This window comes from Varroa jacobsoni, unplaced genomic scaffold (assembly GCF_002532875.2).
Source record: "Varroa jacobsoni isolate VJ856 unplaced genomic scaffold, vjacob_1.0 contig00905, whole genome shotgun sequence".
Lineage (NCBI taxonomy): Eukaryota > Metazoa > Arthropoda > Arachnida > Mesostigmata > Varroidae > Varroa > Varroa jacobsoni.
Window position 1 is genome coordinate 1 of NW_019214549.1, and position 111,385 is coordinate 111,385.

The 111,385-nt window shown below is 38.7% G+C and overlaps 8 protein-coding genes and 1 long non-coding RNA gene across 20 annotated transcripts; 5 read left to right on the plus strand and 4 right to left on the minus strand.

Moving 5' to 3' along the window:
• The first annotated feature begins 3,711 nt into the window (after positions 1–3,711).
• LOC111271709 ((3R)-3-hydroxyacyl-CoA dehydrogenase) lies at positions 3,712–13,731 on the plus strand. Of its 4 annotated transcripts, none has more exons than XM_022852667.2 (8): positions 3,712–3,941; positions 6,438–6,535; positions 7,120–7,291; positions 9,555–9,751; positions 9,972–10,059; positions 10,641–10,743; positions 12,296–12,422; positions 12,592–13,731. In XM_022852667.2, exons 3-8 carry the CDS (start codon positions 7,123–7,125, stop codon positions 12,670–12,672), a joined length of 765 nt encoding a protein of 254 aa, XP_022708402.1. In that variant the 5' UTR covers positions 3,712–3,941; positions 6,438–6,535; positions 7,120–7,122; the 3' UTR covers positions 12,673–13,731. The 4 variants fall into 4 exon arrangements, 2 of the variants coding, with proteins under 2 accessions (XP_022708402.1, XP_022708403.1); XR_002687045.2 differs by lacking the exon at positions 6,438–6,535 and having other exon boundaries at positions 3,714–3,941; positions 12,592–12,786; positions 13,472–13,731; XR_002687046.2 differs by lacking the exon at positions 6,438–6,535 and having other exon boundaries at positions 3,715–3,941; positions 12,592–12,786; positions 13,600–13,731.
• A 393-nt stretch (positions 13,732–14,124) lies between these two features.
• Positions 14,125–24,526, minus strand: Ttc26 (tetratricopeptide repeat domain 26). The gene is made up of 5 exons (XM_022852666.2): positions 23,568–24,526; positions 23,292–23,412; positions 21,905–22,504; positions 19,840–20,166; positions 14,125–19,619 (listed from the first exon to the last, which is right to left on the minus strand). Exons 1-5 carry the CDS (start codon positions 24,071–24,073, stop codon positions 19,485–19,487), a joined length of 1,689 nt encoding a protein of 562 aa, XP_022708401.1. The 5' UTR covers positions 24,074–24,526; the 3' UTR covers positions 14,125–19,484.
• Positions 24,527–26,404: 1,878 nt separating this feature from the next.
• On the minus strand, positions 26,405–30,499 carry LOC147751960 (uncharacterized). The gene is made up of 2 exons (XR_015315435.1): positions 27,887–30,499; positions 26,405–26,924 (listed from the first exon to the last, which is right to left on the minus strand). It is a non-coding gene; the product is annotated as an uncharacterized LOC147751960 (long non-coding RNA).
• A 1,046-nt stretch (positions 30,500–31,545) lies between these two features.
• Positions 31,546–54,708, minus strand: LOC111271713 (ribosome assembly protein METTL17, mitochondrial). Of its 3 annotated transcripts, XM_086973008.1 has the most exons (5): positions 54,568–54,668; positions 42,266–42,427; positions 41,805–41,869; positions 39,601–39,800; positions 31,546–39,179 (listed from the first exon to the last, which is right to left on the minus strand). In XM_086973008.1, exons 4-5 carry the CDS (start codon positions 39,676–39,678, stop codon positions 38,049–38,051), a joined length of 1,209 nt encoding a protein of 402 aa, XP_086829134.1. In that variant the 5' UTR covers positions 39,679–39,800; positions 41,805–41,869; positions 42,266–42,427; positions 54,568–54,668; the 3' UTR covers positions 31,546–38,048. The 3 variants fall into 3 exon arrangements, with proteins under 3 accessions (XP_086829134.1, XP_086829135.1, XP_022708413.1); XM_086973009.1 differs by lacking the exon at positions 42,266–42,427 and having other exon boundaries at positions 54,568–54,708; XM_022852678.2 differs by lacking the exons at positions 41,805–41,869; positions 42,266–42,427; positions 54,568–54,668 and adding an exon at positions 50,580–51,064.
• Positions 51,145–58,460, plus strand: LOC111271711 (ATP-dependent RNA helicase DDX55). The gene is made up of 4 exons (XM_086973006.1): positions 51,145–51,151; positions 51,340–51,449; positions 56,284–56,562; positions 56,832–58,460. Exons 1-4 carry the CDS (start codon positions 51,145–51,147, stop codon positions 58,215–58,217), a joined length of 1,782 nt encoding a protein of 593 aa, XP_086829132.1. The 3' UTR covers positions 58,218–58,460.
• LOC111271714 (peroxisome biogenesis factor 10-like) lies at positions 58,448–60,651 on the minus strand. Its single transcript, XM_022852679.2, has 3 exons — positions 60,540–60,651; positions 60,007–60,429; positions 58,448–59,569 (listed from the first exon to the last, which is right to left on the minus strand). Exons 2-3 carry the CDS (start codon positions 60,151–60,153, stop codon positions 58,931–58,933), a joined length of 786 nt encoding a protein of 261 aa, XP_022708414.1. The 5' UTR covers positions 60,154–60,429; positions 60,540–60,651; the 3' UTR covers positions 58,448–58,930.
• Positions 60,652–60,756: 105 nt separating this feature from the next.
• Positions 60,757–66,995, plus strand: HisRS (histidine--tRNA ligase). Of its 2 annotated transcripts, XM_086973007.1 has the most exons (5): positions 60,757–60,932; positions 61,341–61,501; positions 61,889–62,029; positions 62,576–62,778; positions 64,927–66,995. In XM_086973007.1, exons 2-5 carry the CDS (start codon positions 61,343–61,345, stop codon positions 66,065–66,067), a joined length of 1,644 nt encoding a protein of 547 aa, XP_086829133.1. In that variant the 5' UTR covers positions 60,757–60,932; positions 61,341–61,342; the 3' UTR covers positions 66,068–66,995. The 2 variants fall into 2 exon arrangements, with proteins under 2 accessions (XP_086829133.1, XP_022708410.1); XM_022852675.2 differs by lacking the exon at positions 61,341–61,501.
• Positions 66,996–72,985: 5,990 nt separating this feature from the next.
• Positions 72,986–79,297, plus strand: LOC111271716 (glutathione peroxidase-like). 2 transcript variants are annotated; one of them, XM_022852685.2, is made up of 6 exons: positions 72,986–73,136; positions 75,719–75,833; positions 76,175–76,389; positions 77,396–77,536; positions 78,523–78,656; positions 78,817–79,297. In XM_022852685.2, exons 2-6 carry the CDS (start codon positions 75,740–75,742, stop codon positions 78,881–78,883), a joined length of 651 nt encoding a protein of 216 aa, XP_022708420.1. In that variant the 5' UTR covers positions 72,986–73,136; positions 75,719–75,739; the 3' UTR covers positions 78,884–79,297. The 2 variants fall into 2 exon arrangements, with proteins under 2 accessions (XP_022708420.1, XP_022708419.1); XM_022852684.2 differs by lacking the exon at positions 72,986–73,136 and adding an exon at positions 73,260–73,340.
• Positions 79,298–84,575: 5,278 nt separating this feature from the next.
• SerT (Serotonin transporter) lies at positions 84,576–111,229 on the plus strand. Of its 5 annotated transcripts, XM_086973012.1 has the most exons (16): positions 85,401–85,566; positions 91,367–91,481; positions 95,586–95,862; positions 96,191–96,325; positions 96,557–96,642; positions 96,989–97,140; positions 97,305–97,443; positions 98,176–98,260; positions 98,574–98,778; positions 98,944–99,049; positions 99,453–99,533; positions 99,661–99,807; positions 102,306–102,413; positions 104,443–104,520; positions 104,692–104,805; positions 107,793–111,229. In XM_086973012.1, exons 4-16 carry the CDS (start codon positions 96,217–96,219, stop codon positions 107,901–107,903), a joined length of 1,521 nt encoding a protein of 506 aa, XP_086829138.1. In that variant the 5' UTR covers positions 85,401–85,566; positions 91,367–91,481; positions 95,586–95,862; positions 96,191–96,216; the 3' UTR covers positions 107,904–111,229. The 5 variants fall into 5 exon arrangements, with proteins under 5 accessions (XP_022708415.1, XP_086829137.1, XP_086829136.1 ...); XM_022852680.2 differs by lacking the exons at positions 85,401–85,566; positions 95,586–95,862 and adding an exon at positions 84,576–85,338; XM_086973011.1 differs by lacking the exons at positions 85,401–85,566; positions 95,586–95,862; positions 107,793–111,229 and adding exons at positions 84,576–85,338; positions 107,381–107,465.
• Positions 111,230–111,385: the final 156 nt, after the last annotated feature.

The following is a 111,385-nucleotide window of genomic DNA, read 5'->3' on the forward strand; positions in this document are numbered from 1 at the left end:
AGATTATATGCGTATGCCTACATAGATTAAATACCTATGCCTACATAAATACCTATACGAGATAAATATGCCAGATTTCAGCTTAGATTTCAGCTTACAGATTTCAGATAATATGCGTATAAATATGCCAGATTTCAGCTTAGATTTCAGCTTACAGATTTCAGATAATATGCGTATGCCTACATAGATTAGATACCTATGCCTAGATAAATACCTATACGAGATACTACATAAATACCATACGAGATATACGAGATACTACATAAATAGCTATACGAGATAAATATGCGTATGACTACATAAATACCTGTACAACATACATATATAGCATATAATAATGTGGCGGCGGCATATATAGCATACGGCGGCATATATAGCATATAATAATGTGGCGGCGGCATATATAGCATATAATAATGTGGCGGCGGCATATATAGCATATAATAATGTGGCGGCGGCATATATAGCCTCTATAATAATGTGGCAGCGGCATATATAGCCTCTATTAATAATGTGGCATACATAGCCTATCATAATGTTAATACGAGTACCATAAAATACAGCTAGCTATAATAATTTAGGCTACATAATGTACATATATAGCGAACCTATAGCCTATCATAATGTTAAGGCTATAGGCTATAATAGGGTGATGGCTACAATAGGCTATAATAATGCAATGCTTACAAGAGAGAAGACTATCACACAAATATTTATTTATATAGGCTTTATTTATATAAGAAATAAGTAGGCGAATAATATCATAATAACAATAACGGTATAGTAATGCAAGGCTTAGCAGACTTAGGCTTAAGCCTCACAACACAAAACTTACAAGGGTTTTGATTTTGAAGGTAAAGAGAGGTCGATATACATGACGTGAACGCCAGTTAGACGATTTGCAAAGACGACTGCAAATGGTGAAGTCAGTAGTAGCAAGCAGGCATTGTGTGCTTATAAGACAAATATTAGCACCAACGTAATAGAAAAACGCGTGCATCCAAATTGGTTATCTAGATCAGAGAGATCGTATAGACACCAAAGAAAAAGGCTTTTATACTAAACTCACGCTCTTTCATGCAAACAAGCTAATATGAGCTGATTTCAATCTTTACCCTTTTTAACATTTCCTAATATCTTTACGTCCGAGTAAGTAAATAATCTGCCATTTGTGATTTCCACGCGTGGCAGTAGCGTACAGACAATATTCAATCACATCGGCTACCGTCGGCTAATAAGGGATCAGCATGCGAAAACAAAGTGCCACAGACAACATGTTTTTGAAGTACTATGCATGCTGAGCTGAGTTCAATTGTCCTTCATAAGCCAATACACGCATGGTTTATCGAAGTACGTAGTGTCTCAGCATAACCAATCGTAACTATTAAACGCTTAGTCATCACAGCCCCACCGCTCGCTTTCGTTCTGGAAGTTTCTATATGAAATACGCCTCTTCTAGTAATCGACCAACTGCAGGAAAAATTGATAAAAATTAAGCAAGACCGACACGTATGTAGTCATGATATCACAACAGAGCTGAACATCTACCGTTAAACAGTTTTAAATTATTTAAAAAGAGGTGGCTTCGAAAAAGGCTTGACGTTGGATGCCAGACATGTTGGGACGAAATAATTTACTCAACCGTATTTCCCTCGTAAACTCGGAGTATTTCTAAATCGGTGATCGAAAGTGAATAACAAGCGACAATAATACGCAATTAAATGAGTCAATCAATGTGCTCCACAAACTGTGACAAAGCTCAAACTGACGCCAAAAAGATGATGCTATGTGTTTCGTGGAATTGGAGAAGAGTCGTGCATTACGATTGGTTGCCGCATAACAAAACGATTGATTGGACGTCTATTGTCAACAACTAACAAAATTACATCCAACAATTGAAAATTTAACAGGAACTAGTTAACAGAAACGATATCAGGCATGACGATGTCAGCATCACATTCTATGGAATCCTCTCCTTAAGATAGTTTAATTAAAAGTATATGCCAATATCACTTGCTGTAATTTTTCGCCTAGGAGCTGTTCAGAGACCAAACCATGGTGTCACCAGAAAATGGCACAAATTCCTTGATCCAAATCGGGATTATTTAACTAAATGATAGTATTTTAAAATAGAACAAAATAATTACTTCCAACTTGTTATATATATATATATATCAGTAAGTACACGTTACAGATACACTGATAATATCATTATTTTTACATTCGTATACCAAGCGTGTTACTACTTTTATCATACAAGTACACCTCGCCAATCAAGTATATGATCTTTCGATACTACTAGTTGAATAAGTCACAGCGCTATCGTCAACATGGGTTTTCAATACAACATAACACCTTTTTTCTATGCATTCGATCGCTCTTTTGTTCCCTTTGTGAAACATAATGAATACCACTAACTCGCCACTGTCAAGAAGGGCCCGAAACCAGTTTATTTCTTCCTTATTACTGACCATTTTACAGCGTTATAGGTGGATGCAGTTACTTTGCTTCTCCCTTTTTTGGTAAGATTAACAGATACCCAACACAGTGTTAACATAGACTTCCTTTGAGATATAAGACGAAGTATAAGTGCTCAGCTGTTTTGTGCGGCTCGAATGTTTACTATTTAGCACAGGTCATTTTCATGCGTTCGAAGAAACCTACGATCTCAATGGCGAAAAATTTCAAAGCCATATGCCTTAAGCTACTCTTGGTACTGTGACTTTGCATGATAGGCTAAAATGGTAAGGAAAACTGCGGCAGACACTCTGGAGCCTTCTGGAACAATCTCGACTCCTTTAGATAGCACTTTAATGTATGAGTCACAAACGATACAGGCATTAGTCGATGTCGAATTGATGAAACGCTGCTTATTAACGATTATCATACCGGGTCCGGCGTTTTTTTTTTATTAACAACTACGAGGCGGAAGAATGTGTACAGTTTTTTAATAAACAATGACATACAGTGATATTTATCAAATATGTATATTTATTACGCGCCTCACAGGCAAGTCACGCATATACACCACAGGTATTTCGAGGCACCATAACCACATTAACCTTAACTTTAAAAGAAATACGACTAATTTAGCCTAATTTATGCAAAACTGCGATCTGTGTTTTCATTTGCTTTATGTAGTCACCCGGCACAATAATATATTGGAAATGGTTGTGTATTAAAGGCGAACCTATCAGATTTCGCCGTAGACATGTAAGTATATTTAAACTGACAACTGTGAAGAACCATCGAAAATACCTTCGGAAACTCTAAAATTAAGTTTAAGATGAACTAAGCCTATATAGTTTCTCTAATCCACCTCGTAAGTGTCTAAATTGTAGCCACTGAATCATTTATTAGTTAAGATGATGTTTTTATGAGAACTTTACAAATTGCGCAGTTAATATTTGAGCAGGTGCCAGATAGGCTCTCTTTACAAAATTCTGGGAGGATAACAGCGATGTCCATAGTCATTAAAAACATGGAGAACAATCTTGAACATTCCATTATTTAACGGATGGGATTTTTTTATCTTATAACTCGTCTACGACAATACATTGAAATATGTTATTACTCCATCCTAAGAACAAGTGTTAATTAATGTATACAGTTTCACATTTGATGCACAAAACGTTTAGAAGAATGCAAACAGCCTATAACAATATGAATTTATAAACGGTAAAGTCTATCTAAACGACCATATGTAACGGCTGCCTGCGTTCCGTCATTTTGGAAGGTGTAGAACGTTAGCTTCACCGAACTACCTGTTTGGCCTTTGTTGCAAGAGTAGGAGTAGAATAGTTTTTTTGGATCTAGTAAACATTTGAAAAAATACTGTTAGCGTAGTCACTGTTGATGTAAAAGTTAAAATTCTTTCTTGGGCTAGCTTCGTCGTTTCTCCAAGGGTCACAAATATTCGCGAGCATCCCGACAGTTAAAAGGTCAGAAATAAATAAAAAATATAAGCGTGTCGTGTAATTAAAGTCCAAAAATTCTGCTGCGAGAAATTACCACCCATTGACCGAAATTGTATAGAGCCCGAGGAATATCCCAAGTTGCCTAGTCGATTATCACGCGGTAATGGAAGTTCAAAAGCTCATAGCAGTAAAAGTTACGCGAAGTGGAACTTGCGTAATTCGCTTTTGAGAAGCTATATGTGTTACTTAACACTCTTAATAGAAATGAATTAAAATATGATTTGTTTTATATTACTGCATAAAGCAATGGTCAATTTTGGTTGGTATGCAGCGTTTTTCATATTATTTTTGGCTGGAAACAAGCAATGTTGATTAATATTTTTCTGCGAAGTATTTTCAATAGTTTGACTTTGAGCGAATGAACATATCAATGAGAAATACCGAACGAAACTAAAGTTATATCACTAATTAATTATGCAAGCAATGAACTACCACGGATTGACTAATTTCAGTTGTTATTAATACATATAATAATATAATTGGACCGTGTAGTACAAATACACAGTTTTTTTATTTTATATTTCGATTTATGTTTTTACCTCTATACGAGCAAGTTCTTGAAATCACCTTTTTTTCAGCTATAGCGTCAAGAACTTGCCTTAGTGGGAGTCTAGTCAGGGTGGGTCTCGTTGGCGTTTCTCCGAACGACCTAAAATGTTTTTATGCTTGTAACATGGCTACCATACAAGCAGCTATCACTCTTAAATGCACAATATAACAACTGTAGCTGTATTTATACAATTATGTACATTTCCGCGCTAATGTGAAGGTAGGAATGCTATATAATAGTTTAAATAATTATAACTCAATAAATATGTCGCATTGTATCGCATATAATCGCGTTATGATTATTGATTTCTCAAACGAATTGGGTTGTTTATCGTAGCAAGCATGCTTTCAGCCATTATTTTTAATAATGGCAGAATGCTATTTGTTTGATAAAACAACGAACTCATTGCGGAATTAATAGGTCAGTCCTCGAAATATGCATAAAGATTAATTATTATCCAGTGGGGGAGCGAGCCCAAATAATGAACCTCATTTGTTAGCTAAAATTAGCGGTCGACATTGTTGCCAGTCTTCATGCGATCTCCGACGAATATAAGAAATAATTTCATTAGGTAAAGTGGAAGGTTAACAATAGGCACTGATTAAAAGGGCTCGAAATTCTATCAGAACGTGCGAAAAGCCATTTTTATGGTGCCAAAACAAACAGTACCTATCGCGAATTCAATTTCTCGACTAAGTCTCAATGCTTATTTGTTTTAGACTTCCTAAGCTTCTTGTAACATTTACATTTTCGACTTTCTTGGATCCTGGATTTTCGGATGTTTTAGCCTACTGTTAGCTCAAAATGCACGTTTGTTGTATTTGGGCGACATTAACAGTTTTAGACGCATTAACAGCACTTTCCTAATAGTTACGGTTACTAAATAATCCTTGAATTTGAAGAAGTTGTTAAAAATTATTTGTGACTCGTTTAACCCCGATTTTAACGAACGGCAGTTACGCTGAATAAACAGATTTTAGTGGAGATGTTGTCTATTTTTCGGCCAATGCGAGCATATGTAATAACATTTCTATGTTTCTTTTATGTTTACAAGATACCTATAAGTGTGAATGATCCGGGGAAGCTTTTTTGTCAAGGCTCAATGAGAAGAAAAAAAATATACGTATATAGAATAAATTTTGAAGAATGTGAGAATATATTTAAGTGTACTTCTTCAAAGATCTTTCTGTCTCTAACCCTTTATTAGTTCTCTGTACCTAAAGACACTTTATTGAAAAAAAAAAAATTCCTATTTAGGCAGCAAAGATGTACTTCCAATTTTAACATAAATTATTCATATTTATTATGATCCTACAAAACTACCGTAACATCTTCAAAAACGAGCAGGTCTTATTTGCCTGACGTATCTTTCCAGTTCCTCATCCGCCGACGCTGATTTTTTAAATAACTCTTTAGTCGGGCAAAAAATTCGGTAAGTTTCAGCTTTGAATCGCCCTGAATCTCTCCCGACGCGATCAAAAAAAGAAGAACAGATACTTCGTTTTACAAACGGAAAGAGCTTAGTAGATTGTTGTTGAACTTAGATAAATTTCCTCGGAAGTTTTACTAGGCAGCTGAACTTCCTACGGCCCATTTAAATACATTATATAATTTAATCTTTCAATAAAGCTACGTTGTCTTATATTTTTCGATCAGCGCTAGTGTATGAGTTTTAAGAGTAGCTTATATTAATTTGTCTACACATTCACAAAAGCTACCTTATATCACACTGTCGATTTTTGTTTTATCAGGAAGCAGACGTTGTCGAAGTGTTAATTTTTCTATAATTGCGAAATATGCACGGTCCGTCCATCAATAAAATCGTTAAAAATCATAAACCTGACTCTGTTTACATGAGAATATTATGTATGCACAAGGTTTTCATGGAACATCAACCATTTGAATTGCAGCATCAGCAAGAGCGGGACATTCGTTTTCGCATAATTGATTTGCACAAAAGGACTGACAGGCGTAACCATCGTTGCCTTCTCAGGGCTGAAATCATAAGGTTTTAATCTTGAGTGCTTCACACGTGTTTACCCTGGATCACCAGTAGAAGATACAATTCAAGACGAAAAAACTTCGTCGCAAGGTTTCCAACAAGTGTTACGTAGCAGTTTATACGGTGGAAAGCTGTCTTCAAGTTTGCTGCATGCATTTGCACAACTTAATTAGATATTACAAAGCCGTATTAGATAACACTGACGTAGCTTAAACTTGGAAAACTTTAAGCGCCAGGTTGTATTCAGTAAATAGACTAATTCCTTATTTTGCTGTTACCTCTTTTTGATTGAAAATTGGGTTGAGCCAACAATACTATGTGGCTAAGAGCAAGTAATACATAGTGTCATGACGAACAGTTGATACAATCAAATTGCCATTATATCAAACGTATTTTCCGTTCATTATTGAGTTTGTTCTGCTTAGTATTTCATTAATGTCGTCAAATATAGAAGGCGGATAACGGCCCTATCTGCTTAATTGCTGCCGATTTGATGCGTAATCGGCCGGTTACGGTTCCGTAAGTCTATCAAACCGCTTGAGACAAAGCTTGCAGATGGTATAACTACAACAATGATGTATATATTGCAGACAATGGCGATCTCCGCAGCGTCGCTTGCTGGTCGAATAGCGTTGGTGACGGGAGGAGCTTCCGGAATCGGTCGCGCTGTTTGCGTTGCCTTTGCACAAGAGGGCGCCCGGTGTGTTGTAGCGGATCGAAATATCAGCGATGCACAGAGGACTCAACACATGCTCGAAAAAGGTAAAAAAACATATATATATATAATATTGCAGGTTTGTTTTCAACAATCTTTTTCTCTCCACTGAATTGACCAGCAACGCGTCTGCCATCATGCACTTCCTAAGGTGACACATGGCATTGGCTATGACCTAATTGTCAGTATATGTCTGTCTGAACAACGATAAAGTCATTCCAATGGTATGAAAAAGGATGTGTGGCGTCGGCATGCGTCGAAAACTTTAGTCAGCTATATTTTGCGCCTGTCACACCTTAAAATCGAACGGACGAAGCATTCTGCAAGTCAATAAGAGGGAAAGCTGTTTTTGCGAATTTAATAGTCTCATAGGAAAAGCTTTCTTGTCACCAATGTCGGAAACCGGCTGATTGCTTTTATATTGGCCGAGTCTGATCGAATGCCGTGTTTAGATATAAATAGATGCCGTACTTAGGATTCGTAGGTTTTTGGCCCCAAGGAATGAGGCCTTTAAATATTTATTAACAAGTTTATTGATCCAGTGCAATTGAGCATGTCCTGCACTTGCAAATTCTGTTCCGAAAAATTCCTTTAAAAGACGAAAACGTCATGAAAGTGGACCAGGCAAAATATCCATTACCGATCACTAGGTACATTGGCCATTGGTAGCTTGAACGTTGCCGGAGTATTGTATAACCCAAAAGACATTTCGTTTAAGTCAAATAGATTATAGGGCATGGTAAATGCTATTTTCTCGATATTTCTTGCGTCCAGTGGGCACTGAAAATACCCTTGTTTACTGGGAAAGAAAATAGCTAGGATCTTAGCTTCGTACGATTCGAGAAATAGCTACGTTTAGCGCATCGTTTATACGCACTAAGGTATAAATGTCTTTTGTTTTGTAGTTCAGTTCCCTATAATCGATGCACAACCTACACCTATCGGCCTCTTTCTTTACTAGTACCACCAAGCTTCACCACAGGATCGACAACGATCTGACGATTTCTTACTCTACCATCATCCGGATCAAGTTCTCTATCGCCTTACTCTTTGCCAGGACGTAGTGCCAGTTGTATAGCCTTTTTGTAGGTTCCGTGTTTCTCGCATTTATTGGATATCGTACCGTACAGCAGCTTGAAGGTATCGGGCATTTGTTGCTGCTTTTGTTTATGGTTCTAGCGAATATAGGCAGCGCTGTCATTCAGTCGGCACGCGCTTTGCTTGCTACACCGGTCGTTTTAGCCCTCGTAGAGTGTGCAGATGAAACAGGACCGGAATTGAATTGCAACATCAAAAATCAGCCTCCCCCAGCAGTCATTCCTTTCAGCACCCGAAGAAATGATTCTCGATCAAAACGTATATGTGTCAATGGTCCGAATTAAGAAGAGTAATATAAGGATTGACTTTTTTTAGAAAGAGCCGCATTCGGAGCTAGCAGATATAGTGTTTTAGTTTCGCTGGATTACGCGTTAGCCAGTCGTATTCCATGTGGAAATGAACCGTCGTTGATCTTATTGCTCGAGACCATTTATCCTCCTGGCGCTGCGTGGCTTTATCATTTATCGAAATCGTAAATCTTAGCTTTAAATGAGATTAATCCAGACATAGTACCTCTTTATAAATAGGCCTATTAAATGATTCTTAATTAAGATGTTAAGTGATTCTCCAAAATAGCATTCCACTGAGATTATATATGATCACAAATATATAACGCAAGATTGTTTCTTGCCATCTTTCGGACCGAACAATAAAAACTGACCTTATCCTCAGCGTCCGTCGAACTAGCGGCGATGATATCAAGCAAATTAGACGTCTTCTCAAAGAAATTCTACTGATCACCAGATCAACCAAGGCCATTGCTAAAAGGGTGGCCATAATGTTGACCGAAATACGATCGTGGTAGATAGATTCACGCCGCTGGTCTCAAAAAAGCTAAGTGCTAACGGCATTCTACGATCTAATCGATATAATCGGCTAGCTGTGCTGCCGTGTCCGAAGAGCGGCGAGTGAGAACGGAACTTGCGCGTGCGGCAATGCTCTGGGTCGTTTTACAGGATGACCGGTTTGCCGGTTTTTATATTGATTGATTACGAACCTTTTCGTGCCGCACCAGTTACATGCTACCCAACCATCGGGTGTCCCTTTAGCGCCTTTGAAAGACGGTCTGTCTCTTGGTCGCGGGATGCGGCTGATTCCACCTCACGGTGTGAGCCCCACTAACAGACATGTGATGCATTCCCATCGAGAAAAAAAAATAGATATATTTTCATATACAGATGGTGGTATAAATATTTTTAATGCTCATTCTAGCGCACGACGGAGAACATTCAGCTATAGAAATGGACGTCTCTAATAGCCATTCTGTTTCGTCGGGATTCATACGATTGAAGGAGCTTCAAAGTCGACCTGCCGATATTATTGTCAATTGCGCAGGTATTACTAGTGATGGATTTCTGCTTAACATGACGGAAACTATGTTTGATGAGGTCATCAAGATCAACCTCAAGGTAACTTACACTCTGGTAGTAACCACTGTTTTTGCAGAAAGAACATATTTATGGTTGAAAATTTTTCCCAACAATTACTTAACTTTAATCGTAGTGTCTTAAGTCTACACCAATTTTTAGCGCCCATAATTATTTAAGAATACACAGGGAGTATAGTAAGAGGCTAAGCCGTGCCTTACAATACAATCGTCCCTTACTAATCATTGGCAAATATTTGCAGGGAACTTTTCTCGTAACACAACAAGGGGCTAAAGAGATGGTGGCCGCTCAGCTTCCTGGATCAATTGTCAACATTTCGTCAATTATGGGTGAGCGAAAAGAATCGCATATAGCAGACTACGGCAGGGCCCCTGAAGTGCTGCTCATTCTTAAAAAGTTTCTGTAATTTAAAGTCATTCTTAACTACCTTGTTGGATCACATTCTAATTTGGGCATGAAGGATCGTTACATCGACCGTTGTCCGACTCCTATTTGCTTGCTATCACAATTCTGTATAGACTGGCTCTTGTGAAAAAGGGCACCTTCCTATAGTATTGTTTAATTGATCATACCTGACCCAAAATGGACAATTAATAGTTTATTAAAAACAAATACATCCTAAACACAGCTATAAGGAAACTCGCCTGTATATGATTTGAGAGCAAAATACCTTCCGTATGTGAAGGCATCTAAAAGCCAAAGAGGGATAGAATCTCACATTACGCAGTTTGTATTTCAAACTGGTCTGAAGCCCAAACTTCAAGGGCAGAAAGCACGTTCTCGCGGTGATTTAGGTGCCTCTAATCCATCTGCACACTTTATGCATGAACATGTATTTTGCACAGACATGTTTTGGCTTGCGCATTGTGACCTTCAGTTAATGTTTGGTTTATTCTGCATGAAAAATCAGGTAAAACGGGTAACATCGGCCAAACGAATTACGCTGCATCGAAAGCTGGAGTTGTCGGTTTTACAAAATCAGCCGCTCAGGAACTAGCCAAATTCAATATAAGGTTCGTACATCCTTCCGTTCGTGGACTTGTCACCGTTTTTACGATTGGATTCGCAATTTGGTCGGTGAAGTCAACAAAGGTTTTGTCCTCGTAGACTGTATGACTCAGCTACTGAAATAAATAATAGCAATTTGAGAGTTTACGTGAGTTGCTGTGGTGGTTTTTGTACAAACCTAAAAATTTTCAAAGGCTTATCAAAAGGCCTCTGTTCTAAAGCGGTTTCTTTCATTGTGATGAACTGAATTTTGCGAATTCCTATTGAATGATAAAGCGTAGGTTTTTATGATATTACTGGGGAAAGACTGGAACTATGTAGTATAAAATTCGCCTGATGCTATCGTTGAAAGCAGTCGGTGCAAGAAGAGAGTAAATAATCGTTCTAGCATATTCGCCAAAAGCTCTTATATTACGTAGTCTGAGCAAGCTTATGACAATTCATGCATTCGTTTCGAGAAACAAGTCATCATAGAACGCCGTTTAACGTGGCGTTAAATCGGCCACTGATAGTTTCGTATTAAAAAATTAGTCATTCCACAAACTTAAAGAGAAAATACGTTTCTTTATAGAATGGGTCGTGGTTCTGGCAAAAGCAGACGACATCATAGTATTTTACTGCTGCATAAAGCAGGTCAAATATTATTGTACATTATTTCTACCGTGGATCCACGTAGCGCAGGTTTCTTTGTATAATGCTTTTAAACCACTCAAATACTGTCACAAATTCTCTGAAAAAACAAGAAACAACAATAATGTTGTGCAGACAGTCCTCCAAAGCCAACGTAACCATTTTCAACAATGTATAAACGATTAATAAGAATAAATTCTGATCCGTGACAGAACCCGCAATGTGGTGGATATGTCAACAATATTGTTCTGTCCGAATAGTGCGTTACCACATGCTACACGCTGTTGATAATTAATATGTGATTCAACAAATGTACAACTACGATGCTTTAATTTAATTGGACGTAAAAACCCATACTGCACTAAGCCGAGACCTGGAGTCACACTTCAATTTCTCTGCAAAATTAACATTGACAGCATCCGATTCTGTTTACGTAAACGTAATAGTAATAATAGAAAAAAACGTAATAGTAAAATAAGCTCACATTAGTATTTAATTTCTTCATTGTTCAAAAAGGTTTGACGCGCCAAAATATTTGTCTTACGCGACCCCACTTTTCGAATTTTGACTGAAGAAAGGATTTCATAATGTAAATTGCACCAAATCACTGATTCGTGTGTATCTCGGAAATTCTGATAGCTTGACAGTACTAAAATTCGAAATCAACATTCCTCTTGTAAAAACGTGGTGCCTCAAACGTCGATCCCATTTTCCCTGACGCCTTAACGGCATTAGAGCACCAAACAATATTATAATTAACACATTATTCTGAAAAAATGTTTTACTGAAGACCCTGGCTTATAAACATGATGCTCTTTATAATGCTTCTTCTTATATATATATATATATATATATATATATATATATATATATATATATACATATATGTATGTAATGTTTTCTCTTCTATGCAAACAAACCTTACAGATGCAATGCTGTAATGCCGGGTCTCATTGATACCCCAATGATAACAACTGTTCCCGAAAAGATCACAAAGCTTGTCGTAGACAAGATCCCGCTACGCCGAAAAGGCTCGCCTGAAGAGGTTGCGGAGGTACCTGATTCGAAACAACTGGACACTTTGAAGTTGTTTGAATATATACATGTATATATTTATAGCCTAACGTTGTAACGTTAGCTCTGTAATACCCAACGATCTTTAAAGGATAAAAATGGTACTTGAGTGCAATGCAGGTAAGAATAACCAGAGGGTTCGCTTGCAGGTGGTTAGATTTCTGGCATCGAACGAAAGCTCCTACGTCACCGGAGGTGTAATTGAAGTAACCGGAGGTCTATTCATGTAGCACAAAGAAGCTAATGTTGTCTATCATTTAAGATGCTGTGTTATTGGTATTGGGAGCTGGCGTTGATGCGTAATGCATCGCTGATGCAACGAGAAGTATTCTTTGTCTGTATAGGTAATAATTGAGACACATATTATATTAGTTAAACGGTCAGGTACAAAGCAGTTTAAAACTTTCATGTACAGTTTTTGAATAGAATTCGCGTTCTTTAGATATACAAAATGTCCCTTTATTTTGTTTGTCAGGTAGCGTGCTTGAATAATTTTAGATGAGAAACTTTATACCAAAAGCAGCCTTGTTATATGAAAAGAAAATTATAAGGGGAATTTTTAAATTCAGCCACTTGGCAGTTCGAGTGGAAATATAAACTATTTTAAATCGTACTTGCCGAAAACGAATATGGAAAGCACTAATTTGGGGGGTCTATCCTCGTGGGCCGGTGGGACTGAATGTAGACCCTATTTAATGTGAGCTAAACGGCCAATGTACAACAGAAACAAAGAGAAGCTGGAGATTAAGAAGTACATAATGACATTATCAAGGCGTCACTAATACAGTACAGCGTTAGCAGACATGGAATGCGTTTTGTAAAAAAAAAAAAGTAATCTATAGGAAATTAATTGTATAACGCTGGATCAATGGTAAAAATGATTGCTTCATGAGCCATGACGTACCGTAATGGCTTTTTGTCGACTTACGGAGCTGACCTGTTGTTATCGGTCGACCATAGCTTTGTCCCGGCCCTTGTCTTTAGTCTTCGTTTAAATTTAACTCTGTTTTCTATCACCTCTTCTTCTAGGAGTAGTAGCCTTCTGCGGTTTTCGACTCCCACCTTTTCTTCCATCCCTTTTATATTCATTGTCTTCTAGCGTCTCTCACCGCCCCCTTCCTTTTGTCCTTCTTTCGCGCATTTGCTTCGGGTAACAGGACGATGACCAAAACCGATGACAGTGGAAGCAGCGACGATAATAGCTGGATAGCGATTGGATGGATATTGTAATGAATATCATCTTTAGTTGTTGCCTTTAAATAAAGAGAAGTATATTTTTTTCTTTAATATGTCATAAGCTCTCTTCTTTCCATGAAGCGCAAAACCTTTTGTTAGAACTACGCTCACTTTTAAATAGTTAATCAAATTTAATACGTGAAATGTCAACCCATGTGACTCGATGGTTCGGGTACGTCAAAGCGCATATATTGCCTGATATGACACTGTAGCATTTTAGGTGACTGCCTTTGACATTAAGATGCAAACATTTAAATATACGGAGTTTGCCTTGCCATTTGCATACAGAATGATATTTCTACTACGCTATAAAGTTTGTTAATATGTTATATACGATGACGGATTGATGGCTACATAGTTTTCTATCGACGACACATCGTGCGATGTCTGGCCTGAAAAAGCTCTCCACCTGACGCGGCTAAGTGGGCACCCTCCAGTAAGTACTCGTAAGAAAGCTATTCTTCTGTAATTAAGTAGTTAATTTTTATTAACGCCGTTTGTTTGGTAAGGAAAAACGAATGTATACATTACACTTGTGTTCCGCAACAAAACGGTGTTGCGAATGTAGCGGTGTACCCACGAAATTCTCTATAAGATGTATTAAGTTGGCTAGAAAGTTCTCATTTTTTAGCTACTACTTTGCACATATTAATCAATGTAGTGTCCTTCGCTTCCTATAACTTTCGCCCATTTTTGAGCGGACGATGTATCCCGCAAAGTGATTAAGTTTCGTTTTTGTAAGTAGTCCGTTTGTACACTTATTTGTGGACTTCGGCCTTTGTTGTTTGTCTGTTTGTTGTTTGCTTTTCTAGCCATGTTGGATCGACCGAGAAAAGTGGTGACGAGATAGAGCGGTGACTAAGCTGTACGCCGGGTGAAACGGAGTTCTTCATTAAAGATCAGTTAACGCTGCTCGCTGGTTCAACCAAGTATATGCGGTGTAGCATTATGATACAGCAATGTCAACTTGTATTGATTGCCATTTGCCAATTTCGGTTCGAACGGACGGGCCTATTTGCGCAATATTCTCCTGGGGTTTAGATTACTTACAGCATGACGTGCGTTTAGAGATGTCGTAAAAGATTAATCTTCCATTGCCAGTAACGATTCCGCATAGAAGTGGCTTTCTCTTCTCTCATTCAGGTAACGCCAGAAATACCGTCAGGTACCTCTTGTGTCTGTCCAGTGAATTTTTGGGCGTACACTTTCTCTAATTTTTTCGATATTTCCTAGTGCATGCAAACTATTGACAACAGTCCTCTAGGTTACTCACAGCTCTAGAGAGAGCTTTCACGTCAATTGCGCCATATATTTTCCACGGAATGCTCCCAGATACTGTCGTTCTAGAGCTGTCCAAAGCGTGGCTTGTTGTTGAAATTACGATACCTGCTCTGAAGCAATTAAAGTAAAAGTAACAAGCGGTAACGCTTACTGCACGTTCAGCTTTGGCTACTTATTTTTTTCTGGACAATATTTTTCCACCGCGAACATAGTAAATAAGACAATGTTGCATATGGACCCTTTTGAGCTCAATGACCAAACATGCCGGAGCACCACTTCTAACGACAACATCTTAGTGAAAATGTCTGGGCACACGCCTACTATAGTAAAAACGACCATCCAAAAGATATTAAACTAGATCCTATTAGAAGATTCTACTAGTGCAATCGATTGGCTTTACCGGAAACCTTCTACTCGGCCTAATAAGATGGTAACCTATGTAAAACTATGTGATATCAAAACACAAATGTGTGAGGACGTGGTAACATGTAACGAGACGGCAACGTTCAGCGTAATTTCGGTTACAAGATCTCTCATAACGTTGGCAGGGAAAACCTTACCTTAATTCGCGCTAGCCGGTTGACGGATGACATCATGAAACTCCTGCGTAACGTGTTGACAGTCTTTCTGTTTCCTCTTATTAATATGATATATAGCCTTTCAATATCAAAAATCCAATAATAGGACTCTCTATCGCAAAGAAACCTATCTTTCGGCAAGATGTTCAACAGGACAATATTGTTATGCATTAAAAGATAATTTTGACCTTGGCTTATTTGGCATTGTACACCAAGAGAAAATGACCATGTAAATCTATCTACTATTGCTTATTAATAAAAAAAAAAAAAACTTAACCCTCCCATCCAATCAATGCATAGTACTTTTACTCTAATATTCCGTATGAATATGCCTTACACAGTCAGTGTAGTGGCGACTAAGCTAACGCTGAACTTCAGATAGCTGGCAACAACAACCCTAATGATCCTATGTCTGACGAGAGAACTGAGTGAGATTCATAAATACCAACGAGTAGAAGTAGAGTGGTCAGTGAATGACGAGTGACGGCGGAAAGCTGATGAACGATTGGTCTTGAAAGTGGTTTACAGGTCGTCGACAAAACAGTACGACGAAGGAAATAAGACGCACAAGCTATATAAGTAATAACGATGAGTCGACAATGAAGCCAGCGTGCGTCTATAGAAAAGGACGATAGCGAGCCTGTTGCTACATCTGGGGAATGCAGACGATTCCGTCGGGGCATTGACATGCTACACAAGGGTACTGGAGATGGAGTCTGAAGCAATAGAACATCGCATAATAGCACGTAACATAAATCAGCTAGATGATTAAACGACGCATTTTTACAACTCCTAGAACTTTTTAAGCAGATAAACCACACCATCATTCGGGAGAGAAAAAGATAGCATTGATCTGGGGATCTGATTCTCGATACATCCGTTGATCTAATAATTGTCGTTAACCAGGGTCGTTTGCAGCACGATCGTACAACAAAACGTTTTTATAACAGACTATTGGTACATCTTTTACTATACTCTTTATTGTTCAACCTCAGCTTTTACCAATTGTCTTAATAGGATAATAAGACCGTAATAATATTTGGCTCAAGTGAGATTTCATGTGGTAGTTGCATTTAATCGCAGCTTCGTTCCCAGCTAAAATGTGTTAATTTTAGACAACCTAAGGAACATATTCTTGAACTATCTTTTGAGTGTTATCTTTTGCTTATCTTTACAAATTACCTGATAAGCTTGTTTATCAGACCAAAGCCGCATAGCTCAAATTTGCCAGTAGCAGTTTCCCAAATCAGTGTGATTTGATACAATATGAATAGACTTCTAAAATTATATCTGTTTAATAACAACATAACCTAATGTAATGTCGTTTGTTTTTTATTTTCAATTAACACCTGTATATTTAGAACTTTTCATGAAATGTATTTTTGCCTATAGAAAATGCCGGTTCTTTGCTCTGCCTAAAACTGTAGAAAAAAATTCAGCCGTTATTATTGTAGTCGTATTATTATTTGTGAGAGGAATCTGCCAAATTATGTCATCTACGAATTACATAATGCAGGTGTTTCCCGTGAATCTGTACCATGAGGTACAGTTCAGGTATGGTTTCTCAAAAAATATTAAGTTCCCACTTGACCCATGTGTTACAACATGTGGCATTTTTGTATTTTTTAGATGAACTCTATCTATTTAAAAATAAAAACGTGGTGAAAAAATTTAATGGACCATACTTATGCAATGTTTGGTCGTTGGGTTCGTGCTAACATACTCCCCATCCATTGATTTATTCATTAAACGTTCTCCAAGGTAGGTCTATTATCTAGGCTTAAGTGATACTTGTATTATCGTATTCAATGCCCTTTGATGTTAATTCTTCGACTGCTTGAAGTCGACATCGTTCAATCAATTAATTTAATTTAACTCTACCTGCTTCGAGTTCTTACGCCCGTTTTTCCATCTTTACGTGCCTTCACTTGACCCTGCTTCGCGTAAATTTACTCCAATTTCATTCTAATGTGTACTTAAGGACACCAAGGGTTTTTGTCTAATTATAGATAGTAGAATCACTATAATCACTTGATTTAAATGGTAGTCGCACTTTCTCAAAATACTATTTAGCCTAAAGTGCTCAACTAAGCCGCTCCCTGTATTATTTTCTCTTGTACGCCTCATGTGCCCTGAGTTGGTGGAAAAAGGATAAAGATACCTGCTAACTTTCCCTATTTCTTTTGTCACTTGAACTTGAATTGGATTGTGTACTGTTATCACAGTTGAAATGAAATAGCAATTGCTTAAAATCCGCCGTCGAATTATTACTTGGATTTTAACATGATTATTCTAACGTTAACACTATAGACTGGACATTGCAAGACGTACTATAAAAACACGGTATCTCAAAGAAATTTCAGACTGCTACTTAGTGTATTTCCGTATCTGTTTAGGTCGATGACATACTGTTCCAAATACTGATTATTAAACAGTAGTCCTTCTAAGCATCCCCCAACATGAGAATTTCAAATTACTCGCATATAATTCTGATCTTATTAGCTATAACAAAATATAATTTTCAGTACTGTAGATTCAAAATATTTTTTTCGATTAGTTCTTTTGAATATATGATTGTCACACATAGATAGGTGAGAAATTTGTTAGCGTTACGTCCTACACAAAATAATGTTCCTTATATGAAAAAATTGCCTGTATTTTTGTGCCGTTAATGATATTCGAGACAGTAACCCGTGATACCTTTCGACCACAAGTTTGGCCCCCTAAGTCACGCCTCATCCATACACAGAGTACGGCACATAAATTGAGGCAAACTTTAGCGGGCTGTTTATCATCACGGGCATGCATCTATACGCTATTCCTAGTATCAGCTGGAAGCCGGTTCTTTTTAGAACAAAGCAGTAAATTAACCGTGACAAACAGCGGTGCGTCATCTTTGGAATTTGATTTCGAAAACCAGCTATTACCCAATTTCTACGCGTTGTACGAACCCCCCACAGAAATTTGTTTGCAGCTGCAGCAGAGGTAGAAGCAGACTCCAGTATAGCACAATGGAAAATTCACAATAGAGAAAGAACAATGCGGCCTTCACAGTTATCGTTACGGTCCATAAGTGCGATTCCGATGATCCTTGTGTTTCAATTAGGGAGGCTAACGAAGAAATTTCATATAAGTTACGGATTGTTTACGAGGATACACATCACGTATCGTAAAATTAAGACAAATACTCTATGAAGACAATGAAACTAAGAGTTGACCGGCGTAGTTTTGATGTCGATCTATTTGATAAGAAATATTTTATTTTCGATACATGAATAAACCACAGTAATGATCGTCAGTTTGCTCTTGATGTAAAGGACATGCCTACTGTGAGTCAAAGTAAATTTTCTGCCAAACGTTCTGAGCGTGGTGGTTAGTAAAGAATATATCGTTAGATTGGGAAAAGGGTAAACGCATCATTAACGAAATTTGTCCTCATCTTCTACCAACTGTTTTGTGACTATGGTAACTCAGATGTCTGAAGAAACGGCGTACTTTTTTTACATGAGATGGTGCGCAGGCTTATACAAGCCGATTAGTGTAGGGTTGGCTGCTTGGGAACATGCGCATACAGTCACCAGATGACCGAGATTTTAACTCGTTAAACTGCTATGTATGGAGCGTCATTGAGCAAAGGTTCAACATATTTTAAGATGGCATCGTTGACTCGATTATTCGTGCTCTCAAAAAGGCGTTCGCAGGGTCGCAAAGCGAATATCTGGCTGAGCCTATGAGCGCTTAGAACCATAATTAAAGCTATAATTGCGATATATGGTACTTCCATTAAGTAGACATGACTATCCGGAATGATACTTCGAGCAATAGAACAATATCTTATCAAATAACAGTTTTTATTTAGTTACAGTCAGCAACAAAGACAAAGCATAAAAAATTCCCAATTAGGTGGCGTGCTCATATTTAAAAAAATAGCGTTATCTTTTTTCAATTTAGAGAGGCATTCGATTCTCTTTGGCCCAGGTCTGCACTGCACGAATAATGGGTTCTGCATGAGGATTGTTGCTCTTTTTGAGAAGCTGCCACACGAACGAGAGTGATTCTTTAGGTTCCTGTCCAGCAATCACCTTCAAAACAACGACACATAAAATGATTAGTATGCCTCGCGGAGAATCCGCTAGAAACTTCAAAAGTCACTTGTTACCAATCGCGAGGCCATTTAGCTGCCTGATGCTAGTGCCGCGATTATACTGTTATCTTTTCTAAGGAATTGCTAATATAAAAAATCATCTAGCAGCACTTATTATGTCAGGTATAAGCTACCGCTGTGCGAAATTATACACTAACCTTTTGCAGGATACCTAACGTTGCTCCCTGTTTTCCCTCCCAATACTCAGGGTTGGGATCGATCGTGTCCAGTTGCTCGAAAGCACGCAGCGACGTTATAAACTGTCCCATACGGTAACAATCATTTGCAATCAGTTGCAACAGGCTAAACGATTCAGCCGAATCCTGCAAACGTTCGTAGAGTTCCCAGGCCCGTTGAGGTTTACGGTTCATAATAAGGCACCGTACCAGCCAACTTTGATAAACGTAGTCCTGTTTGATTTTGTCGCTTTGGATTAAGAGGAATAAGTCTTCGGCTTCGGCATAAGCTCCTGTTGCCGCTTTAGCCTAAGTAGAGCGAGTTGGGAACTCAACGTTAATGTGAAACAATGATGTCTGACAACAAGCCCTCCAGATGTAACGGGTAATCGTCTTTCGAACATAGTTATCGTTTCGCAACCGACGCATTGATACACAACACTTTTTGCATTGTATTCTATCGAAAATAATGTATAATAAACACACAAGATAATTTGTACAAACTCGATCGTATCCAAGTCAATTCTAATTATATAGTTTTACTAACGAAGTGCATGGACAGCTTGCCGTACAATTAAAAATGGTTAGGGTTAGGTTAGGTGCGAAAAGTGCGGACTAATCCATATTTCTAGATTATGAGTATGTACAATATGAAGCTGGTCAACAAATAATCGCAAAGTGTGAGCCAAATGTTCATTTTTTCATTTACCCCTACATTGCTTTGATATAGCATTTGAAATCGCTTTTTATTTTCTCTGTAAATCCGTTATAATTTCATTATATAATAGACAGTATCTTCAATTCTAGCTCCAATGTGTGGATGTTTTCGGTAAGAAGGATGCGTTTTCGATATATATTGCATTTCATGTTTAGTATAAGTCAAGGACTAAACAAAATTATTTGAAATATTTATGCCGAGTGCATATGGGACTGCTTTAAAGTGATTTGCTAATTTCACAAATAGTAACTTTGACCCGCAGAATGCACCCCACTGAGGGCAGGAGGTTGATGCAAACCTCTCTGTTTCTGATTTTACGCCTGGTAAGCGTTTCATAAGACGACTGGCTCCTAGCACGAAACGACGTTTGTCTATGCTCGGATTCAAACCTAGACCACAGCGTGTTTCTAGGCCTTAGAGTCTCTGGGAATGTAAACAATTTCTTTATTAATCTAGAATATCGGTAAACAAACACTCTGTTATTGTCAAGGATGTTGCATCTATGAAATCTGGACAAAAATTAGGAGCCTGGGTGCCGCATAAGCTGCGTAAATAGCAGTACAGGAAACTATGGCGTTTTTCAATATGTCAGCCGGCAGCCAGCCGGGAAGGAATTATTAAGCGTGACAAAAGACCGTAGATTTACTTTACTTTGGTACAGCAGCAGACAAATAAATGTCTATCTCTGGAAAGTACGCCGGACACCCATTAAGAATGACTATCATTTGTGTTCGGTGGAAATCGAATAGACTTTGTGCACTAAGAAACGCTTAAGGAAAACACAATTAGGTCAAAGGGATAGACAAGCTAAGTCATCCTGCTCACGCTTACCCAAACAATTGCAACTAGCTCCCTCACATCGTACACGTAATTAGAGCTGGCTTACAGGAGTTTGAGTGGGACGTTCTTTTAATCTTACCATACTCTTCAGATTATCGTACCGATGGATTATGGACCTTTGTCAATCACTAGCAAATGAAATTCATAACAGTGCATATGACGACGAAGAAAGACCACCCAGACGAGTTCTTTAATTAAGCCAAATCCAACAATTTTCTGTGAGACGACGAAATAAATGATTAATAACTTCTAAATCGATCGAGAGCAAAAAATAACTGCCTGAAACTCCAAAGAAACGCGTCGACAATGATGACGTCTACGAATCAAATACATTTGCTGGTAGACCTTGAACTAAATAATAATAAAAAAATTAAGAAAAACTAAAAAAAAAACGGCATTCTAGTTGGATGCAAAGACCGCCGTTAGCTTCCGATCAGCTTAATATAATCATCAACAAATTTAATCGTACCTTTACTGTTCATAACTTACCTGAGCGTAGTTAAAGTTAAACGTGTCATCGTTGTAGAAGTAACTCTTAATAGAGTTCAGGTACAACAGAACGTCGTCGAATTGTTTTAGCAGGAAAAAACAAGACGCCATGCACTGGCGACCAGGTATCGTGTCGCACTCTGTAGCCGATCCGCCGACGAGTTGAAAATATTGCTGCGCCACTTTAAGGTGCTCCCGCTGCAGGAGATAGGCGCCTTGTTCCTGGCCAACGGCGGCGTTCACGACTGCTTTAAGTATGTACTCGTGCGGTACGCTTGGTTCAAGCTCTTTTATGAGTGCATGAGCAGACTCGATGTCATCCTGTTTCAGGTGGTAGATAACGAGGTTGAGTCGCGCCTCGGGTAATATATCGACGAGCGGCGGAAGCACCTGCAGTGCGCCTTCGCCCCCGCGAAACACGACTGTATTATGACGGGTTAGATCCTTAGCATAAGCGAATGACGGTGACGCCAGCTCTGCCAGGTGGGCAAGCTCAGCCTCGGCTGCTTTTCCATTGTACAAACGAAAGTGATTGCACGCCTTCAGGTTAATGGCGGTTGCCGAGTCGGGAAAGTGCTGAAGATACACAGCTAACACTTCCTATGTGAAGATGCAAAAACATGTAGCAGAAAAGGGCCAGCTTAACAATAGGTAGGCGCAGATGTTGATACAATATTTTACTCGAACTTTCAAAAAACTTCACCTGTTGAGGGGCAACTCCATAAGGTTAAAAAGGTGATACCCACAACATTATACAATAATGTTATAACTACATGAAGACTGGACAAATATTTAAGAAAACATAGGGCAGTATTTAAACTACGTACAGATGGCCGATTGCTTAGCTGTCATTCGACAGTTATCTTCTTATAAGTTATACGTGTATGATTTTATAGTGAAACGAAGCAAATAATGATAAACTGATGATCCCTCTTAACAGAACACAGCCTTTTTTCACATAAAAATTATCAGGCTAGTGAAGACCTGTTCAGACATCTATGCATACATTTAGTAAGCTATCGTGTATAATTTAGCTTATTTTCCCATTTACAATATGTAGCTATCCTCTAGTTCTTTTTAGACAGCTTGTTTAATCAGGAGACTTATTTCAACAAACCTCCAATTAAATTTAACTAACAATTTCTAATAATTCAGGTAATTTTGGTTGCTATTAAAGTTTATTCACTGGACGAAATTGTGCAAACGCGTTTGAGCACACAGAATTATATAGACAACGAGACTCATAGTTTTTGAATTCAATACAATTACTGCGGTAGACGTAAACGAGTAATGAATACCTAACATTATTCTAAAAGGTTACATTTAAATATAAGGTAGATAATATTCTTTCCATTAGGCACCTAGATCGCAAAATTGTAACATGCACCTGTGACACGTCGTAGTAGTCCAATTTGTAATAGCACAAAGCGACGTAAACGTTAAGTGCAAGAAATTCTCGGTTGTCGAGGAGAATGCGCTTATATACATCAATAGCCTCCTGGTAGTGACTGCAAAAAAAATCATTATTTAACTTCAGTTTTCAGATTCAGCGTACTGCTTCTAAACCCCAAATACATTTATTAGCTATATATTACATAAATAATAATAACAAACATTATTATAATGTGTAGCAAAAAAGATTTTCAAGCGAGTGTATGGATACCTTCTGAGATAATGTACAGAAGCGAGCGATAACTGATCAGCCAGTATATCCTGTAGCTGTTGATGGTGCGACATTAACTTAGCTTCGTCGCCCGCCTTGTGCGCTAAATGAAAGAGCAGACGATTTTGAAGATCTCCAGCAGCGCCTTTGGCTGCGGAGTTCTCTGCTTCCTGATACAGTCCCATATAGAATTGACAACATGCAAGATAAGTCCAGCATTCTTTCGAAGTATTTTTTCGCTTCAGAACTTTATTGTACTCCTCGGCTGCTTGCTTATAGTTGCCCAGATGAAAGGCACAGTACGCAATCCAAAGGTCGGTTTCGAGCGAATTCTTACCGGCATTGCGTTGGAACTCGAGCAACGCGAGGGCTCCATTGAAATCTCGTCGAGACAGGAATTCCTCTTGACTTGGCACTTTCCCATCGCCTACAGATGAACCTATAGAGTCTGAAGTTCCGTGCGATGATGAGGCGGCTATATCAGGCTTAGTGCGGGATAAAAGCATCTTGCCTTTTAGGGACGACCAAGCGTACCGAAATTTTGGTTCGCGATAGAGAAGCTCTGTATACTAAAGGCGCTTGCTCGTACTTTTCTTCGTTGGCACTATAATATAGCGGGAAAATTAAATGCACATTTTTAATTTAAGGCCAAACGTTCCTGGCACCCACATCAGCGACTGACGGATCTTGCAGTTTGGGATAGAGGCCAATTCGGTTAAGTCGCAAATATTTCTCTCGCTCTTGACTAATTAGTTCCTTGTAACTGTGGCAATGAAAAACGAATTTTACACCGACAGCAATCTTGCCTCTTTAAGTTGGATATTATTTCCGATTGCGCTCCGGTTAAATTGAGCCAAGTACATACACAGACATATGCACGCAGCCAGGCCGTCACACTCGTCGACACAGCCAATAGAACACAAACTGCGCGACTAAAGCTGTATAGCCGGACGTATTGTGATATCAAGGCAAGAAACCCCCTCAACTATGCTTTGCCACTCACCGTGCACGACGAAGCGTATGCTGATAAAGCGGCCGGAAGAGGAGAGCAAAAATGTTTGAGTCCGCGTTGCCATGGGCCCCGTTATTGGTGTTGACTGCTCACTACCGACGTATAAAGGACAACAACAACAACAACAAAAACACGAAGTGGAAATAACAGAAATGGCGACTAAAGTTTCATTGAAAGATTGAGATGAATATGGATTGGTATTTATCGATTGTACACATCGAAGCTGCGATAGCAGTAGATCTGATTGAAGCTGAGTCGGCCATCAGTAGAGGCGATGAGGCACCCTTGTAGGCGTTCCATTCTTGTAGCACATAAAGATATATGATCAGGAATATGTAATTTGATTATTGTCAGACTGAGCTTAAATAAACAGTATTAAGCAAAGTTCACAACAAGACCATGCGGACGGTTACCTACAGCTTGTGAAATTACAACCTGCACAAAATTTCACGAGCAGTGATGACTGATCAAGTTCAAGTAAAAGGGCGCTTTAGCTCCAGTGAATGAAATGAAAATAATAGTAATTGTAGGTGAACATACGAGCGATTCATAGTTCGCGGTACAGTTTGAGTTAACTGCCCCACGAAAAAGTCAACTCAGAGGTGTCGTTGTAACACAAATTGTCGTTCAGCGAAGTGAAACAGTCTCGATGCCATCTCTCGCTTTCTCCATTTTCTATTCTGTGTATTTTCCTAGAATTGAAAGGATGCAGTGGCAACAGAGGTAGGAAGTATTTCTCCCTCGCATGAAATGTAAGGCATTTTGTACGCATGCTCGAAAAAAATCTGTCACTGCTCAAATGGAACTGGGATGCTTCGCGGTTTGTGGTCGACTTAAACGCATTGTCTGAACAACGAATCCGGACTACCGTCAAGGCAGTGTTGCCCTGAGTGTAGCAGCGGTGCCGATTTTTTAGCGTGACAATGCAGCAGAAGGAGACCCATCTCGGGGATGGATGGAAAGAATGTGCAATGACTCTATAATTAAATGTAAGTGTCAAGTAGGCGTGAGGGGGCTCCACAAAAAATGTCATCTGCATACTGAATGTTCAATCGCTTTTAGTTCTTCAGTTCCAAAGGTAACAAACCCTTTCAAAGCTTCACTTGCAAAGCAACAAAACTAAAAGGTATATTCGAATTTCGTCGAATTCCCTCTCTCCCCTCCCACTTCCGTGTCTTCTTTAATTCCTCGTGAAGGAATCCCTCGATGAAGAGTCCTGTATATGATAGTGGAAAACACACAAGGGGCTATACCTATCAATAAATGGGAATATGCATCTTTATAATTCAATGTCGAACATAGAGAACAAAGCTAATCAAAACACAGACGTATCTGTTTCGCATTAATCTTTAAGCAGAGATACGCATTTTCAATAATGACGTCTGTTAGTAATACGATGATGCAAGCTATAAGGTGAACTTGTATACTATTGATAGATTCTCGAACAACACCCAGCATCTGGGACGATTCCAACATTTTCGTTACGTTGATAATTTTATATACCGATAAAAGTAAAAAAAAAATTAGCCTTTAATTTATTCTGCAGACCTTTCAAATGCCAGCTTTTTCGATACACTGATGGTTCTCATAACGGTGAAGGTAAGACGACATTGTGCAGAAAATTTCATTCAAAGAAGCAATATATTTAGCATCGTCATGGAAAAACGCAGCTTTGCAAAAAAAATCTATTAAATCTCCACTTTAGTAGTATCATATCGATAAGGGTACATAGAAGAGGACGAAATGTCCTGCCCTGTTCTAGTTCTGATACCTTAATTGTATACCATAGACTGTTGTGTGAGATGCAATTGACTAAACCAAAATAGCGAAATTACATAATATTTTATCTTTTAACAGGCCACAATGAGGCATATAAGCCACCATTTTAGGATCCGAGTTCTCGAGAGCAAGGAAAGGTAGCGCCAAACGAAGGACTCAGAACATGATACGACAACGCTGTGAAGCCATTGAGGAGGCGTCATATGCATGTTGTCCTCGCGTATGCCAATACCTTTGCTGAATAAGAGATGACCTGCATATAGGGGTAGAAAACTTGCTTGAAATGCGAACTCATACAACAAACGACAGCTGGAGGAAACATCCTCCTAGAAAGAAAATTCCCAACCGTGCGCATGGCAAGTGCACGGCGTAAGTCAGCCGTGATCTGCTTCTTTTTTCATTCAACGTGATACAATCAATTCAACCGCTTTGGACCTCACGTAAGATCAAATCTTGTACCGTTGACAAACGCCGGAAGTTTAGTATAAGTGCATTTACATCTTTTGCTTGTAAATCCTTGCTTTACGTTCTCGGTGAACGTCATTTACATGAATCCCTGTTTTTACCTAGAAATGAAGACACTTGTGTTATTACGTGTCATTGCAGCAAAAATGGTTTTTCTCAGAGTTGCCATATTTAATTATTGTAGTTGCACGCTCAAGGAGGCTCTTTGTTTTCTTTTACAACTGTGATGATTTACGGCAAGTTAATGGAGACAACTTCTCTATGATTTCGACAAGCAAGGACACTTGTGCTGTCCAGCAAAATATGTTCAGTTGTTATTTTATTACGCATAGCCTAACCGAATGTTAAATATAATCTAGGTAATGCAAATGGCAATTTTTACAAACTGAGAAAAACAACACTGTGTGTTACACCATTCAGCGAGACGTACTGCCTCTGGTTATATTTGAGATTCGTTGTTTTACCATAATATGTTACATATACTTACCTGTTATCTTTTTAAGTGAAAAATTCTGTTTGCCAAAAGACGGCGTAAGCCACACATTAAAAATAACAAGTATGTTTTCATAGAGGTAATTATATTAAACCGGACTACATTTACTTAAGTCTCATTTCATTTCTTTACAAGATCTTGGAAAATCGCTATGGCGGTTGGAACACAAAAATGCCAAATCAGAATTTTATGACGCTACTGCGCCAACACGTGAGCCTCTCCAGGGATACGTCGCTGGCCAAAGGACGGGGGCGGGAAATATAAGACATGTGCTGCCTATGGCGATATTCCTCCTTTCTGTGTAGCTTGTAGCTCGAAGTTTGTGCCTATTTCGTTTACGAATTAGCTGCTTCCTGTTAGCGTCGGACAGGTCCCATACACCTTTCCCCTGCCCGATCATGCCCACGTTTGCGTCATCAGATGCGCCTGTAGCTTATGCGTTTGCCAGAGATTCACTAACCTGATACTGGCGTTATAGAGCCAACTGATCTTCTCAAAAATAAGAGGTTCTAGCTGGAAAATACCACGCAATTTAGCGCATGCAATGGTACCCCTGGAGTCACTACTTGCCTTTTCCACCCGTGTAATGCTTCTTCCATTATTATCATCTTCATTTTGTGCCTATTTCCCTTTCCAGTTGTTGTTGTTGTTGTTGTTATTGCTCTTATAGACGAACAGCGTTTTCTAAGGAGAAGAGAGACTTTTTGGGCAGGCTCGAAAAATATTTCTGAGTATTGTCATCCCCGAGGGCGGTTGACCGGCTGACAGTTACAAGCTGAACCTTTGCCCTGTAGCACGCTTCTATATATCTATTTATCGCATTCGCTCTACAAGGAGAAAGCTTCACGTAGCTAATTTTCCCTTTGCTCCTTCCGTTGTGTTAAGCTTTGTCTGTGTGCGGGAACATAAGCTATATCGATGTCAGGACATGAATTGATATGAGAATTTAAGAAGAATAGCTGTTTTTTGAGGTCAGCATGTGCGTGGTCAATACAAGAAACGTATTCGCCAATGTTGACCGCTCAGAAAAATGACTTTACGATATGGTACGGATACATTCATTTTACAGGTTCTGCAGGGCCTGTTTTACATCATCTGAGTATTCAATATTCAATTGTACGCCTATAACGACAAAACAAGCGGTGCAATCGCTTTTCTTCAGAAAGCACGTCCAGTGTTATTTGAGCCTGCTCCGCAATACTGAAATCCTTAATACATGTATCCAAAAAAAGGATAGAACTGTTGGAGTGGTGTTATCAGCACGAAAGTGATAAGGCTTGAGCAACTATTGATGTGGGGGTTAGATAGGAGCTTTTTGTTGTTCAACCACAGCATACTGAGCCGCACATCGGAACATAACGTTTTCTGGGATAGGCGAAGATACGTATCCGATCTGAGAAAACACGTGGCCGATAAAGCTCTTTCTCTGTTCTGAGGAACCCCTTCGGGACGCACAGATGAATCGATCTAAACTAGATCTTTTGTTTTTCTAAGACATATTTGATTCACTTTAAAATGTTTAATATAGATACTCTGCGAAGCAGAACGCCAGAAAGCAGAGCCTGAGTTCTGTCCGGCTACTTCCTAATAGATACGTTTGATAAATTTGCAGATAAACAGGGCGCCCATTTTTTTTTTTAATTAGATAATTGAATGAATACCTACAACATATTGAACTTAAAAATGAGAATTTCATTATTAGTTATATCTTTCCATATACTCGATTTCTTTTAGGCCATTGTAAACCGCAGAGTGAGAGTACAATATGTCTTAGTCAAACGGTGCCCTTAGAAAAACTACGTCCTAGCTACAATGGTTACACTCAAGGACGGGTCCTTATTGGTTTGATGAAGATCGAATTGAATATTACAAAGAGTTACCTATCAACGCAAGCTATAGTCACATACTAGATTCTTACAATCGTAGTCCGGTAAAGTTACGGAATAAGTGGGAAACGGCTATTTTCAATAAAGGTTAGTAATAAGGTGCAAGCAAGATCCTTTCTCCACAAAGGTTAGTCCCTGAAATAGGTAACAAGTAAGAATTTGTTAGGCATAATGCTTTAGGTAATGTGATCGCCTTGCACGGACCACTTATACATATAACTTACGCCGAAACGTTCAACCTATTGACGCATATAGACAACAGACTGTTGAACGGACACTACGTAAATGTTTAGTCCCCCAACGAAGACTTTAACAGCTAATCCTAAAGAGGCAGAGTTTATTGATAACAAACTTTTCGACATGAGCCGACAAGCCTCATAAATATTGCGTGAGCTCTGTTTTCCAAAAAACGACTGCGTATATAGTGTGCTCCCTGCTGCTGCCCCTTTCAATAGTTCTACGTCGATTTCAGCTTTGAAAAACCACGCTGAAATTGCCGTATAATTGAATTTAACAAACACCGTCATATATGCGAGTAACACATTCAAACGAATAGTAGTACCCTTGCCATACCCACAACTTTAATTTAAATACGCTTTGTGCCCGACGCGGATGGACGTGAAGTATAGTGTTTGATTTATTGTATTGCTAAAGAGATTCATTCGATTTTAGAAACATTCTCAAGATTCATATATTGCTTTGTCCATGTACAATTTCTGTCGTACAAGTTGGTGAATATCATCGCTACCAACTATTTACTGTAGGACAAATTTATTCAACCTCAATGTGAAACAACAACTCAACAAGCGCACAATTTGAGTCTTCCCTAGTGTACCCAGTCCGAATCGGATATTAGCTAACAGGCATACTTGGCGTTGGTTTTTTTAGGACACTTTCGACTGCAATTACTCCATTCGTTGACATTGTTGCAGTCTTCCAGTCTATGTTGAAAAGCTATAGCTTTGAGTTTTCTAATACCGGATCGGGTATTCAAGGCTTGCAATAAGATACAGCTAAATGCCTCAGGTTAGCTATTGTAACTCAAGTCTACTTATTTCAAGTTATGCACTATCGTATAGTGTAGTATAGTAGTTATGTAGAAATCAGCGCGTACACGAAAATGACCATACATATGTGTTAATAAAACAATAATACAACAGAATTTGGTTATATATAGAAATTCATTTGGAAGGTGAATGGATGGCAGAAGCGTCTGGTAAAATACTTCTTATGCGCTCAAAGTAAGTTTTGCTCAGTATAGTATAATCATATAGAGGTTTCCAATTCGTTAAATGTTTGTTTTGCTGTGGTTAATTTTGAACTTATCGATTGATGAACACCCTTCCCATACACGCAAACAAATACGACCGCAATTTTTGTTGCGGAATGCAGCATCTACTCTAGCTTTTAGGACACACTGTATGTGCCCACAATGAGTCACAACTATCAAATCGTAGCCACAGTTGAACACAGTAATTTTGCTGGCAGGTTATGATGTCTACGATACTGAAGCAGAAAAGATAAATACCGAATTTTCACCGATAACAAAGACGTTACAATTTAAGATAAAAATCACAATACTTACTGTTCATAAATGAGTGCCGCCTATATAATAACGTTATTCACGTATAAGATGACATTTACTGTGCCGAAGCTATCCTAACTCCTGTCGCATATTGTCAATTTGCTTAGTAATTAAGTCTTATTTTATGTCGACATAAATAGGTATTTTGCAGGCAAGCGTAGGTACCCTTTAGCTAAAACTGAGAAAATCGACCTTTTCTATAGAGAATATATTATAGAGCTAAGTAACTTTCTTTATGCTGTAGCTCCTAGCAGAGCCGAACTACATTTTTAAACGAAGTGAGACAGATCTCGCTTTCATAGATTCTATAGTAGCACAGATATCAAAATAGACTTACACCTACGAAAAGCCCTGACCTTTACTTCGTTTAGTATCCTTTTATCTAAATTTTGGAGTGCTCAGGTTGCGAAAACCCGTTTCCGAGACACCACATGAATTGTGTAAAGTATCAACTTTTTAAAAACATATACAGCCTACAATTGGAAAAAATACTTATGTGTTTTTGCTTGCAAAGACCCTGTCGTCGCCCACATATTATTTAGCTTTCATTTAGCCAGTTTTTGGCATGCTGACAGTGCGAATTTCTCTATAATATTTTGTCAGATAATCGGGGGCGTCAAGGAAATTTAGAGATTTTGATGAGTAAAAAAATGAATTATTTACATTGGAACCCTTCATGTATAGTTTCTTGGTACAATGTACAGCAATGAGCAACTTACTGTGTTACTCATGTCATGAAAAAGTAAGACACATCAAAATACAGGAAAATATAGAAGCTTTTTATTTGAAAGGCCTCTCAGTAGTAATGGTTGTTGCTGTCGTTGGGTGTTCATCATCGTGATCTCGTTATTGTTAATACGATGATCTCAACCACTTTTATAAATCACCGTTATCATTATCACTATCATTACATCATTTTTCCTCATCATGACCGATTCTTTTATAGACACGCATACCTTTACTATATATATATATATATATATATATATATATATATATATATACCTCGATAATCACACACATAGTACTCTTATACTGCTATTAACAGGTTAAATCATCACCGTCGGTTTGGTGTGTCGGCTGATACTCTTTTTTGCGTTTATAATATATCCCTTATTTTTATTTCTATATTATATGCCCATTAGGGTTGCTATTTATGATTATTTCTCCATTCTTTTCATTAATGTACAGGTACCCTGGTCCATTTATTGTTTGCTAACATCCTATGGAGAGGTGAAATCATCTATTAGCTTACTTTCACCGGGAGTAGATGCGAACGACATTATTTCGATACTTTCCTCAGTCTGTTCAAGACACGGCCCATATACGCGTTTCACCCCAAGACAAAGATTAGATAACGATCAGATTAGATCTGTTCATGTCAGACGTTCATGAAAAAGGTCGCACTCGTAATCGACAATCTACGATAGTAGACATATGGCATCATGTTTAAGGCTATCCACGCTATTACCATCATTATTTTATGTCGACTAAATACTCTGATTCCCACCGCTGGGGTCTAGCAGCATTCACACGTACTCTATAATACCTTGTTATGGGTCTCTGTCTTTGCATAAAAGTAATTATCTTTTTGTATTTGAATCATTGACGAGACCCGCGTAATTCAAATGTGTAGTGCAACCGATTGTCTAACAAGAAAGCGCCAAACGCCTTCTTTGTCTGCTTATGGCGACACTTGCTTGATATCGATGACTTACTAATATCTTAATGCAATCCATAATAATTATTAATAGCATGCCCGAAAACACATGCTAAGACCATTATTTAAGCCATGTCTCCTTTGTAAGTTACCTAGCTGACTGGCTGGCTGGCTGGCTGGCTGTGAAGCAAAATGAAGAAGTTCGCACCATATTGTTGCTATATATCTCCCGCAAACAGTGTTAGCCAAATTTTCATCACCATCATTATTAATATTACAATCTAGTTATTTTTCTATTTTTTCTATAAGCCTTTTTGACATCTGATTGTGTTTTGACTTTTTCTTTTATTACACAAACAAGGCTCTGTTATTAAATCAGCAATATTAACTGAATGAAAGAAAAGGGGGCTTTCGTTTTGCCGTTTGCACTTTTTCTGATGTACAGATCTGCTTATAATTGTCAGAGTCATTACAGTATTGTATTGTCATCACCTTTTCTAAAAATATATTTTTGGTTTCCTGCTACTTTTTAAATGTTCAGTTTCAGAGACGAGAGCGTAATTTTCCTTTCATATCTGCTTTTCCTCCTAGCTCACGCACTTTGACGAGGCAATAGTCTGACTGCGTTAGAGTTCTTTTAATAAATTTAACCATAATTTTCCTAAATGAACAACCGGTAGTGTATATATATATATATATATATATAACTCTGGAATAGCAGCAACATACTTCTATTCTAACTGCCGTTGATAATCTAACGACTCGATCAAAATTAACAATATTACAAAGATGACAGCTTCGTTTTCAGAGACACACACATATCCACAACTGTATATATATATATATATATATATATATATATATATATATATATATATATATAAAGAGTAGCTGTGCGGGTGGAAGAAAACAACCGGATGGTTACCGACTCGAAATATGTTTGTATTTATAACCTGCTTTGTCCAACTTGCGTAGAGATATTGAAGTCATCCTATTTTCAGTATCACATCTTAGTGATAGACATCTCGTACAATTATTTGGTTTTATAGCACCACTCAAAGCCTGGTAAACGGTTGACTTCAAATTTTAGATTAACGAAAGACGATCGTCTCGTACGCAAAATCTTTGGCCACACAACTAAGCAATATGCTCATAATACAGAATATTTGATAATAAAAGAGGTCAGCACTCCGACGTTGCTTAGTGTATGTATCGATCTTGGTTATTGCCATTGTATCAAGATATCTTATACACTCTCCGTTCTCACTTGCGCAAAGTCCCTTCCTTGCAACAAACACACAGAATCGACTTATAAAATAACTCGTTCATACAGGCTTCTGCTTCCACAGCACACTAATTGACTACATCATTTTTATCGTTACTGGATGATCTTCGAATCATTTAAAATAAGATATCAACGAGCGTTTCGTCAGCACCTCGTGTCGCCCCGCTATTATCACTGGTAACAGGAAAAACACTTCGCTCCTACCTATCAATGCTTCATGACCACATTACTAAGTACAGCATGTTTGTTATTGATTGACTGTTTTACATAGGTGTGAATGTAAGTACTGTTACTATTTGTGCCGCCACACGCAGTCGCAACAACTCACATAAACAACAGCCGGCCAAACGACATCTCTCGCAGTAGCTTCGCACCGAATCGTATGTATATACGACTATATATATATACATAACTATAACTTGACCATCATAATAAGTTATAGTAATGTGTATATATATATATAACTTGACCATCATAATAAGTTACAGTCAACGACAGAATGCGGTAATCATTATTCTAAATCGACTAGTATGTATATTTGCACTATTAACGACAATAGCTACTGTCTTACTAGCAATAATGATACTATGTAGAATGTCAATTACACAATGATGCATTCGTGTCTTGTCGTTCACCAAAAAAAAAAAGCGCTGACAAAGTTCTCGTTGAGAATTTTTGTCACCTAAAAAATGTCAATAAATTACAGTTAGCATAGACATTTAATTAACACTATCATTATTGCGTATCGAGTCGTCGCGCGACCATTCTGTGTGTTCCAATAGTTCACTCTTGTATAATATTAAGGTGGGTTAAAAAGGAGGTTCAGTGGCCTCAGGTGTTCTTCAGGGTTCATCACATAAAAGTGACGGCATCAGTGTCTCGTACACAAAGTAGTTAGGCTCTTTTCCATACGCATGCCTGTAGCGCCGGCGAGATGTAGATATATATATATACTTTAGACAAAGCGGGTGACAGTATATCGTCAAACATGAAACAATAGATTACCGGACACCTTCGTTCACTGTTCCGAGTGCACCTATAGATGGCGCTGTAGTTTAATTTGCTATAAAAATTTAGCGAAAATGGCGGCCTTTACGCGATTTGTCGTCCCGATTTTCCATAAATGCTTAATGCTGCTATTTACACAAAACGTGATGTGTTTTTGTTCTATGCGTGAGGATGAGCGCAAGAGTGTCGGGTCTAACCTGATCGAACTTTGTGCACGAACTTCTGTTCCTGGCTTATTAAGGCTCACAATAGCTATACCGTAGAAGCATAAGGTGAGAGAGTTAACGCGGAGAATAGTTGTTGGCCGCATCAATTGTTTACTATCCTCTTGTTGGGTAGGTAATCCTGCCCCAAAACGCAACAACCACAAAATCTTCTGGAATAACGATCATCTTTGGTTCGGAATTGACTAAAAAATCGCGGGACGGAATGCCTCTCGCCTCTAAATCGGGAATGTGTTTGTCTTTAGTCATTCCTCGAATGCTTTTATATATCTCTTTATCGTTATATATATATATGTATGTATGTATATATAGACATGATTATGCAACATTATCTTTGACATTCATTATATATGAGCTACAGCCTTTACTGCCTTTAAAAACAGCAACGCCTAGATTCATTCTGCGCAAATAATCAACGTCACACAATACATGCCAGCAGGCCTGTCACTCTCAGACTTTTGCAAGAACACCCATTCTCTATTGCTCCGTATAATGAAACAGCGTACGAGGTCTCTGCCCTCACAATGTGTACACTGGATATACTGCTGGAATAATTGACTAAGAGAAAAGTAAATACTGCCGTTGATTACGGTTAGATTTGAAAATGTAACCGCTTCTAGCCAGCTGATGAGCTGGGGCACACAAATCAATAAAGACTTCTGCATGCTTCTCGATGCATTATGTTAGTATACCTGCTCAGGCTAATTAGGCGAACTCAGACGTTATGTTTTGGTCAAGTATCTGTTACTGAGTAATGTAATGCTTTCTCCTCTATTATATGATAACAATTATAGTGATACGTCTGCTATAGAAAAAAACACGCTTATATTTGTTAGGCGTTTCGCCTTTTTGCTTGGTGATGATAAAATTTTTTTCTTATCGACATGCTTGCCTCTTGCAGAATTTACAAGGGCATATATCTCTGATCAGTATGAGCTTACGGTACAGCTGGTAGCCGAAATGGAATGATTGACTCTGGACTAGAAATTAAATAGTTAGTATTATAGTCGGCTATTGTGTGATTTTCTGGTGGGGAAAGAGCTGTTGTTTCCGTCGTGCGTTTGCACATACGAAAATGAAATATACGAAACTGCGGTAGGCACCTCCATAAATGGGAAACATTATCCAAGTACGTGGGAACAATGGAATATCACTGACGCTTATAATGAAAGACTCAGTGACGGTGCTGAAGACGATGCTCTGGCGTCGTTTCATATGAAGCGGCGACAACTCATCTGCTTGGGGAACGCGGACGGCGTTCTGAGCAGATTTTTCACAACAGTTGATTCTCCACAATACCTACTATCTATTTTAATGTAATAATAATATGTTGTAATGGTGACTCCGCTTGACTTTGTCTTTATGTTGTTGTTATTGTCTGCTTGATTGATTGATTGCTAGATTTGTATAACTGACTAGATCGATTCGCGTTGCAGATCTTCACCGGATGTATGTCACCCCAATGATGTTTGATCTTCTCATTATCGCTTATTGCCATCACTGTTGCCCTTCAAAAGGTTGTCGTTGTTTTTTCAATGCTCGCTGTTGTGCAAACAGCGTCCCGATGAAGCTTCACGACGTGTCGTTTGAGGTTTTCGAGTTGTGTGGCGCTATACGAGCAATAGCCGCAGGGATATGGGCGGTCGCCGGTGTGGATACGACTGTGTCGTTTCAGATTTCCTTGATAAGGCGTCTTATAACTGCACAGCTTACATTGGAAGAGTCCTGCTTCACATGAACGCGACACAAGTGAGATGACAGGATGCGTTGATAAGCGACGTGGTATTACAGCCATCCATAATCGGATATACACAAGTTGCACAGACGAAAGAGTACAAAAACAAGAGTTTAGTTAGTCGTAGGCTATGCTACACAATGTTCTATCTTAGAATTTGGCATTGTTCGAAGTGGAAGATCAGTTTTAGGGCCGTTCTGAAATAGATATATGATATTACTATGAAAATATATATGAGAAAATTTAGAGTGCGTAGCAGGGCGCAAGTGTAGTGACAGGCGAACATTTATTCAAGACAGAAAAACACGAATACGAAAAGGTAGGTTTACAATAGACGTGCGACCAAGAAAGAAACAGATCTGATGAACAGAAGCATTCTGCTGATGTTTGCTCAAAGATGTATCAGTGTGTGTGTGTCGGTCTGTGTCTCTGTGTGTGTATGTCTTTGCCTGTATGTATTTGTGTGTGCGTGTATGTGTCTGTGTGTGTGTGTGTAAAACAAGAAAAAGAAAAGTGCCAAAAAGACTGCGCAAAGAGCAAATTGACAGAAATGAAGGCATGTGATGATGAAGACGTGCGCAGGTAGACGAATGACAGAGCCGCTGACTATCGAGAGCAATCAGTAGCCGATGCTCTCTCAGTAGCCGATCTGAAAGAACACAGGTATTTAGTATTTGATCAAATTTTCACTATATAAAAGAGGCACCTGTTGGATGTTCATAATGTATATGGTTGCCGTTCAAAGGTCCAAATTGGTCTCTACCATAAATAATATGGCTATTCCGGGTTAGTTTTAAGACAGCTAGTGGAATATATTTACTTTCTTTTGCGATCGATCACAGATAATTTTTTTGCGCGCGAGACAGAGTTGGCATTACGTTTATAACAAAGCAAGCCTACGATACGGACATGCAATTAAATATAGCTCGATTATATAGTACACAGTAATAAAACATATTTATTATCTATAGTTGTATGCACTGTACAGAAGTCTACATAGCATGGGAACGTTCGAACCCAGCTGTATCTAGAAACACATTAATTATATTTTAAAAAGGTATCAATAATTAATATGTTTTCCCTTTGAAAGACGCCGATTTTTCAATTCTGCACCAGTCAAAACGAACAAGGGTATCTGCCTCTTTCTTTTTCGGTAACTTTTAAACACCAATATCATAAATTACACGCTACAGGGGTATGCTTGAGTAAACATCAAATATCGCAAAGGTAGATTTTTCTATACAATAATATAAACATTAAATCCACTATTAACACGCAATTCTTACAAGTCCTATCCAACATCCTTCTTTTCAATGATGGGCGGCTACAGTGAATGGGGTCTAACCGCGTTACTTTGCCTCTTTTAGCGTCTCTTCAAAGTCATAATTGTCACTATGATCCGCTTCTTCCTTCTTCTCTGTCGTTATCTTCTGCTCTTTTTTCTCCTCCAACTTTGTCATTTGTGCGAGCGTCGCTGACGCATTACTATATCCTCTACTGGCGGAAGGAACGTTTTCAAAGAGAAACAAATCTCCCCAGTTCGACGACCTCGCAGTTTTATATACTTGTCCACCGTGCTTATTCTTTGTGAATATTTGTTCTTTTATTTCACCCTTTGATGTGCATATTCTACAAATGACACATTTCGTGCGAGGTAGAACTGGGCTGATGATCCGAGCGCATGGTGGGCCCTCGAATAGGGCCTCCGGATTAACTTTAGTCATAACAACGTATGAATATAGGGACGTGTGCGATTTATGGTTCGAATCTAGAAGGTCCATGTAGCGTACTTCAAATGAGCAGGGCTTGGGTGCCAACTCGCAATGCATTCGATTACACCGAAAGCTATGAGTGCACGGAGCAAGAACGTGACCCTTAAAAACCGCCCCTTGCGGATTATTTACACTGAATATCTTGCTTAGTTCGAGCACATGCGCTCGGGCCTCTACCACCATTTTGTAGCCTGCTGAAGTCCCATTCTCAATAACGACAAGATGGCGCTTTGTTTTTGCCCAAAGTAATTCAATAGCCTCTCGTCTTTCACGTGCGTTCGGTAATTCCATAAGTGAAAACGCTGATACAACGATGTCGTATGTAAGCGAACAGTCCGCTCCCAACTTGGCCCTTTGTGAATACTCATTTAACGGCAACTGTTTACCAGATGGTCCACCCTGTGCTAAATAACGCGCAAAATCCCTCATATGTTTTGAGGGCTCGACAGAAAAGTATTCCTTGAATGAATGCGGAAACTGCTCTTTGAGTGCCCACCATACAGAACCGAGACCCGATCCGAAGTCAAAACATGATCGAGGTTCAATTTTCGGGTCCAGAATTTTTATTTCTTTAAACACTTTTCTTAAGACTGCGTACTCCATTGGTGTCCGCCCCAACAGGTAGCAGTAACTGCCGAACGCATCATAATTTATTGGGCGCCAATGATAGATGTGGTGCCGCATATCCTTGATAATAACTTCTTTAACCTACAAACGCACCAATATAAGAGATAACAAAAACAATACACATAAAACAGCAAAAAAAACTTCAAGTTAATTCTTTTACAACTACGTGCGCTGTTCTTCGATCTTCGATGAACATCAGGTAACTTCTGCATGGACAAAAAGGAATTAGTCTGTATTTAATTAATTCATTGGTATACCGAGTTTGTCCTAACTAAACAGCTGCTATACACATAACATATATAACTTCGTCCTTTCAGTTAGAGACTGTAGCCTTAGCTATTCTCATACTTTTACTATTGGAGCCGTTTACTCAAATTTTCAAAATATTTAAAAATATGGCTTCTTTCATAACAACCTCAGTCGTTCTTGTACAATATTTAAATCCATACTTATGTTGATTTACTATTGCGGTTATTAGATTTAGTTGGAGTTTACTACCAACCTGAGGAATGGCCATTTTTCTTTCCTCTCTGCTTAAGTTCTTCAGCTCATCACCAAAGTTATGCTCTATTATTTCCATGACCTTTTCTTTTAATTCTTTCTTTTCGACAGGAGGCCGTCGGGACCAAAGCTGATTTTTCAGTACTTTAGCTCCCTCAAGCAATCGGTCTCTTCGGTTTTTGTCTGGCAGGAATACATCTCCTGAAATCGTGATTGAGCAAACATGCGATTTGATAGATGTTTAGCACCCAATTTAGTTCTAAAGAGTTGATGATTTTCTGGTGGAACACGTCGGTACTTTCGGTAGGCTAAGAAATCATAAATAGTAGAGTAGCAAAATTATTACTACCAAAAACTATTACGTCTGTCGTGGCAGCATGTGTATGTTTTAAATCAAAAGCCTATATTTAAGTAGCCCATAACTTCTTATTTCGTACACATCACTTTACAGAAGAGCCACGGAACAGCCTTTCGGAGCTTATTAGCCAGTTAAACTTTTCACTTTAAACATATTTAAAATTTTTATCTCGTAAGGACTAGCACCTTAAATGGATTCCTTTGCTGTGGGCAATAATACCTACGGCACGATGGAGACCATATTTGAATATATCATGAGTAGTTTGTACAACGATGTTTATTTGTTTAATATAATTGCCCGACGAGCTGAAATAAAGGTTATTAGAAATGATTATGTAATTCTTACTTCTTTATATAATAATTATTATTGTTTTATATGATTTACTCTACACGAGTAGACATTTTAAATTACATTGATAAATGGGAAAGAGCACAAGTTATTTTGTACTCTCTCCGGTTCAGAGGGTTTGTTACACTTTTTATAAGGGCTTTACATAGTTTATATAAAATTGGATATTCACAATAATCGTACAAACAAGCCCACTCAGTGATTAGTGATTGATGATAAATGACTCAGCTAAACCGATGCATCTATTTAATATCTAAACAAGCCAATACTTTCAAGGTATCCATTATAATGGTACACCAGTTTTACGGTATTTAAAACATTAACTTTGATTTACACATCGACTGTTACATTGCTTATGTATTTGTTGGTTGATAACATTCACTCAAACATATCTGTGCACGTAAAGAGGAGAAAACATCGGATGCTCTATCACGCTCTCTATTTGCTAAAAATTAGACAAACTCCTAAAAATCGCATGGTGTTAAATATGCCTTCTTACACATACTGTTCCGCAAATATGTAGGTAGGACAATGCTGCATTGACAATTACGTCGTTGAAGGAAACTATACCAACTACAGCTGACTGGCCACAAATACGAAAACCGAAGCATGTCCAGTTAATTTAATGTTGTAATCCAATAGTATGCTCCTGGGAGCGAGGAACGTTACCCAATTGGTTGTCAGCTACTGACAATTGTTACAAGTACTAGACATCTACCGATGATTTTTAAATCCAGTAAATTAGAACAGTCGTATGCGTATTCATGATTAAAGTGAATCTTGGAAACAGCACGTCGCACAATGGGAAACATAATTTTTTAACTAAAACAAAACTCTTAATGATCGGCATTCTTAACTCAAAATCTAGAGATTAATTAAATTTCGTGCTTTTTCCGTTCGTTCCTGTTCGTAAGCACTGAAACAACTGAACGCCTGTAACAAGCAAAAGATCAACATGGGCATTGACGCTGTTGTTGTGTGCATTGTTATAAAACCTGTACTTACTAATTACAGAAACTACATCTGTGTCGTAGACAAAATATGGAATCCTACATTCACAAGAAAGGTTTATCATTAACTTAGATATTCCTGTTGATATTAGAACAAACGAGCCACACCAGAATTGTTCATAAAAGGTACGAATGGTTGTTCAAACTATACTAAGCCGCTTCCGTCCTTGCAATTAGTCAAACCTCTAATACGGGCTGGGCATCGGTAGCAGGTTGACGGTATCATCGATTGTCTGACACCCCGCTGCGATTATTTCTCAACGTAACCCCAAGTGAGATTATTTCGGAATCCCATTGCAGTTTAATTGTGTGGGTTTGTTACTCTGTTACATTATTGAGTTACTTCGTTCTTTTGCGGTGCTTAGCTTACGGTATCAGTTATTTAACGATTCGATTACAGGTTTTCCTTGATAAAGCCGAAATCTTACAGCACTGGTTCTCCCACCACTAGACATTTCGTGTATTTGTTATTGGTATTCAATAACTTACCAGCTATTGCAGCAGCATGCTGATGGCGTCATGTTATAATGGAGATCATCATCATCGTCACTTGCCTATACATAAAATAAGATAAATACTTTGCTTTTTCAGTCTAGAGTTATTTTAATTTAGCATTTGGCCAATTAAGCGAATACCATGTATGCAAGGACAAGTGCAATCATTTGCACGTTTTTCATTAAAAAGTAAGGACGGCAGGGCGAAAGCATGGTGTATAGAATTAAGCGAAACACACAGCCAACGATTGTGTGGCTCCTCATAGAAATACCCACGTTGCTTTGGAAATCTTTATTTTGATTTCATACTTTTAATTGTGTCAGCCAGTTGTATTAACGTTCTGTGACCGCAACTGATATGTGTTTCCGCTCTTCGGCTAACAATAAAACACGTTGCCACTTTACAGGATACCTACATAAGGCAGAATCCATTAAGTAAACACGCTTTAAACAGACCATTGTTCTAACGCAGTTATTTGAAACTAATTTTTTTCAGGCGAAGTTGCTTCCGGACGAAAAACGCCATAATTTTCAGCCCGGTTTCTAGCCCATCCGTGTCTTTGGTCCATAACATGTAGATACGTTGTAGTCTTCGCAATATCTGCGTGTAGCTGAAACCTTAAATTATATCAGTTTCAATGTTATTAATTAGTTTTATAACATATTTACATAGTATAGATTTAACTTTATAAGGACTAAGAGTCTTTAATTTACGCAGCTGTAAAGTGATGACCCTTGAAGTAAAAATGGCTTTGGCGCGACTTGGCAACAGTAGATGTGATGATCCATGATGGCAAAGGATCTGATCGAGATTATACAGACACCAGATGGACCTATAGATACAAGAGACCACTTTAGTTGCGTAGGTTAAATCTGCGTCGCTTAATCGTTGATAGGCACCATAGGTCACATGACGACTTCGCCGCGTCGAGGTACTAGTGCAAGCAGCAATATCCTAAGTCATGTGACGGTGAATTGTAAAATAGGTTATCGATTACAAGCATCATCGTGGTCTTCTCTTAGTGAGACGCGACGGGTCACGACACTGGATCTTGTGACTGCGTAATTGCGCTATTGAAAACACCATGAGTCCTGCTCTCTGTACTTGTAATAGGATACTGGAGGCACCATAGCTCTACTAACCAAATATGAGTCGCGGTTAATACATAGTTATTTACGATACAAGCACACCAGAATAAACGCAAACATCTGTGACACTGGAACAGTTTTGTCTGAAGTGATCCAGTGGACCACCATTGAATTTTGAGCGCTCAATATGACTGGCATTCAATGCATTTACATGTTAAGTCGGGACCTAGACCACTCCTTCATGGTCATCATCTTCACGACACCTCACCTTTAATCCACAAATAACTTTTTGATAGTAACTGTGCGTTAAGCGATGTTGGTAGGCGTGAACTCATTAATGCCTCAAAAATACGAGGAATTACACGTTTGGCTTTTAGCAGATCAAAAGTCGGGAAGATACAAGGCCTCAAGACAGCCAAAAAATCCAAAAGGCAAAGAGTGTCAAAAAAAGTCGTTGGAGCTTCACAACGCAGTTAGGGAGTGACATTTTTTTTCCCGAAACAGTTGAGAAAATCTATGTCAAAAATGCAGATATATTAAAAATGCCTTTTAAACTATTTCTATAATTTCCTGGGCGCTTACATCTAAACTCCATTGACAATCTTCTTACACCGCTGTCAATTACGGCTTGTTTATTATCGTTTTCTTTCAATACTTTTTTTTGCGGTCAAACTCAGATTTTTGGGTGGCGTTTAGCAACCTTTTTCGAAAAAGAAAAGATACTTTATTTATCTCTCAGTGACATTTTTTTTTATCTCTCTTACGAATTCAGCTAAAACAATAGAGTGAAGGAACATTTTTAGACTATGCTGAAAGAAATAATGTCTAAAAACGTTTGATGGCCTCGACAATAAAAAACAAACACATTGCATCTTAAAATCACATGCACATGTCTAACATAATAGTTGGTTTAGAAGCTAATATGCATAATTACGTTGAACAGGCAAAAAAACTTATTTTGTTATCAACTCTCTCGGTATCCCTGAAGCTGATAATCCTAGACTACAAAAGGTCAAAAGGACACATGATTGTACTAGCTTCATAACAGTCGTTAATTCAATGCAGCCATAACATTACATTTAAGTGACGGTATCAAGCTGCAAATAATGCCTATGAGAAGTCCCACAAATGATATTTCCTTCTTAAATAAAGCGACAAGGATAATCATTTTGGAATATTGGTAAAAAAAAGATTCGAGAAGATTACAAACGTGCACAAGAGGTAGGAAAAGGCAATGTATTGTCCACAAAGATAACGTATGAGTCCTAATACACTGCCAATGTTATATTTCCGCCTCCACAAGTTAGATCCATGTTCCGTTCGGCCTAGTTCTCGTGACTTTTTAATATTTAAAAATAAGTGAAAGATTTCACAAAGGAAAGATGGATATGTGGAATAAATGAAAGAGACAAAATTGAAGGAGCTAGACTTGACGCAAACATACAGAATGTATACTGCGTGCGTCTCGTGTATACTAGACAAGCTGCCCTAGAAAGTTAAATAAAAAAACCATAGAAATTGCACAAACGCTTCTCTATTTTAAGACAAAGTCAGCTCAAAAAGCTTATTTAGCTTATATGCAAAACATACCATAATCTATATTTTCCTTATACGAATATAAAATGTGTTGAATAAGCCATATTCTGGGATAGAGAATGTTATTACTTCGAAATTCTCAACACGTTCATTTTTTCTCGACGATTTGCTATCAGTCTTCCCATTGTTTGAAAGCTATCGAACAAAGCCAAAAATACCACTGAGAGCCGCATTGATCTAGCCACATAGTTTCAGTTTCCTGTGAACTACGACGCGCCCACCTGTCACAGCGGATTAAGGAAGAAGGGCTTTGTACGTGCCGAACAAGCTTCACAGGCAGTTGTGGTGAACGCAGGTTTACTGCGCAGTCTGGGCGATTCACTGGTAGAATCCGATGTGGCATCGACCGAGATGACAGGGATGATACAAGAATTATATAATAATTCGATAATTCAAATGAAACCAAAATAAAAAAATATACGCAAGTCGAAGTTTTTGTTTTTCAAAACAACTTCATGTAGTGAAAATAGCTGAAATCATACACTCAGTAACACCCACACCTAACAAAGCTGACTAAAACAGGTCAAAATCCTGGCTTGGCAGTTTATTTGTTCATGGCCACTTCCTTTTTAGATCAGCTTAAAAACGCCACTTTTATTTTACACTGTTGCACTATAGGTACTATGCTGCGTGACAGCGTGAGTTAAAAGAACCGCGAATGATATAAAACTTTTAAATACTCTACCTATTACATTGTTTCTGCATCCTGTAACTATTATGTGAAATCTTAAAACAATAGTAACTTTGGTAAATATTGCTTAAAAAATTCACTAAACCGGTTCCTCATTAAAGATCTACTCTTACTAGAATTAAAATCCATATATAATTAACACGATAGAAAAAGATTTGACTAAGAGTTGACGTTCGATTTTCCCATATTAAATAGTCCTATTATTAAAGCTCTTCCACTAGAGGATTATCGTTCCAAGTTCAACCAAGTAACAGCTCATAAATGATGCAATTTGTGTGAAAGGAAGAAAAATTCTCCTACCGCACATACTCCGAATGTGCTTGAGAGTGTCAAGATCTACCATACCGCGTGACGGTTTGACACGCCAGAAAATCAAGCATTCAAGGGAAGCACAGCACACCACAGTTATATTTAATGATCTCTTGAAAACAGTGCGTACTATTGTTTTTTGAGCAATGACTAGGGATCCTAGCGTGAATGTAGCAAGAAGTTAACAAGCTATATTAATTCATATAAAAATGATCTTTGCAAAATTTATATTCGAAAATGTTTTAACCGTTTTAATTCCTTTTGTTTTCTGTGATAGACTTATCAAAATCAAGTACATTAATGTTTCTATACATTGCACTGAGTGCTTCGCTGAACGGTCTTAAAATATATTTAGTGAACGTCGTCCATATAGCAAACCTTTTTGAACTTTTCCATTCCGACAAGTTGAAAATACGTTAACTGCTGTGCTGTTTCCAAAACTGTTTCACATTATGATGGCTTGTTTGTATTAAGTAATGAGTGGTCTACTTCCGCTAATCAAGCGCTTACGGCACCATGAGCCCATACTATGCACGCGATTCAAATAACAAATTATTGTATCGCTTCCATTAGCATTTAAAAAAGCCACATATATGAATCTGTAAGGTCCAGCAGACCTTTGAGCTCAAGAACTACTGAAAAGCAATTTCAATAACTTCTCGCTGTTACTATTGCATGAATATAGAAAAAAAAAAAAAAAGAAGTACTCTAGAAGTCGCCTATACCGTTGCCAAGATGTTGCTGTACGTTGACAGCCAACTTTTTTATATCATGTAATTTTATTCAGGCAACGAGAACATGATTAAAAAGAAGCCAGCTCCACAGAGATCAGCAGAAGCAGGACTAGATCAACAACAATGAGTGCTGTTATTCAAGGCATAATCAAAGGACACAGTCCCTCATTCACCCTCCATCGATGAGCATGAGCGCACCACCACTCATTATCATCATTGACGATAGCAGTAATGGCAGCAGCATGTATGCCGTGCTATAAATGGGCCCGCTCAGGCGCAGCTGATCACATACAATCGCCTAGTTGTATTTTCATATCAATATGTATATTGTAATACATATATGTGCCGACACAATTAATAGGCATAGGAGTGGCAGCAGAACTGGTCATTGACGAGACAGATTAAGCAGCAAAGAGGGAACTAAACCTCTTGTCTAAAAAACTAAAAGGTGATTGAATTAGTTAATAAAATAAACTAGGCACATTCTCAGATATTGTTTTCTGATGTTGCTGAAGACACCTATTTTACAGAGAATGTTATCTATTCGGGCATGATGTGTGCACTTCTATCTGTGTGGCTTACTATGCTCCACGTCTATATCTTAGGTTAGCAACCATGGGGTATATTATCAGCATAATTATTTTCATTACTAAAGTTGTCAACAAAGAGTGACATTAACACCTTTATTCCCACAAAACCGTGATCAAACAAGAGGGCCTAAACGAGTTATAGAGGGCATATTGTATACGGTTTTGTGGTCTATTACCATAATATATATAAAACCGCAACCATTGCGGTGGTTTTGGCGGTGATCGAGACGATGATGATGTTGTGTGGTTACTGCCGCGGTGCTCAATTGCCCCTTCTCTCTGTCCCATTGTCCCTCTCTACCTGGGTCTTCTACTAGATTTAAATGTCGCACCATGAAGTTCGAGGATCCGTTTTTGGTCCTACTGACGTTGTGTTATTATTGCCAAAATCATCCAGCGCAGGCGAGAATATCAGCAGTTATACCCAAAGCGACAACAGCTCTGGTTGGAGCAAGCGCTACTGCAATCAGCGATAGTGCAACAGCATTAGCAATCTGCGTATGAACTACACGCGCAGCAACGAACGCAGGCGGCTGCTGTAGAACACGTGGGCCTTCTTCTTCGGTCCCGCTGCTGTTAGTTGCTTGCTTCGCCCTTATGATCCTGTTGCTTACCGCCTAAAAGGACAGGTTCGGTAGTTGAGTGGGTGGTTATTGGTCTGTTGTTTGAACAGATTGGCAAAATCTAGCAGTAGCAGCAGCACTGGCCATCCAGCCCTGCAGCCGTCGTCTCTTCTCTCTATTCCTGTCTGTAGAGCTGACATACGCTACACACTCCCCCAAACGCGTAAGTTCTTATGCACGCAGTAACAAACCAATAGACATACTATTAATGTCCAATGGAAACACATCGCACCACCAGCAGCAGTACGACAACGATCATCACCTATGAGACGAGCGCATAAGGGCGTTTCTGCGCGCTGTTTTCTTGCCTGCAACAGCCCGATAAACTGACACAAGAGAAGCAGATCATAGAGTGTTGGTAGTAACTCCCGTCGTGCTCTGTGAGCTATGTAAGTATGAGCTAACAGCAGTCGCGGCGATGTTAGCGCGGCAAGCGAAGAGAGGCATCGTAGTCATCGCTGTCGTTTACTATGATTGTTGTAGTGCGTGTGACTAGTTGTGCTTATTGTCGTAGTAGGTGTTGGCATAAAATGCTGATGATGCTGCTGATCCAGAGCGGACGACGCGGCGCAAGTATAAACCCAACATAAGCAAGAATGGCCCGGCGCAGCTCGGATCGCAGCAGCCGCTCTTGCTTGATGCTGGGCCTGCTTGAATGGTAACAGTCAACTAAACAGCTCTGAAGAGTCGATTCGTTCCAACAGCGTTTGCACCATTATTCCGTTACCCCATCAGCGCTGCCTTTCCCGGCAGAAATATCAAAGTGTGGCGAACAGAAACAGAAGCCTTGGGTACAAGGCTACGGCCTGCGGCAACAGCGGATATCTAGTGGGTAATCTTGATCCGCATTTGATGATGCTGTATTGTTGATGGAGTGTAAGTTATACCTTCTTTCCCCTTTCCGAGGAAGATTTCGTCATCAAACAGGCTGACACAGGCAGTTATTCATCTCCGTCCTGCAAAATACTCTCCAGAACGTTACAAGGATACAGATAGGCTCAATAAAAGAACTCGCTTATTTGTCGTCGCAGTGGGCACACAAAAACGTAAGGGCAGATAAATAGATATAGCAAGGCTTGTCAAAAAAAGCGAGTTGCATTTTGTTGTACTGAGTTCTGATACTTCGTAACGCGGCTTTAGTGAACGAACTTTTGTGCGTGTTGAATTTAGCAAGTCTCATCCATGTATTTATATAAGTTTGTTCAATTTAGGCCGTACATACATTATATATATATATATATATATAATATGTTAGTGTTGTTTGTATTCTCCAGTCCTATTAATAAAATACTTGAATATCGCATACACATTAGTAAAAGCATGAACCTATATTGTTAGTGAAATATTCTTTTAGGCACCAATAACATTGGCGTCAGCTAGATGCAACCAACTTACTCTCCACAAAAATTAAAAGCAGAAATAACACCCCTTTTTTTATTTTCGTAAGACTATGCGATTGTCTTTCATGAATGAAACATATTCAAACAGGATTTCTGTTACATGCAAGATGTTAAACTTTAGAAGGATTAAAGCCGGAGTCTGACTTGAGTTTAAACATTTAAGCATTGGTCCACTATGCCCGCAATATTGAATCATGTTAGCTAATACTTGCGGCGTAGTAATGGTATGGTAAATTCGGCTCATTAATGCTATAAGTACATAATAAAAGAGTTAGTACTTCAAGGGGTGAAGTTATAAACTGGGTGTCTTTCAATTATCTTCCTCCCATTTAAACTCAGCTTTAGTATTAATAATAAGCTAAGGCCTAAATTATGCCAGGACGATGCACAGTTACTTCGAGACAACGGATGACGTAAAGTGCCTATAGATCATATGAGCAACGTGTAAAATGACAACAAAAACCTACTGTCTACTAGAGCAGGCGATACAAAACAAAGCTGTCTCCATATAAACGAATATCAACGCAGAGTTTGAGATGCTACCATACCATATGCCATGGCGAATATATGAAAACAGGTATCCTGCTTCAAAGAAACTTTATTGAAAATAAATATATCAATATAATATAAATAAATAACATATCAAGATATCAATGTCATAATTGCACTAATAGTTCATATGTGCGCCTGCTCGTTATTCTATTAAAAAACTTTTTATTTATGGAAAAATATATTTTAGGAGATAGACTACGTAAATTTTTTGGTCCACATAGAAAAACGTGGGAGTATGGTCTAACTCGTCATAAAGTTTAAGTTCTCATCAAAAAAGCATAAAATTATATGTAAGCACAATTTAAATATTCCAATTAAAGTTAAGTTTGGCAGATTTTTAACGCATTTTTGTTGTAGTTTACTTGCTTTTCGATACAAGATCTCCAAAGCATATCGGACATAAAAAATCCCTGGATGGATCCATTTTAGTGAACTCAAAATAGGCTTTCACAAACATTTGTATGCTGCACTTTTAGGAAAGATATAAACTATCCTCTTTCCAACTCAGGTAAGTCTAATTGTAAAATCTATTCTGCGCTATCTTCAAATCCTATGTAAAGTTCTACAAAAGTAACCTATCTTCTTTTGTCAGCTTCATTCACAGTATCGATCAGAAGGACAAAATCTGATGACTATCCGTTTTATGTATTCGGAAAGACAAGCATCTAAAAAGAGACCACGCGAAGAAATCTTTATAACATGACAAAGCGACCACCCGACTCAAATCCGGTAATTCACTGCCGCTATATTCTTTGGAAAAACTGATGACCATGAAAAAAGAAAGGGACAACAAGCGGGACTATTCGAAAATCATCTGAATAGCTCATTTTGCGTAAACCACGCGCGACAACATGTTCGATGTGAATTATACAGATAAAACATTAGTTGCAGAAAAGGTTTTCGTATTTCACATTTCCAGCTAATAAAATTTATATTAATACGAGTGAGCTCAAAACGACAAAAATTGAAAGGCTACTATCGGAGCAGATGATATGCACTAGCTAATAATTTAGCCAAAAGAAGACGAGGCTATGAAGATGAGGACCCATTCTTACTCAGATCAGCAAGTTTACACCGATATAGTAATCTTGAAATGTGCAGGTGCTAGCGTAAAAAGAGCGGCTTTTAATGGGGCGTAAAGAACAAATGGCACCAGTTAGCTTTGAAGTCCGCAGGTCAGACTTACCCAACGGGTCATACAGGCTATAAAAGCAGACTGTTTGAAGCCATGTATGCATCAAAAAAGGTGGCTTTCGATCGGCAATTTGCCCACAGGCCAAGTTAGTCCTAACACAAGACGTCCTGCGAGTGACAGAATACATCCTGCGTGTGTAAACTGTTCAGCAACTTCAATCAAAAATGTTCCTTACTGCACACACTATTTACCGGTACAGATCCGAAGCACAAATAATTTCCGACGTATCCCCCACTCAGTAATTTCGTTTTGAACTGTGGTTACTCATGTATCCGGCATCAAGTTATCTTCTCTGGTAGATTTTTATACAAGATTTTATTCTGTCACCTTCTCTCGTCGCCGCAGTTAACGGCTGTCGCTTCAAGTCAAAGTTTCTTCAATGGGGCTTCTTCTCATATACTCTTACTGTTTGTCTTGAAAAGCATGCTTGAGCTTATGAACCAAATGCATCCAAATAGACCAACGTTATATCAACTCATCGGCGTTCCCTAAGCTGAAGAAGTTCGTTGATCTGCCATCAATCAGTTTAGTAGAAAGAATTCAAGCTGTTTCCCGAATGGCGGGTAATCCGCCATTCGGGAGGACGGCGACGTCTGCGACGCCGCCGTCGCGAACGCCGGAGAGGCTGCAGCAAACAACGTTTTGCTGCTGCCGCTGTCATACAAAACAACAGCGCGTGCCGCCCAACAGGAATAACGGCGGCGGCAGCAGCAGTAGCGTACCCGTGTACGAAGAGAATGACAAGAACTAGTAACAAACAAGTCGACAGCATGCGGACAGCAAGAGAGAACGGGACGCTATTATAGAAGCCCACGGGAACGTAAAGAGATTCAGCCCGGTCATCGCCATGTTGATACCCAGGTAGGTAGGTAGGTAGGTAGGTAAGACGGCTGATTGCTATGGTGGTTCGTTGAAGCTAACCATCGACGGCGCGGGCGGCCCAGACCAGACGCGATCGGCAGAACACGCAAGCCGCCGCCGCCGCCGCCATCATCAATATCGTCAGCATCATCAGACCTTCTCTTTGTTACGGTCGCTACCACCGTTACCGCTACCACTACCACTACCACTACCGCAATTCCACTCTTAAGCAGGTCTTATGTGTGTGTCTGATGCATCTGAATCTGTGTGTATGTAACCAACAGCAACTGCAGCAGCCGTAGCCTACTGTTATAGAAGAACAAGGCCAGCCGGATGGTTGCCACAATCATCAGCAGCAGCAGCATTATTGTCGGCGGGTGGGTGTTAGGCTACGAAAGAAAGTGGCAGTTGTTCGTGATTTTTTCGGGCATCTAGCTTCTGCACTTAACAGTTGTATTTTTTGTCTACATTGAGAACTGATCTAAGTAGGTAGTTGGGCCATCAGAATAACATAAGTTCTAACTGGCAGTGTTGGAACGAGCGGATACACTTAAAAAAGCGCATGACACCTGAACTCATTTGAAGTGTGAGTTTCAGTTACACAGTGGAACACAAATAAGCTTTAATAAGGTTCTAGACTATGTTGTTTCGAGTATATGAAATTGAAACCATATGGCCATTTACTTATCGATCACACATCCCAATCTCTGCCGCTTGTTGGACAATCTATGCACAATGGTAATTAACTTCCGTGCACCGCTTATACATTCACATGCATCGACACACCCACATCGTGCTGCCGTGCTGGCAACGAGCCGCGTCAGTCTCATCCAGCTCGACCATTTAACTTGATTGTTTATCTTCTCTCCCTTTGTCTATACGTCATCTAAATACAAACGCTAATTGTACTTGAAAAGAAAGAATCATATGTAGACGCACACTGCTTGTTCCCTCCCAACACCCTAGGAAAAATTGAACTGGTTTACGCGGTACGCGACAATTGGAGAGCAAATGAGACAGAATATTTGTTCTACATGGGCTGTACTAATTGTCATTATCATCAGCATCAACACCATCCCAATCATCATCACCAACAGCAACAAACAACACCGCCATCCGACAACGAGAAGCGACGACCGACGTGGTACAGATCAGCTCTCTTCAGGAGAAGCCGCGCAGGCACAGCCAACGGACTGTCGTGGCCATAGATATCTGCTGTGACAAGCTGACAAGTTGACCTGAGTGTGATGTTGGCTTACAAAATGGCTTAGATATATCATCATCTGCGACAGTCATGATCTTTGAGGTAAAACTACTGTAGCAGGATCAAAAATTGTCACGATATAAGCACTGGCTAGGCAGTAACAGAAGATGCTAAACATAGTACCTCTCTTCTGCTCATAGTCCATAATATTTTGGGTCGCTACAAGTTCGACGTAGTCCGGTCTCCGTTCGATTTGATGGAAACTATTCCGTCGTGCATTACTCTATTGTTCTACTCTGTTCTCTCCTTCCCGGCATCGAATGCTTAACCGCCTTTCAACCACTGCTAAAATGGTCGGTGGCAAATGATTATGATGGCGCCACAATAAGTGCCATAGATTCTGGAGATCAAGTTCGAGAAAGCCGTTTGATAGCCAGTTCCTCCCCCACTCCCTCACTACATTTGGTTAGTCGTTGGGCAGGCAAATACTGAATGTCAGCGTCACCCGCCAATGAACGCGACCCGGTGCAAGCGTTGAGATCGCGTCATCAACTGAATTGTTTCTTGTTTTCAATTAAACGTAGTGTCCCTTGGTTCACTGCTAAGTTAGTCGTTTTCTATGATAGCATTGCCACTACGTCGCTGTTTGTCATTACCAGCGTCACTGACTTAGGTACAACCTAAGAGTCAACAATTTGCGGCGAATCTTTCAAAATCATATACAAACAATTATACCTCCGGGCAGGGTGACATATGTGTGCCTGCGTTCGGCCGCCAGCATTGCCACATCGCCTGCGATAGAAGGCACAGCTGTTGTCCTAACGAACTACAATGCAACGGTCTCCAACATTACCATTCCTCTTCAACTGTTTTCTCACCCTCCGTCCCACTGCGACAACAACCATTAAACTATGCCGCTGTTCTAAACGTGTAAGAACTGGCTATGAGGATCTGTTAGGCCGGTGAACAGGACCAGCTGGACAAATCTGTCGGCAAAAAATAAAAGTCACTACGGACAAAAAATGACGACGTGAAGAAAGCACGCAGACTGCAGATTCGAGTAACAATGGCGCCAGTTCCAGCAGCGGTAAAAGGCATGGAGGCAGCATCATTGTCTACTCAACTACCTGCATTAACTTCCCTCAACCTCCGCAGTCCAATTATCTTTCCTTTTTTCTGAAATTGTTCTTACTCCGTCGTTGTTTTTGTACAAATAATAGCTGTTGTTGTTGTTGCAGCAGCTTCTTTTTCTTTCGTGTTTGTGTTGCTGTTTGTACCACTGCAATTGAATAATTATCCCTAATGGGTGACCGCTAATCGTCTCCGGGCTAATGAGAATGGCAACAGTGTCTCGTCCTCGTCACTATTTACATGATATTTTCATTATTATGTCCAATATATTTACCCGGCGTTTAGCGATAGTAGCCGCAATCTGCGGACAATGCACAACAACAGTTCTCGGAATTGTACCGAAACATATTCGTTTCGTCGTCCACTAAAAATAAATTCCAGCCAAAACTTGGCTAGCTTTTCCTGTGCTTCGTGCTAATACCATCTAACTACGATGCGTTGCACATATGGTGACTATCATTGTGACAACACGCATATGATATCAAAATCTGCCTCTCTGCGGTAACAACCATCTAATTGAATCCTAGTAAATTTTAATTTATTCATACGGAAAAATTGTACAGCATTCTTCTACTGATCATGACAACAATAATTATCATATAACCTCTATAGAGGGAATTTAGAGTCGAACACAGACGTCCGTCTTATGAAGTTAAAGCTTGCGTTTATATACATATATATATATATATATATATATATATATATATATATATGTTGTATGCACAATACTACAAGCGTGACAATGTAAATCATATAATAATAAAAAGTTCGAGAGGAACTCACTGATCAAATGCTGCAAGTTGTGGGGGAGCGCGAACGCTGGGTTCTTTCGTCGGCAGAGTAGCTGTTGTTCTCGCGTAAATTGTTCTATGCCCGCGTAGACTTCTGGTTTCCTATCGTCGACATTGCTGGCGGTGATCTCGGTAACTGCAGCTGCATTAATCGATGACAATCGACAACCCCCTAATACACGGCTGGTGCCACGAAAAACTCTTCGAGACACATCTAAACCTGCTATCATCTTGACAACGTTAGGAACGCGCTGTTCTGTTTAATGATTTGGGACACTGACGAATCGCTTTGCTGCTCCGGGACAGAACCAATCACGCGCACAAAACTCCCTTCCTTCCTTCGGTAGTCAAACCAGCGGTAATGTGTTCTTTTCCACCAGCAACATGATCACTAGTGACAACACACATCGATGGAACTGTTTCTATTTTCGCCTGTCTGGGTCTACTGGCATTGGTCTTCAGCTGATTACACAGCACACCCCCATATCGAAACCATTCGAGGTGGCCGACTCTTCCGAGAAATAAAAAGTCTTCGCCTAGTTGGTCACTTGTCATGTTCACGTAGTCAACAACTACTGAATCAAGAGCACTTGTAGATAAATCAAGTTTTCCTAGGCTAAGCATCGTAGTCAACAAGCTAGATCCTAATCATGACACGCCTTCAGACTTTCCAGAATCGACATCAAAATAAACCACATATTAATGCTCGGATTTGCGCATGTTGACGGATAGTCGACGCACGTGCTCGGCAGCAGTTGATATAACAGCTTCTTTGTTATAGATCGAACACAATTTGTTGTACTGTTTTTTTCTAGACAGGTAACTGTGAGTGCTTGATGGCAAGTATTGTGTATTTGATGAGTGATCGATGTTGTATTCGTGATGGATATGTGATGTTGTATAGCGGCAATAAGTAGAAAAATGGTACGAATTAGACAAAGTAAGCTAAACAGAAACCTGATTGTATCATTGTTTCATCAACCTATCAAGTTATATACCGCATATAACATTTATTCGAATATATTCTCTGTTGGAAACACTTGATATGATTTTTTTATTAGGAGTGTGACTTTTCCAAATAGAGCGCAAAACATGTCTACCAGACTTCTTTGTTTAGTAGTTTAACACACGCTTGTTGCTTTTTCGACACATTTCAATATCGCACGCAACAACCATACCATATGATCCTTCTCGTAGACGTTAAAAAAATAGTAGGATCTTGTATAAAGGTGCGAGTTTTATTTATGATTTATTTTTAGATTATTAAGTATAACATCAATTAACGAACGACTGACGTAGCAATAACAGTTATTGTCATTATTATCATATGGTAAAGGTACTTGATTCTTTGTTATACGGTCTTCATAATTATTGTGTCAACATTAAAGATACTGTAATCAAAGAAACTATAATTAATTTCGCATACTATCTGCATTACGGATATCATAATTGTTATCATAAAAAGTAAGTATCATAAACTGAGATATAGAAAAGAGCGACTCTAATTTAAAAAAGAAATATGACGTTTCGAGGAGCCGTGAGGCTATGGAGAGGTCAGTTTTATGCACTTTCATTAAAAAGTTCATTCATAATTTTAGTATGCCTTAAATCTTGAACCAGACTGCCCAAAGTAATAGCAGGGGCAGCTATTTATGTTCTAAGGAAAACAGCTAATAATTGGTTTCTTCGTTCACTCTTTTGATTGTAGGCAGATTTGCAATCTTGGGATAAGCTGGGACTATCGGAAGCGACCACGGAGCGGGTTCGTTCGCTGGGTTTTACTGCTCCTACCCCCGTTCAGGCAGTTTGTATTCCTTTGCTTCTGCGTAATAAAGACGTATCGGCAGAGGCGGCTACAGGCTCTGGGAAAACCCTTGCTTTTGTACTTCCTATTTGCGAGATCCTTATGGGAAACTCAGAGAAACTTAAGCCTTTAGCTGCATTAATCGTGTCCCCTACCAGAGAACTTGCGCAACAAACGCATCAGGTACTAGGACCACATGTGGCAGATATACATCGGCTAGACTTATGTCTCCGATAAAAGTAAGCTAGGGCTCACACGCTATTAAACATGCGACGACAATTTTTTTGTAAAAAATATACATATTTTGAGCAATGATTAAGGTTGGCTCAAATAACTTGAAGCAACGTCCCGTATTTTGTCTTAAATAGCTTTGTTTGACTCATACAATTTTATTTATAATTTAATTTAAATTTAATTCTTCGGTTGCTCATGACATGCATCTTTTCTTTCAGCTGTTCAAATCCCTTAAGTTCCCAAATCTGCGTGTTCAGTTAATCACCGGCGGCCACAGTATCCAGAAGGATGTTGAAAAGTTTGAAAAAATGAAAGGAGCGCACGTCGTAGTAGGGACGCCTGGAAGGCTGGCCGATGTCCTTAGCGCTCGCAATGCTAATAATAATTTGTGCAGATATTCACGAAATCTTGAGATCCTCATTCTAGACGAGGCTGACCGACTTTTAGAGCTTCACTTTGAGATTTTACTCGGAAATATATTAGCTGTACTACCAAAACAACGTCGAACTGGACTATTCTCGGCTACGCAAACAAAGCAGTTGGATGACCTGAAGCGTGCAGGACTTCGTAATCCAGTAACTGTTTCGGTAAAAGAAAAGCATAATTTGAAGACGCCTGTCCAGTTGCAGAACTTCGTTACCCAGGTAGAGCCTGAAGCCAAGTTAAGCGTTCTTGTGGCATTTCTTAAGCAACATCGGACTGAAAAGATCATGGTATTTTTAAGCACATGCGCAACGGTCCAGTACTTTCATACCATAATTAAGCATTTGTTTCCAGACTTGTCAATGCTCTTAGCACTACATGGAAAACTCCGAAGCAATCGCTCAAAAGTGTTCGCTAAGTTTTCGGGCACAAAAAGCGGAGTTCTTCTATGCACAGACGTTATGGCCCGGGGAGTAGACATCCCCAAAGTTGATTGGGTCGTGCAATACGACCCTCCACTTAGTGGGTCTGTCTTCGTGCACCGCTGTGGACGAACTGCTCGAATGGGCAATGAGGGTTCAGCAGTCGTATTTCTGATGCCAAACGAAATGAGCTATACTAAGTTCCTGACTTTGAATCAGACAATCAAACTTGACCCGATGCAAGCACCAGAGAACGTCGAAGATGTAACTGACGTCATTCGTCATTTGGAAGCCGACAATGAATCTATTTATATCGAGGCTATGAGAGCGTTCGTTTCCTACATACAATCGTATCGGAAGCATGAATGCAATCTTTTATTTCGAGTTGAGGAACTCGAGTTTGGAAGATTGGCTATGGGGTACGCTTTGCTTAAAATTCCATATATGCCCGAATTAAAGGGAAAAAAACTTAGTGGTTTTAAGCCTCCAATAGGCATAATTAGTCATCACCTGGAAGCCAAGAGAGCAGCTAAAAATGCCAGGGGCGGAAGCAAAAGGCGGTATAAAAAAAAGCGGAAAAACTCCGATGTAATTTCAACGGACATGAATCCTTCAGCCAAGCGGAGATTGAAAGCTCAACTGAAGGAAGAGCGTGAACTGGATGAACTCATAATGGACGAGAAGCTTATAAAAAAAGAGAAGCTGCATAAAATCACAAAGGAACAGTTTGAAGAACGCTTTCTTTCAATGGATAAATAAAGGCAAAAATTGGCCTAAATTTGGATGAACTCATAATGGACGAGAAGCTTATAAAAAAGAGAAGCTGCATAAAATCACAAAGGAACAGTTTGAAGAACGCTTTCTTCCAATGGATAAATAAAGGCAAAAATTGGCCTAAATTTGATACTACTAGGACGGACGTACTAGGATACTCCTCTTTTTGGAATATTTGCGCTTTTGGGGTTTATTCAAAAAGAAAAAAGTACAGATAAAGACCACAAACTGTTTTATTTTTTTTATAGTTGCTACATAATATGATGAAAAATCTCCTTTATTTAAGTAATTAAGGAATTGATTACAACATAAGCGTTACGTACATATATCCACTACGAGTTTATATCCACTTTGTCCCCAGGCCTTTAGTACGATGCAAAATCTAAGTCAGGACCTGAATAATTATTATTTACAACTGCTTGAAGGGAAATTGAAGTCGTAGCTCAATATTTGTGCATGATTCGTTAATATAAATCGCTGTCCTTCAATGATTAAAACGTAATTGAAGATGACGCGCTAATTGAAGATGATAGCTTTCACCATGCATCTTTTTAGTTTAGAAAAATCCCTCTGCTTTTTTCTGCGGATAATAGTATATTAGTGTATTATACGCACAGATATAACTGAAAACCTAAATTTGTTATTAATAGTTGCATACGTTTGTTAGAAATCCATATTGTCGTTGCCTCAGGTTAAATTTATCTATTAATTACTCGTACGAGCTGTTCAGGGTTGACTGTACTGCGACATAGTGGGCATTGAGGCCTGTTTACCGCCCATTCAGTGATACAGGTCCAGCAGAATATGTGGCCGCAACGAGTAACCGTACACTCAGTCGTGAGGTCTCTACATAAGCCGCACTGGAGCCCGCCAATTTCTTTATCATTTTCTTCAGTTTTGGCTGCTTTTACTTCTGTCTTGACCGATTTGAACGATATTGTAGCCTGAAACAGCTCGCGAAGAAGTTTAATAGTGTATAGGATTCCGATTATCTTAAAAGTCCACTGAAGTTGAGGCATGTTGGGAAAACCGCGAAGTAAAGCATAGCGGCTTCGACCCAAACGACGCGCAATAGACGAGTATTCTCCAAACAGATAAAAATGAATCAAATGTAGTTGTAGAAAAATGGAAGCCACTAGTTGTTGTTCAGGATTGCCGGTTTTCACCAACTGCTTCCATGGCAGGTGATCAGCAAGAAGTATCGCTCTTTGAAAAAATGAATTGGGTTGAGTTTCGGGTGTACATCGAACGATGTTGACATACTGCTCACCGAGCGTTTGTCGCTCACGAAGTGTGGTCAGTCCATAGTAGATAAGGCTGTTGACTGTTGTAATAACCTGAAATTTGTAAGTAACTATTGATCAATACGGATTTTTTATTTATAAACTACGTTTACATTAATAGGCGTATATATATATATATATAGGTCAATTATATATATACAAATTTGTAACATGCCAAGAATGTGTTTATGTATTTGCACGTCGGTTTATTTAGATTTAAAAACACTTTACGACCGTGAATCCTCTGATGATTTCAAAGAATAGATAGAGGAGTTGCTCTGTAGAAATGTTCATATAAGTCAGCAAGGATTTCCATATTTATTATAAATGTGTACAACTTTTTCATAGTCGAAATCAATGAACTTTTGTTTTAGAGAGCCACGTAATCATGGCACTTTTGCAAGCTGTAGTACGAAAGCTATTTCATATGCGTATAAAAACCATTTCATAGCTACATTATAAACCACCTGAGTAGAATGTAGCACACCTACCTGATGATGTCTTACAATACGACGGAGTCCTATAAGCTCAATGAGCGCATCGAAAATGTCCCGACGAGTGGAATCAAGATGCTGACGGTCCTTTTCGTCTGAACGGAGTATCTCTGCTTGACGAGCCCAAGCAAATTTTTGTGCCATTTTTGTTACTGCATTCAGCTTCAAAGGTCGAAGCAGTCCTATACAACTGTTTTATAGTGGAATTCGACTTGCAAATTGTGAGTGGCTGAATGTGGTAATCACTGCATCCACGATTGTTGCATTGTCCGGAGCCTGAGGTGTTTGAGAATTTATACCAAATGTTGCTTCCGGTTGACTATCCGTCAAACGACATTGCTGAACTCGCGTGTAGTATGCATGTGCTTTTTTGTATGTAAGCTGTACACAGAGTGTTGATGTCGAAGAGCACAGGGAAGCCTTAAGATTAAAGAAAACAGTGAGAAAACATACAAACTGTTACATTAAGACAGCAATGCGGTGATTTATTATGAACAATGCGATGCTGCATGTGGAGTCCGAGAACTTACGTTTTTAATTATTTTACTTTCACGATAGCCACTGCGTCCAACGCTAGCAGCTAAAAGTTACTCGTTAATTTCCTGTCGTTACCGTGATGAAAAGCTAATAGCTTCCTGTCTTCTGCTAGTGACAGAGCATTCGAAAATGCGTTCATTCAAGACGGCGACTGCAGCTACCAACTCGCACTGATTTCGCTACAGAAACAATTACATAGTATGCAGGAACATATACACTGGTGAAATCGAACACGTTGTATGACCAGCGCCGGCTGCACTAGTTTAGGTGCCGGTTTGCCCATGTCTTACCTATTACTGCAATAGAATAAGCGTAACAATTAGTTCCATACGATTCAGGCATACGGAACGGTTCTTCCTGCGATGACTGGAGAAGATACAAGCAAGGTAAGTCAACGGGACTGTAAATAAGATAAGTAGATCTTGAGTTGCGACGGATGAAAAACTCAAGAGTTTCGCTGTATTTTTGAATATGAAGTCAAAGAGCTTGAAAGGCTTTCTTTATAGTTAGTGCATGTATATAAGTGCTTATTTGGACCGAAATGAAGTTTGCTTCGTCCTCAAAAATTAGTTGCAGTTTTGTCTATGCGTGTAGTCTCGTGAGTATGTACTGTTCCGGTCTGAGCTACCAGTAATAATTACCAAATACGAGTCGCAGTTTAGGGCGACCTGGGTGCAGTTTCATAACGTGGTAAAGCTTTGCGTGCTTGCTTTTTCTCGAACTACGAACGAAAAAGTTTCCATATGGGTTGTTCTTGTAAATGGGGCTAGTGCTATAAGGTCCAATAATTTCAGTCATGCAGGTATTCACTAGATCAACCTTGTCGGGGGTAGTCCGTTACTCGAAGGCGTTCAGCTGGCAAAGTGGTTGCTGTGCTTCTACTCAGATAATATCCTCATCGGTGTTCGGAGACAGCTGTTGGCCACGAAATGGCAACAGGTTGAGCAGCTTATGGGTAAGTGAGCTAAGTCCAAATTGTTCACTGCCCTTCAAAAACTCAACAGAGAAATAATTGTGCCCAATCAATCATGTATCGTCTCTCTAACCTTATTGCATAGACTGCATAGAAAAAAAAAAGTTATTTCCAACCAAAAAGATAAAGAAAGACGTTGTTATTTCGTCATCTTTCCAGTCTAATCTTGAATGCATAATTCACTCTCTTAGCTTATTATTTTTAGGAGGAGTTTGGTAGAACTGGAGTAAAGATGGGCATTAGGAAACAGTTTGACTATGTTGAGTTCCAAGGCGGCGTGAAATCTGGGCTTGCTTCACCTACTCGAATAATAACAACAATCAGATCTGCTGATAATATTATACACGTTCCATGATTGTTTGAATATAGGATGCTGCAGCCGTTTCTGAAAAGATGGATTTAAAAATTCAAAGTGACGGCAAAGAAAAGGATGAGCCCCAAGATGGAGCAGCAAGGAAAGGCCCGAAAAGTATCAAAAAAGAGGAGAAGTTCATACTGAAAACACCAAAGGTAAGAACTTATTTTATAACCAAACACATCAGACTAGTATTTGGAATGGTTTTTAATTGCTTTGGCATGGTAATACGTTTTATTCATAATTTCTGTTTATTTTTACCGTTCCAAATGACATCAAGTCAAATAAACAAAGCGATCTACTGGTTCTTATAGACGACCATAAGCAGTCCTCGTTCCCTCTTTGTTTCCGTGTACATAATTAATATATGATGTCTTTATGGAATCTAGCGATAAGAACCACTATCGTAAATATAGTAGGTATCTTATTCTAATCTAAATATGTAATACTATCATTACTGTAAATATAGATCTAAAAATGTGTTCTATTAAGGTGTGGCAATTTACTGGGAAACATGTTTACCACAAGTGTACCTTCTTGATTATTTTCCGATTGGAACATTCAAAATACGCACCTAAGCATAGAATGTATGTGTTATAGGCACTTGAACCTTCGACCTATATTGGCAGATTTTGCATTTGATCTAGTAAAACTGAGGGTGATGTATTTTAGTTTCATATGATTTCTATTTTTACTTTAAGGGTACTCGAGACCAAGGTCCTATGCAAATGGCGCTTCGTGAACATGTCTTCGCCATCGTCAAGGAATGTTTTACACGTCACGGTGCAGAACAGATCGATACCCCTGTGTTCGAGTTGAAACAAACTCTAACAGGGAAATACGGAGAAGATTCAAAACTTATCTACGACCTTGCCGATCAGGGTGGAGAGATTTTATCATTGAGGTAATGGTTAGCTTTTTTTTTATTTCACCTTTCTTAAATCAGTAAGATTACCTTTATTTAATATTCTGTAATATTAAACTACTACAAGCAAATCCGTCGGACAAATCAAACAACTTTGAACTAATTGGGCTAGAATGATAATTTTTACTATGTATTAGAAGTTTTCATGTTTCGCTCCCTCAGCGACCCAACAGTGTCCGGATAGCCGTATACTTACCATATCGCGTTAACTCGCAGTAAATCTCTACTGGGGTATGCTTGTCCACCAGTTATTCTCTTTAGGGCTTAAATCCCATAATCGTACGAGCTTAGACCGGAATAATAAGTGGGCTGAGACTCATATATGTTTCCTTCGTTTAATCTAAAAACTAATCATAGCATGGCGATGAAACCTGATTTTGTCATCTGGTAACAATACCATGTTCTTTCGAATGTCATGCCAACGGTCTATAGGTTTTCTGAGGAATTTGAGATGGCGGCCTGCACTTATTATTTCATTTTTGGCGTGTAGTAGCAGATGCCCCTGATGTTTATTGCAAGTACTTCCATCGCCTAAGTTCGAACCTACTTGATCTTTTTCGGGGCGACACTATTCTCTCGCGTAGTTCCTTTGTAACTGGCAGTACAGGTTGAATCATGCCATGTCTATGCCGACCGTATGTTTCAAACGGTTTTTTATTGATTAAAAATCTGAAAATTGCGCATCGAATTAGTCACACTCATTTCTGACTGGCCTGGAATGTTTACTTAGGTTCTGCATTTTCAGTATTTGGGTTATGATTCTGCAACACCCTACATGCAAAATGCTAGCTTTGGCCAATCGGGCCTTCAGACCCCAAGCTCTGGGTTCATAAAAGCTCTCCCCGATTGCAGCAATGCATTCTAGTCCTTCGGATCCGGACATCTGATTACCTTTTTGGTGGTGTTCAATACTTCAGTTCAGGTTTTGGAAACTTTGCACCATCTACATATTGTGCGTCCGCTTAAGGCCTCCTTGCCTGGTGTCTTCATCAATTGTCGATAAATGCCCGTATCGTTGTGACCATCGAGAAACAAAAAGTTAAGCACTGACGGTTGATTTTCGAAACTAAAAGATGCTTTCCCTGCGAATTCATTTCTCCTAAGATAAATTAAATTGTTTTTCACTCACAATCTAGAAAACTAGGGTACTTACCTATTAAGTTTCGATTGCTAGTAGGGCGCAGTTTAAAAGTTAATTAACTTTAAAACTGCCGGAATACGAACTGGTAAAAAGAATGCCGGATCCCTTATTTAGCTGTCAACACTTTTGGGGTATAACCACACTTTTCAGCACTGCAAAAGGCAGCTAAGTTATCCTTCATGTTTTTTGGTTATGTATCATCAAGTTTTTTAATAGAATGCTTTTCAAGAACCACATTGGCGAACTCATGTATAAATGACGCTGAGCTTGTGTATTTTTGTTATACTCCTCTATTTGAGGTCAAGACGTTGCGGAATGTCTTGATCCCAAGTATGTACCGGGTCGCTCAGATATAATATGAACCGTTCGAGCTTGTTTGTCACATAACTGCACTTCGGCTCTTAACTCTTGCCTGGTCTCTCATTTAACATTTTGAGCCCTGCACCTTTCTGTAAGGCTGTAATGCCCTCTTGGTGAACAGCTTTTGGGGCTGCGGTAACGAGGTGTCCCAGTGAAATCGCAATGGTTTTGTATACTAGAAACTCCACCAAAAATGAGGAGACGTCAACTTAAGCAACTTAAATAGCGACGGGCCCACCGCCTTAACTATAATTCTATGGTGACGAAATTTCCACGAATCTCGTGGGACATATCTTCTAGTTTTGCTCTATGGATTATTTGGAAATGAAGAAATCGACTCACGTTTCTTATTTATTTCTCTTTTCAACTTTACTCATTCGCTCATCAAATGCTCGCTCTGAGTATTTTTATTTGTATTTTTACTTTTGGTATTTTATACGTAAAACATTGACCTAGATAAATTGTGATTACTCTTAGCGTGGACGGAATGTGTGCAATGACATAATCATATAGTACGAATTTTAAAATGCTTAGACGCGCAAAAGTAATATTTGTAATAATGCGGATACGCTTGACATTAATTGATAAGTATGATTAATAAAAATGATGCTTGTGTACTTTTGCAGATACGACCTAACGGTACCATTCGCTCGTTACCTGGCCATGAATAAGATCGCGAACATTAAGCGCTTTCACATTGGCAAGGTGTATAGAAGGGATAATCCGGCGATGACTCGGGGTCGTTATCGTGAGTTCTACCAGTGTGACTTTGACATTGCGGGTCAGTACGATCCCATGCTTCCTGATACGGAGTGTATCCAAATTGCCTGCGAAATTATCAAAAAACTCGACATTGGTGAATTTGTGATCAAGGTTAATCACCGCGAAATATTAAACGGCATGTTTAACAAATGTGGTGTTCCTAACGAGAAATTCAAGGAGATTTGTTCGGCACTTGATAAACTGGATAAAAGTCCATGGGAAGAGGTTAAAAAAGAAATGTGTGAGGTCAAGGGTCTTGCGGAAGAGACCGCTGATAAAATCGAGAAATTTGTTAAATTTAACGGAGGGGTAGAACTTGTAGATAAATTCCTTGGCGAGGACCTGGGCAAAAATCCTAACGCAAAAAAGGGTCTTGAGGATCTCAAACTATTGTTTGAGTATGCCGAGATTTACGGTATCGCTCAGTACTTGTCGTTCGACCTTAGTTTGGCTCGAGGCCTCGATTACTATACAGGCGTTATCTATGAAGCGATATTACGTCAGAACCCTGCCTCTCCTCAGGACGAAGGTGAAAGCGTAGGCTCAATTGCTGCTGGCGGCCGTTATGATGGTCTTGTTGGTGTCTTCGATGCCAAGAATAAATCCACACCCTGTGTTGGCATCTCTATTGGTGTTGAAAGAATTTTTACAATTCTCGAAAATAGGCAGCCCAATGATGCTCATTCGGGTTTACCTATTCGAAGTGTGGCTACCGAAGTTTATGTATGTTCAGCCCAAAAGGGTCTTGCTAAAGAACGCATGAAAATTTGTGCTGAACTGTGGGCCAACGGTTTCAAAGTAGAACAATCATTCAAACTTAATCCAAAGTTACTCGTTCAGCTACAGTATTGTGAGGACAAGCGTATACCATTTGCGATTATCATTGGCGAATCTGAAATTGAGCAAGGTATTGTCAAGTTAAAAACCGTCGTCACTCGAGAGGAGGTTGAAGTTAATAGAAAGGATCTAGTTGCGACGCTTAGGCAGAAAGTCGCGCGGTCGTAGACTTTTTCTTTGCTTTCGTTCGGCTTAACGTATTTATGTTTTAGCCGCTAAAGTATTTAATATTATAGTAAACAAAGCAAATAATATGGTGACGCGAATCTTGAATCTTCAGAGCCCTGCATTAATGTTCCTGACTAATTTAGGTGAAAAAATGACACTTATTTCTTGGTGTTAGGTAGAGGAGGAAGGGAGATATTTGAGAGGGCGAAATACTGTATTTAGACTAGGGTGTCAAGAAGCAAAGGCGGCATGCCATCTTATTATGATAAAGATAAATCTTACTTAAAGAGTCCGAGTTACTCAGCCGGAAGAATGGGAGGCCCTGTTCATAAAAACAGCATCTGCTACATCTGACAACTTTAGATGCTCAAGCAATTATTTACGGTCTCCGAGTCCAAAAATGGTTATTACTACACGAAATCTCAAACTTTTAATATCCAGATGGGTCATAATGATTGTAAGCGTTGGTGACTTTTTTTGGGACCTCTTTTTCCCAATTTATGGCGCTTCTAAATGCACCGTGTTCAAGTCAAGCGGGTAATAAAACCAATTAACATGTTCGTCCTTACCAACAGATAACCAGCCCACAAATATAACGATATATTTTTTATTTTTTAAAGCACAAAATCTGTTTAGAAGTCCAAGATGTCACACGACACGGGTCCGTTTAGCCTATTATTTAGCAAGATGTGGATGAGAAAAGGGACTAGGGAACTTTTATATATCTGATGGTTGAAAACTCATAGCGGTAAAAAAATTTGCGGCATATACAATTGGTAAAATGATCCAATTTCTCACAGAAAAAGATAAGGCTTCACAATCTAATGAAATATTTAGCGATGATTAATAAGAGATATAGTAATCATTACCATCCGTATTGATATTACTATAATTTATTATAAAATAAATCATGAAAAATCGCTGATCATGCGTTATTGTTATTAATTGTTATTAAATTTGTTTATTGTACCCTTGCTGCACTTAAAATGTTTGTTCTAGGGTAATCGTTAAGAAATTAATTAGAAGTAAGAAAATCTAACCCAGTTTTTAAAGTAAGATCTTGTATACATAAAAATATGCCGAAGATGATTACCTAAATAGCCATTTTTGTTTTTTCATATTTAAATAGTAAGCTGTCAGCTGAAATTTTGTAATAATAATCATTAAGTACTACAACAAAGTATATGACTAATTCACAATAGCAATTTTAGGATTATAATAGCTAACAGAAATGAAGGAACTGTTCTCTCGAAAAATGCGAAAGAGGTGTTGGTGGAGCATTACCAGTAAACAAAATTTTGATGGTAAGTGCTCCAGTCTTGTGGACACTGGTAAAAACCTTCGAGTTTACTTCAGGAGAAACTAGCTAAGAAGACAAAATATTGTTTAGTCCCGAAGATCAACGCTTTTGTTTCTCGAAGGCCACAACGCTGAGAAAATTAATCGAAGATTAGTGAAGACATTAGGCAAGATGGCCTTAAGCGAGACCACAGTATCTGAAAAATGGAAAGAAAAAAACGGAGATTAAAGCGTTAAAGGACAGTGAGAAGGTGATCAGATGTCGAGATCCAAAAAAATCACAATCGTTGCAATCGAAAAGGCTTTTCACGAAAGCAGAGTTTGTAGGCTTTGTATGCCAGAACTTGTATTTTACGTGTAACGTGCTCAAGAATTATAACCTAAATCCTGAAAATGCCTAAACCGAGGAAAAAATGGATCCTCCCTGAATTGACTTCAAGCCAGTTAGAAACGCATATGCTATATTCCAACTCTTTATTTACGTGCAAATATATATCAACGTTTGTTTATATTCACATGCAAACCTCCATTAACAAAGTGAAGCTATGAGTATACAGTCGCCATAATGAAGGTATGGCTTGGCCTCCACTGCTAGCCAGAAAAAAACAGGCGTAAGAATAAAAAACCTTTAAAAATAAGTCAGCAAATAACATATTTCTTAACCTTTGACATTTTCTTTTATTTGATGCCGTGTAAACAATCTACTGACTATAATAGGCTTGCAAAAGAATTCATAAATGATAGAACATATATATATATATATATATATATATATATATACATATATATATTTTTTTCTTTTTTTAGTTAAAGATATTTGCTTGAAGACGATAAGCTGATCCTAAATTATATGTGATTTACTATTGAGTTATACTTATGTTCAAAGTTTTTATGTTGGAACGGATTTAGGAGGTCAAGGGGGCATAAAAAATAATACCAAAAACGATATACGTTTTATCTTTTCTTAGCTTGAAGTGTTACGAATTGCCACAAATCTGAATTCAAAGCGGCTGTTCCATTCAAAAAAATTGATAATAGTCGAATTGTTCAAAGGTAACAACTGCACAAGAGTAATCCGGATCTTGATTTTTCGATTAAATGTTCTATTTTAAAATATGGTGGACAACTGATGCACCATATGGCTAGATGCCAAATTGTTCTTAAATTAGAGTAATAATATGGGCATTTTTCAATTATGCTTGAAATGGTACAATAGGATAAATATCTCTACGCTGCTATCTCTTTTCAGTATTAGGGTTTCTCTTTAAGCGAATTTCTTTATGTATCAATAAAATTTATGTAATTTTTTAGCATCGAGAAGCATGTTGTCTCTATTGATCCAACAATTACGCAGCATTCAAGATTTTTCTGCTTAAGCAGGTCGTCTTGCTTTTTGGTCTTGTGTACATATTGCGGATTCGCTTGACAGGCTATGCTGTACCCTGAAAAACAGTTTTACGACCCATGTATAACGCATAGTTTCCTGCCTGGCAGAGACGCGTATCGAATGTTTCACATTAAGTGAGCGCTCGAAGCTTGTTGCGGGCGTAATGCCTTGAGCGCTTGAGAAGAAAAGTGGCGCATCAGAGATAGGGACCGATAAGAGCTAACTGTGGATTAAAACAGGATTGTGGTAGCTCTATTGTCGCACTACTTTTTGACGAGATATAACATAGTGTGCACTAACTGCATACAACCAACTATCCATTTCTGGATTTTCTATTATCGAGTTGCGTCTGTGACAGCACTGGAGTGTTTGTCAACTAGTTGTAATGAAAAAATGTGTGAAAGAGTTCTTTGATTTTTAAGAAAAACAGTTACTCTGTCTATTATCATTATTATTATTATTATTATCAAACACGTACTTGGTCATTAGGTAAATAGAGCAATGTGTTTCTATAAAGCCCAGTAAGTAAAGAACAGTCAACGATAAAGCGGTGCACGTTCGAATGACGCCCTATTTAAAGAACTACAGAGAACGTTAGCTATGAAGCAATATGTCATAAATAGTAATGACACATAAAAGGCCAATGCAAGCCGGAACTTTGATACGTAATTTAATGTATAAAAAATTTTTTCATAGCAAACACATTCGAATCCATTATGACTTTTATCTAAGTTGAAAATGAATTTAGAGATTAGCTGTTTTTAACGATTTCCTACATTGTAGAAAAAATCGTTGAGATGGGTGGATCGTGTCACTATGTCACTTTATCATTAGGTCTGTTAATGATTTTATGAACGAGAAGTAAATGCTTGCGCATTATGAATCACTGTCTACTGTCAGTGGACTGGTATTTAATCAGATGATCTCTATTTAGATACCAAATAAAAAGCAGGCAGACGTTAGGTTTAATGATGGCCGTCTTAAATGCACCTAGTGATCACTGAATTGGCTCCTAAATAAAATGCTGATCTATTAATGATTTATCTAGAAGAATATTTAATGGTAGCTAATTACACTTAAAAGGAGAGCTAGTACTCCGCAATTTACGAGTGAAATAATGTTACACATCATACATAAATATGTTACATGTTACATACATCTTAAAGCATCGAAGTGTTAGTTAGCTTTATGGATGCTTTTTTAACCATTTTCAATATTTAAAATTTTGGAGGCGACTACTTTTATGAGGAGGAGATAGAAGTGTTACTCTTTTTATTGGGACACTTTTCATATGCACTTATTTCAATTAGGACTCGAACACTGAACAAAGGGTAGCAGCGAAAATAACGGAAAGGGATCTGAGCCTTAGAACGTTACGCAGAAAAATTACGGCTGATTTATGGAGTTATGAGAACAGCTTAGCATCTGTAAGGCTTGTAGCGGCTTTATGATATTCAAAGCAAAATCAGTCATCGAGAGTGAATCAGCTTAGAAGGCAAGTAATGGGTGATGAAAAAGTACCTGCTTCCTAATGTCTTCTAAGCACCTTGTGCACGGAATACCAGTAAGCTCTGACTTTAATTGACCGATTACTGCAAAATATTAGGAATTAGATATATTGCTTGTTGTGTTTTATCTCAGAACAAAGATTTTTATACTTAACACTTATTTAAACGCTGATGTAGATTGTGGCAAGGCACATGGTGTTTGTGAACCTTGATCCCGAGTTAAAAATCCTGCGGCTAATGTTTCCTTGCTCTGCTTACAATTACGACGGAACTTTTTTTAACTACATGAAACTAATGAAAGGGATGGCTTATGCGAGGCCTTCAAAATAAAGAAATATCATTTATGACATATCACATTTAAATAGCCCGAAAATTTAAAGCTTTAATGAGATAAATAGGAAGATACCTCATTATATTCAAATCTGTCGGTAACCGAGGTTTATCAATTGAGAAGGTCAACCATCTAATTATCTGCAGGATAACCAACATCCTGTACGTGATAAGTAAGTTACCTTTCATACGTTTCAGGCCTACATAGTTATTTCTGTTTTTTTTCTTCATATACGCTTTGCTTACATTAAGTGATCTATGACGAAATAATAAGTGTATGTATAAAAAATAGTGGAATCACAAACTATTACTCTTTATTGACTATTCTCACTGTCCGTAACCGTTACCGTAAATATTTTTATTCGATTACATCCTGTTTGGAAGCAGCGTTTGGAATGATGAAAGCTACACCTTGTAAACGTTGAAACAGCGTTTGCTTCTAGCAAAAACTTATTTTCGAAATAAAGACTCTATTACGATGACAACTCGCAAACTTTGCGCAAAATACTGACTGCAGTTTTTGTTGACAAACGTAGCACTAAAGCAATTAATCAAGAAATTTGGAAATACCGTGACCACGAACTGACCCAACAACTCTCCAGATTGTTGTTAAACGGAGCAGTAAGCGGGTCCAACAATCTTACTGCGTCGTAGGACTAAAAATTTTCATCCATCTCGAGGAGTATTTTATGATATGCTAAAGCGAGGGTTCGATCTTCATCTTTACAGGATACAATTGATTTAAAAATTACAGGTTCAGGAAAACCAAAAGCATCGTTTATCTGTTAATTATATATTAAAGGGCAAGCGATCCTTTCGATCACATCATTTTGAGCTATGTAAAAAAAAGATTCTTGCATTTGGGGCTAATAAAATTCGGGAGTAAATGTCGAGCAACAGCTTCACTCGCAAGGGGTGACTGCAAAATGCGGTTTGTAAAGCAAAAGTGCCTTTGGGCCCTCGCTCTTCAAACGAGACAGTAGAACAAGAAACAACCAATCTGTCTACACGCATGCTTCTAGAATAGTTAATTTTGCTGCGCGGCAATGACATTTAGTGACCATTTCGGTCTTTATTTGAGTCCTTTCGATTTTCTTAGGAGGGGCCATGCATAAAATAATTTGTGTCAAGCAGCGCCGAAAGCAATCATTGCCTTGAAGCAGCATATTCATGAAGTGAATGGCCAAACTGGCACTGAACGATGAAGCGCCGCGATTCGAACTTACGCGAAGCAACTCGAGTTCAAATAGTCCCTGAGGGAACATCAGCTGATATAGCTTTGCGTGTGCAGCGAACAGTAATTAAGCTTTTGCTCTTCTTTTCGAGAATATTTAAAAGCACGGTCTTTCTACCCCATCCTATAGATCCTATAGATATATACACACTATAAAAACAGTGTTTAATCATTTGCTAGCAGACTTCATGAGACCTTTTGACAATATGTTGAGGTATTAAAGGACTAAGAGCATACGAAGTTTTCAGTATGATTTGTTCTTGTGAAGTTTAGATCAGCTTATTTAAAGGTTGGTTTTTTAAAAGGTACATTCTGCTATAAAGGATATCGTTTTAGACAACACGTTCAAGCTCTAAGGTGTGTATATTAGAAATGTATGTGTTACGAAAATGCAGTTTCGATAGACAAGTCATAAGTGTTATTCCGTCATTTGAGAATAAAAAATATGTTTAGAAAGCAAACTAACTAATAAATTCATCCAATAAATCGGTGGTAAAATTGTCAAGATTTTGTGTTAATTCTAAGAATATGATGTAAAGAAAAGCATAGTGTTTTATATACTCACATTATGTTCTTCGCTATACAAAAGTATACTTAAATTGAATTGGTTGCAACTAATGTTGGCTCACGCTGGCACGGTGATTGAATGCTTGCTAGCGTCCTATGATTGGGTTGCTCCCGTTCAATAAATAAATGAAATAAATGAAACAACCCCTTCAATAAAAGTTGTTAGCCAATACTGAAAATACTTCTTCTGTTTATCTGTCATTGTGTAACATCCCTGTCGTTTGCTATTTTAGCTCTGCTGGAATGAAAGCAAAATGACTGTGCTGTTATTAAGCAAAACTGTTTTCCGGTCTACTATACTATATAAGCATTAAGTACAGACATTTAATGACAATGGTTGTGGAAAATTCGCGATCTGTTAAAAAGAATCGTTTTTTTTTCTACCTTTTAGCATAGAACTGTTTTGATTATCATTGATATTGTCGCTTTGAAAAGATAGATTCAGCCTGGGTAGACAGGTCGATAACGCTGGCATACGGTATTGACCGTTCTAGTTATATCAGGGGCCTTCAGTCGCCTGGTGTCTTTATCGTCTTCCTTCTCTTCGACGCCGGTCAATTTAACGCCCTCCTCTTCCCCAATTTTCTCACTTTGTCTCGCTCCTGTTTACGCAAAGGTATACGTACCCTTGTTACTCAGCCGCCTGCCTCAAACGGTCTGGAGGGTCTATCACACAAATATTTTGATACAGTGACCACTGGCTACTTGTAGATAGTGAGACAGTTCAGACTCGTACGACAAGAGGTTTGTCCTAGTGTAGAATAGATAAAGCCTATAGAACGTATCTTACGAACTCCTAGTGCGTTTTTATACGGCGCATGCGTATTCAAGTTTGAAGTCTTCAAGTCTAAAATCGCGAATGTTCCCCAATGCATGCTGAATATGAAAATAGCTTTTAGTCTATGTTTTCTAAAGCTTCGTGCTGCTCTTCCTGTGCCGATATCGTTTGTAAGTGTGAAAAATATTCTACTAAACCTTACATCGGTATCATTTATTTTTCTTTCATAAAATACGATGTGATTTGGGAGTAGTCAGCACAAACATTCTATATGACCAGTTTTAACATAACCAGTATTTCATAATATTCAGTGAATACAAAATATTGTTATTATGAACAACTTTTATGATTTAAAACCTAAAAATGCATCAAAGTTGTATTTATTAACCTGTGCCTTCTGCGTCAGGAAAGTGCAAGGGCATATAGCTCTATTTCTATTAAAATAATTGTTTTCTTACAAAAACGCATTGAGTAGTTAAGAAACGGTATTAAATAATGTATTCAGTGTTTTTTTCGCAATAATGTCCGGACCTACAGGATCGCATTATGGACATAGTTTGACCAAAGTTGTGTTCATTAGCCTGTGTTTTCTACGTCATGGAACTGCAAGGGCGTATAGCTCTGCTTCTATGAAAATAATTGTTTTCTTAAAAAGGACATTGAGTCGTTAAAAAACAGTATTAAATAATGTATTCAGTGTTTTTTTTTTCGCAATTGTGTCTGGATCTATAGGATAGCATTATGGCTATAGTTCAGATACATTTATCAAGGCGTGAGTAATAATGTATGTACTGTTTGATGAAACAACGCCTCCTATCAGGCACGGGCTAAACTGCGTGTCCTTCGTGTATTTACTAGATGTTATAATGCTAGCAAGATTTGTAACACATGAACTATGTATCCGCTTGAAGTATCCTCACCTGTGTTGCCAATATGTATGGTAATCATAGCCAAGACAACCGAGAAAGGAGTCAACATTACAGTCCACTCCTAACTTTATTAATTTGAGTACATAGTTCTATACACGACAGTTAAGAAGTTAAGAACCATACTTATGAGGAGCCTGCATAGAGATCTTATGTCTACCTCGAGATCGTTGCGCTTGTACATTGAGACGGTCGTTCCTGCTGACGACGACTCAGCGTAAGCACCAGAAAGAGGACAAGTATCGATGGTTATTTCCTGTTTAGTGGTAGATCGAGATAAAGAAGGATGGTTCGGTAAAAAAACACGTAGGTTCGTTGATAGCCTAATGTGCTGGTCAAACGCAAAAATTATATCAAAACAAAGAAAAAGTACCTAGCTTGAAAAATCGTATCTCTCTGGCCTATTTGGAACAAGGTTCGTACTAGTGCTAATTTGCATTTGGGTTGCATGTCGTGGGTTTTTGTAACGAATAATCTATTACTTCCAGAAGCGAAGCCTCATATCGTAGCCCAATGGAAAAATATTACTGGCTGTTCAAGTGAAGAAAGCGAGCTCAAAAAGCTAAAACATAGAAAGAAAGACACTTTCCTCACGTATATGCATCGAAAATAGTGAGATATCTTATAGAACACATGTTTATGGCATAAGTTCCCAGTTGTCGTCAAATTTCAAAGTTCCAACCGTCAAGATTCAATTTTTGTTAAGTCATATATTGCAACTGCGAAAGCTCAAACAAATATAAATCGATAAAAACAGCTGAGGATAAGATATGCTTGGGTTAGGTGTGTTGCTGGTTTACACCAAAGTTTTCTCCTGCAAAAAAATTAGTCATTGTGATAGTATGTGATAGCCATTGTGATAGCACGTTACCAGGTGCAGAATATAAAGCAGGCTCGGATATACACAACTGTTTGCTGTACACATGCAGCATGTTGATTACGTACGACACTGACGGGATATTACATTCCTCTTCATTAGACCATTCATTTATAACTTATTTTACGTATAAACTGCCTTCTTCATCCAAAAAGATAGTTCTGCGGGAGTTTAGCTAACGATGATATTTTTTAATACTATGGTACAACAATGGTCATTCATTCCGTATGTGACGATCAAAAGAACCTTCTACAGCTATCTCTCTCTGACTCTCGGTAAAACGTAACCTAACGAGGAGGTTTTTTGAATGACGAAATCACTCCGCCTGTCACTACGATGGCATCGCGGAATCGCTAAGTAGTTGCAAAAGACAGAGTTCCAATAGTCACAAAACGAATCGAATCTGCAGACAGCAACATATAGACAGTTGAGTAGTCGTCTAAACCTGTACGATTCTTTTCTACACAATTCTACGAATGTTGTGTTTATGTACACTTGCTAAGCTAGAGCTATAAACAAAAATGGAAAATTTCTCATAAAAGTTTGCTTCGGTTCTATCAGACTAACGCTTAAGAGGTCTTCTCCTAGTTCAGAATCGTACTTAGAAATGAATGTAATGTACCAACTAAGCTCCTTTGTAATGATATAGGCGAATGATTCAATGGACGCTTGTTGTGGATCAACGGCATTTGATGGTTTGCATATTTACTATAAAGAAATATATTAAGCAGTTGGTGTTTTGCAGATCGCCTTAGAGAAGCCAAATATGAGGGTGTTGGCGGCTACGTTTTTGCTAACCGCTATCGCGGGAATTAACGGGACCTTATATCTTCCTGAAGACGCGACTGAGTGTGACGAAAGTGAGCTTAATTTGAATCATGTTAAGGCAGAAAATGGTAATCTGTTAACACCATCCGCTGAAAATGTTCGCTGTTCTCTGTTAAATGCAGCTGCTGTCCTAACGATCAAGTAAAAAAAAAATGATATATTGGCCTGTGGTTACATTATAGCGCAATCAGTGAACTGTTTAGTTTGATAATTATGAATCATCCTGACTTTTTTTTTTATTTCTCTCAATTTCGGTTGATTAAATCAAATTTGCAATATTTGTATAATAATATAATACATTTCGCAATGTTGAATGAAAATGGAAAGCATAACTATGAGATTGATTCTGCGTTACAATTCGCCACCTGTAAAGACGTCGAAAAAAAGGTCTACGACTTCTCGATGAAAGACATCTTGGAGAACGGGACCGTGTCGCTGAGTAGTCATCAAAAGAACGTAATGCTTATAGTCAATGTGGCAACTTACTGAGGCAAGACTTACCAGTACCACGGCTTGAATGCGCTTGTTAACAAATATGGCGGAAAAGGATTCACAATTGTCGGTGTCCCATGCAATCAGTTCGGTATGGTAAGCAGCCTATTAGCAATTACATCTTTGTTAAGCAATGTTTTTGAGGAGCACATAGCGAAAAGTAAGCTCAAATTAATAACTTAAAGCATTTTCGTTTGCGATAACTGCGTTGGAATCATGTGCAAGGATAAACAATTGTAAACAAATTTTACTATTGCCAGAGAAATAGTGTGCTTTGTAACAAATATGTGTAATTTTTGCAACAGTGTTCCAACATCAAGCCTCATATATGTTCTATTTTGCATGAAAATAGTACTAAAAGGGATCCAGGTCGGTTTTCTTGGTAGTTAAGATGACTTTTTGATTAATTACCAAACTTATAACTTCGTCGCAACATACAGTCGTTCGATTTCATGCATCAATAAAATAAAGAGAAAAACTTTTCCTTTGAAACATCGATTTTATCTGCTAGATATGCAGATCCGGAAAAAAAACATTCCAAAAATTGATCTCCAGGGGGTGTCTATTACGAGCAGCACAGGATAGGACTAGAGGACAGGAAACAACGAAAAAGCTTTATTCTAAATATGGAAAACTGGTCATGTCAAATAATCCTTGTCGACTAAAAATATAAGACACTTTAAAGATGAGCACAATCGAAGCTATACATGAGAGTATATTAACTGTTTAAAATTGCCGGCTAATTTGCTTCCTTATTTCCCCTATAAAATCCAGTGTACTATGTAGTAAAAAAACTGAAATTAAGGAAAGCTTGATATCAAAGACAAGTGCATATCATGCGTTTTCGCCCTACACGTCGCACTGCGACCTCCTTTGATCTTCATTAGATATAAAGCAATTACTTTAGCAATAGCTGACATTTTGTCTCATTTGAAAAAAATGCCTAATTGCAATTAGCGAGTTTCACTGGCTGTTAATACCAATGCAGAAAATTCGCGGTTAAGTACATTATGTAATACGTAGGTTTATAGTTAGATTTACAATGAAAATCGTCCAAAACTTATCAGTTTTGACTAAGCTAGTTGCCATTCTATAATTTTAGCAAGAACCAGGTAAGACCCATGAGATCCTCAGTGGTATAGAGTTTGTGCGGCCAGGAAAAGGTTACAAACCCAACTTTCAGCTGACCCAGAAGACTGACGTTAACGATGATACTGCCTGCCCACTATACAAGTATTTAAAGGTTAGTTCAAGGAAACATACAAAACAACAGTGCTTAATAACGATATAATTTTGCGGTTCAGTTTAACAGTAAAAATAAGTCGCATTGTCATTTTTTTTTTATTTATATTGTTATGCTCCTAGTTTGTATAAAAGCTGCTTGGCGTCATGAGGTCCTGATTCAAATTCCGCAGGGCATAACAAAACAGTCCGGAATGTGGCCATCAAGCCTAGTTGCAGTGAATTCTCCATACTAGCACACATGTAAAACTCGTAATCATACTCGTATATATAATCATATATAAAGTTGGATTGAAGTAGACATATCGCAACGAAATACATAAAACTAAACCCATCTTGATGTATTCAATTTTCAAATAGTTCTACTGGACATATAGGGGTTGCGTGCGTACTATGAGGCCAAGCGCGCACACCTCAGCGCTTCGGCTGCAGTGCCCCAGTAATTCCAAAACTGAAAACTATTAGACATTCCAGGCCGAAGGTCAACTAAGGACCAATAACCTTTCTTAATACCCAACTAGCTCAGTTTTCTATTAACACTTAGTATAGATACTAACTAGAACTATTACACAGCTTTTTTTCGCTTTTTGTTACATTTCTTGACACGTTTATTCACTTTGTAGTAATACTCTGTGACACAACTAGATAGTTTCAACTTGAAAACAAATAATGTTAAATCGTTAAATTGTAGAAATTATAAATAGAAGACATTCTTAGCCAATATATGGTACGGCTGAGGTCCCTTCTGTTATGACCAGGTCCATTTCACAAGATAAATTAGAACTTAAGGCTATACTTGCGACCTTATCCTTGTTAATTCTACTATTAGCAATAAATATACTTTTATACTCATTTTGGCCTTTAGGAATTTTGCGACACTAGGACTTATTTACCTAGTTCTACACAAAAAAAGGATCATCGACATCTTAACTAATAGTCAGTGCATTTGATAAGTGTGTTATGATATTTGGTTCCTCAATGTTACAGAAAGCCTGCCCAATATCACCTCAGGCGGAATTCAGTGAAAAAGGTCGTCTGTCCTACCGGAATTTCCATGCTTCTGATATCCGTTGGAATTTTGAGAAGTTCCTTATTGGTAAAAATGGAAAACCTATCCGAAGGTAAGACAGCAAGTTACAGTTTGCTGTGATCAAGTTTTCTCACATTCCATGTCATTTGATGTCATTTTTTAGTTACTGATCCAAAAAGCGAAAATTATCTGACTTTAAAAGTTAGAGAACGTAGTACTCTTGATAAGTCTTCTCGTTGTGCTTATTACAGATACCATTCACGTGTAGATCCACATCAACTACAGGCGGATATCGAGACGGCTCTTAGGCAAGACTAGCAACAGGACTAATCCTTCCTTCAACAAAAAATCATTCGGCCACGTACATATATCAAAGAAACCATTGTGACTGTACGATCAACTTAACAATGAGCAAAATGGCTGGCTGGCTGGCTGGCAAAAACCTGCGCCCTTGACGACTGATTTTCTCGTTACCGTGTTTTGATTATATCTTTTTGTTGCAAGTACGACTTTTCAAGTTCATGTATCGTGTACAAGCTAAGCGAATGAAAGGCTTCCCACAAATTGCTCTGCAAGGGGGTGGTCTGGATGACTGAACTTCGGGACACTTTGGGATCTCTTGCGCGTTCCGACCCAAAGGCGTTTCGAAATAATTCAGTTGAAGCCTACATGATACATGCGTGAATACTCTTATAAGAAGATACATTATTATTCTGTCTTCAATAAGCAAAATTCAGCGTCTCTTTATTATTTTATTAATCATTCTCTATTTTGTGTTTCTTTTACTAACTAGTATAGTGTATAATACAGCTGCTCGCTGTATAAATAAAAATAATTTTTAATTAAATTGTAAGAATAGTAGTATAATGCAGGCTGAACCCGATTACATTTGAGTGCTAATTCTTGAATTTCGCTTTACATAAAGGGGCCAATACTGTCCAATGAGTCCGTGTATGAGGTAGGCAAGAAGATTTAAGGAGTTTCTAGATAAAAGATATTTAACCCAAGTATAAGGTTTGTGGTCATAAATGTTTGGTCAAAACGTCAAAAAACACATTTACTTTAAACGAGGAAAGGAAGCGAGGCTTCTTATATAAGATAAGAGAGTTATTTCGGTATGGTTGATGTTTTTACGATACTTGAATCAAATAATCGATTGTTTTGGACCACCTTAAATTCTACTAGAATATTATATCTCTTTCACTCCATTCAGACGCACTCGCGAATCTACATTGCTGCGTTAATGATTTCCTTTCGAGCTAGTGAAGTCATTGAGTAGTTTTTTGCAGTCCAGGAATGAGTCGCACTTGTGGCTAGAGCATGCCTGCCTAACACAACGGAATTCAGTTAGGTCCAAATTGTCCGTTATCAAACGAGCGAAGTCGCTGTTCGCGAGACTTCAACAGCAGATCACAAACTTAGCTTTTCCTCCTGCTCTCGTGAAGATCTCAATACAGTAACATATGCGCTGTTATGTATCGACACGTCACAATGCTAATGCTTGGATTATGGTAAAATAGATAGGCTTCGACACATTTTAGACGACTAGGTGTAGAACTAGGTTATGCTGTGAGCGCTAAATGAAAGAGTGGGCACCTTGAACTCGATTCACCGCCTCACTAGATATAGTATGTGCTTAGACGGGTTACCCTTGGTGAAAAATCAAAGGGGAGCGCTTTGTGAATTAGCCGTTATGAGCGATATGCAGATGCAGTAGAAAAGCAGTTTGACTCCTTCTCCGTTCTTATCTGCGATAAGCCGAGCGACGGGCTTGGGCCAGCTTCTATATAATGTCTGTATATGCCTAGCGTAGGTAAGCTTCAGACAGTCATTCGGGTCTATCAGGTATATATGAAAAAATCTTCAGCTAGATAGGCCAAATAGCTGCTGGCAAGCCCAGGCTCAGTCGACCCAGGATAGGAACTGATAAGAAAGAAGAAATGTACGATGCCCTTTTCCCGGGAGACCTATATGGACCTCCATTTTTCGTTCGAGCAGCTTCAACGAGCCTGCATCTTCCTTTCTTGCAGCTCTGTTTTTCTATAGAAAAACGCTTCTGTTTGCTCCGCTTCGTTGTATATTCATGTATTACGCTATTCACCGACTGCTGAATCCTTTTTGTAGAGTTCGGTCAACCCCTCCAGAAGGACGCGCATTAAAGGCTATGATCTTACTGAATCTAATTCAGATTTGTTTTAATTGTTTTGTTGGCATCGCTTGTGACGTTAAAGCATCTTCTAAAATTTCGCCACTTAAGCCGATAAAAGCACCTATTCCTCGCTCATAATTTCAGTGTATATAGGTTCGAACAGAATCTATTCAAGTACGTGCTGTGAAAATGTTCGTAGCGGAGACGCTTAAATGTATGGGTTGTTGCTATATTATTGTAGCTGGGAAAGTTGGAACGCCGCTAGATTTGATTGTACGAGAGAATTCTGCTAAACTATTTACTAATTCATTTCCGCAAAAACTTCAATGAACAAAACTGAAAGGTGCTTGGAACGACAAATCGGCCCGCCATCCAAATCGTATAGATAACCTTCTGCTCATTTGTTTAATACGGCCCTTTACCAAATATATGTACATAAATGTAAAAAAATTAGGTCGCTTGATTAATGGATCAGCAGATAGTGAGTTTTGGCTCAATGCTTCAAACTATCTATCTCCGTTTGGTCTTTTTCTTGTTATATATCTAATGCGTGCACTTCTCGGTTATAAGTTTAGTTTTCGTAGTTGCTCACAGCACCCCGCTAGACGTTTCGGGTCGAACTTAATTTGAAACCAGGACGACGTGAGAAATTGGCAGGGATTTAGTAATAATACAGTCGAAACTAGGGAAGCGTGCGTGAACAGGAGAACACGTGTCTAGATACGAATGTTGCCGTGATACAGGATCTGTTCGTCCGACCTGTCAGCTTAATTACAATTGGTCACATTTGTTTTTGGGAGGTTGCGTGTTTGAGGCTATTTATTCTTCATAAAACCTTAGAATAGAAAATATAAAGGTCTTTAATTTTTTAATTTATTAAATTACGTGAGCAGCCTAAAAAGTTTTCAACCTAGGGCAGAACCAACTCTTTTTTGGTCAAATGCTATTACAGTTCTCAATATAGTCGTTCTGTAAATCTATACTTTTTTAACGACGCTACCGTTTCCGTTCAAATAGTAGCTGGCATCTGGGGATGAAAAGCATGCGTTCACAATTGTGGTGGCTTTTTCATTCGGTGAAAATAGCCTCCGATTCGTAATTTTTTTGTTATGGCGATCCTTTACGTTAGGAGCAGTATATTTGCTTGATGAAGCAGCATGTCTCTTTCTAAAATCTACTGGCTATTGGATAACAGCTGAACATCCGATATAGTTGAAATTTTCGCGGGCATTTTTAGATACGGCTGTGATTATATCATCAGGATATTTTTGACAAGTAACGCCATCTCTATGTTGATACTAAGCATTTTTTAAGCTACCGAGACAATTTTCGTTTGCATTTCAAATGTAATCGATTAACAGTCACATTCACGTTATAAACTTCACGGTTCTAATTAATCAACTTTAATAGCCTATTCGAAATATTGTTGCTTTTTTTGTCAAAATTCAAAAGGCCACACAGACAATGTGCTTCAACAGGGGAAAATCCCCTTTCTTTAGAAAACGATTGGGGTTAGTTTGCATAGTTGCAACAGTAACGGAATTCCGAATCTACTGGGTTAATTCAAATTTCCTTGAAAAAGAAAATAGCTTTAACTATTATTATACCCTCATGCACTGTGGGCTAAACGTAAAGCCATCGTAATAATACTGTAATAGGCTGGATTGCGATTGCCTTATGTTGCGTGTGTGCCAACAGCCATCTTAAAACTAATTGTTGGCCACTAGTCGTCACAATGGAATCGAGTGCAGTCTTCATTAGACAACGCTTGTTATGTTGCTGGCATTTTGTTTCATGTCTATTGCCAGCGAAAGGTTTGTAATTGGCGCCTTAAAGAAGGAACTTGCTGTATTTTATAATTGGCCTATTTTTCAAAATATTATTTTTATAAGAATACTCGGCTAAACCCCTCAAAAAAAATATTGACTCAGAATCGTCTCAAACACCACGAATTACTTTCATTTACAAAAAAAAAAAAAAAAAAAAAAAAGATGCATTAATGATGACTACGAATATTTGGCTTCAGTTTCTAAATGTTTTACTTTGAAGTACCCATAATAGCCCAAGCTCTACTGGGACGTTTGGTTGCATTATTTACGAGCTGATAATAACTCGGCTTGCGATGAGTTCAATCCGCGCGGCCCAAGAAAATTACAGTCAACTTGGATTGTCTTACTGCATTTCTAGCAACATGCACGTACAATAATAATCATATTGCTCAGAGCAGATGTAATCCATATTGCTTACCGTGCTTGTTCGCCGTGACTACATAAGATCTCGTCGATGCAGACATCTCCTATATGATACGCTTTAAGAGGCCTCCCTTTGTCGGTAATTACGATTGGTCGCTAGGAGATTGACAATCTGACAGATTTGCCAAGACGGTTACAGCTTCTGCTCTCCGCCTACCGATGCAGATTGGCTGCAAAATAAGGGTCGACGGTGCAGGTCGAGGACAGGGTAACGGGGATTCGGGCCCAAATCAAGAAATGTATGTTCATTAAAAGTACTGCAACAAGACAACCCGGCGGTAGAAAGCTAGCTCCCTCAACAACGATAAAGGAATGCCACAAGCTGGAAACGGGCACAGCATATATACAATTATAAAAAAAAATCTACAAATTTTAATATTCCTAAGCAGGATCACACGTGAGGACCTTCAATGGAGCCTTTTAAGCGACTATGTTTACATTCATCAGGCTTAAAAAGCGTATGCTATGAGAGAAAAGGATGGACGTCTTATAGTAATAATAACACAGGAATAATGTGTCGATGCTCTTGTGGTCCGTCCCTAGACAGGTATTGTCTTTTCAGCAAAAATGTCCATACTACCGGAATACACTCGGTAAATTTGAGGAAACATCTCAACATTCTGTTGTATTGGCACTTCATAACGGTTGGTTTGTTATTGATACATTGCAATTTATAGAATCGTTTTGAGATCCTAGTGACCGTCTTATGTGAGCAAAGCTAAAACACGTTTAATTAGTTTTATGTAAGTTGCGCAGAATTCGAAGCCATAGGAAAGAATATTTCCTGCAAGACATACTAGGAACTTACTTAAGAAAAATCATGGGAGCTCTGATGCTCGTCTTAGCCAACCGCTAGCAGAAGTAAAGCACGTTTCCTACGAATTCCCTTCTGAAGGCAGATGTGGCGCGTCAAAGGATCTTGGTGGACCTTGACAAGTGCAATAATTGGCCAAATCAGGAAAAGACACTCACTCAGTGTCTTTTGCTCTTCACAACGGCTGGTCGACCACCTGTTATTTTTTTGGCGCTTCAGATGATAACGAGTAACGCTCACATATTGTCGTTACCGCTGTGACTATATGCGAAGCTCACTGTGGATAAGATACGTGGCATGTTTTCACCTCGAAATCGATAAAGAAAGTAGCAAATCATTGGGTAGCCACGATATTCAAACACTAGATACCGCGAAATGTCGGCATTTTCCCGTCATCACCACCAGAAAAAAAGTTATTGCCGGAATATGGATGGTATGTTGCACTTGAATGAGTCATGAAAACAAAAATGGTTTCTGTGTAATTATATTGTGCTACCGTATTCCTCAGTCTCCACTTTTCGTCATTAAGCCATCCCGACCTGCTAATGGTATCTCAGGGCCTTAAGAGTAAGAGCATGGACTCTATCACGGATTTAAGCCGGTTTGGGCCCGGACTAGGTTTCTAGCAAGGTAGCCTGGCTTCTTGTCGAAAGACCTCCGAGGTGGATTGCCTTCAGATGGCCTCTCGCTCCATCGCGAAGTTCTGTCCATCGGCTCCCACTTCCAGCGGGTGAGGGTGCCACCTCGTTGAGCTGCTGCAAGTTCAGCCTTGACTGGCAGACGAAGCTTCTACTTAGTACGGCTCTGCAAGGAGGACTAAAGCGGCCCTTTTTCACCTGTACGGAACAAAGCAAAGAGCTTCAAAAGGACAACACCGTCAAGCTGCCAATGAACGATAAATTTTTCCTTATTTATAAGATTCCCCAATATACCAGGCGTGGTGTCTACTACAATGTCTACCTTAGCGAAGCTATAGGTATCTTCATTCTCCTTGCAATATATCTATCTATAAAGTCTTCAAAAAAGTTTCTAAACAGACAAAAGTTGCGTCTGCTGTGAGCGTGAGCAAGGATTAAATCACGTTGAAGACACTTGAAAAACAACTGCAGATCTTTCAACGGAAATCAGATCTTTATGGCGGTGGCATTGGTGCCAAAACGCAGGTCAGCATTACTGCACTCTTTGGTGCTGGCAATGTTTTGTCAAGTTGTGAACAGAAGCATATTATAATTCAGCTGGCACATTTTGTTCCATTTGGGTGCCGCTTTCAAGATGAACAACAATATTTGGAACTAAGCAGGAAAGCGACGCAGTGCGAAAGACTTCATGAGAGCTTACTTCGCCAGCCCATGCAAAAAAAAAAGTAGTGTAAAATAATCCAACACAGTCATCAGCTGCAGCTGTTTACATATACACATACGTAACAGTTGTCTGTCAAGTAAATTATTTGTTGATATTTCTATTGCACACGTCACGCGACGGTCGGTCACAACTTCAGTCGTTCATCATGACTACCACCCAACAAGCAGCTGACAAGAGCGTTCATGCGGCATCAAAGGTATCGTACTTATTTCAGGTTATAAGGAGCAGTGAAGCAATGGTCATTTTTACAGCTGAACCATTTACGTAACTTGCCAAAAGATAGATAGAATGATAACTAAAAGTCTTGTCTGTTTTTTTGTTATTAACTTGCACACATACCGCCATCATACGTCAGCATCGTTTTTTGAAACATTATTAAGCTGAAAGGAGTACCACCAACCAGTAACAATACCAGACGCATACGGTAAGAGGTTACTGAATATTATCTCGTTTATTACGAATTTCCGACAACAGTTACGCGTACCATATCCCGTCTAAGTGACAACATTCAGCCGGCAAAAGTTAGCAGTTGAAATCTACAGAGAACTTACTCTAGCACAGATCCGATGTTTCCTAGTTATGTAGCCAGGTCGTTTTCAATAGGGAAAGCAGGAATACCTCCGACGAAGTGAATCAGCTTCCAAACAACTTTAGACGTTCGACAAACTTATTTGCACGAGTACTACTACTGAAAATAAAGGCCTTAATTAGGGCGACAAATTACAATTAAAAGTACTCTAGCTTATTTCTTAGGGTAAACGTATAATATATGGCAAAAGTCTCTACTGTGATTCTAAGAGTAGGCGCTGTCTTGATTGCATCGGAACCCATAGCTTACTTGAAAAGGTGAAAATAACAGAGAAATGTTTTCTTATCGATGATGCAATATTTCATCCGGTTGATTTATTGTGCCAGGACGCAATAACGTGCACTTGATTTCATTATTTCGTCAGAGGAAAATCTCGTTTTGGAAAGTTAACTTTCACTACTCGTGATCGCTTAAATGTAGCGCTTAATGTTTAATGTAAAGATTTATAGTGTTCAAACTGTGCCGCTACTACAAGGTGATCCGTTCTAGCTTTAGTGACGTTTAAGCCAATTGGAATTTTCTCAAAGTAGCAATAAAAGAAGATGACGTTTCCCGTACTGATCGATTTGAATGAATCCTTATAACTGTTAGAATTTCCTTATCAACGTCAGAAGCGCATTCGGCGTAATACCTGGAGCCAGAAAACTCTCAACTTATCTGCTGGCCATATTGATCAGTCGCGAATTGTCTGCAAACGACGGTATTTGTTAGAAGTACTAGAGAAGCTAACACGTGCTCCATTAGCACCTCGAGGTTAGGCTACGTACGATATATGAAAACGCGGACTGGAACTTATTGCAACGAGGCATACCTTCGTTTTACCTATATAGTAAATAATATTGTACATTTGTTGATCAGGAATGATTTCAGCGGAAGCCGCTTGTGCCGTTTTTAATTCACCCATTTTGGAATATATTGGTATAAGCTCATCATAAAAATAGCGTATTTTAAGCTTAAACTAAGTGACCTAGTTAAGAAAACGGAAACGCTTCGTTGAAGTTGAAGTGCGCAGGAGCAGAGCTGATTGTATGATAAACAGTGAGATATTACAAATGGACAAGGCCATAGTGGTGAGACTGTCGATGGTGGGTATTGTTACCGTGATGATGGTGATTGCCGAATATCGGCTGTCTCCGTCGAATCAAAACACATAAATGGACTGCGTCATATTCAGAGTCGTATTCTTCGTTGAGGCCCACAAAGTACTAAACACAGAAAGTCGAAATGCTCATGATTTCACATTGACCCTCTGGCCGTGCGGCGACAAACAGCCTCTAGAAACAATAACCCGGTTGACATATAGCTAGCAGAAGATAGCATCAATATGAAAACAACGCAAGTTGTATCATGGCTTGATCGTCCTTTCTACGCAACGTTGCTGCCGATAGGGCTAGCGTTTTCTTCTAGCTAAATTAACGGATGCAACAAATGTAAAATTGAAATCGTTCTCGTTAGGTATTAGTTAATTACAGTAATCGTTCGAGGCGCGAACGGATTTGATTCGAGGCACATTGAATTTAACACAGCACAAAGTCACTGGGGACGCAGGGTTCCAGTGAAGTAAAATCTAATCACTCTGAAGCGCGAAGTGCAAATATTGAAGGCATATAGCAAAGCGTTACGCTCTATCCTTATTTTAAGAAAATAGGTCACTAACATTTTTAAGAGCACACTCCATTACTTCAGATTTTACGCACTATTAAGTACGTCGATTCATGATTGTTTTCATAATGGCGAATCGGTAACATCCGTTTCTTTCAAAAACTCGGCAAAATTAGAATCTACAGGTAAAGGTAGCGCCCTTGTTGACTAAGGGTTGTTTGTGCTATGCCATCGAGTATATGCCACCTGAGAATTAGGAGGATAAGCCTTGAACTGCGTGTGCTTCCTAGTATGTAGTTCGCCTGGCCAGCGATTTGTTGTAGAAATGAAGAAGACTGAGTCTTCGAAGGTTCCATTGTCGCCGAGGCCGTGGCTTAGATCCATCATGGTTTTTTGTACTTTAAAAAATTAACGGGAATCATTCGGTAAGTTTAAACGTAAATAGAATATAGATAGGGAATCCTTGTGAAGGCCATCTTAATTTTCCTGAACAAAATGTTATATATTTAAAGAAAATACAACCCGCATCAGCCGACTTAATCAGCTACTCCGAGGGAAGACTAATAAGTAGATTGATTTGAATAACAAATTAGCACATATACTTTAAATCCTATCGTGTTATGTCAATAGCACCTATTGGCGTAGCCAATGCTGAAAAATCTTAAAAACGTTTTTATCGTACAGTTAGCGTTAAATAACACATTATGATTTTTATTTATTAGGCATACTTTCTGTGTGTCGTCCGATTCCTACGGACTTTAGACTAAGCAAAGACACTAGCTAGAATATATCTGGAAGGCAAGTCCTTATGAATGAAACTATTATAGCTCAGACGAAAAGTTATCATGTATTTCCCTCAGTGATCTTTTGAATGGAGTTTTCTGTGATTTCATAATTGTATTATGTGGCACTAAGAAATAATGGGGTTTGGCGCGATGTGTTCTATCATTGAACTGGAAGTTTTTCGCTAAATAATGTACATTTACTTAGACGGGAAGTAGCTGTTCCTCACTGATTCAGTGCACTCAGTAAATAAATTCATTTTACAACTCCATCGTCTTATTTTGATTGACGAATCCTAATAACATCTCAGTTGAGGTGGTTATTTAAATGGTTACGTTATGTTTTTTCTCGTCCTGGAGTCTTCTTATGACCCAAGGTGTTAAGATGTGATGCACTTCCGTGGCGAAACTCGGCACATACACCTAATCCTTCTTAAAATAAGTGAAGATCGCAAAATGTCATATACCATTATTGTAAGCTTGAAGGCTAAAAATAACTTCATTCGAGCCTTCCGTATCCTCCGCGGCGGAAGTCTAAAAATATCCTTTCAGGTTATTAGGAAAATTATCCATTTGGAGCCATTTGGAACAGTATGGAAATAACGTTTTCCCTTAAGGGTACTGCACTGAACCGATACTTCATTGATTATACTACAAACTCAATGGACTTTTTTGTGCGTCTCTCCCATTGACTTCAAATGTTCACCTACCTCTTTGTTTGTTAGATGACGCCATCTGTCATTAGGTGTTCGTCTGTTGATACGGCCATGCTATAGCCATGGTTTGTTATATTAAGTCGTACATAGCGTTTATTTCTGTTCATTCGTGCGAGTACGTACGGTACAGCGGAATGTCTGATAGCACAGAGTGTATTATATAAAAGGCCTCAAGCTGAATATCGTTCTATAGACTAGAAATTAGACATTTATATCAACACAATATTAATAACAGTTTTTAGTGACAAACAAAAAAAATCAATAAAAGGTAAATTGTTCCTTGTATTGGTGTCTCTAAACGACCCCATCGACTTGGCCATGGTGGAATTAAAAAATATTCAATGACGAAGCACGTTTTACCTCAGATAAAAAAAAAATATATACGAAGCCTTGCGTCTAACCACTTCTTTTCTAAGAAGGTAAAAAATCGTATTACGAAAGTGACCTCAAGAACGTAAAACTTCTTGAAAACCTATATGTTATTATATTGTATCAGATTCTGATACCCAATATTCGAGAGACCAAATTACTTAGTCAAGCCTACTCCAAGCTAATTTCGAAGAGATTCATACAATACGATCTAGATGGAGTTGTCTATCTACCACTCATGCTGACTGCCTGTGAGTAGATGACGGCCTCGAAGGGGCAGTTTCGGTGGCTAAAATCGTCAATGCCATCTTCAGACTGCCCCAGCAGAAAGCAGGCGGGGCAGACGAAACTCATGAAGAACACATCAAAGAGGCGATGGTGTTTCGATATTGTCCGACAAGCTTGTTTAACGCCTGCTTGGATGAAGGTAGAGTTCCACCAGTTTGGGGGAGATGTATAATGATTCTTATCCCTAAAAACAAAAAAGACGCACACGATTTAGGAGCACAGAAACGGATTACAAAGAACAGTCGCGTCTGCAGACGTTTGTCAAGCATTCTCTACAGGTGTCTGAAATCTTGTCTGGATTATTACAGTGTTCTTCCTGACATATAATATGACTTCCACGACGATAGATCGATGGTGACGACTTGTAAGATCTTCAAAATGCTAGAGCTGTTAAAAAAATTTCCTCATCGAGAAAATCGGGTAACTGAAAAAATAGACGACAGGATTCTCTCAAGAAAACAATCTAAATCTATGATTAATCTCGCTTCTCATCAGCGTCGTCACAGCACGAATGATGGAACGTTGTTTCATGAAGATGATTCTTTGCCTTTATGATATCGTAAAATACGGAAAAGTGCAGTTTAGGACAGAAAACAGGCTTGTACGCACTGGTTAGCTTAGCCTGGCCGTAAAACGCTCCTAAACAATTAACTATTTCGGATACTTCAGCGCAAACCAATCAACATTTGGGAGGCGTTTTACGGCGCACGTTGAAAGAAGATTCGAGAAGGCACCAGTAGCGGCGGTCACTACTGACAATACGTAAAAGTTATTACTAGACTGAAAATCATCAATTTGAAAATCGCATAAACTTCTGCTTACCGTATTCAAATAATATGGGAAAAGTTAAGCACCCAAAATCAATGAAAAAGTAAAATATATTATTATATATAGACTCCACACCCAAACAGCTTAGGGTGTTTACTGGCCGACGCAGAGCGACTGCTTCACAGTCCACAGATTCTATTGTCTGGTTTGCGAGGACATCATGGAATGGGATCCATTTGTAAGTATCATTAAACTGGATGCTGCAGATCTCATTCCGGGCTATGCAGCCATCTTTGATGAGAGAATCTAAATATCTAGCCTTTCAATGTGAACTAAAAGTCTTAATAATGTTAACAAGGGTCTATATATGTGTACACTCAGATCTATTTTATTTGTATATCTCATGATATTAAGTCGATTGTTACTTAGCGATCATCCGTTCCCAACGTTTTTCGCAAATCGGTATTCCTCAATGGTGCCAATATTTGAATAGCGTATTTGAAAAAGATCCCGCGCCTACTTCAAATCCGCGATATTATCTGCCAGCTAAGAATTTCGAAAAATGGTCATAGGTTTAGATAATTTTGTACTGGGAAATAGCGCAGCGATCTGGCACTTTGCCAATTTCAAATAAGTTCTTATCGGCATAGATTTCTATATGGTGTAAAGAGATTTAAAACAATGCTAAAGAACGGTTCTCAGACTCAATATATTTTTACTCATTCTCAATGGTAATCTGTTCGATTGTAAAACCGTATTTTCACGCGGGCTGACAAGACGAAATTTTATAAACATGATAACGCCCAACGAAGCAACTTTAGCTATCCGTAGGGTATCGTTCAAGCGCCAGCAGAGACCCAGCCTGGTCAACTGCGCCCATATATAGTAATCACGCACGGATGACTGCACAATGAGTTCGAGGAAAAAAATCATCCTCGTTTGTTCCACCTGTTATTAAAAAGGCTTGCTGTCGAATTCGTCAGTCGGGTTTGCGAAAACTGAGGAGTCGGCGTTAAGTTAGCAGTAAAAACGGCACGCACACACACATTCAACTTCATGAAATATACGCGGAGTCACAATATATCTAACACGTAATTTGTTCTTCTATAGGTGGGCCGAGAGCGGTGGGACTCGAAGACTGAGTTCTTGTTAGCCGTGATCGGCTTTGCCGTTGACCTGGGAAATGTGTGGCGGTTTCCGTACATTTGCTATAGAAACGGTGGAGGTATGTGATTTCTTTTATATTTTTGAGGTCGTTACGTTGGTATTTCTGAGACAGTGAACAACAACCTGTTGTGATTTAGGTGGCTATTAACAAATTAATTTTTACTTTTGCTTACAGGCCGCTTTTCGCTATATAGGATATTGTTTATTAGTGCGCCAAAATAGATAAACTATTCCGAGCTATTACTTACGACTATACCCTTACATTGAGATAAACGTGCAAACGTTACAATTACAATTCAATACATTTCAGAACAATTTTATTGCTTGACAATGAGTTTATCCACAAACTTTTCTAAACGTTCAACTTCTACTAGTCGAGCACGTGCGTGATACGTGCATAGTTCATATGATGTCAAGCTAAAGATAGCACTATAAACAATTTCACCTCCATCCATAGAGTATTTGTACTAATAATGTTTTATGTTTATATAGCTACGTAACGATACGTTACTATGCGTAATAACAGCATGTTCGATTGTTAGCTATTTTAAAAAGATCTCTTAACCGATCTTGTACTTAATTTTTCGGGTGAATATATTTTTTTTGACGGAGCACAGAACAGTCAGCTGCTTGAATCAGCTGCGGTCCTATTCGTTCATATCTGTATGCATTGATGGGAACGAACGTCACTGGCCAGTCAGAGATTAGATCTCGTTGCATTTGTATATGATACCTGATGCACTTCACTAAGAAGATAATCAAGTGGGTGGAATTGTATTAGATGGGAATACATGATTGTCACTATGGGTTTGTGTTAAAGGTCGATTACCATTGCCTCATCAGTTTTTTTTGCCAGTTTCCTTTTATGACTTACCGCTAGTGGGATAAAGACAAGTTTGAAATGGGTCGAATCGTTCAGAATTTTTATTTTTTCCAAAAAACCAATGAGGACAAAACATCCATGAAGTCTATAGGACAATCAAATCGTGAGCTCAGCATTAGCAGATCGAGGGTCCATTGTACTTTGAGACATGAAAAGGCCCAACAGTTCTGACTGCTACCAAAGATGATAATTGTAACCGAAAAAACTAACTTTACTAATAACACTTGAGAAATTATATGCAGGAAGCACAGTATCGGAGGGATTCAGTTATATTTACTGGACAACTGTAGATCTATTTGTCACGCAAGGATGCCGTGTCAATATTCCAGGAGTTAAAGTACGGTGCAGCGTTTCAAGCAAAGGAATAATTCGGCCTTTTCTTTTTGATTGTACAATAAATAGTTCTAGTACAAGAATCTACCACGTATTCAGTGGAAAACTATTGAAAATGGTCAGTTTCATTTCCGCTGAAACTAAATACCTGCGCACGATGTGAAGGCATATCCTGATGGAAACTCTATAAGCACATACGTTGGCCGAAAAGGCCTCATAGAGTACTCTACTCAATGTCCAAGCCTGACGCCGTCTGTCTTTTCTGGTACAGATACTTTGAAAAAATGCCAAAAAGCTATTGAAAAGTTTAGGTTAGCAGTAGAACTACAATGCAACTCAATACCATAATTGAAATGTGTGTCTCAATAAAAATGATAACGATTTTGAATATCTGTAGCATGAGATATATATATAGATTCTTTTGCAATTAACACATCAATCTCATATATAACTTTATATAATATAAAACGTTTATCGAACTATCAAAATAGAATAATCGACCTATTTTTCAGCTCCAAGGTTTTTCAGCAACTATATTTTGCTCTAAGGTCACACTTTCCAGAAGCAGATGGAGAACTCTCGACGCAGGTGACCGCGTAATGAGATAAATATTACATGGCCCTTTTCGACTGTATGAATTAAGTTGACCTTGGACTATTGTATTTCGAACATGTATGAAATAGGGGGTCGTCGATTGATAATTTAAGAAAATTAAGCCACATCAGAGTACGGCTTAAGCTACTGAACGTCTCAAGACGGGCCAACGCATTGTGTCCTTAGGCTTACTGTGCCCTCCGTTATTCCAATCAACACGTGCGGCTGTGACGCCATTTTACGTAAGGCATCATCGGAACTATAGAATCAACGCGTCACGGATGTGTCACGTTCTGGTTAATTACAATCATATTTTTTTATATCATCAACCTATCACCTATGCAATACATTATATAGAAATCATCGGCACTTACGATAGCTGCCTACTTTTCACCGCAATCATTTTTCTATACTTCTTAGACAAAATTTAATCCCCTAGTATGCCAGTATTTGGGCCATTCAAAACTAAACTTTAAACAACTAAGCAGAGCTTCGTGAAAACCTACGGTTGACAAATCTTTGACACAGAAAACTTAGTTCTAAGTGATCGTAAAATTCACAGCAGTTTTTCAAGAGCTGACAAGAGTTTTTCTTTTAGTTTCTCCAGATGGCAGACTTATTTACAAAAAAGATCATGAACAGGCTATGTGGCCCTATCTCAGGCTCGTGTACAACACCTTGCGGGACTATATAAGACAATGACATAGAATTCTTTCTCCCACAAACTAATGACTGATTCTTCGCTCCTTTAGGACACAAAACGATGGGGCTTTCGATGGACACAGCGGTACAGTTTCTCTCTAAGACCTTCCAAGCTATCAGCGGTCTCGTTGAATCAAATTTGACCCGTACACCTCATTTTCCATCGAGTAGCCTCTGTAAAAGACGAAATCTAATCTTCACATATTATACTAGCAGCGGTTAGATATTATTTCTGCACAAAATCGGGAGTTTAAGATTTTGATCCAGGCAGCCGAATTAGATGCTTCGATTATCGGGCTGGACGAGAAGCAATATCTTATTATTCCGCGTCCTCGTTTCCTATTACTCTGGTCCTAGAATTCATGCTCTAGGGACAAGACGCATATCTGGCCTTTTCTAAATCCGTCCCGCAAAGCCCTACAGATTTATCAAATTTACCTAGCAGTTTTGAGGGCGAAACCGCTCAGGCAAATCGATACAACTTTCAAAGGCGCTTCGTATCAGTCTCGCACAGGGCGTCTTGGATAGAATGTTGTCACTCAATGAAATTTGCGAACCACTGATACTTCATTGCCAAAAGTGCGTCATACCATAAATGGGCCTATCGGGCAAATATGACAATTAACTAGAGTTTTAATAAATCCCTAATTAGATATAATTTGTACTAATTAAGTATAGAAAAAACCTTAAAGGATCTTTACCACTGTAAAATTGTCTTAGACGTTTAAGGATATCAGCCAGAAGTAAATGCGTCTCGAAAGCATATAGAAAAATATAGAAATAGATGTATAGCTTTTTCCCTTGTGATAAATACATTCGTCGGGTCTTATTTGTAACACTACCTTAGATAAGCGTTGCTTCATCTAATACTACAGTCAGTTACTCCACTTTGCTTAGACATAAGGGGTAAGGGTATACACGTACACAATATATGTGTCTGTATGTATCTATTCTACAGCCTTGTTAGGGGATTGGGCCGGAGGCTGTGCAGTATGAATCGGCAATAGTTCGCCCAAAATTAGCATGTTCTCTATATAGATGCTATGGGCTTGTAAGCCATAGAAGCGGTTGGGCCGCGTTACGAATTGAATATTAGTGTTTTCGTTGAAAGGTAGCGCCCAATTTGAAACAAGACCGTAAAAGTACCCGTCAAGCTTCGAACCACCGACGTTTATAGCCATTTATACATACTAATCACTTGACTGTGACAATAGCCATAGGGTACCATGGCAATTTGGGAATCGAATAGCGTATCGCGTTACTGTATAAGGTATCGAGCTTATTCCACGCGCCTAAAAGTGTGACGAATATGGAAACAACCTAAATTTCATAATTAAAAAAAAAACAACTCGATATATGTAAGTATTAGCTCTTTGGTTGGTGTCCTATAGGTTCTCTAATATAAGCATATTGCCTGTCTCGGCAGCTAACTTCGGGGGGTGCGTAGTTATTTGCTTTAAACTTCCCCATAATGTTCATTTACAGCGACATCTAAAATCATCATATTTGATGAAAACAAAATTAAAAGTTTGAATTCGAAAAGATCGTCTGCCCTTTTTCCGTTCGGTTTTAATTAATCCCTTATGTAATCGCCAATAGCATTATTCATTTTGGCTACTTAACAAACGAATCTCCGATTTCTATTTTCAGAAGACCGTTCTGTTCTTACAGAAAGCTTGCAAAGGCTCCCTAGTGACGAAACTGTCTACATTGAACTTGCGTCCTTCATGATGTTGATGCCGTGATGATCTTAAAGGCTGTCCGGCAGAGCTTTGATATGTTATTTCGCAGCTTACGAAACAGTTGCCAGTAGGGCACCCCCTTCCGCGAACGTTTCGTGCTGCCCGGAATGATTCGCACGAGCTTGTTTAGCATGGCGGCAACTGGAATCGCTTTCAGACTATTTCAGGAACAAGCACAACAGCAGGTGGCACGAGTTCCGCTCTGATTCAGGCGCCGTCTCATATGAATCTAAACACAGCTCCGCTTCTGTTGTGCTTCTACTGTATAATTGTACTGAGAAAGATTACCTGTACACAAAATAATATTGAATATCCTTAGCTTTGTTTGCTAGCAAAAGCGTCGTCGAGAATACAGCCTTCGAAGAGATCACCTCATGCGCTAAATTTGAGATATTTATTTGAATAGTATAAAAGTTTTAGACATTTACGTTCTAGAGACAAAACAGAGTAACAAGTAATATAATCTTGGTTTAACAACTTTTTGATGGTCGTTTACGAATCGTTAACTTTCAGGTGCGTTTTTAGTGCCGTATTTAATAATGCTGCTATTTGGCGGTCTTCCACTCTTCTACCTCGAGCTTGCGTTAGGCCAATATCACCGATCTGGATGCCTCACCATTTGGCAGTATATTGCACCTGTTTTCAAAGGTGGACAAATTATTGATTGAACATGGTAGATGTAGATTCATTTGGTTTACCGAAGGAAAATATGTAAGCACGGTATGACTGAAAATCGGTACCTGGTTCAATAAAAGGCTAGATAAAACGAGACTAAGACCAACTTGATTAGCTAAATAACCATATTAACTAATCGTATGCGCTATCATAAGATACAACGATAAGCGTTACATCTTATATAAGTTTGTGGCCGTTTTACAGGCATCGGCTACGCGATCTGTGTCATCGACATCTATATGGCCATGTACTATAATACGATCATTGCGTGGGCTGTATACTATCTACAGGTAGAATATACTGAACATTGAGAAACAGGATGCATGATGCATGTTAATTCTCTAGCTTCTCCGTAGCAAAGCGGACCACCTAAATTTCAATAAAGGTTATGCTGGTATTGTTCCTGAAACGCTGCTACCGTTGCTGAAAAGTTCGTTGCAGGACAACAGCCTGTTCAAACCAATACATGCGAGTTAGACACCACTTAGTAATATCCAGTCAATTTTTTTTAATTACTATAATTAAGCGATATCGGGGAATTTCATAAGAGTTAATAGAAACGAAGTTTAAAGTTAAAACTGATCATTATTAGCAACATATAAATGATACCTTCTTACGTCATTTTGGATTTTGCAGGCTTCATTCACACCGATATTACCGTGGACATCTTGCAATAATCCCTGGAATACGCCTGAATGTTCCGAGCTTGGAGGAAGGACCACTGAAGAAAATCCTAACTCAACTGGGGTTATAAAAGAAAAAGTTAGCCCGGCGGAAGAGTACTTCGAGTAAGCAGCCTAAATCGAACGGTTAATTATCTCAGATCTTACCTTTTATCTCGTTATAAAATGAATATATTTCGTTGTTGGTGCAAGGGTATAGCAACTCCGTCGTATACATTCAAATACTCGAAAGGTATTTATACACTTGCTTAGTAATATTTTTGTTACAGACGTCATGTTCTGGAGATGCACAAGTCGCCAGGGTTGGGTGAAATGGGCCCTATCAGGGCGCCCATTGCGGGCTGTTTGCTACTGGTCTTTGGGCTCGTTTACCTAGCCCTCTGGAAAGGCGTGAAATCAACCGGGAAAGTGAGTTTGCTGCTAACCATATAAATCATTACCTTTTAATTAGTAAGCTGAACGTCATACCGAGTAATGTACGCATCAGTATAAAGGCGCTGTAAAATACTTCGAACTTTTTCTCCCTACTTCGATCGCCATCGTCAACGATGTTCTAGATTTACGCAAGCTTAACTGTTTGCATAAATCGGTTATTTCGAAAGCGAAGACTACGTACATCTACTACATAGACAAGCAATAGAATTTGAAATCAATATACGGTCGCGTAGTTCGTGAAATCTTTTACATTTACGCGCTATCAGACGGCATGATTCACTAGCATGCTACTTTATTTCGATGCGATGAATGTCGTTGCCCAATTGATCTGTGCACCTCACGAAGTCGATTTGTTCTCAGAACAGTCGAAACAAAACTAAGCAGCTATTTCTGACTTAAATAAAAGCCTCTCTGCTAGGTCTTCTTCGCTATTATTATTATTATTATTATTGAAGTTTCTTTTACTCTAGGAAAAGGAAAAAGCCTTTAGTGCGGATCTTGCATATCTGACGGAGTGAACGTTAACGCGTTGTTGTAATGCATCGGTCATGCTTACCTCAACGCAAGCGGTTAGTCTGGCTTGCCTCTATATCTAAATAACCATGTGTTCGTTGTAGCGAAGGGAGATAGATGACCCTGATGCTCCTAAGCAGCTTTTTAGTGAATTTAACATTGAATTTTAATACATGTATCTTCTTTTCGCAGGCGGTCTATATCACGGCTATTGCTCCATACGTTGTTCTGCTTGCTCTACTTATTAAAGGAGTCACCCTCGATGGGGCTTATGATGGTACGTGTCAGTGTAGCTTGTAAATGGTGGTAACTTTCACTCTGGGTAGTCTGATTTTTATTCACGTTCAGAATGTCGATGCAGATATCGAATATACGATTCTACTCATCTGCTTCAGTATCTTCGAATAAGCCTGACATAATTTAGAAGGACACCGGCTTCTTCTTCTTCTTCTTCTTCGGTTAGCGTAAAAAAGTTTTAATCGGAGATCAAGTTAATCAATACAAATCAGACTCATATAACAATGTGCATACATCTCCTGACGCATCCGAGTAGTACAGAAGCAACTACTGATTTTCTCTGATCATTGCAGGAATTGCGTATTATCTGTGGCCTGATTGGACCAAGCTGCAGGAGCGCGAGGTGTGGGTGGACGCAGCAACACAGATCTTCTTCTCGCTGGGACCTGGGTTTGGAACATTGCTGGCCCTATCATCGTATAATCGATTTCATAACAACTGTTATCGGGATGCTTTGCTCACATCCTGTATTAACTGTGGCACCAGCTTCGTCGCCGGGTGTGTAAGCAATGGGGTACCTGTACCCTCTGAGCATGATCCAACCTCTCTAGTTACTGTTCTAGGTGAATATCAAACCATTTAGCCAGCACGAATTTGCTAGCCATACAGAGAAGCCACTATTCCCCACTAATGCAGTCGTTTGACGAATCATCTATTGAACAGATTGGTTATCTTTTCGTTCCTCGGTTATATGGCGAAAATGTTGGGCAGAGATATTAGTAGCGTCGCTGCCACTGGACCAGGGCTCGTGTTCATCGTTTACCCTCAGGTAATTGAAATATAGACTTTATATACATTAACACTGATCCAAATCAAGCAAGGTTAAATCGCAATTCATCGGAAGCTGGTAATTTATTTGGGGGTTTAGGGTCGAAACTTTATGTCGTGTTACTTATTTCAGTAGTACGACTTGTGGGCGCTTCGCCTGAAGACAAGTAATATGAATTAAAATTATGTCGTAAACATACACATAAATCGCACATTAACGGAGCTTAGAAATGTAGCACGGAGGTAAGTTTAGCCGAACGAATTAAATTGAACTATTCCAGAATGTTAGAAAGGCAAGCTTTTGCCGGAAGCCTACCGAAATTAATATATAGTAGTATTGATTCGACGATAATATATCTCCTCTGATGTCCCTACTGTTCACCGGCGCCATTTGTTCGTCTTAGGCAATCTCAACACTCCTTTACTCGCCATTATGGAGCGTCATGTTCTTCCTTATGCTGATTACCCTCGGACTTGACAGCACGGTAAGCAGTCACTTCGTAAAATATAAGGGAAACGCTATCTGTTAGCTAACTGTAGACCGCCATTTAAATAAAAGCAACGACATCCAGACATTTATTTCTGTCGTATCTTTTGTATCTTGCGTTGAAGTTCGGAGGGTTGGAAGCGATGTTAACAGGCCTATGTGACGAGTATCCTGATCTATTAAGAAAACATCGAGAAATCTTCGTCGCCGGGGTCCTCGCCTTCATCTTCATATGCGCTCTGCCAACAACAACCTGTGGAGGATTTTATTTGGTATACAGAAAAATATGCCATTTTAACCAACTATTTATATAATCCGTACCTTGTTTCTCTTTACATTGCTATTGAACTGTGAAAAAAAATCTCTATATGAAGCATTTGTACACGCTAGTAGGACATGTCCCCACTAACGTTTAGCATCCCGAACTTAAAAGACTCCGGTAATGTTCCTTTTCGCAACGTAGCATAAGTGAAAGGGCTCTAGACACCAGAATTTTAATTTGTGTACTTAAAACTTGTTCTACAGTTCAGCAATATCAACCGGCACTTTATATTTTCATAGAGTCTGTACATCAACTATAGTTTAGCTACGCCGCGTGTATGGGTGTGCTTGGAGCTGTCCTACCCTTTGAAACCTGCTTCTGCATTCACATACAGTTTAGGTACACCGTCGATTTCGTATACCATTTCGTTCGCGGGTCACCTATTACCTGAGTATCTGATATTTGCTCAGATTTTAAAAACAACTTCTAGTGGCAGAAGTGGTAGATGGTAGTATGCTCGCTACGATAGATAGCTTGCCAAAATGTATCGAGCACAACTCGTGGACTTCGCAGCTCTGCCCGTTGAACTAGTCGGTTAAATATTCATAACGGGCAGTTAAAAAAAGCTTAGACAGATCGGTTTTGTGATAGTTTCCTAAGTACGCTGACATAAAATTTTGGTATGATATTTTATAAGACTGCAATCCGCAGGCTAGATCATAATTCTTTATCCACGGCAGCTTATTTCCACGTAGTGACAGTACAGAGGAATAACACGACTTCCGGAGTGGTTCGCAATAGAAATAAATCTTGTTTTAATGTTATACTAGTCCGGACCACGGACTTAATCTTATCTGTTAGCAGATCTTGTCCTGTTTAGTAAAGGCAACGAAAGTTCAGTGATACTCCGTTTGCTGACTGAACTTTCAGCCTATGGTGGTCTAGATCCGGAGTGAAGCGTAGATAAACCTCGTTCCGTGCTGAGAGCTAGTTGTCTGAAGCATTCGTTCGCTTAATGGAGGTACCGGACATAAAAAAACACTACATTTATTAACGGAAGCAGTTTTCGCTGCGATGGCCATGTTGTCTGTAGATTGAGTCGACAATTTTTTCTTACCTATGCCCAGCTCGAGGAATCAACAACATCCTGCGAACGGACATTAGGTCGGTCACACAGACAGACACACATAAAGATTTAACACTACAGAAGATGGGCCCGCGGGGTTCGGGCCTTGCCTGCTTTGTCGCTGATTTAACCAATTGACTATTGATATTACATTCAGCCTAACATAAAAGTCCACCAGCGACTAGATTCAGTCATGAGTTGTCTCGTTGCCATTACCTTCTATCGTGTAATTCGTTGTCCTTTTGGCAGTTGTTTCAATAGCTTATGCCAATACGTTTGCCGGGAGTTCAGTCTAGATTTGTGAACTTGATTACGAAGCTTTTTTAGTGTTGGTCGATTAACTGTGCCCCCGGGAAGCACGTGAATCAGGCAGCATCAAGACGTAAGGGTTTTTTATTTATTAAATAATTAACTAAATTAGAATAAACATTCAATGATAATTCCATATCTTCTGGTTATTTTGACCTTGTAGCTGCAACGTCACCGAGACTCAACAAGCTCTTTTTGTTTTTGGTTTGTCTATTTTTAAATATTACACTTTATACTTATTATATTCTATTATTTCTGAATTTATTTCAAGTCAACATTAGACGCCTCAGCCTTTAAAATGAAACTTAATAGAAATTCATCCCAAAGGAGTTCTTTTAGTTATTTTTACCCCGTAGGTAAATCAGTACGGTGCGATATTAAGCTTATGGTAATAGCGTAATATAGGGCGGCCGTACGGTTACGACACTAAAGCGGCTCGGCTAGCTGGACATCCGTGGGATTCGCCCAGTTCATTTCGCCCGGTTTATTTTGCTAATAAACACATTTTGTCTGATAATAGATTTAACATCAACAAGCTGTCAACTATTCCCTAATAGCTATAGGCGAAGACAATAATACGATTTCTTCTTTCACAGTGGAATATAAAATTCGTCGTGCAATACAGGTTAAGCACACTCGTTTACCTAAATTTCACGTTGACTCTAAACCGAACGCTAACATCGCGCGGACGATGTTAGCGTTCATCTTAGAGTTTCGAAACGCAAGGGCGGTGTTTCCAAAAATAGAAAAGAAGAACGAAGTTGCTATCGTCGGTTCACAGCCAGAAAAATTGCTGTCCCGTTCTATGAGAAAGTGCAACCTTTTTCCTCTGAAGAAAGTCAACCGGCTCCATCTGCTTCGCAGATATTCAGGATTAACCTTTAACGATCAGCCAAAATAGCTTTGAGTTTATCAAATAGACAAACACAAACATTCAACAGTTAGTAGACAGGTGTATAGATGAGTAGATGTAAAAATGATAACTGTGTAGTACTAATATATATAAGAGTATAGTCAGCTTCTTAGTTAATCCTTTTAAGATCGCTATTGCATGGACGCACGTATTTCTGCAGGTGGAGCTTTTAGACACCTACGCGACAGCTGTTAGCGTCTTATTTGTGGTGTTCGTCGAAGGTGTAGTTATTTGCTGGATTTACGGAGCTGAACGGTTTTCGCAGAAGGTGAGTCGAATTATTTGCTATTGCGAGGCGTTCTATTGCTATTCATATAGCATGCATTAATGAAAATATAATTATTTTGGTACCCCCGCTCGCCCTTTAAAGTTCCCCTTTCTGCTTGGCTGTCTACCATTTGTTTATCTCTGAATGCACCCAAAAGTGCCTTATTTCAACTAACATATCGTTCACAACATTCTCTGTCTAGCACTAAGCAATAATACGCAGTCAAAATGATAAAAATTCGACACATAATTATCACAGATGGCGATCGTAGTAATATAGATCAAAAAGAAGATTGAGTCGTTCCAAAAGACGCACCCGCACCCAGGGTTTGGCATACTCTTCATCTTTCAAGGTCAGCATTGTTTCCGTGCTACAGAAAAGCTTTTAAAAGTAGAAAGTGTTTGACGGTCAATAAATATCTATACTTGGTTTAGTTGTATCAAGCAAGTTAAGCCAATTGGCGAAAAAGAGCCTATAGAAAAGTTATTTTGCTGAAGGTTAATTCCAAATATATATAGCAACTGCTTGGACGGAATAGCAATAATGACGCGAAATGTTTTCATAAGTTTGTTACAAAGGCATCATCTCTACAATAATATATGAGACAATAACGCTATACAAATTATTGTATGATCGTTGCATAGCGCGCGGAAGAGTCTCCATGAGAATAGGCCATTTACACCGTTTTTTCGTTATGTAAAAAGTCCTGTAATGTAGAGAATTGCGAAGGTTTTTCTTTAATAGACGGTGACACTGACTTCTTATTAATGAGCTCAACCTTTATGTGCTGGGCTGACTATGGCTGCTGAGATCATATCTCCCACCTGAGTACTTTTTAGGAATTGTCCAAAAATGTCTAAAAAGAAGCTATAGATTGAGATCCGGGAGCTTCTAAATAAATAGCGCGAAAACCTGCGAAGCGTAGTTTCTTTAGATGTTCCAGTATTTTTACTGAGACGTTGCCGGTACTATGGACAAAAAATTAGAAAGAATTTTAAGGGAGCAAGTAGAATATCTTTTTGATCGCGTCGCAGAAGTTTATCGTCCGACTATTGTGTAGATTCAAAAACAGCACTACATGTTTTTGTCAACTTTTTATTTAAATTTAAAAAATTTACTTTGATTTAAATTGTATTTATGTGCCGAATAAAGCTCATTGCCTCTTCACAGTTATTCTGTTGCGAATACTGTTGGTTTTAGGTCACTGTTCTGCTGTTATTCTCTGACCGCTACCTCCAAGTTGAATTATTAACTTCTTTTAGTAGGTACGCAATCTTACGCCGATCACACTCTTTTTCTGGTGATAGATGCAGCTGATATACGTGTTCGTTGATCAGCGACCGTGCTGTCCGCTTGAGTGGGAAGTGTTGGCCAGTCAGTTAGTGGTTCAAAAGGCTGTGTTTTCAAGCATACAATTCACAATCCTAACACCTAAAACCACTGGATATTACCTGTCTGATCAACGGCAGATTGAATTTGTGTTCTGCTTCTGCGTTAGTGGCGCCAATTTTGAAAAAAAAAAAGGTCAATTTAAGAAGCCTTTACATTGCAAGGTTTCAAAAATCCTTAAAGAAAATCATATTCCGTCTAGGCATATGGTATTAGAAACAGTGATAGACCTCCTGTAGGAAGCCTTTCTTTAAACTAGAATTTGAACTAGATTAATCCACGTAGAGGGTCTCAAAAGGCGGAAATAATCAAGACTGAAGTTGGTTGAACTTTGTATGGAATAGTTAACGAATAATGTTTGTTGTATAAAACCGAGATTGTCAGCAGAAGTTTTTTCTGTACCTAGTATTTTTACTGCCTAAATGTGCTATGTGGAAATCGAGATAGACTGAGAAACGACATCAGATTAAGGAAAGATGTACAGAGATCTTCCCCGTACATTATATCCTACGCAAAATATAATATAATTTGGATGAAGAATTTATGTATCAGATATCTGTCGTCCAAAAGCGAAGTATTTACCCTATTCTTCTGGCTCCAATAACGTTTCTTAACTCTATGCGAACTGTTTTCTTCACAGGTTTACCAAATGCTCGGTTCCCCGCCAGGCCTATATTGGCGTCTGTGCTGGACCTACATCAGTCCTATATTTTTACTGGTGTGTATTTTTTTTTTCTTATTAATGAATGAACTAGCAAGGTTGAAGGCCACACAGATCAAAATATTAATATATCAGAGTTAATTAGATAATTGGGCTAGATTGGAACGATTAACTTACTGACAATGAATTGTGTACAGAGAACAACTATTGAATTTAATGTAATTGCAGGTGGTATTGGTGTTTTCTTTTGAGCGAGCTCGTACTACAGATTTGGACGTTTCAAAATATCCGTGGTGGTCCGTTCGCGTTGGGGTCGCCACCGCTCTCAGCTCGATGATGCTTGTAAGTTACATTCGTTAAGGTCTAAACTATTGATTATATAGTACGCCCATATCAGTATCAAAATTTACCTCCCACTGTCAGCGTAAGGATTTAACATTGATGTTACTATGCCTTATTCATCACGAAACAATAAAAGGCAACCTAAAAGGAACTTGTGCCTATACCTTGATAGGATATTGCCGTTCTAATCATATGTGAGTCCCAGCGTAACACACCGGCGCTCCGCTGTTAACTTAAAGCAATAAGCTGAAATCGAAAATACTCAATTCTAAGTGAGAACTGCTTTTTATAAATCGATGCTTTACAGGACAAAAAGAAGAGCAAAGTAGATTCTCAGTTGGTAGTCTATTGCAAATAGCAGGAGATAAACTCAAACTGAAATTTATTGCAGGTGTTGCTAATTGGTAATTTAAAAATGGGTTATCTTTGTTGTAGGCACAAATCGCGATAATTTAGATAAGATATCAATTTTTAGATTTCTTCTGCGAGCACGCTCACCGACTACAATTGTCATCCAATGACGAACCATTGATGCAATGTAGAAACAGGCAGCTTTACGATCCAACGGTCTGCGCTATCATCGTTTTTTTTTTATGAACATTATTCCGAGCGCCATCCGTGTAAACAAGGTATTCAATTGACCAGATGTTTCGATGATCAGACTCGCCGATCTGAATTATACTTTCTGCTTCCGAGAGGTCGTGCAGCTATCTCGTCTGACAGCTCCAGCCGCTTATATACTCCTGTACTCTATTCTGGTAACACACGTTTCACTGTCTCTTTCGTCCTTTTCTCTCTCTCGAAAGGACTTCCTGGTAGTTTTCCACCTCATTGTCTGCCTGTTTCTCTATGTGGTGCTGGATACCACTACCACCTTTAAGTAGACGCTGGATATCTCAAACCTGCTATACGGCTAGAGTGGCAAGTAATATAGTTGCTTGAATGTATTGGCCGACTTTTCGACCCAGATCCTCTCCATGTCCTGAGAAAGAGATTTGTTTTTGGTCTAACATGATTCGGAGATATCTATAGAACTTATTTTTGCTTACCTCTTCCCTTCCATTTAAAGAAGCCTTTGTTAGCCTGCTTACATGTGTAACAGTTTAATTATTGCATTTCAGGCAGAGTTTGTGCCTTATTCCTGTTAACATCTTCCGATGTTTGTTGGCTATATATCTAATATTTTGAGAGCATTAAGAAAAACACATGCTGGCTGTTTGCTATGGTCTGTCGCCAGCCAGCTCCAACATCAGCCTAAGACTATTACTTAAAGATATCTCCTCGCCTGTTCTTCCTGAATCCATCTTACATTTGGCCTAAGATTCGTGTTACAATATCTATCCTTTATACTTTTACGAACTAACTTTGATATTAATTTATATGGAAAGCTAAATACTGCGATGGATCGGTAAGTTCTGACAACCCCCATACTCGACAAACCTTTCTCGAGTAAGAATACCCGCATCCTCAGGTCAGTTAGGCAAAATTTTAGACTATAATGGTATTGAAAAGGTTTCTTTTTATAAATATGCATAAATGTACACTATTATCTATATTTAGTTCTATAGCGGATCTACTTTATGTAGTCTCGAGCATTTTTGTTTTTTTTTGTGTGTGATCATTTGCAGTCTAATATTTAGCGGTACATGTCGGTTGTTTCCTTTTCTTCTAATGTTTAGTAGCCACTTTAAATAGTTTTATCCCTCTGTTAAGTACTTCCCTCCCACTGTTGTCTTTTACAGTCACTGCTTAAGCTCATAATTGTTTAGGTTGCGTATACCCTCCCCCCCCCCGCCCCAAGGCACGAAAAACTAGTTCTTAACTAGAAATAATAACATATGGTCATGTTGTTCTTTCTCAACTGTTCACTTTTTTCTTGTATATATATTTCTCGGTCGAAGCGAGCTATCGCTTTAGAGATCAAACGACCCGGTTAAATAATGATTCCTTTTGGTTGTAACGTGTCGTCTTTTTATGTCTGTGTATCTTGCCCACTTGCGTTATTTTCCTAGACCGGAAGGCCAGGTTCGAGTGCGCAATTATGATTCAAGAATTTCGATTGCATTATTCATTGTTTGAACGGTTCTCAAGGGAGTACGTACTTCTCAGAGTTCATATTATTATCCGTGAAGTCACTAATCACTTCGTTTGCCACGCTCTTTGTGTCCATCGGTCGTACTAACCTCACTTTTCCTTTTGAATAATCTATGGGAAGCCTAACATACAACATAACAATATTAAGGCGAGATCCTTTGTGTACGGTCGCGTCAGGTTCCAGCTTTCGCTACTATTTTGAAAACAAGCGCCTTATTTTGCCTGGTTAATTGTGGGCAGTAGGAACCCCAGCGGATGGTACAAGTTGATACTGTGAAGTCACTGGAACAGCGATTCCCGAGAGGCTACCAAACGCTGAAGTGATCCCAAGCGAAACAGCCGCGGTCCTCAGATAGTCCAGAACATGACGGCTGGCTAAATAGGCTAACCATCAAGGTGTCCTATGTTTTGCCGCATCGGCTAGTGACCAACTAACATTGCGAATCTTTGTCAGATATTATTTGCCTCTAGACATTTACAGGTTGCATGAGATACTGTGTCCCTAAAAGGAAGTCGCAAACGTGAGCCTCTCCACACTTTCAGCCCCTCGCGCTTTACGGTTATGTATGTCTTCCGCTATGTTATTTGTTTCAGATTCACACCGACTTATGCGTGCTTCAAGTTTATCTGCATGAGAAGGCAGGCTTACATATCAATTTGGTAGCAACAGTCACCCAGCCATTACCTCTATCAGAACCTTCAGTTGGGAGATTATCGAGCATTAGGGGACAAATGTCATTCTGACCTCGGCTATTAAGTCTGATTTCCCATTTTAGTTACTTTTTTTTTACTCGTCCGGTATAGGAGAGAGCAACCTTCGAATTAGGCCACCAAAATGTCACTAAAATAGTGAACTCAGTTGTAATAGTTCTTGCTTGTCGATCGATTGTTAGGTGCCATTGTATGCGGTCTATATGCTGCTCAAGACGCCAGGCAGTTTCAAGCAGCGATTGGAGATCTGTCTTCGACCCATCGAGCCCAATACCAATCCAACCCTGATCTAAATCCTCTTGAAAATGTCGTCGCCGCGACATCTAGTCTACATATGTATAAGACATATAGCCGTAGATCATTATTGTGGTTATAAAAATGATAACGATAATAATAATAGGAATGACAGTAATAATAACATTAAGATTAATAACAACGATAAGAAGAGGCAGTGGTAATAACATGTCTATTGACTGTTACTGCAAAAAGAGTTCACTCTTATTATTATACACTAACATTAGTGGATTAGCTTTTACAACTGTTGGTCATCACGCCCAGTAGCTATTAGAGAATTCGTTTCTTCATTTTATCCGAATTTATATATAGGAAATGCGGACTCTCGCTTATAAACTATTTTTAATGCGTTTGCTTATTTCTACTGTGTTAACAAGTAGATTGGAACTTTTAGGTATAGCATCAAAGACGAGCTTACGATGAGATAGATCGAAGGTCCTGATAAACGTTTCCCTAACAGACCTATGAAACAGCATAGTAACACTAAGAAAATAATTTATATACTATAAAACTAGGCTTTTCGATCACACTTTTAATTTGTGGCCTAAATTGCTTTTGCCACCAATAAGTTCATCTTTTGAATCGTGCAGACCCATCTGTGCAGACGATTTTTACCGACATTTTATCACCAGAGAAGATCCGGCGACCTGTTGCTTCACTCCTAGAAGGAAACGGTAAACACCACGGGTAAATTTACTGGCTCTGTCAGCCTTAGAAGGGTTCTCTTTTATTTTTTATGACATACGACATGAACCTAAAATCTTGGTGAGCAACTAATAACACGGTAGCCTTGTCAACATTAAAATGCCCAAGTATCGATGGAACCGAAGTCAGAGAATAATTAGAAATTCACTATCGGGCGGTACCAATTCACTGTGAAGTGTGCACTGGGTTTTATCTGTTGTGGGTTAACCTATGCTAAAATCCACTTTTGCTCTTTCTGCCACCGTACACTTAAATACAACGCCGTGTACTGTCGATTTACTGTAATTGAAAGAGCTTAACTGCCATTACCGATCAATCCACTTTGTGGCGCATGAGGCGAACTCGGCACGTTGAAGTGACAGCTAGAACGTATCGGTAGCACAGAACGCTGCTCGGGAACGAATTATAAGCGTCCTATACGACACGAATCACCCGGTTAGATACGGTGCCGACATTAAGAAAATGGCTTGCTCGAACGTTCTGAGGGTGTATCAATACATATCTTTCCGCCATCTTTTGCCAAGTCAGTACGAAGCAAATTAGCTCTAACATGTAAGTGATGATTTGCAGCAATTTTTCCCTTTGTAAAACGATTTAACACTTCTCAATAGTCAGTGTGCAGCTGAGACAACTCGTGTTATGAGTATACGATATATCGTTATGATGATAAATACCCTTGATATTTAAAAAATTAACAGTGTTCATGTTTATGAAGTAGTGACTGATGATGTTTTATTATTGTTCGGACGGAAAGCTTCAGAAAGCTTTTTCCCATACCTGACTCCACGACAGGCCTACGCCTCGCCCTTTAGCATGGCTTCGCAAGCCTGTCATTTAAATACATCGTTTTTTTGGTTATACCTTAGTTGCTTAATCTTTAAATAGGGCCCTGACGGTACTGGGATCTTTCGGACTGGCTTGAGCCAGCCTTGTTTTGGTTAAAAAATGAATTAGATTTTCTAAAAAGTTACAAATTATAATGATAACAATAGGTCAGCTTGAGTCCGAATGTATGAGCAGCTGGTATAAATAATAAGAATTCTACAATTAAACATTTCTAGTAAAGAATAAACGAAAAATACACTGTGACAGAAATGCGTCAGTACGCAGCCGCGTTGTCTGAACGCTGACGCGACAAATAAGAATTAAGTAAGCATTTAGTACTTGGTATGTGAGTTCCGTTGCCGAGGAAGGCAACTGAATATGCATAGCACGTGTGTTGTATATAATATATTAAATAACGACATATCGGGGGGCTAAACTGGGTTACGTAGGTCTGCTATTGTAACCGTTAATCTGGGACAACTCACGTTAGTACCTATAATATCCTATTGCTGTTCTCCTCCCCATAGTTACAAAATATAATAAAACCTCTGGCGAACTACCGAATCAACTAGCTACCTCAGATGTATCGAATAGCGTTGTAGATAGTAAACAAAAAACAAACAACGTCCAATTACCCAATATATATATACCAAATACCCAATATAATAGAATAATGTGAGAACTTCCTCTGCTGTGCTTTTATTTCTACCGGATCTGACAGTTTAGTTACAAACTGATGATTAGTTACCATGGATCGATAAAATAGCCCACTCCATACCACTGACGAAAGCGTCCAACTTGTTTGGCGCCAAATTAAGGTAAAATTTGTATTGTGCGTCGGACGAGAGGACCGTTTTTACAGAGTGTACCTTGCATGATCAAAGCTTTTCATTTGGACGTTAGAAATACACAGAGAAAGAAAGGGTTTCTACGGCGGTTGAATTTTAAAACTGCGTGTGGCCCGATAGGCGTGTGACTTAGACCTATTTTTCCTCAAGGTATCACATGGTTTAAGTGATTTTGGAATAATCTCTCCCCCCCGCCGCTTTTGGACGCACTTAGCACAGAGTGCTAGTTATTCAATAATTCAGCTATACTGGTAGATTCATTGTGACTTTATCTGCGATCGCGTCCAAGGACCCTGCTTCGCAAAGCTGCGCTCATCGTTGTCTATCGTGTTAGTAGCTTTATTTGTACGTAAGCGTTGTAGTTATATCCGTTCTTGTTGTGGGCTTTGCGTTTTCTTTAAGATATGGTTTACCGAATCGACGTTCAACTTCACAAGTTCCACAGTAGGCACTGAGCGCTTTAGAAATGTTTGCGGCTGGTATAGCTGAGTAAGCAATACACCAACATAACCTCACTGCTACTATTCACGATTATAGAAAGAGCTATTCGTACATATGTATGTATGTATGTATGTATGTATGTGTATGTACGCTAAACAATGAAAGCGTGTCAGTTAGCCCTGCGGCTGCATGTCACTCAAGTCACTTAATAATAGGTCTAGTTTGTGAACCTTTAAATAATCAACTTTTATTTTAGTTATTTGGTTCACCTGTTACTGCCGTTAGAACTATGACCGTACTGTTCAAGCCTTTTTTACTTATACCCTATTTGACAGAACTATAACAGACTATGATTTTATTTTATGCGATGGTAGCTTTTTATTATAAATCATGTCACAATAATCAAACCATATGCGCATTCCCTGATAATATTTCAATACATTTTTGCATGTTACACTTGTTACATAATAGGAAATAATAAATAACATTAATTCTGTGCCAAAAAATTATTTTAGTTTTTCATTTAATTATTTAAAATTGTTGAAAATTAAACTGCATGACTAACAACTGCAGAGGGCCTGGAATTATCTTTCTGACAGCCTTAAATTAAAGCATTTTTCCAAATATTCAAGCTCGAAGATTTTCCTTCTGCTCTCACCTAT

Excerpts from the sequence above, each read along its gene's own strand:
- LOC111271709 (XM_022852667.2), top strand. The coding sequence starts at position 7,123 with ATGGCGATCTCCGCAGCGTCGCTTGCTGGTCGAATAGCGTTGGTGACG. Across the intron at positions 10,060-10,640 it reads CAACATTTCGTCAATTATGG|GTAAAACGGGTAACATCGGC; the intron begins GTGAGCGAAAAG and ends ATGAAAAATCAG. Across the intron at positions 10,744-12,295 it reads CTAGCCAAATTCAATATAAG|ATGCAATGCTGTAATGCCGG; the intron begins GTTCGTACATCC and ends CAAACCTTACAG.
- Ttc26 (XM_022852666.2), bottom strand. The coding sequence starts at position 24,073 with ATGCTTTTATCCCGCACTAAGCCTGATATAGCCGCCTCATCATCGCAC. Across the intron at positions 23,413-23,567 it reads TCTGTACATTATCTCAGAAG|TCACTACCAGGAGGCTATTG; the intron begins GTATCCATACAC and ends TTTTTTTTGCAG. Across the intron at positions 19,620-19,839 it reads CGTTAGGTATCCTGCAAAAG|GTGATTGCTGGACAGGAACC; the intron begins GTTAGTGTATAA and ends GTTGTTTTGAAG.
- LOC111271713 (XM_022852678.2), bottom strand. The coding sequence starts at position 50,715 with ATGTATTCTGTCACTCGCAGGACGTCTTGTGTTAGGACTAACTTGGCC. Across the intron at positions 39,801-50,579 it reads TAGCCTGTATGACCCGTTGG|GAGATGTATTCCTGCCAGAC; the intron begins GTAAGTCTGACC and ends TCACGATTTCAG. Across the intron at positions 39,180-39,600 it reads GAAAAATGGCCATTCCTCAG|GTTAAAGAAGTTATTATCAA; the intron begins GTTGGTAGTAAA and ends GTGCGTTTGTAG.
- LOC111271711 (XM_086973006.1), top strand. Across the intron at positions 51,450-56,283 it reads ATCGCCATGTTGATACCCAG|GCAGATTTGCAATCTTGGGA; the intron begins GTAGGTAGGTAG and ends TTTTGATTGTAG. Across the intron at positions 56,563-56,831 it reads TTGCGCAACAAACGCATCAG|CTGTTCAAATCCCTTAAGTT; the intron begins GTACTAGGACCA and ends CTTTTCTTTCAG.
- LOC111271714 (XM_022852679.2), bottom strand. The coding sequence starts at position 60,153 with ATGGCACAAAAATTTGCTTGGGCTCGTCAAGCAGAGATACTCCGTTCA. Across the intron at positions 59,570-60,006 it reads GTATTGTAAGACATCATCAG|GTTATTACAACAGTCAACAG; the intron begins GTAGGTGTGCTA and ends TACAAATTTCAG.
- HisRS (XM_086973007.1), top strand. The coding sequence starts at position 61,343 with ATGCAGGTATTCACTAGATCAACCTTGTCGGGGGTAGTCCGTTACTCG. Across the intron at positions 61,502-61,888 it reads ACAGGTTGAGCAGCTTATGG|GATGCTGCAGCCGTTTCTGA; the intron begins GTAAGTGAGCTA and ends GTTTGAATATAG. Across the intron at positions 62,030-62,575 it reads TCATACTGAAAACACCAAAG|GGTACTCGAGACCAAGGTCC; the intron begins GTAAGAACTTAT and ends TTTTACTTTAAG.
- SerT (XM_022852680.2), top strand. The coding sequence starts at position 85,288 with ATGACTACCACCCAACAAGCAGCTGACAAGAGCGTTCATGCGGCATCA. Across the intron at positions 96,326-96,556 it reads TATTGCACCTGTTTTCAAAG|GCATCGGCTACGCGATCTGT; the intron begins GTGGACAAATTA and ends GCCGTTTTACAG. Across the intron at positions 104,521-104,691 it reads TCAGTCCTATATTTTTACTG|GTGGTATTGGTGTTTTCTTT; the intron begins GTGTGTATTTTT and ends ATGTAATTGCAG.